Genomic DNA, 110023 nt, shown 5'->3' with positions numbered 1-110023 from the left:
AGTAATGTTGCACAGGATTATTACTGTATAGTGCCTTTGGGGGAGAAAGTTGCTATGTAAATATTTTAAAATATGTGTAATTTGAAACCTCATGCTTTAGGGATTAAGCCGATCTCTGTTAGATCAGGATGAGACCTAACATGAGGGACAGATTATCCCACTTTTGCCTAGAGCGGGAATGTTTCATCTTCCTCTGAAGCATCTGGTACTGGCCACTGTCAGACAACATGCTGGACTAGAGGATCATAGATTCATAGACTATCAGGGTTGGAAGGGACCTCGGGTCACCTAGTTCAACCCCCTGCTCAAAGTAGCAGTTTGGGTATGATCCTGTCTAGTGATACCTGTGTTCCTAACTCTAATTTAAGATGTCACCTGGGATGAAAATCTGATTTATTTGTACTCTATTTACGGTATTTCTATGGTACATATCAGGCTGGTATTGAAGCACCATGTACTGCTATCACTTTTCTACTCTCTAGTCAGAGACTGGCTGCTGTGTGTTGTTAATTTATTCCTAGCTGTACAAAAAAGGGCCCGACGTTGTGCTGTTACACTGGTGGAAATGCTGAATAACTCGATCCACTTCCATGGAGTAGCCCCGGCTTTACACTGGCATGTCTGAGATCAGCGTTTACCCCCAAGGGCTTTGTGGGTGCGAGCAAATTCAAGAGGCAAGGTGGGTGAGGAAATACTTTTTATTGGTCCGGCTTCTGCGAAGGAGGAGGCGGTCTGTAGCGACACAGGGCTCTTCTCCAGGAACTCCAGACTCTGTGCTGCGCGCCGGGGCAGTGGAGACCCAGCCGGAGTGGGGTGGGGTGGGATGGGATGGGATGCTGCAGGAGGGAAGGCACCAAGGCATGAAGGGTTAAGCAGACTCCCTGCCCCCTAAATGCAGCCAACTATATGGTGCAAAGAGGGTCAGTGGCCCCAGTTCCGCTCCCAAGGTCCATGCCCCCCTGTCCCTATTGAACTCAATGGCACAACGTGCTCCCTATTGACTCCAGTGGGAGCGGGAAGGGAAGGGACCGGACGCCTCACTCCCATCTCCCCCACCTTTTCTTGGCGCAGGCGCAGTGGCGTGAGGAAAACGAGTCATTCTAGCTGGGCGCGTGCGCAGTGAGGCCGGGAGGCTGCCGGCCCAGGGCGTTGGGAGCAAGCGCTCCCCTCTCCCTTCCCTTCCCTCCCCCCCCTCAGGCCGGGAGTGCGCCTGCGCCGGGCTTGGCGGCGGTGTGAGAGGGAGCGGGGAGAGCGGAGCCGCCACAGAGCGCGAGAGAGCGCGAGGGGGAGGGGGCGCCGCGCTGCCGCCGCCGCTGAGGGGAGCCAGGAGGGGAGCCGCAGCCCGCCGGCCCGCAGCAGGGGCCCCGAGGGATGGTGTCCGCCGCCGCGAGGGGAGGCAGCTCCTGGCACTAGGGCACAGGCCGGGGCGCGGGGGGGCCGGCGCGGCGCAGCATGGTCCGGGAAACCAGGCACCTCTGGGTGGGCAACTTACCGGAGAACGTGCGCGAGGAGAAGATCATCGAGCACTTCAAGCGGTGAGTGAACGGGGGGGGCAGGTGGGGCCCCTCATCTGGGGGGGGAGCGCAAAGGGGTTTCTCCGCCAGGGTCTGTGCGCGCTGCGCCCCCAGTGTATGAGCTGGGGGGGGATCTGCGTGTGGCTCCCCCCCTTCCTGGGCACGGAGCTGTTACGGGAGGGGGCACGGTCTGTGCATGCCCCCCGCTGCCCCAGAATAGCCCAGGAGCTTGGAGAAAACAGGATCTTCTATGGCTTCCCCTCACCCAGCATGGAGCCAGCGGCGAAGGGATGGGAAAATCTGTCTCAGGGTATCATAGCAACTCCTGCGGATACTCACCCCCATGGACTGTGTGTGGAAATCGCTCTGATCCCAGGCGAGAAGGTTTGTGTGTGTGTGTGTGGGGGGTTGTGGGTGTCAGAGGAGAACCAAAATATCTGTACGCGTCCCTGCACCGCGGTGAAGATCTTTGTGGTCTCCTGTACGATAAAATCCTGGAGGTTTATAATGCGGAAGGAGCTTCATGGAGAAATATTGGAGCCTCGCTGAGCCAAGGACTAGCAGGAGCAGAAACATCCAAGGATGGAAAAGCCAGATGAAAAGAGGGACTTCGGTATTTTCTACGTGGATGGGATATTTTGTGAGGTACAATTATGTTGGAAACAATTTTTACCCTCAGAGGCTGCTCATCTTCCTTCTTGGTGCCATGGTTTTAAAAATCCTTTCTCAGTGTTTAAATGAAGAGGGTTTTTGTTTTACATTTTTTTTTTCTTCTTCATATCAACCCATTCCATTACTGAAGGTAGCTGGATACCTTGCACTCAGGTGTGAGCAAGTGACTGTAACCCCCTTGCATCTTTGGTTAGATGCTTTATAATGAAATTTAACTAAGAGGTTTGTAAAGTGAATGATGGGAACTTAAGTGCTTGGAAATACAAAGGTGAAACTGAAGATCACAGAAATGCTTGAAGAAGCCAACTCCCAGTGGATCCTTTCACTAAGAAACAGTGTTCTGGAATTTATAATACTGGAATGTGGACTGGTATTGTTTTAGAGAGACAAGGTGGGTGAGGTAATACCTTTTATTGGACCAACTTCTGTTGGCGAAAGGGTCAAGCTTACACAGAGCTCTTCAGAGCTGGTATTGTTTTTTACGTTTATAAATTCCATATTCTCTCGCTATATATATTCTATAACCCCAATCACATAGGCCATAATGGAACAGTAGTTTGCATGCTTTTGTATTTTTCCTCACCTCTTCATATTTTTCTCTTAAAATATGAAAGCTTAGAAAAAGGTTTGTGTTCATCTGTCTGGTCTTAGTGGTATTTAACCAAATAGTTTGTTTTATCTGTTTTGAGGGATTACATTTAGTGGGTGGAAGATTAAAGAGTGCTTTTTGGAAGTGTCATTATAAGGTTAACAAACTGCACTAGAACCTTGTTAAAAGAGTAATAAGGAAAAAAGAAATAAGTTCTAGATGTGCATTATAAATAGCCTGGATTGGGTCTATTCTCACACTCCTAAAGGGTTCTTAAACTTCTGTTTAATCTGCCTTACTACTGCTTAGTGTAGGAATATTACAGAGCGTCCTTAATAGTGAGTCACCATGGGAAAAATAGACTTGGTTACTAACACATGGGGAGCTTCGACAGGGAAATGGAAAAAGGAGCAGGAGAGCTGCCCTATGGCTTTTTTTAATGGAAGATTATTTTCGTGGTTGCTTGATCTTCGATATTAAATCTTCATCTTGGAAGCGTGCATGTCTGCATGTAAAGCAGGGTTTGTGAATAGTAAGCTCATTCATAACCACTTAAACTAGGCATAGTGTGTGTGCGCGTGCGCCCATTTGTGATCAGTCCCCCATTATTTTAAACTAGGACGTGAATAAAGCAAGAGATTGTGATTTGAATCAGGAATTAGGCAGAGTTATTTAGTAAGAATTGTTAGCTGGGCTTTCCCCACTTGCTACCCTTGAAATCCTTGTATATGAAATATTGAATTTATACGAGAATGAGCAGATTTAATGCATGTTGCTGGAGAGGATATATGTAAAATGATTTGTGTTAGTATTTTGCTCTCAGTCATCTTCCCTGTAAGAGATGTCTGTCTTGTCATTGCACTGTTTTCAGTGGATGGGAAATTCACATGCACAAATGTGCAAACACGTGCATTGCAGCATTTGCTGATCAGTGACATGCTGCTAGCCTTGGCAACTCTGTCTGTCCAAGAGAGCATTTTCTTGCTTTTTGGTGTGTCCCTTTTATAGTGCAGAGGCAGGGAAAGGGAAGGAGGAAACATTCAAAGAGAGATTTCTTTTCAAGTGGTGGATGGTGCAGCGGTCTGGCTTGTGTGAATGACTTTCTAAAATGGCGGCTAGGACTCAGTTTATGTGGGAAAGAGCAGAGCAGATCTCCTGCTGCACAGAAGGAGGTGGTGAAACTGCAAAAGGAGGCAGCAGCAGGAGCTGCGTAGCAAGAGGCTTCGCTAGGCTCCCTGATCATAACTGCATTTAGTTGCAAGACTTACTTTTATTTTCCTTTGCACACCTTAGACTGTCAAGAAATGAGTAGAGTTCATGGTGTGTGTGTGTATACAAAGATGTGATCTATAAAGGAGTCCCTTCGCGTCTTTTTAGGCACCAACTAGATGGTTTGGTAGAGGCTCATTCCTGATATATTCATACTTACATAGTGTTCGCATTTGGATTGTATGAAGAGTATAAATTGTGTGATAGGACGGGTCACAAAATGAATTGGAAATGGTTTAAAACTAGATAGGAGCATGATAGTTACTCAGAGCAGGGAGGAAATTCAGCCATACAGATCTGTTAACATTGCATGAAACTAAAGAAAACAACACCTCTGTGCCTTTGGAACCCTGATCATTAATTACGTTGATAATATTAATCAGAAGTTCATATTCCTATCATTAAGGCTTATACACAGAACATTTACTTTGATCTTCATGGTAGAGTGAGTCTGTATTAACCATAATTTTAGTTATGTAGGTGATCAGGGAATAAACAAACACATGGGTTACTCTAGAATGTATATTCTAAAACTTAGTTCCAAGCATGATTGAATTTAAATAGCAAAGATGAGGAGTACTCAAATAAAATTGAAAATTTGGCATTCTGATATTTTTCCTTTTTTTCATGACATTTTTAAAGCAGGAAAAAGTTGCCATGGTACTATTGCTTAGAGATCGATCAGGAAAATGGCAGGATCTGAATTAATTACTTTTTTTGTTTTTATCTTTCTGAATTTTGATCATTCGTTTTGGAAGGAAATGCACATAGCTTAGGCAAAGCCTTTCATTTCTGCACAACTTGAGTCGTCTTTACAATTTAGATTTTTAGCTGGTTCTTAAAAACAAAAATCCCACTTCCAAACCATGCATTTATATATGTGTGTACACACACCCTCCAAATCAGTAATAGGGGTATGAAAATCTAAACATTTGGCCACTGATATAGGTATTAGTTTAATATTTTTATTTAATACCGTACATTGGTTTGAGCTGTTTTTAGCTCTCTAAATTACTAAATATTTTGTTGCTTAAAATATCTGTTGAATGAAGTTTCAGTTAGCAGCGGGATCATCAAGGGTACTGTATGTGCACAATAGAGCAAGCCTTTCTTTGTATGTTGGTTAGCTGAGTGGGGGAAGGGACAAGTTACCCAATAATTGTATTGCAGTCTTGTTTTATTGTGGCAGGAGCTTAGCTTTGCTGGACATATACATATGAAAGGCAGCTGCCTGAGCTTGGATATGTAATGTATAAGGTTGGCTTCTTGGAAAGATAGGCTCTTTAGTTTGGAGCTCTTTTCAGATTTAGCTGATCTTGGCTAAATCAAGTTCCCACCCATCCCCCAGTCCGAGAACAGGAAAGAATATGCAAAGAAGCTGACAGAGCAGTATTACAAAGTTGTAGTTACAGAAGCAGAAAAGAGAATTTGTCAAAAATATATCACTATAATAAATATTAGATACAGCCAAGGAATAGCCAGTGTCAGTTATATATGTAATTTCAGTGTACCAGTATTTATACTAGTTTTTTCCAGTTGAAATATATTGTCATTTTCATATATAAGCATATGTGTAAATTAAATCTTTTTTGCAATTACAATCTCACGCTAAATATTTTCAGTACTGTACTGTAACTGAAATGGCTAGTTTTAAGAAGACACAGTAAGTGTTCTGAGTGGGAGAGACTTTCATTTTTATTAATTGTAACTTAGGGAAATTTTGCTCACTTTGGTTTGCAGTCTCTTTCTTCATATTTTGGGAGAGGTTTAACTAGACATAAATATAAATGCTTTGCAGCAGCAGTTTCTTCCAATATTTTATCAGTACTACTCTTTTAAAATTCAGTTTTCTTTTGCATAAATTGAAGCAATATTCTTTGGTAAATACTTGTCTTAAATTGGAGGAGAATAGTGGAGTTGTAAAGAATTGTAAAAGCAGCAAAGAATCCTGTGGCACCTTATAGACTAACAGACGTTTTGGAGCATGAGCTTTCGTGGGTGAATACCCACTTCTTCAGATGCATGTGGTGGAAATTTCCAGGGGCAGGTATATATATTGCTGCTTTTACAGATCCAGACTAACACGGCTACCCCTCTGATACTTGTCAAGAATTGTGACTGATGGTGACTTCTGTGCACAGAATGTCTGTAAAATCTTTTTTTCAAAGCATATTTCTATCTTGCTGTTTTGAACAGGTTGCTGATAAATTACCATTTGCGAATTTAAAAATATTTGGGCCAGCTTATGTGTGCACACACTGTATTTGTGTATTTTTCATATAGGCTTCAAAATATACAATTACTGACTGATTACATTTCATTTTCCATTGTATCTCGGATCTTTTCTTTAAACTCTTTCAAGGCTTTCAACTAGCACAGGAAATCAGGGAAGCTTGTTCTTAAAATAGTATATTTCATGTTATGATCTCTGATGCTGGAATTCAGTCTTCATTAAAACAGAATATTTAGCTGTGAGTGAAGGTGTTTCTTCATTGCAATAATTAAAATGAACCCAGATTATTGCACTCTTGAATGGTAGAAAAAAATCATTCACCATTACTGAAACAGATGCCCAGCAGCTTGCAGAACAAGGAGACTAAATATAGTAACATTTGTCCATAGCACAAATGCCACTCTTCCATGCTTTCTCCCTGTTTTTTCCCTTTGGTTATGCAAAGACCTGTTGCTTTGCCTCAACTGTTTGCATTTTAAATGGAAAAGACCAATGAAACTCTTTAAATCATTAGGGGTCATGTTATTTTGATATGCACACTTCTTTATTGTGTGGGAAATATTAGCCTGTGCAATAGGAAGATGTTCTCCGAGCCAATATTGTGAGTTTAAAGAAACACAAATACTATTTATATTGTAGTTCTTAAAGTTACAGCTCAAAAAAGGCCTAATGCAAATATTTTACATAACTGTTAATGTTGTTCCAAGCACGTTTTAGAAACCTTGTGTTCTTTGGCTTCAGGTTGTCTTCACTTCATGTGGAGGGCAAGATGGAAACAGAATCTATTATTTAACAATTCATGTCCTTTGAAATATGGTTACACTTTGAAGAGTCATTCTGTAAAAGGGGCATTGTGGAGATTCCATGTTTGTTTTCATTTACTTCCATATCTCATTTTGTTCAGTTTACCAAAAAAAAAATAAAATAAAATTTTCTAATGGCAAATAGTTCAAACTCATTCTAGCGTTGTAACATAGAGTCAAGTTGTGTGCTTTATGGCTTATGAGTTGCCACTGATAAATAAAGATTATATAGTTGAAGTTGGTCAACAATTCTGTGAATGGTGTAAGGGGCAGAATAGAATCCAGTGTGGTCTCCAATGGCTGTATTGGCTCTGTACTGCTAACCAGAGCAAACTTTACTTTGTCAGAATGCCAAGCAGATATGATCTGGAATGTGTACAGGGATCAGAACTGTTGAGTAAGAAACTACCATTATTTTTAATGCAGATGCTTTTCTGAACATAATATTGGCAGTCTTTGCTATTGATTTAAATGAGAACAGGATTGGGCCAATAATAATAGCAGTAGTAATAGTTTTCCTAGTAAAATTCTCCAACCATGAAACCAAAGTACTATGTTCTCAGGTCTGCAAAACAAGTTTTGTTACTTATAATTAGCAGTGGTACTCTGGTACATCAGTTCAAATGTAAACATAAAGATGACCTCACTAAATCAACTATATCTTCAAAATAAAACTAAACATTCCTTTCCAGGCTTAATATTTCGGGATTTTATTTTATTTTTTTTAATAAAAGAGGGTCATAGTGAATTCTGATTATGTTCTCTTATTTTGAATGAAATAACATAGAATTTTGTGGCTTGTTTTTAACTTCAAACAAGTAAAAGTGCTTTCATATTTCATTAACAATCCCCACATCAGCAGTGAAACTTGTGAGTGTTTTATGGCTATATTTCTTTGTTGAAAGCAGCCATTAAGCACATTTTAAAGTAAGTGCTGAAGCATATTTTAAAGGTGGTCTTTCTTGGGGTGCAGGGAGGGAGCAATAAAGCTAAAGATAGGATGTATTTTATTACAGTAGTGCCTGGAGTCTCTGGTCAATATCAGGGCCCACTTTTGTTGAGCACTGTACATATGCATAGTAAGACAGTCCCAAATACAAAGAATTTAAAATATAGATAGAGAAGATGGAGAAAAAGGTGTGAGAGAGGAAATAGTATTCCCATTTTTCAGGTGAGGAGCTGAGAGATTAAATGACTTCTCAAGATCACTCAGGAAATCTCTGAGTTGAGTTGAACCCAGCTCTCGTGAGTCTCTGTCCAATGCCTTAAACCACAAGACCTACTTTTTCTCAAATAGCCTTAGCAATGGGAAAAGCCTATGTCATCAGAATTTGTGGCTTAGAGGTGTGAATAAACAACCCCCCAAGCGACATAAGTCACACTGATGTAAGTGGTGGTATGGATAGCGCTTTGTCAGTGGGAGAGCTTCTCCCGCCGATATAGCTGCTTCTACCAGTCACATAGGTGATTTTATTATGCCGAGGAAAGAGTTGTCTCCCATTGGCATGAAGCATCTTTGCCAGATGTTCTGCTGCAGTGTGTATGCCTTAAGTGTTGAATGAAGCCTCATTTGACTATATCTATGAGGCAGTCAGTGTTACTGGTGCCAGTGGAGTTTCTCCTGTTTCTTTATCATTTTGACTTAATCTCCTAAACTACTTCTGCTGTGCATTTGTTCCTAACTAAGCTTGATCCCCTGAAGGCCATGAGCACTGATTTCTAAATATCCTTTTAGGATTCTGTGATGGAGTTGCTAGGCATATTGTCAAGTGGTTCTGTCTGCAACCACCGACCTCTTCCCGAAGACTTAGTCATTTCAGGGATGTTCTTCAATAGCTTATAATCTGTGAATTTTCCAGCTGCTTCAAAGTTGCCCCCGCTTCAAAAATAGTGAAAAGCACTGGTTTAGATCATATTTAACTGCTAAATTTTGGTTCCGTTGGGATAATTGTTGGACTCTGATTCCGTTTGGATCCTTTCTTAAATATTCATTATCATGCTGATTTGTGTTTTATGGAAATGATTTCATCATAATTTTGAGTGTCTTGGGAGATGCACCGATATTAAATCCATTCTTCAACTTAAGATAGTGGAATATTATTTACTTGAAAGTTTTAATGTTGCAGTGCAAACAGAATCCTGATGCCATGTAATTTTACATGCAATGTAAACTCATGTAAAGCTCTTTGGGCATGTGACCCTGTCATCCTAAGGTGAATTCATATGTGGGCCTTGGCTCCACTAAGGGGGAAAAAAGTGTGTTCTTACCTTGTCCACTAACAAGTAATAAACACAAGGGAAAATCCTAGTGAAAGCAAAGTAGTTTGCAGTGTTTACTTCAAGCTGCTAACACATGTGGCAGCTACAAACATTTGTGTGTATGATTTTTACCGTGGATTAGTTAACACATGTTGGCTAACACAAGGTGAGAATGCACCTTGCTTTTTATTGAAGATGCACTGTAGAAATAGTGTTTTCTTACCATGTGTTAGTGAACGCATTCAGTTTGAAGTGAACACTAAAGGAGCAGTAACCAACAGTTACATGGATGATCTTAACATGCAGGAAGGGGGAAAATCTAAGTCAAACATAAGATTTTAGTAACCTAGAACTACATTAAATATCTTAGAGAAACAGGCATGTATTTCTCTCAGTGATAACGGATTACTCCAGATTCTTTACTATATAATCTTACATTTTTGGATTGCGTTGAGGTGGTCAGTGACTTCCTGCACCACCACTGATTCTACCAGCAAAAGAAAGAATATAACCAAGAAGAGTGCTAGGTTGTCAGTAATATAGTATAAGGTAACCCGTCTACTTAAACCACGTCAGAGAGCATGTAAAGAGAGTTGGTCCATGAGTGCACATGGAAATTTCTTTTAATATTGAAAACTCAACTAACATCTGATAGAGTACTGTGGTGAGCATAATTTATGCTTGAGGAGTAGGGTATATGCCAGGAGACCTAGGGACTTTCAGCATTACAGGAGGCCATATTCCATTTCCAAGAAACCTGTCTGTATCCTAGCCATCTAGATATCAGTGTGCTCCCTATGAACGTGCAACTGTTGTCTCTAAGAAATAGAGAAGATATGTGAGATAATTTATTTTGTTGGGCCAACATTTGTTGGTGAGAGAGACAAGCTTTTGCACTTACACCGACCTTTTTTTCAGGTTTGGAAAACTTACTCAATGACCCAGATACAAGTGTCACAGTGTCATACAAGCTGGAACAGATTATTTAGCATAAATGGCATCCATCAAGGGTTGAGATGATTATATATCCATGTAGCTGTAGCACCTTCATGTTTTCCCAGCAACCCAGAACTGGCTTAATTAAATCCACTTCCAAAGTAGAAATAAACAATTTAAAAAGATTATTTCCTGGTGAATCCTTGAGGAAGTGGGGAAATGTCAGAACAAAGTTGTACAGATATTTCTGTCTCTTCTCTACTATCTTTCAACACTGTAGTGAAGAGCAGATTGCTTCATTCAAGGAGGAGGAGTTTGGAACTGAGACTTTCAGAAGCTGCCTTGTGACGCTGGTGTTTTGTTGGTTGAGTTTTGTTTTTGCTACCCAGTGCCAACTAGCAAAATCTGTCTTATTGGTTATTTAGTGCATTCTTCATTGGAGGGAGATTAATTGTGAGCTTTCATGGTGTTCTCAGATGACAATTGAAGAAAAAGGAAAATATTTAAACAGTGAAATAAGGAATAAATTAGAAAATATAATTATTTAATCACTATAATCTGATTTGTTTAGCCACCTCTTCAGCATGCCAGTTTAAAACTCTTGGGAAATGTGATGCTGAAGCTGAGAAATCAAATATTGTACAACTGGTTAATGGCTTACATTCACAAGATCTTTGTGTTGTACTGTTGGTCGTTGTAAATGGTTAGCTTTAGACAAAGGTCACTATTTTGTAAACTGGACTAACAAATAGCTTGCTTGTCATCTTTAAAACCTAATGATCATACTGCGATAATAGTGGGACTACAAAAGTGTTTCACCTCCCTGTTTGTTTGAAGTATACTCAATCTTCTGTGGGTGGTTATCAATAACATTGGGCTCCCCTAGTCTGACCAAAACTTCATTAATGCTGTTTTACAGTGATATCTTAGCGGTAGTGCTACTTTACTTGATGTGCTAATAGTGTCACAGCTTCAATATTTTGATGGTTTTTATTCAATCTACTGTACTCTATAATTGCAGCACATGTTATATAAAATCTTGGAATGAAGGAATAAAAATGTAAACTTTTAAAGAGAGACTTCTCCATGTAACAAATCAAAACATAGTTGTCCTTAAAAACACAACACAACATTAAAGTCTTACTCATAGACTTCAAGGTCAGAAAGGACCATCATGATCATCTAGTCTGACCTGCACATTGCAGGCCATAGAACCTCACCCACCCATTCCTGTAATAGACGAATAACGTCTGGCTGAGTTACTTAAGTCCTCAAATCATGGTTTAAAGACCTTAAATTACAGAGAATCCACCATTTACTAGTTTAAATCTGCAAGTGACCTCCAGGATTTCTGCCAATCTGACCTGGAGGAAAATTCCTTCCCAACCCCAAATATGGCGAACAGTTAGACCCTGAGCATGTGGGCAAGACCCAACAGCCAGACATCTGGGAAAGAATTCTGTAGTGTCCCATCACCGACCATTGTAGATATTTGCTTCTTTTTAAAGAATAAACTCTCATGTACCAAAGTAAAAGGACAACTAGAAACTAACCTGGTAACTGAATACAATCGTTATTATGAAGACAGTGTGTATGAACTAATCTGAAACATATTTCATAAAACAGAACTCTTGGAAATGTGCATTGTTGTGTAAAATCATATTGTTGGCTTCTGCTATACTTTTCTCAGACTCCTACATTACCAAGGACCCAACTCTTCAGTGTCAACCGGAAGGTAGGTTGTGACCTGGCTCAAGCCGGGGAAGCTAACGATCCAACCAGTGGACCAGATTTGGTGTTGAATCCTGGTCATGTGCCAACTGAGGCATCTTGTGCATACATTGAGTGGGGAATCATGTGCTTGAATTGGAAAAGTGTTTCTTTATTCTCTTAAAAACTAGCTACAAAAACTCACAATGTAGGCAACATGGCATTTGACTTTCACATAATCCAAGAGCCTTCATCAACTATATTAGCCATATAAACCAGGAGTCGGCAACCTTTCAGAAGTGGTGTGCCGAGTCTTCATTTATTCACTCTAATTTAAGGTTTCGCGTGCCAGTAATGCATTTTAACATTTTTAGAAGGTCTCTTTCTATAAATCTATAATATATATAACTAAACTATTGTTGTATGTAAAGTAAATAAGGTTTTTAAAATGTTTAAGAAGCTTCATTTAAAATTAAATTAAAATGCAGAGCTCCCTGGACTGGTGGCCAGGACCTGGGCAGTGTGAGTGCCACTGCAGATCAGCTTGCGTGCTGCCTTCGGCACACGTGCCATAGGTTGCCTACCCCAATATAAACTTTTGTGTTAAAGGCAAAGGAAACTATGCTTTTGTTTGCATTTTTTTTTTTTAAAAAAGGAACAGTATAACAGTGTATATATAACAGTATAACAACTTTGAAAAATATTTTAATTTTGTAAACTAATGCTAAAACTTTCTTGGTCTCATTTTTGATGTGATGTACTAAATGTGAGCCTAGTCACAAAGCATGAACTTCTAAATCTTATTGGCGCAATATTGGAACTGCTCAGCATAAACCATTTCAAAGCCAGAAGAGTGGCAGAACTGTTTTGGCAGAATAATAATTGATCTCCAACATCATCTACTACACCAAATGGGTTTACTTACCTATATCCATAGCTGGAGACTGTACCAAATTGGTTGTAGGGACCTCATGTCCGTGAGTTTGGGAGGATGATGGTAGACATATTAAAAAAATAAATATATGGAGATATACCTGTGTCCTAGAACTGGAAGGGACCCCAAAGGGTCAGCGAGTCCAGCCCCCTGCCTTCACTAGCAGGACCAGGTACTGATTTTGCCCTACATCCCGAAGTGGCCCCCTCAAGGATTGAACTCACAACCCTGGGTTTAGCAGGCCCGTACTCAAACCACTGAGCTATCCCCTCCCCCATACATAATTTGGAGTCAGATCTGGATGCCAGGTGGGTTTTCATCATTTAGTATTATGCGTATCAAATAAATTCTCCTTTCTGAAATGGATCCTCCTTTAGCTTCTTCAAAAAGCACCAGTGATTTCAAATTTATAATTTAATTTAGCATATGTTGGTTTTGGAGTGGTTTGAATTTGAGTGAGAGATCCATTCCCTCTAGATAGGTAAAAATATGTAGCTTCCAATCAAACATGATTGAGCTAATATTAATGTCTCCACCGCAGGGTGGATAAAAAGAATTTAGGAAAAATAACTATATTTGAATCAACATAGTATTTTAATTGTTATTCTTTCTGACTGTTCTATAGTTGTAAATGACAAACCATGGATGTTTTCTACTTGATTATAGTTTGTAGAATTTCAGATTTTACATAATTTTTTCTAAGAAGTTTCAGATTTAAACTGCTCATCCATGCTACAAAAGACATGTAAAAGTCTTCATTTATCTTCTTACTGTGAGACCAGCACCAACTCAAACAAAATTGATAGGCAACTAGCCTGTATTGTATTGGCAAACTACCTTCTGATTGAATATTCATAAGTCAGTATAGCCTGGTTAAAGTATTTCAGCTTTCCTCCTCTTCCACTTAGGTTTGCAGTTTGCAGTCCATGGGACTTGTGCTTTTAAGTTCCTTGGGTTGTTTTGAAAATCCTACTTAAATAGGCTCATAATCACATATTTAGGTGGAATTTCCAAAACTACCTAGCACACAGTGGCTGTGAACTGAGAAATAACTCTTTAAGTTTCAGGGTGATAGGGGAAGTTTTCCTCTTTGCATTGAAAATTTTGAAATTTCAGGAGAAGATGAACTTCCAGAATTCGTGACTACGCCTGCAAGTCCTGTGAATCATTGCACCTCTTCCTACTTAAGAAATGGCACAGAGGCTCCCAAACTATCTTGGTTACAAGGCAGTTGGTTGATATCTTTGTAAAGTGGTCTTTATAGGAAAAGTTAACAGGAATGGATAGCCTCTCAACACCAATGAGCAATTTCTGGGAAGAAACTATTTTAGTAGGTCCATGTGAAATATTCCCTGTAGCTAGGACCCTACCAAGTCCAGTGTCCATTTTGGTCAGTTTCATGGCCGTAGGATTTTAAAAATAGTAAATTTCATGATTTCAGCTATTTAAATCTGAAATTTCACTGTGTTGTAATTGTAGAGGTCCTGACCCAAAAAGGAGTTGTGAGGTGGTCTCAAGGTTATTGTAGGAGGCGTTGCAGTACTGCTACCCTTACTACTTCACTGCTGCTGGTGGCAGCACTGCCTTTAGAGCTGAGCAGCTGGAGAGTGGCTGCTGCTGGCTGGGAGCCCAGTTTTGAAAGCAGAGCTGCCACCATCAGCAGCGCAGAAGTAAGGATGGCATGGTATGTGGCACCTTACGGACTAACAGACGTATTGGAGGATGAGCTTTCGTGGGTGAATACCCACTTCGTCGAATGCATTATTTAAGATTATTACTTAACTATATTGAGCCAAGTTCCGCTCTTGGAGGCGTGTACAACTTTGATTAGTGTTTCATATGTGTATAATGGAGGTCAGTGAGTACAGAGGCCCATCCCTGTTTGCCCAGTTGCATATTCTTGCTGCCTTGGTTTCTTCCATCAGAGCAAATTGCTTTTATGTATGGCATAGGAAGATGGGGGGGAGGGATAGCTCAGTGGTTTGAGCATTGGCCTGCTAAACCCAGGGTTGAGAGTTCAATCCTTAACAGGCCATTTAGGGATCTGGGGCAAAAAAAAAAAAGTTGGGGATTGGTCCTGCTTTGAGCAGGAGGTTGGATTAGATGATCTCCTAAATTCCCTTCCAACCTTAATATTCTATGTCCTGGCTCTTAAAGAACTATGTTCCTTTTCCCCACACCACCATGTAAAAACATTACATCAAACAGTGTAAAAACATTTGCTGTTCTACCCATACACTTGATCATTTTACTTCCCTTATGTATAATCATATTTCTAAAAGCTTTCCACCCCATCAAAAAGATGACTTTGTAACAGAAGTAAAACTAAAATCTTTCATGTGCTGACTTTGCAGTGTTCCTAATACATCTCCTGAAATATGTTAAATGAGAATTGTAGAGCAAAAATGAAAACAAAGTTCAGCAAAGATTTACTGTGTAGGGTGTCAAAAGTATTTAGCACGTCATTCTTGGATAACCCAGATACAAAAAGTGCCATTGACTGTCTATGTTGTGTTTTTATCATCTTCCATCAGTGCACCTCTGCTGATGGTGTGCTAGTGTGGACAGCGGACAGGTGTTTCCACTGACATGATGGTAAAAACACATGTGCCCTGACTCCTTAGTATGCCTACTGTTGATAGCCAAAGTTGAGAGATTTCCCACAGAAAACAACCCCCAAACAACCAATCATTGATAGCCGTGGTGTCAATAAGCTTACAGAATGATACATTCTGAAACAGTTCATGCTGAAAATGAAAACCGAAGAAATGGATGACTTGCCCATCTGGCCTGATACAAGACTTTGCTAAATTCCTCCTCTGGCTCTATGCAACCTTTATATGCCCCATGAGCACTTTGGGAAGAGTGCATATGGCTAATTAGCTGGGCTAAGATAAAAGTGGGGAAGCTATATTAAAAATTCAGTTTTGTCACATAAATCACCTTAATGGTTTTCATAAACTGATTCTTTAATGGTTGCTACTGTTGAAGTTGAGGGCTCCCTGAAGCATCATGCTTGCTGGGAGAAGTACTACTAGTGAGAACACCCTCAAGAACTGCTGTTTTTTGCTAAGGGCTGGCAGGGTGGATTCATTTAAATCAGGGAGATTTAAATCACCAAATTGAAAGCCTTGATTTAAATAATTTTTTAAATTAACTTTTCCATTTGTACTTAATTCCTAAAGAAAAATACATTCTCATTGGTTGAGGTGAGCATTAAAACATGTTGATTTACAACTAAGAGCCTTCACTTTATATTTGGTACATCTTTTTACTACCTAGGAAGGTACACTATAAGTATATATTCAAGCAATTATATAGTTTAATATTTTCAGATTCTATAAATTTTTCATTTTTAGTATGTTAGAAAATGGTGGTGAATATATTGCTTATTTACTGGATTAACTTTTTGCTCATGATTTGTGTCAAGCTGCATTAGGATGGTAACTGGAATTTATATGTTTTGTATGTTTAATATTTTTATTGAACCAGAGTAAGCCCTTAATACAGTACATGAGCTATTGTGCGAATTGGTAAAGCTTGACCTCAAAAGTTGGATGTTTTTTCCCTGATTCTTTCTTTATATAGAAAAGTAGCCTTTAACTCAAGTTTTTTTGATAGAGGCTCATGGACTTATGGATTTATTTTTTTTGTTTAAATGTTTTAAGAGTTTATAATTTTAGACCTTATTTTTTGTATTAAATTCAGATTTCATTTTAAGCAAGTTTATTTGTAAAACAAGTTTATTATAACTTAACAAAATAAACATCAATTTAAATAAGTTTTTCTTTATTTAAATAATCATTAATATTTATCCACCCTGGGGGCTGGAAGCTCAATAAAAGTCTCTGTAAACAAATTTTGGAGAAGCAGAGCTGGAAGAATATTGCTATCCAGAAGCACTGCTACTGGAAAACAATAGGAGTGGGATAATTAAAGGACTTCTCTGAATCATTGCCTTCATACTGTCTGTTCCCATAGTAAACACAGGATGCTAGTGTTCCCATGATGTCAGTGGCTTTAATTCTTGCATGGTGTGCTGATGAAGCTAATATAGAATTTCTCAAACTTTTGCATAGTGTGAACTGGATCTAAAGAGAACTCTCCCATTCATAATCATGCAGACCACCTCCCTTCTCACTCACAATTGCTTTAACATCCCTATGGCAACTATAGCTGCTTACAGGGAAAAGTAATAGTAGAAAAGCATTTGATATATATTTTGGCTGTCTTTAATGTGATGTACCATCTTGGAAACATGGAAAGCCAGCACCATGAGACCAGTCTGCTCTACAGAACCAGACAGCAAGTACTCCACAAATTATTGGTGGACTCTTACCTTTACTTTACTCCCAAGTTTCTCTTTACAAAGTGTTGGTCCAGAAATCAGCTCCACTTTGGACTTGGTGTTGAGAAAGATACAGTATTTGGATCAGTGGTATAAACTGGCCTTGCGAGTTGCTTGCCTCTTAACATCTATGTTTATTTTACAAGAATGTCTTAATATCATTTCAATCCTGCAGTGTTTTGTTAAATTTCAAAAGAAAATAAAAACTTGTACAGTAGATCAAATCAAGGATATCAAAGGGTATCATTTGATAATTGTAGTAAGCAGAAATGGTTACATTAAAGATATTTTCAACATTTCCAAAGTAGTCAGATTAATCTTGAAGGGACAGCAGCATGAATGAGGTTAGCAGTCTGCTACAAGTAGTCATTAAATCAGGCTATTTTTGGTATTTCTGCGATGCCAAGAACCAATATAGAACCTGATCCAAAGGTCATTGAATTCAATGGAAAGTCACCTATTGACTTCAGTGGACTTTGGATCAGACCTGTAGTAATTAAAATTCGGATAGAGATGTTTATAGTAGATACTGCTCTTGGCTTCTTTTAAGTTCAGCTACTTGGTGGGTTCAGCAGCCCTATGTAAGTTTCTATATTTGTAAATCAGCGTTTGAGATCTAATTTGTTAAATTATAACAGTCTCTGAGGTTGTTTTGAGTGGCAGTGCAGTAATGATTAGCAGCTGAGTTCATCAGGTTACCTTTCTTTGAACGTTTGTTTAAACTTGGCTTGAAATGTACTTTTTAGTGGATGTAGTGAATTCAGTTTTGTATCTCTGATAATGTAGACAGAATTGAATTATTAAAATTTATATATTTACAAGCTTGGGAACGTAGTTCTGATTAACTTGTTGGTTTTTTCCCCTTATGAATGAAAATACCATGGAAATATTTTTCACTGCATGTCTCAATTTGAAGTAAAGCAGAAAATGAATTTTAGGCCTCATGTTTAAAATGGAAAATTTTGGATTTCCATTTGTTTGAAACCAGATAAGCATATTTCATTCAATTTCCAAAATATCTGATGGAGTGTACTGTAGCTATTCACCAGTTATTAACACTGAAGGAGTTGCACAGCTAAAACCAGCCACCTTAATTTGGGGTTCTCTGAAAATTAAAAAGTTGGCAATTGTGTGGTGCAAAGAAATGTTAAAATATCCTGTTGGTCTAATGAAAGTGCCAATTAAAGTTTTATGCAGGCTTTAACTGTAAAACTCAGCAGTCAGTCCTTTTGTATTTAATAACCTGCACTTTGTATTCCTAACATCAATTTTCAGGTTGGTTAGGGTAAGATTAACAATTATGAATATGCACTGCAACATTAATTTGGAGACCAAGGAAAAGCTGATTCTAGCAGGAAAAGAATTCTTAACCTCTTCCTTCTCCTTTTACGTAATTTGAGATGTCCCAGTGTAAAAATGCAGAGGTATTTTGTTGGGCTGTTTTTTCTACCAGGCTAATGGAAACTGCATAACGGCACTTATCTTTATATAGTGTTGTCTGTAGAGCTCTGCACAATACTTTGCGTATAGAGGCTTAATAGGGAAGGAGCTCTAGAAAGAGGTTCAACTCTTAAACCTAGAAGAACCAGTGGGACAGACTTACGGCTTATGTGGGCCAAGGCTTTGGGCAACCTCCAGTGGTCAGAGAACCTTCAAGAGAAGTGACAGAGAAAACTACTTACATTTTCCCATTTTTCTTTTGGTTTAACCTGGTTGTTTAGTGTTGTAGTCCAATGAATTCCCTCTGATCATTTAGACTCTTTGTACAATGAATTCCCACGTACACAGTAGTATATCTCTGATAAAGACTTCCTTTGTGAATGGACAAGGACACAATTAAAAAAATAATCTACAGTATGTATCTTGTTCGTTTGACATGTATAGTACTTGATGTACTTCAATGCAAAACTCAACCTTAATTATTAGATTGCAACTAGAAACTTCATAGCATAGTATGGTGAGTAATTTGATAGAGTAATGAGGGCTTAATAATAGGAGATCTTACTACAGCATGAGTTATTAAATCCTTACTAAGAAGGAGAGCGCGTGTGCCATTTTTCTCGTGAATTATGGAGTTTGTAAATTAGGGCATTTATAGTTGAAGCTTTTTATTTTTTCTGCCTGTTTTGAATTTTACACCAATAACCTGATTAGCCTGCAAAGTACGGGGGACCAAGGTTATATTTTTGTTGACTATTTGCCACCCAGGCTACTCTGTCTTAAAGGCAAACTTTTTTGTTTGGGCCCTGGGAAACACAAACTAAACTTGATGCATTTATTTTCATGCCATCTTTCATCTCAAAGTATCCTTAAGTGTTACGCAGTCTATGTGTATCTATTATTACTTCAGACGCTCCCCGAATTACACAAGCATTCTGTTCTGGGACGCCTTGCGTAACTTGAATTTTGCATAAGTTGGAAATGTATACCCGACCATTATGTGGAGGAAAAAAACCCAACTATTTCCATAAGTGCGGGTTTGCGTAACCCGGGGCGTGTCTATATATAAATTGCTTCCACGCCACTGAAATGCAGCCACTTCTGGGGTGGAAAGGAAGTACACTCAATTTTTTAAATATTTTTATATGATCTTGCTTCTCCCTACCCTGAAAATCTTGTAAAACCATTTAAAAAACTTTTCCACCTTATTTTTTTAAAGTCACCTTGATTATTTTAGAGTTCGTTTTCTTCTGTTTGCTGCTTTTTGTATCTGTATTTGTAAAGGGTTTTTTTTCAGGTTCAGTGTTTTCTGGTATTTCTACTAGTGCCTCTTTCAAGCTTCTGTTTGTTTCAGATTTGCTTCAGTTCTTTTTCTGTATCTATTTATAAGCTCTCTTGTCTCTTTTCTTTTCTATCAGTGCATTACCAAACATTTTGTCAGATTTCAAGGGGAGCACTGGACTTAGCAGAGTGGAATTCACAAGATTTGTATTTCTGATGCTGCTCTGGTCTCAGGGTGATAATAAATGTGTGCAGCGTTTTGTAAGTTTCGTACCACTTTTGGCATAATGTAACTGTTGATGCAGAAAATAATTACAAATGGAAAAATATGTTGAGATATGTAGGACAAGTAAATGCATGCAGTGATTAATACAGATGAAGATAAAAATATACACAGGCATCAGGTCAGACATGTTATTACTTTTTATTCTGTCGTGTATTTTTATTTCATATTTATATTATAATGCCCAAAGGCCCAAATCAAGGTCAGGGCCATATAGTGCTAGACCCTAGACAGACACAAGTCACATCTACACTGACATTCTCTTTTCTCCCCCCCGATCTCAGTGCCCATATTGACTTGGGCTAGCACTATGGGGTAAAAATAGCAGTGTAGACATTCCTGTTGGAGTTGGAGCCCAGGCTTGGAAATTTGGTGAGTGGGGAGGTTCTCCAAATCTGGGCTTCAGACCCACCTGGAATGTCTACACTGCTATTTTTAGACCCTTAATGAGTCCAAGTCAATTGACCCATGCTCTGAGACTTGCTGCAGTATTATTATTTTTTACATTGTTACACATACCCTAAGTCCCTTCATCTTGTAGTCACATGGCCTCTGTCTTCAGCAGTGGGTGTTGAAAACCTTTACTGATTGTGTTGACAAGACAGTTTTTTGTACCATTCATGTAATGGTGCAGAAGATGGTTTTGTCCCATCTATATTGTTAGACTTTTAAACCATAGTTAAATCTTTTAAACACTATTTCCTTTGGATTTGTTAGTGACAGCTGTTGTCGAAGTGATTCCTGAATATGTACTATGTTATAGACTAGGCTAGGGTGTGCAGTGATTCAACTGGAAATTCTGTTATTCCTCTGGCATATAAGAAGCATTACATTGACCAGCACTAGTTCCTTATTGTCCTGCTAGGCAGAAAATGTCACAAAGGATTTAGGAGTATAAAACTGATGTGTCCTGAATAGCGGAATACTCTAGAACTCAAGTGAATAGAAGCTCTGCTAGGCTAGCTAAAAAACCCTGTAGGAATGATTATAGAAGCCTGTGTTACAGTTTAGTATGTGTATATTTTCCATTGCTGTGCCTTTAGCCAGTAAAGTTTTGTTTAATATGACAGAGAGAGCACAGATTTAGAATAGTCTCTGGCATCTAATTTTTGGACTAGTTTAAAGTTATAAAATGAGTCAGGCAGATCTAGTCATCTGGATAATGATTATATCAGTTCATGTTATTTTATTATAAAAAATATCAGCAGGAAAAGAAGAATATGATTGGCCAACAAAGCTTCAGACTCTGTGAGCACTCTAACAAGTCAGGATCTGTGTCCTTCAGTTACATAATCATAATTAAAAGAGGGAGAGTTTGGCCATTGCACAGGTAGAACAGCTGCACTTCTCAGGAGGCTGAAGGTATTTGGCTTTTTGCTTTGTACCTGACAAATGAATTTCAGGTGTGCAGGTGTCCTGCTGTAATATCGCATCTTATGATGTGTCACTATCAGTATCTACTGTTGCAGAAACAAACGGAAATGATAAATTAGCTTTTTGTTTGCTGTTGTCTTGTTACTGTAAATAGGATTTTATTATGCTAACTGATAATGAGATTGAAGCAAAAATGTAAAGAGGCTTTTCTGCACTTGGGATTGAAATAACACAATTTTGCAGTGTTGAAAATATCGGCATGGGGGCTGGAGGACTTGCTGGGAGCTCCTCTTGAGATTACACCAATTAAAGGGACAAGGGGAGACAAGACATTTTATTTTATTTCTATATGTATAATTCAAGAAAAAATTTGGATTGTCAGTAAAAACCGATTCTTTGCCTCCTGTTTCTTAAAGCAGAATTTGCCTGAAATAAAGGTAATAAGATTTGAGATCCTAACTAATTTATATGAGTAAAACCAAATTTAAAATATTTGTTTAAAAAGTCTTTTACCATCCAACTCCTTTACAATAGCCCTGTGTTTAAAAAAAAATATTTACTTAAGGAATAGCTGAAACTGTTCAAAAGAGTGAATAGTTGTAATAAATATCTAATTTGTGGTGAATCCAAGTGGCAAATTGTTGCAGTCAAAAACATCAGCCATGCAAAGGTACCCTTATGACCCAGCAATAGCTATAGCCTTTAGCTTTTTAATTCCTTGGTACTGATTTACTTAAAGTTGTTCAGGGAGAGATGACTTTGACAAACTGCTGCCTTGTCTGTTCTATCTCCTCCCCCAGTCAGCAGGGCTTTGTCTCAGTGACACGTTGGTCCTAGGGAGGAGGAGAGAAGCTGGCTTTGGATTGGTGGAGGGAAGTGTTTCCCAGACTGTCCATTGTTTGCCTGTATGTGAGGGAGAGATGCGGGGGGGAGGGGAGAATGGGGTTGAGGGTCGGACGTGCACCGCACAGCAGCCATACCGAGAGCCCAGAAAGGTTTCAGTTGCTTGATTATAGAGATGCCTGCTCTACAATGAAAAAACAGAGTTTAAATAATTAATTCCTTTTCCATGTTTGAAAAGATGGATCAGTGTAAGTGTAGCTTAGTCGGATTGAACAATAGTGATCTAGCAATTTAAAAAGGAAAAAAAGGCATCACACTTGTTTACAGCCCTTTGTTGCAATCCTGCACTGACAGTGAGGGGCACTCAGTGACCTAATAGGTCTCTTCCATCTCTATATTTTATAACTCTGGTTTGCTTCTCCAGACAGAGAAAGATATGACCTCTGCATTCTTCTTTCCAGAATAATCAGTAAACAATAATAGTTCCTGCTGCGAGTCACTGAAATGCTGCATTGTATAGCGAGATTAATAACTGCTTGTCTGCACATTGGAAGGTAATGATTAATCAGCATGAGGTAGACATAGGAAGAGGCAGTAAAAAGCCTTGTTTTCTTTAGGGTTGGTAGAGTTAGAGCACAGCAAACGATCTTCTTTGTTTTCTGTTCTGACTGCCAGTGATTGTGAAACACGCTTCTTGGAAAGGGCTGACGCATAGATATAAATACATGACCTAAAGGTTTCAGAGGAGCCCCTCTGCCAACGTTACCGAAGGTCGTGATGGCTTTTGTTGTCCTCTTGTCCCCTCTTCCCAGCCTTCCGATTGTGGACAAAGGTTGCAGCACTCAAAGTCCTTGTTTCCTCTGCAGCTGCTCCTTGCAGTGTATCTCCCGCCATCTTGCATTAACTTGCGATCACAGTATTGAAATGTATCCTTAGTACTGCTTCTCTTCCCCCGGCGCTCTAGAAAGTCTCATTTTCTTGTAATGTATTGTTTTGCTGCAGTAACCTGTCTTGTGAAGCAGCATTGCAGATCTCCCCTCCTCTCCCTTTAGGATCAAATAGCATGGAGCAATGCGGTTCCCCTTCTATCAGCAACTGCAAAGACAGGAGCAGCTCGGAGAGCAGCCAATGGGTGGGGCTGGGTCGGATCACTAGACAAATTAATCCTCACGATGGGGTGCTATAGGATGTGTGTGTAATCAAAGGGCACAGACCGCATTGGGGCAAGGAAAATGTAAATCTTCCTGTGTGAGCAGCTGGCTCTGGACACTTACCCTCCAAGAAAGGCGATTATTACAGATCATCCCCATTGCACGTCAAGGCTGTAGTGCAGCAAACTAAAGCCGCATATACATTTTAGCATCTAGATAGAGAAGAGATTAAAATGAATCATCTCAATTAAAGTTGGATTATTTAGGACTATTTCTACCGTAGAAGTAGGATACCAGAGTAATTTAAATTGCTCATGCATTTGCCTGCCTAAACAGCCCATGGGGAAAATCCCTGGGTTTTTGTACAGTGAGGATATCTGTTCCTCTAACATGCAAGGAAAATGATTTCAGGCATTCAGAGAAGATTGGTTGTATTATCAACCAGACTATTTAAAAGTATTGCACTAAATCTCCTGTTGTATTTTATATTACAAATTTAAAGATTGAACAGAGTATTTTTTTGTTTGAAATAAATAAAATTATGATTCTGCATTTCACAGTACTCAAGGTAGTTTTTTACACAAGAATTAAAACAATTTGTCAAGCAAATTGTCGTGTGAGCATGTAATTTTTAACATAAAACTTGCTAATAGATAAATTGGGATTTAGGTATAAAAGACATAGTATTGCTTTGCTTGTTTTGGTGCATGAGGATCAAATTCTGTTGATGTACGGCATGTACTGCACTTCTTGTTCTCCCATAGCTTAAACAGAGGCATAGGTGAACATTTGGTAGATTACTGGATCTCAATTTATACTATGGTGATTACAAACAGCTCCTGGATATTTTTTTATCCAGTTTTTTATAAACTTGGAAGTGCCATAACTAGCAAAATGGGAAAAGAAAAAGTTTGTCAGGATAGTAAGTGGAAACCAGTATTTTAAGAGCACTTTTGTGAAATGTAACTGACAGATGGCACTACCACATTGTTAGCTAGGCTATATATAATTGGACTCTCAAAGGTCTTTAGGATTTTTTTGTGAGGAGTTCATGATTCGGTTGCTAAAAACAAAGTATGGAAAAACGCTGTCAAATTTGGATTTGTAAATGTTGAGAAAATAAAAATGCAAATTGATACACTTGGTACTACACACTGAATTCATAGAGACTCAAAGGAAAACAAAATTGAAACGCTCGGTTCTTTCTCTTCTTTTCCTTTTTTAGGCTTGTAGGGGACCAGTTGTTTTATTTTTTAAAATATTCTGGTGGGAATCAGATGTATTTCAGTCACACTAGTAAATACTTAGATTACCATAAATGACCATGACAGTTAATCTCACTTTACCCAAAGGGCCTCTGCTTACTTTTTTCCTTCCATCCTCTCCTCTTTACTCTTACACATCTTGTTTCTTGTACCTTCTTATTATCCCCCTCGCTATTTCTCTACAATATTCCTATTTCTTCTGGTCTCTGCAAATATTGTTTTAAATGCAAGTCCTAATATAACTATCCAGCCTATCACAACCTCATCTGAGCTGATGGGGAAACTTTTAGAAGCCTCTCCTTCTGTCAGTAGCCTTTGAATATTCTGTAAATGCAGAAAAACTCAGTGTGAAAATTGTGGATTTTGAGAATTTATTCCAGTGCAATTTTTCTAGTGATCTTGGTATAACCTTCTGAGGGTTTTTGTAGAGTGCTTTTAAATTGTAATATTCATATCTGGAATACCCCCAGGGTGCAGTCTGGACTGTTGAACAGCTGTGTTCCCTCAGTTCTCCAACCGATGGTGCTTTTTACGCTGTGAGAGCAACCATTCCTGATCTGCTCAGACAATACCTAGCATGTAAATTACTCCCAGCTATGTTGTATGATTGCTGTGGCCAGCCACTCTTGGATTACTCTGCAGAGCAGCACCAGCAAATTCCCAGTCCCAGACTTTTCCTCAGAAATGCGCCTTTTGTCCAGGAGAGGGCTGGCCGCTACAACACAAGCGTGTATAAAGTCTGTCATTTTAATAATAGAAAATTATATGCACAAATCCTGTTATCTCAAATGGCGTTTCCCAAGCACTTCAATCCAAGCACACTGGTTTAAATAACACAAGTTTGTTAACTACAAATAGATTTTAAGTGATTACAAGTAATGAGGCATAAAAGTCAGAATTTGTATAAGACAATGAAAAGCAAAACACAACTAATATCTAAATTAACAAGCTAAGTGAATTAAAAGCAAAGGTCTCTCACCACATGTTCTAGCGGTCTTACTGACTGAAATCCTTTCAGTCAGACTCTTCCCCCTCCAGTTCAGTGCTGCCTCCTTTGCAGTGGCATATTATCGCCTAGGCCGACAAATTTGCAGGGGCAGCAAATTTATGGGCAGTTCTTCACTACCCGCTGGATTGGTCGGTAGTGACCAATCTATCGAGGATCGATTTATCGTGTCTTGTCTAGATGGGATAAATCGATCCCTGAACGTGCTCCCTGTCAACTCCGGAACTCCAGCTGACAAGAGGCGGAAACGGAGTGGACGGGGGAGTGGCAGCAGTCGACTCGCTATCGTCCTCACGGCCAGGTAAGTCAACCTAAGATACGCTGACTTCAGCTACCCTATTTGCGTAGCTGAAGTTGAGTATCTTAGGTTGACCCCGCCCCACTAGTGTAGTAACAGCTCACCTCTACCTCCTCCACGAGCGTGCCACTGCATCCTGCTCCCCTCCCTTCCAGCGCTTGCGCTGTAAAACAGATGTTTTGCGGGGGGTGGGGGGAGGAGGGAGGATGCGGCGCACTGGGGGGAAGAGGCGGGACCAGAGTGGGGATTTGGGGAAGGTATCCAATAGGGACAGGGAGGGCGTGGAGTTGGGGCAGGGACTTTGAGGAAGGGGTTGGAATGGGGGTGGGGAAAGAGTGGAGTCATTGCAGGGCTGGGCCGGGGGGCAGCAATTATTTCAGGGCCTAGAGGCAGCAAATTCATTAATTCGCCACCACTCCTTTGTTCTTGAGATCTTGTTGATGTCATGTGGGTAAATAGAGAAGCAGAGACATAACTTGAGGTCTGACCCTCATTCTTATAGTTTGAGAATTTATTCTTATTCTTTGAGAATCCTCTTCACTTGGGGTTCAGGAGACAGATTGTGGGAATAGGAACCTCTAGCTGTTTGTTTGCCAAGGTGTAAATTTCTCACTCTATAACCCTTTTTCCTGCCGAAGAATGGCCATTAAACCAGGTGGTGGTCCCTTTGATTTTGCCGACACCTAGCTGAGGCATCAGTTTGCCTTTTGTCTCTGAGGAACTGGTTTGTGGATGCTTTTCTAAACTTGGACTATGTCTCAATAATGTCATAAAGTAGAATTTTATAACTTTACATACACACATACACACATTTTACCAGAACAATAATGATCAGCATATAGAGTTTTCAAATGGTACCTCACAAGGCATACTTTGTACAAAACTTATCATAGTCTTATAAAAGGGGTGAACATCAAGGTACAGACTGTTCTACTTTCTCTTTAATTTAAGGCAAATGGCAGTACCTGTATTTGTTTTTTAAAGTGCCAGACACTGTAACCTCTACTTTCATACTCAGTCTGTGTCTACACTGCCACTTCCAGCACTAAAACTTTAGTCATTCAGGGGTGTGAAAAACATCTGCTGAGAGACAAAAGTTTTAGCGCTGAAAAGCGCCAGTGTAGACAGTGCTTTATCGTAAAGCTGCCACTGCTCGCTAGAGGCTTTTTTTTTTTTAATCGCTGGGAGAGCTCTACCCCGGTGATAAAGCATGACTACACTGCCCATTTTACAGCGTTGGCACTGCCGCGGACGCGCTGTAATGTGGGCAGTGTAGACATACCCTAAATTCTGTCTCTATGCTGCTTTTCATTTACAGTTCTGCCTAAGGCTTTTATATTCAACAAGCAACCTGTTCACTTAATTTTAAAGATGCTTTTGTTAGCTGCATGTATTATTTACTGAAGAGTGAACAGTATGTTTGGTACTGTGTGAAACCGAGGAAGATGGAATCTACATCTAGATGTAGATAGTATTTGATTGGAAAGTCCACTCATGGAGTAGCTTTTGCAATGTTTTTTAAACTATTAATGAAAGTCGTGCATGTAACGCAGTCAAACATAGCTCCTGAAGTAATCTTCACCCATGATATGCTTGCTATTGATTGTGACCTCTTTTTCCTCCTGGAGCAAGTAGCTGAGAACAGCTTTGATAATTGCTTAACATTTAACTGTGTCTAATTTTACTTTTTTATCACAAATTTTGTAGCAACTTACTGTATCCTCATGAATCAGTAATACTAATTTTTGTAATATTCTTATTTTTACAATTTATAAATGTCTTACACTTTCTCTTGCATGTTCCAACCCAGTTTGTCAAGAGCTTCCAAATTCTGCATTTTATATTTTGGAAGTGTTTTATTTTTTGTAACTAATGAACGTATGCAATAAAATGCCATTATCTGCTTTTTAGAAACTTCTTGACTGAGTGAATTGGCTGTTCAAAATTTTAATGTGGAGCTTGGCATACATAGTGCCTCTAAACTGTTTCAAAAACATTCAACACAAGATACTCTTCATCTTCCAGTTTTTTTTTTTATTAATTATTTTTTGTATCAGTTTATACAAGTCCTTGTAGTATGTTGCTTGTAGTTTTTTGCAAGGAGTTGAATGCATATCCATAATTCATTAAATCCTTGCTCTTATTAATAAGACATGGTTACAACTTATACAGTGTTGCAGTTACTTAACATCAGAACATATGTGATACCACCCTGCTTAGTAGTTCTTAAAGCTTTCATGAATGTAACTAGTGTGTTACTATTTCATAATGGAGAGTTTAAAGTTGAATTCTAGTAGCATAGTCCAGAGGTGCATTTGTGGGTCACACTTTACAAGTGAACTAAGAAGCTATTGTAAATAAATAAATTTGAAATCAGAAGTCAATATCGGAATTAACAACATTGTTTTAACACTGAATTAATTAAATTTAGGTCAGAGTAGTAAAATAGCTGTGTCAAGTTTTTTCTTAGTGTTGCAACTTTTTAATTTTTAATTATTTTGACAGTTTTATAAGGCCAATTATGTCGAGATTGTCAAATCAGAGTAAAAACTAGGAGTACCATTGTAACTATAAATGTCTTTTTATTTCTTAAGATGTTGTTGTTTGGGAATATAGTCTGTAAGGCTACCAAGAGATCCACCTTAACCAGAAATGCTTCTCAGGATGTTGTTTGGGAATATAGTCTATTGAGATGGATCTCTTGGTAGCGTAACCAGAAATGCTTCTCAGATCAAAATGGAAAGAAGCCTGAAAATAGTTGTTGAAAGTACAAATGGTAATTTTCCTCTTAAACAGCTGCCTAGAATAAAACCCAAATCCTTATTTTGAAATTAGTTTACTTACTATTTAGAAGACTCAATTGTTTGAATATGTATTTTTTTACACTTCACTATTAGCATTAATATATTTGCTTTGCTTTGGTTTTTTTGCAGATATGGACGTGTCGAAAGTGTCAAAATTCTCCCCAAAAGGGGGTCAGAAGGTGGAGTGGCGGCCTTTGTGGATTTTGTGGACATCAAAAGTGCACAGAAGGCACACAACTCTGTCAACAAAATGGGAGATAGAGACCTACGGACGGATTATAATGAACCAGGAACCATTCCGAGTGCTGCTCGGGGATTGGATGATACAGTTTCCATAGCATCCCGTAGTAGAGAGGTTTCTGGGTTCAGAGGAGGTGGGGGGGGCCCCACTTATGGCCCCCCACCATCACTTCATGCACGGGAAGGACGTTATGAGCGGAGACTTGATGGGTAAGTTCCAAGGTTTCTCTAGGCAGGTATTTTGTATTTGATATGGTGAGAAACGCAAACTCATATATAGGGCCCCCAGATGGATTTAAAATTTTGGGAATTATCTATGTTTCCTATCTTGGGTTGGAAACGGAAGTGATTCCTATCCCAGTGGCTGGTATCTTGTGGATCCATAGAGGATGTTTTCTGCAGCTGGTTGGATATCTACTCTTGAAATAAGGTGATCTTAAGATGGAAGATTTCCTGTGGCCAGCATCGATATTGGAGTTATTCTTCTAGAAGTAATGATTCCATTTTTTGGATAAAATTAAGGCCTTACTCGGATGTATCACTGCTACCAGATGGAGCTATATTGCTGCAGCACAAGTTCTATATGGAGTATCTTCGGAATACTAGAAAATAAGATTTGAAAGCTTGATGCATAGTCCTCAGTTTTTACTGTATACAGTTTGTATATTAATTGGATTGTCACCAAAAATTTCTAGTAGACTTCAGTGATGCAGCAACTTGGATTCTACAAACAACATTTAGGCATGGAAATACATATTGGATGAAGAAGATTGAAAGCAGCTTTTGATGTTTCCATTTTGGATCTACATCAGTTCCAGGTTATTGGGATTGTTCTTCCTGATGGTATTGTCAAAAAAAAAAAATGGACATTTCTAAAATTTGGAAATTATAGTTCTTCTAAAAGTACTGGAATAAAAACCACTGCCTTGAATTTATGGGATGGTATACAGCCAAGATGTATATGATGATGTACAGCCAAGGGGAGTGGATTATTATCTAGTATCTTAAAAAGCCATTTGCTACCGCACAGTTAAAGGTACTTTAGTTTTAAGGACATGGTGCTAATAATCAGTTTGTGGATACATCAGTCAAAATTGACTGGGCTGGATGGTTACAAAGGTGGATAGAGGATACCGTGTGGCCAGCCATGATGCATTCCCTCATACATTGGGTGTACTTCTACCAGCTGCTTGATTCAGACTTAGGGCCGGAAATTAAAATAATGGATGCATTTCTAAGTGTCAACTGTCTCAAGAAAGAAGTCTGGGGGTTTCAGAGTTATGGTTTCAGTTTGGGACTACTTCCTGTGGATTTTTTTTATCTTGTCACTCAGATTTTTTTTTTCTTGTTGGTTCATCTAAAATATCATTTGACACCCTTATCCATTAAGAAGGTGGATTACCCCTATAAGAGGGGCCAAAATTGGGGAAGTTATGTTCACAGTTCTCTCCCTAGATTTAATTGGGAATATAGGTCGTGTTTCCACACTTGGAAAAGGTTGGTATGCCCTGCCCTGTGTATATTAGCCCCTCTCCTAACCCAAGTCAAACCCTCTCTTTCCACTAACTCCAGTAGTTCTTTGTACTAATAGATAAATCAGAAAAGCACTGTAGCCATTAGATGTTCAGCTCTGCTAGCTCTTATGTCTGTCTTCTGTGTCCTTTTAATGGATAAGGACTTTGTTCTTTTATGTCAGCTATAACAGTAACCTTCTAGCAGTATTGCTTTTTCTGTTACATCATTAAGTTGTCTTTCACTGGCTAACATTTGATAGGATGCTAAATGCAATCATTGATAAAATTGTTGATCTTGTTCCTTCAAAAGGGGGAAAGAAAGAGAAACTCTTATTTGTTAAGCCTTGAAATTGTTTTTAATGCCATAGTTACAAGCAAAAGATAAGGAAGTAGAAGAATATGTAATGAATTTTAAATAGGACAGAAATTATTAGAATTTTATTTTACATTTTGTTAGTGTGGTTAGCTTTTTTTTAAAGAGAGTTGAGAGGAAAAAATGCAGTCTAGGTAGGCACTTACTGGTATGCAACCTTAAGGTGAGGCAGAGTGTAAGAAACATAGGATGGGTATACTGTAGGGATTATGGATCCAGGGCTTCTGTAGGGCATATTTGTAAATTACTGAGGTAACTTTTGAAGATATTCATCAAAGAAGATTCTAATCCAGCTACCAGTTTTGAAAAAACTGAAATATTTCCCGATTTTTGATAGAAGACAAATCCTATGATGCGGCAGAAGAAGAGGAACTATGGAGTGAGTTGGGTTATTAAGATCCAGGGAATTGATAATTAATTGGTTCTCCAGGAGGAATCTGAGAAGGTTAGAGGAGAGAGGTTAAAATGTCCCTCATAACTTCAAAATCTAAGTATCCATTTTAACCTAGACACTGGCATATTTATAATTGTGAAAATGTTTTTCAAACATTTGATGTGTTCTCTATCATTCTTAATCTGTCATATTGTAGACATGTCTTGAAGACATACCATCCTGGTACCTGACTAAACTATACCCTTATTTGAGATAGCACGCTAACATTCTTAGAACATAGAACTGTCCTCCAGTGATGTACAAAATGTTTTTAATATTGAAACACAGAATGGGCCTTAGCTACTTTAAGCCAATGTGTTTCAGTGACATAGGGAGGATATATAAATCCTTTGACTGCAATAACAAATTGAAAATCTTAACAAACATACCCAGCAAATCTAATTTCTCTCTTCATGTGGGGTTTTAATCCTTTTTGGGACCTCCATCCTCTTTGACAGTTATCCTTGAGATTTAGCAATTTATTTTTCTGATATTAACAATCAAAATATTTGTTTAGGAGGAGCAACATACCCAGGACTTTAGGTGTAGAAGTCTGATAATTTCAAAACTCCTTGTAATGAGGATGGAAACGTTTTGAAGAAGATAACCTAATTTTCTGGGTTACTCTGGGGGAGATAACTAACATCCAATCTGAATCCCGGAATGATCTTCAAATAATTGTGGCTGATTTGTGGACAGAACATGGACAATTGTGGAAAAGTAATAATGGGCCTTTATTAACAGCAGCAATTTGGAAAAGCCACATTAGACCTATTTGTTTGAGAAGAAATTGTTGGACCGATATAAACTCTCAACTATTATGTTATACCTATCAATTTTTTGATAACCAGACAATTTGCTACAACTACAGGGCTGTAACGAGGACGGGCAATCCGCTGGGGGTGGGGAGGGAAGGGGCAGAGAGCGGAAAAATGAGGAAAGAAACTGGTAAGGGCAGAGCCCTGCAGGGGGCATGGTAATGCCCCCCTTATGTCTGTGCTGCTCTAGCCCTACTGTTTTTTTTCTCCCCATCATTTTTCTGCCCCGTCTCCCTCCCCTCCCCCCCCTTTGCACCATGGGTGGCTGCCTTGCTCACCCCACCCTGGTTAAAAGCCCTACCCAAAACACTCCAAGATCATTTAATGTACTAATTGGGGAACAAGTGTGTAGTTTAAACCTTAACATGTATGCAAAATTAGGGACTGCAGAGTAAGTGAATTTAAAAGAAAATTGCAGTGGAAGCCTAATTTTGCTGAATCTGCCATGCCCACAATATCATGAATGAATTAGGACCTTAGATATAACCCCTTTTGAAAGCAGCTTCTTTCTTCTGGGTCATGCTTTGCATTGAGGCTTTCATGGCTATAGCCTAATTTGTAACAATATTTCTGCAGAAACATAATAATAAGGTGGAAAATAAATGTTAAAATTCATTAACACAGTTTAAAAAACTAGATGATGGATGCAGGGAAAAAAATGGTTTAACTTAAAAGTATAAAGACTTACTTAAAAATAAAATAATTCAAATTCCAGATTAAAATGTGAAAAAATTTGATACATTCTGCTTTGAAGGAAACTGGTCATGAAAGCCCAATTTATGATTAAAGCAAAATGATTGCTCATCTCTACTGTGTATAAATATAACTTTGGAGTCAAGTAAAATGTTTAAGTGTGTCAGTGTTTGCTTAATAGGTTATTGCTGTTTAGTGGAGAACCAGCTGCAAAAATAAAGTCAGTGCTGAAGTAAATGTTTGCATGACTTGCTTTTTGTTTTGCTTACCCTTGTCTGATTTATTAAATATTTTTCCCCCTTATAAATGCAGGGCTTCAGATAACAGGGAGCGTGCTTATGAACATAGTGCCTATGGACACCATGAACGGGGGACGGGAGGATTTGATCGGACAAGACATTACGATCAGGATTACTATAGAGACCCTCGAGAGCGGACATTACAACATGGGCTCTATTATACTTCCCGGAGTCGAAGTCCAAACCGTTTTGATGCTCATGACCCCCGTTATGAACCTAGGGCCCGGGAGCAGTTTACATTGCCCAGTGTGGTACACAGGGATATCTACAGGGATGATATTACGCGGGAGGTACGAGGCAGAAGGCCAGAACGGAATTACCAGCACAGCAGGAGTCGGTCACCACATTCGTCCCAGTCTAGGACTCAGTCTCCCCAGAGGCTGGCTAGCCAAGCATCTAGACCCACAAGGTCCCCTAGTGGCAGCGGCTCTAGGAGTAGATCGTCAAGTAGTGATTCAATCAGCAGCAGCAGTAGTACCAGCAGCGACAGGTAGGTTAACAGCTTTTGGTTATCATGGATGCATTGTTAAATGAAACCAAACAGTGATCAGCTCAGTGTGAAGAAAATTGCTGCAGTATAGTAATCCTTTTCTCCAGACAGCATCTGTAGTAAGCAAACATGAGGAACAAAAACCTCAGCTATCAAAATGTGGTACTAATCCCCAGTAATATCTGGGGAGACCCACTCCGAATTATTCTGAATTTTGTGCATGAATGTAGGAGTGAACAGGCATGAAACATAAGGACAATGCATCGTAAAACAGACTTCTGTTATTAGGCAAGAGTGTAGTAGTTACTGATTCTTCCAAATACTCGTGAATTTTCTGTAGTATACTATGTAAAAATAAAGTCCTACTAATGAGATGTCACTACAACCCTTTGCTATTACTTTGAGAAGTTTTATCAATTTCTTGACAAGAAAACCTTACACTTCTAGAAGAGTTTGTGTGTCAAAAATTTTTTAATATTCAATTCCTAGGGGCCTCATATAGTCAACTGCATGATGATTGCTTCAATATTTCTGCTGTTTCAGTATTGCACTATAAAGTGTATGTGGTCAAAATTAGAGTAAACAAACCTATCAAGGAGCTGAATTTATTTCAACCAACTGAAATATCCTGTTGACCTCATTCTCATTCACCTTCTTGAATTGTGATAAACACTGTAAATGGATTTAGAGACTTAACAGCCTAATAGAAAAATAGGGCTGGAAAGGACCCTGAGAGGTCATCTAATACGTCTGTCCTTGTGTGCTGAAGCATGATCAAATGTACCTAGACAGTCCCTGACTGATGTTTGTCTAGCCCATTCTTAAAATCCTTCAGTGACGGATTCCACAACAATGGTAATGCAAAATGTAACTGAACTGTTCGGTAAAGAGTTCCATTGATGAGTAAGTAAGGCAGGTTTTCAGAGCTGAAAATATTTCTCTTGCTGACCAATTACTTTCCAAAAGAAAAATACTGAAAACTCTTGTTTTTAAGAAATTCACTATGACTGTAATATTAATTTAGATAATCTGATCGTCTCTTAGTGAACAGAATCTTACAACTAGTAACTCACTTATCAAAATAATTACTCTCATCAAACACCTGTTTGAACTCATTCCAGAAGATGGAATGATTTTGAAGGGAACCTGCAAAGGGAAAGAAAACAACTGAGTTTCTGCTCCTTTTGACTTCTTTATGGTGTATGAAAAGGCCCCAAGAGGGTTTCTTTCCTTTTATTCTTCTAATTACTTATTTTTAAGGAGTTTTTTAATTTAGAAATTCAGGTCTTATCTAGGCTGGAAGACTATGATGAGTGGAGAATTTAGTGAAATGGTGACATCACAAGAGCAATTAAGAAGAGAAAGAGACAAGCCAACCATAAAAACAGCCTCACTTAATATCCTATCTCCTATTTTTCAGTGACAAATTAACATTTTAAATAAAGGAAACATTTTGTTAAAGATTTAACACCTTCAGACATGTTAGAACTTGAAATAATCATCACTGAGACCTCTCAGAGAAGATCAAATGTGACATGCCTGATATCTCTTAGGCTTAAAATGTAAGGAAGAAAAATATCTGTACTTTTGCGTAGGCTTTATCCATTATAAAGAAAAGAAAAAGCAGAAGCCCAGCTCACCTGCATATTCAGGATAAGAGTGCTGTGAGACATTAAAATCTCCAACGTGGAGTGAAGAACTCAGAAATTCACAACACTAAATATTGCCCCAGTGGAACAAAGTGACATTTAAAAAGAAACTATCAATATCAGTTATGTTTTGGTAGTTCATTTTCCCTGTAACTTTTATCTTAATGTTGCAAGATTAGATGAGTCTTTGGAAGAGAGAAATTTGGATGTTTTGATCTTATTAACCAAAGCAGTGATTTCAGACTCAATGAAGTAAGTACTAGTAAGTTTTACAGATAGTGCTTTTCATCCTGAAGAAATGCACAATGCTTTTAAACACTTTACAAACTATGGCATATAAAATAATAAACATATCGTTTGCATCATAAAACACGTACATTACATCATAACATTAATTTCAAGAATAACTACTTTTTTTAAAAAGAAAAAGCACCTTCTTACTCAATAGACCTCATGTTACTTTTTTATTCCTGTTAACAATGCAGAGCTATGGAGAATGAAAAGCATCCTGTTATGGTTTGTATAATCTATAGAATTTTTACCAAGTTCCAAATGCATTTCACATTGTTTTCAGTGGGATTTAGGGATGTAAATAAAGGCAGAATTTCTCCTGCAATAAACATAGATGCCATTGGTTGACTCAGAAATTAAATGAGCTCTGAAACTGTAGTAGAGTGTCTCAGTGCTTTTGGAATACTTGAGATCCTTTTATGGCTTGGTCATTAGTGAAAGATTTTAAAAATGTTTTGGAATTTACAGAAATACTATGAATTCTGTGGTTGATTGGCCGTAAGTAGTGAAAATCACCAGTGGTGCCCAAGATAATTCTCTCCCTCAAGCCTCTTTTTGATGTCTGTCTCACTTTTTTCCATTGTCAGTTGTGAAGTAAACTGTATTTTTGTACAGCAGCATGTCACTCCTAGACCCAAATGTAAGTATTTAGGGTCAAATTTTGGGAACTACTGAATGCTGAGCACTTAAAAAAATCTGGGTTTTAGGCAGTTTTCTGTAAGCTACCATGGAAAAATGAGCAGAAAAATAACTGAATCAAAATAATTATGGTGTATTTTAGTTTCGTTCTTTAAAAGACATAAACCATAGCAAGGGGTCATATATAAGATTAGAAGATTTTCCCTAATTGGACAGTGTTGTGAGGAAAGATGCTCTGCATAGTCTGGAAATGTAAGCAAACCTTTGTCTTACATAGGTTTGGAGTGTGTTGAATTCCACTTCAGTTGAGCTTCGTTTTATGTATATATTTTAAGAGGTCTTTTGTTATTGTTGGATGCTTTCTTTGGGGTTTTGTGATGAGAACCTGCAAATGAGAAAATTAGAATATAAAAGGACATTATTCTCTCTCAGAATATCAGAGAGGAAAGCTGATTTATGTGAAAATCTCTGAATGATTCACAGGTTTTTGTTTTATTTAAAAAAAGATAGTAATTTTATGAAGTCAAATGAGTTAGCACATTTCTTGTAGCTGCATGTGTGTTGTCATTAACTTAAAAATCTTCATTCAGCAACATCTTGAAGCACATGGCATTGAGGACAGAAGTGTTTTAGATCTCCTATGATACTTCAGTTCAGTAAGGGGGCTTTCATGGCAGAGACTAAAAAAGTAAGATAAATCATTCTGAATTTGTGTGCGCGCACAAAGTAACTAGAGTTTCTTGTAAAAAAAAAAAAAAAGAATGGGAAGGATGTTTGTTTGGTTTTTAAGTTCAAGGTAGGGTTGTGTTTTTTTGGTTTACGAGCTAGTTGCATAATTAGCTGTGATTTGCACCATAAAGTGCAAGCTCCTGTCCAAATATTATAGCATCAGACTCAGCGTATATGCAAAGTAGTTATGTTCATTCTCAAAAAGCATTTGTAGAGCTTTTTTGCAGCACTGAATGAAATGTACAGCAAGAAATTCTACTTAGTGTCTGAAAGTGAATTTGAGTATTATGCTATTTACAAGGTGTTCCCAAAGTTGTAATAGGTAATTTATAGATTAATTAGAGATCACTAAAAAAATTACTTGAATTAATCAGTAGTGAAGTTCCTTTTCCTACAGCAACAGAAACGGTAGAAGATAAAAGCATTAGTATTACTTATGATTCTTTCACACAAAATATACAGAAAAAATCACAAGAACTAGTGCATTTTAATCGCTGGAAAAATAAGCGCAACAAAGTTAAACCTTTCCTGGGAGCATGGAGTCTAGAATACATTCTGTTTTGTTCCTTTGATAAAAGTAGAAATTAGCAAATTTAGTTTCATTCCATAATACCAACTTTTCCCTATCATTGTCCCCTCCTCCTTCTCTTCTGCTTAGTTTGTCTGCTAGCTAGCAGACAATCATTGATTTTAAAATGGGACTTAGGATTTTTGAGTGGGTTAGGAGATGTCTTTGCATGGGACAGTTGAAAAATTATTTGGGATTTAGACTAACTGTGAATGTAGATACTTGGATACTTTTGGGCTGGTCATGGTGATCAATGAGTAAAAGAATTCCATAAAGATAAGTCATATGCAATGAAGAACTTTACTGGAACGAAGAGTTCACCTGAATGGTACTTTGTATCTCTTTTTATAAATACATGAAAAGTAGGTTATGGCTCTTTACATTAATTTAGTGAATATTCCTATAGTGGTGGAGAGAGACTGGGACAGAGAATTTTTTTTAAATAATTACATTCATTTTGAGTATTTATAGCAAAGGCAGTAATTATCCACGGGATGAAAACTTCTGATCTTCACCTTTTTGTTCAGATAAAGCCATATGCCACTTTAATGCTCTCTTAGACTTAGGAAATGTGAATTATGGAAAAAAATATTAACTATAAGAAATCCAACTTCAGTGTCCTCAGTTTTGTAGCAGTTAACAGTCTCATTTTGTTCTTTCTTGTGCTTTTGTTCATGTTTCTATGTCTGTGCTAAATCTAATCTAAATATAACCAGATCATCCTCCTCAAAAAATGTCACCCTCGGGAGTATATCATGTTTCTCCAAATTGACTACAGGCAGAAATTTTTCAGATGGCTTTAAAGAAGGAAGAGGTGTCTCTCTCTTGAGAGACAGAAATACAGAGAGCAAGACATCTCTTCCTTCTTTTAAAGACATATGAAAATTTCCTGCTTGTAGTCTGTGTAAGTCTAATATGTGTATATATGTATTTTGTGTGTGTGTGTGTGTACACATAATAGTTTGATATATATGATTTACACAAAAACAATGAAGAGTACTTGTGGCACCTTGAAGAGTAACAAATTAATTTTTTCACACAGATGGTCAGTAATGCTGATGTTGAAATATGCAAAATACATTACGTGACCATTATATGATCTCCTAGCTGGTAAACTAATTCTAAGGCCATGGCTACACTATCACTTAGGTCAGCAAAATTTATGTTGCTCAAGGGTGTGAGAAAACCATTCCCCTGAGTGACATAAATTTCATCCACATAAGTGGTGGTGTGCAAAGCTTTTTCTCTGGCATAGCTGCCGCCACTTATCGGGGATGGTTTAATTATGCTGATGGGGGAGAGTTCTCCTGTCGACATAGAGTGGCTATACGAAACATCTTACAGTGGCACAACTGCATTGGTACAGCTGTGCCTCTGTAAGCTCTCTAATGTAGACATAGGCTAAATGTTGAGGTTTAGGCTTATTCTCTGGGATAGAAACCAGGATAAACCTATTAGCCATTTCATCGTATGAGAGTGATAACTATTTCTCTCTCCTTCAGAAATACATAAATGTGAACACTAAAACTATTGGCTGTTTTATAGAGAAGAGGGGAGAAAACATATTGTATTAGTTCATCTGATTCCCTTTAGAGTTATCAATTAAAAATAATATTGCATAATAAGTTTTACCTTTTTCTGAAAGTCTGCTTCTTTAGTTGTCTAACACTTTCCAGAGGCAGCATAATTTATTGTGTTTATACCCTACTGTGAACTAGTCAGCAAAATGGTGTAGCTACTTTGGGGTGTTTTTGGTCAGAAATACAGCAGTATTAATCACTTGCATTGCAAAGAGTATATTATTGATGTTCAAGTGTTGAGTAAATAGCATTTTGGATTTGTTATCCTGTGGATTGCTGGCATTTATTCTTATATAGTGCAGCCTTTATTTAGCTGTTAGGTGATAATGTTCTACATCATTACCCATATTTGTGACACATCTTCATGTGTGATTTAAAAAAAAACAACCCATTTTAATTGTTTCTCTAGGTTTAAACCTCCCAAAGGTATATTTGCAATCAAAACTCTTTGAAGGAGTTCATATGAAGCTTTGCTAGAATTGCTTGAACTGGTTACTTCAGTGCATGTGGGAGGAGGAGGGGTTTAAAAAAAGGTATGTGTGTGTTGGGAATGATCCACTCTCTTAATATGCACTTTAGGGGAGCTGTTCAGATTTAATGTGATTTTTCTGGGAATAAAATGAGAACAAGTCAGATAGCAGTTTTCGGAGTATATAAGCAAGGAGGATTGTACATTGAGAAAATTTGCTGCATCTGAATAGTGGGGATTGGGGAAGCAAGGAACTGCTTGTTTGTGTCTCCAGAACCAGTCTGAACTGGAATCATCCAGTTTGATTTGGCTGAATGCCACCTCCCAGAGCTGTATGTGAGCTGTGCTTCCTCCTCCTGCCTAGCTTCTGCAGAGCAGGAGGGGGAAGGACAGGGAAAGAGCCAGCAGGGTTCCAGCCATGTGACAGGCAGGAGTCTTGTGATTTGCATTGTGGGGGAAGGGATGTGCTTCCAAATGCTAAGTGAAATGGTAGCCAGTTAACCCGGATATGTTACTGGGAAGGTGGCATTTTAGATACAGCAGTGATGAACGTGGGATACAAAAATAAGCAGCGGGTTACTTCAGAAACCTCCCACTCTACCTTCTTTTTGAATGAAAAAGTTAAACTTCTAAACCCCCTTCTCACAGAAATTTTCCTTCTGTCATATGTTGTATGCGCATTGCAGTGTGTTGAATGTGTAATTAGAACATCAGAAATTAATTATAAAAGCAGCAAAGAATCCTGTGGCACCTTATAGACTAACAGACGTTTTGGAGCATGAGCTTTCGTGAGTGAATACCCACTTCCTCAGATGCATGTAATTATAGTTACCCCAGTAAGGCCTTTGTAGTTGTCTGAGTAAAATTTTTCTTAATCAGTTCCCTTATTTTTGTTAGGGTTTAAATGTTGCTGTTAAATTTGTGCTTTGGACTAAAAATTTCCTATACACATTTTTGGCTTGGAAGCAATTAATTTTAAAAATTAGTTTTTAAAAAATAAACTGAATACCTTTCGTTTTTTTTTACAAAACCCTATTTAAAAAACTTGAGGGTCTGATTTAACTCAAAAGCAAGGAACTTCAGAACTAAAGATGAAATTTTGCATTAAACATATCCTTGTTATGCCTAGGTATTTTAGCATCCTATGAGAATTGTAATGACTATACAATTCAAATAAAGCATCATTGTACTGTGAAATGTTAATATTTGCAGGTAAAGCTGTGTAGTAAATTTTAAGTATGGCAACAATACTGAAATCTTTACATTTTGTATCAGACTTCTAATTATAATGGATTATTTTATTTTTGTTTGAAATGTTTCTTGGTTATCTAGCATTCTCTGTGTTAAATAAACAAAGTATCTCTTTCACAACTGACCAAAAGCAGACTCTTGACAAGAGAAGAATTTCCCGAATTTATAGACGTGTAAGTTATAAACATAGCACAATATGAAACCACAAAAAAGGGACAACTTCAAAGCACTTTGCCCTATTGCTTTATGGTAACCCCCAGTAGTAGTGGAAAGCTGCCAACACACAGTTGCAAAGGAATACAAGTGATCTTATATAATCTAGCACTGGCTTCTCTCTTTTGAAAAACATTTTAGGACTTTTCTGAATTGATAAAAGCATAGATCACCTTTAAAGTTATTCATATTGTTTGTTTAAGTCATCCTTACTGTGGTCTTTTTTTGTATTTAAATTTGTTAGTGTGCATATTCTCAATATCCTCTGCTTGGATTAGTTATGATTTCAGTAGGGAGTGGACACTTTCTGTAGTTTAAAAAATGGGTTGTTACAAACTCGGTTTGGGTGTGTTACGCTAAGTGTTAGCTCTGTTTTTATTATCTGTGTCTGTCACTTTCTCAATCTGTAACTGTGGAAGTTTATCTTATTCATGCCATCAGTCTTTACACTGGGTTTCCCTTCTGCTCCTGTACTTGGTAACAGAGACCAGAACTTTATAGCTCCTGTTGGGACTTAAGGCTCCTTTTCAAAAAACATTCCCAGAATTTTTTGCCCCCAAAGGGTTGCATACAGGCAGAACCAGACTTGTCTTTGTGCTGAGCCTTTTCTTACTAAATTTCAAGTTTGGAGTTTAACAGATGCATTGTTTAGGGGGTCCCAAGTTTTTATGTATACCTTTATTAAAATTATATATATTTGACTGGGCTTTGGGCTGATCTGTACACAGTGAGGGCATCCTTGTGTTGAAGATGGACCTATTTATTCGGCTCTGAGGACTGTCAGGAATTTAGACTTCTTTGGGACACGTTTCTTACTCAGCAAATTTGAGGCTTGGACAGTGTTCCTGATAGTTAAGCCCCCAGCCATATCATCTAGGCCCTTCACATGAAATTCCTTTATCTTCATTGGTCTTCCCCCTTTCTCTAAGAGGAAGCACCACAAAGGTTAGTGCCTCAGTAAGACACCACTTCTTGCTCACCCGCAGGCAGCAGCTGTTCTAAAGAAGTGGGAAATGGTATCTGACATGGAGTTCAGCAGTCTGCAAATTCTGGCTGTCTTATAGGGGGTAAGCAATTCCTCTTTCTATAGTTCTATCCTTTATAGCTGCCACCTTTACAGTAATTCTGCTACAATGGCCAAAGCAATTGAGCTCTGTCTGTGCTACAGCTTCCACCACTGCCTTCATTGGAGCTGTACATGTAGTGAGTTACAGGTCCCATGTTTATCTGTCTGTTCAAGTCATGGAATGGAAATGTCCTGCTATGAATCATAAAGCTCCTGGAATAGTATTTCTACACATGGGATGTTGAGCACATGGGTTGGTTTTATTACTATTTTTACTACAGTCCTCTGGCTTCAAGTTTCTGTCCAAGAGCTCTTGCACAAAGGATCTGGACAAGGCCAAGAAAAAGGAGATAATAATTAACAGAGGTCTCACTTGCATGATGAAGAGCTTCTGCTGTGCTCTGTAAGTGAGGATCATCGCTCTCCGGGACCAGTACTCAAAGAGGAGGAGATCTGGTTCTTCTGATTCTTTTTCTAAAGAACAAGACAAGAAATCCAAATCTAGATGCGGAGGGAGGGGGGAAAACAACCTAAGTAAAAGAACATCTTCTGTTTCCTTCTCTTTCAGGAGGGATAATCCCCTCTGGAGAAGGAAGAAGTGCAGGGTAGGCTGTGAAGTTTTTGAAAGAGTTGGCAGCATAGTAGTTCACACTTGATAGTCATATGGAAGAATTTAAAAAAAAAAAGAGGAAAGGCCTACTTAAAAACTTCCTGGAAAATACTAGCCATTACAATTAAAGGGAAAATTCTAATTCCGTGTTCGTCTTGCCTTAAATGGTGCAACTAAAACAGAGATGGAACATCCCTGTAAATCTTGGATTAAAATAGCAAATTTAGAGTCCGTGTTGGCCACAAGAAGAAAACAATTTTTTGATTTCCCTAAAGATGTAGGTGCACTAGTGGACATTTCTAGTCAGGCACTGTAATACCTTCCATAGGAGAACTTCCTCCTTAAAGAACTAGGGAACAGGAAGGTCAAATTCTCTGTGAACCATGGCTGTGAGGCTGCAGCACTCATCTTAAAAACAACATGCTATCCTCAAGCTATTCTGGCCTGAACATGAACTGATGGCAATCAACCTGCAATGGAAAAAGGAGCTGAAAACCATCTCCTAAAAGATCTTACAGGCTTTATTCTTCGTATTGGATGTTTCATTGAATCAGATTTGCAGCTTATTTCAAGTCACCATGCTCTAGAAGACATATCTGAGTTAGCTCCTCGAACGGAAATTCTCAAGTGATGAAAGTACTAATGATTGCATCAACATATTTAGTGGGACAGCTTTTTAGTGAGCCACTAGATAACTCCCTACAGAACATCAGACAAAATATGTCAGACCAACCTATTTGAATAGGCAGCCATTTCAGAACTAACAGCACTCTCAATTTCTGCAGAGAGAAACCAGCCAAGGTAGAGGAAAAGAAAACCTTTGGGACCTGCACAAATAAATCTGCCTCCACTCAGAAAAATTCTGTGTAACTGTGTACTGATGCAACCATTATGAGTGGAGGTTGCAACATAAACATCAGTAGAAAATCACAGCCTTGTCCCCTAGGGCAGATTCTTAACATCTCAGATATCAAGAAAATAACCAAAGCAACAATGTTCAAAAGAAGCAACATCTCACTTTTTCCAATAAGATACCACTGCCAGATATTGATTGTGCTGTATTTTTGTAGTGCACCCCCAAAAAGGGATCAGAATGATACGGGAGCTCAGATCTTTTAAACAATCAGCAAGGTCAAGTTACACATGGAAACTCTGTTTTAGCCATTTTCCCCACAGATTTCTTAATCTCAGTAGATGTGAAAGAAATTTAATGTGGATATCCACAAAAAAATCTTCAAATTTTTCCACACTTCAAATACAAAGTTCTTATCTTTGGCAACTATTAAAGAGAAGAGGATTCACATCCCTTCTACATGCTTGTCTGATCCCACTTGGAGAAGATAGCTAAACCAAATACCAACCAGCCCCTTGCAGATTCTTGAACATCACCTCAAAGAATCCCCTTATTACTATATTGTCTTATTATTAGAACACCTTTTGAGTCTTCTAACATAGTAATGAAAAAAATCTTTACCTCCAAGGAGAGACCAATTCATAATTATAATTATATCAACTGTTTGGATGATTTTAGTAGTCACCAATAGATATCTAATGTGACTCTTCAGGAAGTTTTGTTTTTTGTATTGATGGGGCTCCAGTTCCACATGAAACTGCTTCAAATGTCTCTTGCCTCTTCATCCTTAGATAATCTCCAACATCAGCAACAAAGGTGATGATTATACAGGTCATAATCTCATCCTGCAAATTGTGGCTACTCCCCCACAAATTTATCTGCAGGCTCTCTCCTGGAAGTAGAGAGAATTATAGCAACTATGGACATAGAATCATAGCGTTTGATGGGACTGCAAGGGTAATCTAGTTTAACTCCCTATCAACATGCAGGATTTGTTGTCTAAACCAACAAACATGGATCTATTCAGATGGGAAACCACCTACATAAGAAGGCCAAAACCAGTTCCTTGTGGACATAAAAAAGCACAAACTGGTTAGAGCTCTGATCAGATCTGGCATTTACGATGGTCAGGAAGAGACAAATCAGGCACATACTGGTATGACAGAAATACAATGGCAACATGTGAGTGTGGTGGGGGGGAACAAAAATCATTTCTGTTTCACAAGGAAGTAGAGTAGTCCATAAGTTTTTCCTCATAAAAACGAGAGAGATACAAGTGCAGAGTTGGCTGGTTACTCTGCCGCAGAAATGAGCAAGTGAAATTGAGCTTCTGTTCTACACTACGGCTGTATGGCGACTGAGTACTAAACTCTTTTGTGCACAGAGCAAACCCAATGGTGATGTGTATTCATTCCTCTGCAGGAGAAGGAATCAGTCAGCTCTGATAACATGAGCATCAGTCCAGACATGACCCAAAGAGCATCTTTCTGCTTTTCCACCTATTCCATTCCTCCTGAAGATGATAATAGTAAACAAAAATCAGAGAGAGGATGCCATGGTAAATCTAGTATTTGTATTACCATAGCATCCTATTGATCTTGGGGAATGTTGTTTTTAAATGAATCCAGATGAAAGAAAGTTAACCTCTTGTCAGTTCACAAGAACCTTCTCAGACAAGGACTCTTGCGTATCCACATTCAGCTGAACTGAAATTGACTGCATAGAAATTGATGGAAGCGACTGTTGAAGAAGGGCTCTTCGACCATTGGAAACTCTTCTAGCAACCCAGAAGGGAAGCGTACCACTCTGCTGTATATTGGATTCTGGATGAAGTTTCAACATTCATACTGGGAACCTGCAGAGGAGAACAAGGGGAGTTTTACCCTCCTTTTGCATCTTTATGATTTAAAAAGAGGGTGTGAAAGTATTTTTAAATGTTTTTTTTAATATTGGAAATACCAGGTCTTGCTTTAACTTTTTTTTTTCTGTCTGACTCTATAGATGTCAAAACCACATTAATTTTCCAGTCATTACAAGAGTCTGAGATCTGAGTAATTGAGAAGGGATTTTTAGCTATGCTTTTTAAAGCTCTGGGTTTCTTGTTAATTGGCACTATTCATGCTCCTGTTATTTAATAAAGCTCTCTTTGTGACAGATTCTCTAGTCCTGCAAGGAATCCTAGAGCAAAAATAGGGGAGACCGGATTTATTATTCCTGATACAGCTAAGGTAAACAAACAGTGGTTGTTTGCAGTGGTGTTGTAGCTGTGTAGGTCCGAGGGTACATGAGAGACAAAGTGGGTGAAGTGTAATAACTTTTACTGGATAAACTTCTGCTGGTGAAAGAGTCAAGTTTTCAAGCTCTACCGAGCTCTTCTTGAGGTCATCTTCACTTTCAAAGTCAGGGAATTTATCACCCATTTCCTCAGGCACTTCTTTAAAATGTATAAATTAACAGCATGTTGGATATTTTTTTTTTTTTTTGAGGGGGAAATCACCTGGAATATACTCTGAAGGTGGTAACTAATTAGAAGTATTTGAAGATAGCTTCAGAAGGCTCTAGAGTTGTTTTTTTTAATATGTTCTGGTTTCCCTTAATTTGTACAAATCAAAAAGATTACATGAAAAAGAAGGCTAAAATCAATTTATTATTATTTTTTATTCTTTGTCTTACTTGTAAAATATTTCCTACTGCAATATATAGTAGATGTTTTAAAGGCTATTCTACATAAGCTGTAAATGCTGTACCAGTTCACAGCCTGAGCAGGTGGGCTCTGGATTTGGGAATTCCTTGGAAGTTGGGGAAGAAATCTCCTTCCATCCCATAGCCCACAGTGTGTCAGCTTAGCTTCTTCATGGCTCCTACTTCATATTCAGGGCTTGAGTACCTTTTGCTAACTCCATGCCACCACTGCCATATGGTTTGACGAGTGAGAAGGAAAAGCCACTGAATCAGTGTAGCTGTGGATACACAAGCCCCACCTCTCTCTCAATTCTCGTGTGTATGCTCTGAATCATGACCCCCACCTCCCACTCCCAGTTGGTAAAAATGGAACTGTTCTAGTTTTGCTGTGGCAAGAGATCCTTGGGTCTGTGGGTCAGAATTTACCACTTAGTTTACAGACAAAAGTCTTTAAGTTCCCTCCCCCCTAAAAATACTATTGGTGTACTATTGGTAACATAGGGTTACATCAATAAATCACAACAGCAATATTGCTGAGTTAAGTTAAATAACAGCGTTTTGGAAAGGGATCCCTCTATTTGAGAAAAGACTTAGGGTTTTTGAACATTTGCTGTTGCCAATACTGTGTTTTATTACTTAAATGAGGCAAAACTTAAATTTTTTCCACTTTATATGGGTTTTGAAATTTGACAGAGTGAAGCTCTTTACCTGGTTTACCTGAAGCCTTAAGCACTTAAAGAATGTTTTGTTTGTGTCACTTACATAAATATAAATGCTTCTATCCACTTTAAATTTTACCTGAAGATATACTTTATTATTTGTGCTTGTTCCTTTCAAAAATATATCTCTGAGCATGCTGCGGATTTAAAAAATAAATAAAAATCAAATGACTTCTAGGAAAGGTGTTCCTTTGTTGTTCCATCAGTTCTGCAGGCTTAAATTGAAAATTAATCTCTAACATACTGCCAGTCAATCCTTGTCTTTTATACTATATGTAGATTAGGGCCATAGAACTGAACATTATAGACTTGATTCTCTGTTGTTCAGCGTCTTGGACAGACCTCCTCATAAGTGCAAAGCGGATATAAAAGGCAATCCAATCAGAATGGCAGTGATTTACACTTGCTTTGCATTAGTTTAAATGACTGCACAAGGTGCAAGGCAATGGAGAATCAGAACCCATGTTTCTGGGGTCAGAAATATCCCTTACGTATGTATTAATTCTTATTGTGATTATGAAAGTTACTTTGTCCATTTTTCTTTTCCATTTCAATGTTTTGACAAAGACTACCATTTTTAGACATGCTAAACTTACAAAAAGTGATATCTACCATAAATGGAATTTCTATATTAAGCCCTTTGCATGTTCCAAATTTTACTTAGGAGGCATTTGTTTATCAGCTGTTTATCTTGGCACTGGTTTTAAATGCAACTCCCATCTGAAGAACAATTGTTTGTTTATGCCAGAGAGGATACATGATTTCAAAATCACATTAAACCCTAGCAAACTAGAAATTCAACAAGTGATATTTTGTTTAGTTGTTAGCACAGCATTGTGAAGATGGAGATAAATATTTATTCTGCAGTGTTTAGTCCTGATTCACCCCTGCATTATTGCAGTTTTACATTGAAATGAAGCTACACCATCATAAGACTGAAATATCTTAGTGGTGAATCACATCCTGCATTTTTAAGAGACCTAAAGGATGTTTTAAAATGATACAGTAATAAAGTTCACTTTTTGAGCTCTTCAGGGAGCAAGTATTTTTATATGTACAGTAAACATCTGAAGTATAATCAGGAGTGCTTCTAGACAAAAATATAATATTTGACATAGTCAATATAGTTTAACCAAAATGTTTTTAGAACTGTTTTTTAAAAAATATTGGCTCTCCAGGGAACTGACTTGAACAGAAGGGGAAAAAATTCCCTCAAATTCCACTTACTCCTTGACTCAGCAGACAATAAAATACTTAAAAGCAGAAATTTTTTATATAGTCTTTCTTTGAAAAAATGCAACAGTCCCCTAATTTGTACATAATTCTTCTTGTAACACATCTTTTTACAATAAATTAATTAATCTTTTAGTGAAAGCACTGCAGAGTTGTATTTTTAATTATCTCAGAACTTTGCTTTCTTTTCTTTTTAAAGGGATTGTGGTCTAAAGATTAGAACACATGAGTGAGAGACAGTAGATCATTTCTCTTCCTGCTTTCACTGACTCACTGAGTGACCTTAGGCAAGGCATTTAGCCTCTTTCTGCCTCAGTTTTTCCATTTGAAAAAATAAGGATCATAACACATACATGCCTCTCATGGCTGTTGAACTTGAATCATTTTGAAGATTTAATCCATTTTTAGGTGGAAATTGTGAAGTATTAATTTAGGTTGTGCACAGATAGTTGGTAAAAGTTGTTTTTTTGCTGTTTTATGGCCATTTCAACCCGAGGGGCTAGACGCAATTTATTCTATGAAATAGAGCCGCCCTCCTGTGAATTATGTTGTTTCTTTGCAAGCATTTTTCTTAATACTTCCCATCATTGTATTATCACCAATGTGAGCAACTGAGAATGAGAGCACTAGTGGAGATCAGTCCATCAGCATTGTAAACACAGAATGAAATCCTAGTCCTATAGATGTCAATGAGAGTTTTGCTATAGACTTCAGTAAGGCCAAGCTACCACCATCTGTCATGTAAACCCTGCTCAGAGCAGGTTTAAACACGGTGGTTAAGATGCCAGCAGCCTGTCTGCTCTAGTGCTCCACTGTGTGGTAAGCACCAATAGAGATGCACCTATATGGAAATATTTGTAGGGTAATGGTGAGATTTTAATTTTTTTTTTTTTAAAGCTAGTATAGGCAATGCCATAGTGTGTATTGGTCACTGGTGGTTATTCAGAAATAGGAGCTGTTACTCTAACTTACTCATATTAGAAACAACAGTTACATAATACTTTTTATGTGAGTGAAAATCAAAGTTATGAATATTAGAAATTACATAGACCATATCTATTTATCTTGTGTTCCCCATTATTGGGATATCCAAGTACCTCAGACTTTTGAAAATTTTACTTACAGGATGGTTTTCACAAGTGCTCACCCCTCGTCTAATTCTGCTTCCACTGAAGTTAGTGGTGAAAGAGGAGGATTGTTGCTTGCCCTCACCCCTCCACCCCTTTCTTTGCTCCATGTGTTGGTGGGAGTTAACTTTAATTGTGGGAAAGTAGTCAAGAAGTGGAGTTTATACTTTGTTTGGATGGTGGTGAACTTCAGCGTTACTTTGTTTCCCTAGCATTGAGTTCTGTGGTTGTGGTGAGCTGTGGAGAGAGCTCTTTTTCCTGATTTAAGGAGGAGTTTATTTTTGAGCTTTGTTAGTTCCCTTGTTCCCAAGTAACATACATGTTTTAAAAGGCCGTGATTGCAGCAGTGGTTTCTCAGGTAACTTGAGTCACTTATAAAGAGCTTTGAAGATTAATACAAACCCCACTACCACCACCAAAAAAACCCCATCTACTCCATATCAACATAGCTATGCAGACAAAACCCACAGTTTAGATACAGGTATGCTGACAGAAGAGCATAGCTAATGTTGCTCAGAGAGGTGTTCCTACACTGGTAGCAAAACTGCTTATGTTGCTGTAGGCTGCATCTACTATAGGAGAGTGTGCTGACATATGCTTTGTAGTGCAGATATAGCCTGCTGCATTTTCAACCAACTGGAAATTTTAGGCAGATGCCTTTATGGATAGATTTTTTGGAAGTGGTAAATTCTTTGAAGTGATTTCCTTTCTCCCATCAGCATCACTTAAACAGTTGGCTGAAGCCAATCATGGGACAGATTAAATTAATTTTTGGTATTTCCTAACCATACCAATATAATTAATAATAGGAATTCATATTGTCCTGGAATGAAACTAAAAGATAACATTGTAAAATCCTAGTAATCGGGGGTTAAAAATACTGTAGTTATTGGCCTGGCAAGCGCAACCTGGGCCTTCTGACCAGGGACTATGAGGGAAGGGACAACTAATTTAAAAAAATGAAATGAATACATTAGGTGATTCAGTAATACCAAGAAATTCCAAAAATCAACACAGTTTCTTCTGGTGTTTGTGTTTGTTTAGTTAGATTTCAAATTATGAAGCACTCTAACATGAGATTATTATAGGATTCCTTTACAGTTGTGAAGAGAGGAAAAGATGAGGGATAGAGGGTATCCCAGTTTTCTTCTTCGAGTACTTGCACATGCCCATTCCACATCAGATGCATACATGCCCCATGCACAGTCACCGGAAATTTGTCCCTCGGTGTTACCCTGTTCAGTCGGCTTTAGTGCCGCGTGCTCATGGTACATCATAAGAGGACTGGCCAACTCCGCACCCTCTCACTTCCTTCTTACCACCTGTGATGATCATCCCTGGCATATTAGAACGTCAGTGCCTATGCCTCTGAGTGTCTGGCCCTGTGGGCATTGGCCCATAGAAATACAGTCACCTTTTTGGAACCCCTGGGGTTTTCCTCCAGTGCCCAACCCTCCTCCTGGCCATTCCTACTCTGTGGTGTCAGAGAGAAGGGCTCATCTGTTGCACGAAGCAGGGGCACAATCTGGACTCTGGTACTGAACCCAGTACCGATCCTCAGAACCTGGAACTATGGGTTCTAGTTGGTGCAGAAGGAGAGGAGGGCCATGTGCCAGTTCAGGCTGGTGCCACCGCCTCCTCCCTAGAAGAGGCAGTGTTGAGGATGGGCAGTTCAATGCCCCAGGATGACTTCAAGGCTCACCAGGAGCTATTGAAGAGAGTGGCCTCAAACCTATGGCTGGAAGTGGAGGTAGTTAAAGTCCTACCACGGTCTGGTTGACATCTCAGCTGTAGTAGCCCCGTCGAAGTTGCGTCTACCCCTCAATGAGGCCATCATGGATCCAATCAAAATGCTGTGGCAAACACCATCCTTTCTGCCCCCACTTTGAAGAGGGCAGAGAAGTAGTACTTTGTTCCCGTGAAGGGGTATGAATACCTATATTTTGACCCCCCTCCCGTGTCCCTTGTGGTCTCGTAGGCCAATGAAAGGGACAGGCAGGGGCTGCAAGGTGCAATCCCCAAGGCAAAAGACTCAAAGACACTGCACTTTGTGGTAGAAAGGTGTATTCTACTGGCGCCTTACAGTTCTGCATCTCCAACCAGCAGGCATTGCTAGTGAGGTACATTTTCAGTGTCTGGGACTCTGTGTCAGAGGTCACTGACTTGCTCTCCCAAGAACTCAAGCAGAAGTTCTCTGCTCTGGTGGAAGAAAGGAAGGCTATAGCCAGGGCTTCCCTTCAAGCTGCTCTGGGTGCAGCGGATATGTCAGCCAGAGCTATGACATCGGCAGTAGCCATGTGAAGGTGCTCTTGACTCCAGTCCTCGGGCCTACCGGCTGGAGGTTCATCAGTCCCTTTAAGACTTTCCATTTGTGAGAGCTTTGCTCTCCTCAGAGCAAACAGACCCAAGGCTCCATGATCTGAAGGACTCCAGAGCTACCCTCAGGTCCCTGGGTGTCTCTGCCCTGAGTTCCTTCAAGGAAGCACGTCAGGCCTGAACAACCGGCCTGCTACTCAGCTCTGCCACCCTGTCAGGATCTGGTCAGATAGCTACCATTGCTACCTGGCCCTCCCAATACTCAAGAGGCTCCAAGCAGAACTTTGGATGGGGGTGCCCAAAGGCATTATACCAGATCCTGTTCACCTGTTTTCAGATCACCTCTCCCACTTAAGCTTGGCGTGATCCCTTATCACCAAAGACAGTTGGGTGCAGAGTTCAGTGGAGGAAGGTTATATGCTTTAGTTTATTTCCACCCCTCCTTCCAACCCCCCATCCCTGTCCCTCTTCAGGGACCCTTCTCATGAGCAATGTTTATCCCAGGAGGTGTAAGCCCTCCTCGGGATAGGAGCCATGGAGGAGGTACCTCAGAATCTGAGGGGGAAATGGCTTTACTCCTGTTATTTCCTAATCCCGAAGGTTGTAGACCCCCTTTGACCTATCCTAGACCTGCATTGCCTCAACAGTTATCTCAAAAAGCCGAAGTTCTGCATGGTCTCCCTGGCCTCCATCATTCCCTTCCTGGATCCAGGGGACTCGATTTGAAATATGTCAATTTCCACATCTCCACTTTTCGAGGTCACAGAAGATTTCTCTTGTTTGTTAACCAGACACACTACCAGTTTACTATCCTCCCATTTGGCTTGTCAGCAGTCCCATGGGTCTTCGTGAAATGCATGGTGGTAGCGGGGCCTTCCTGAGATGCTGAGGGGTGCAAGTATACCCTTACCTCGATGACTGACTGGTCCCAGGCCCAGGAGAAAGCCAGCATCCATCTCGTTCAAGCAACCTTTTGAGCACTTGTCCTGCTGATAAACGAGCAGAAGTCAACACTCATCCTAGTACAGAGGATAGAGTTTATTGGAGTGGTGCTTGATTTTACCCAGATCAGGGTCTTCCTCCCAGTGAGCTTGTTTGGAAGCCCACTTCTGAAGAATGGTGTCACTGATTTCGCAGGTCAAGGCCCACCTGGTCATGACAGCCCATTTCTGCCTAAGACTATTGGATCATATGGTTGCGTACACATATGTGGTGCAGCATTTGGGACTTTGCCTTAGACCCCTAAAGTCTTGGCTGGCCTTAGTGTATTTAACGAACTGTCATCATTTAGACTCGGTGCTCACGGTTCCCGCTCTGGTCCTTGCCTCCCTTGAATGGTGGAGGGATCCCCAGTCGGTAGGCTTTGGCATTCCCTTCGTCAGACATCCACTGTTGGTATCCCTAATCTCAGATGCATCCAAGCTAGGTTGGGGGCTCACCTGGGGCACCTCAGGACACAAGGTCTTTGGTTCCAGGAGGAGCTCTCCTTGCATATCAGTGTCAGAGAGCTCAGAGCGGTCTGCCTAGCATGCCAGACATTTTTACCCCATATTGCCAGCAAGCTTGTATGAGTCCTTACGGACAACACGGCAGCCATGTTTTATGTGAACAGGCAGGGAGGGGCCAGATCTTCCCTTGTATCAAGAGGCCATTTACTTGTGCGAGTTCTGCATGAAGCACTCAATCCACCTTGAAGCTTCTCCCCTTCTGGGAGCCCAGACAAGCTGTCAGATCACCTCCGCAGGTCTTTCTCCTCTCACAATAAGTGTCCCTTTGCTCCAATATAGTAAGGACCATTTTCCTGCAGTGGGAGATTCCCCTCATAGACCTGTTTGTGACCAAGCAGAACATGAAATGTCATCAGTTTTGCTCCCTGTACGGCCACAGCCCAGGCTTGCTCACAGATGCCTTCCTATTCCCTTGGAAAAAGCACCTGTTCTATGCATTTCCTCCACCCACTGCCCCACTCCTCTCATGTACAAAATCTTACTAAAGGTCAAGTGGGACAGGGTAGGGGTTATTCTTGTAGCCCCCAACACTGGTTCTACACATTACTAGACCTGTCAGGAGCAACCCCAAGGTTGCCCACCCCACCCCCAACATGATCTTGCAAGATCATGGCTGAATGCTCCACCCAAACCTCAGTGCTCGCCACCTGGCCGTGTGGAAGCTCCATGGTTAAATCCTGTGGAACTGGCCTGTTCGAAGCAAGTCCACCAGGTTGTGCTAGGCAGCAGGAAACAATCTACTGAAGCTACTTTGCCAAGTGGAAACGTTTCGCCATTGGATCATGCCATCGAACCCTCTCACCCACTAAGCCACCTCTCCAGACTGTGCTGGAATATCTGCTTCATCTGAAACAGTAAGGCCTAGCTATTTCATCTGTTAAAGTACACCTAGGAGCCATCTCAGCTTTCCATCCTCCAGTAGATGGTCGGTCAGTTTTTTCACATGAAATGTCTATTTACCTCCTTATGGGCTTAGAAGGGCTATAATGGAAGATCTGGGAACCCATTCCGGGAACCCTGTGGGAATTAAACCTCGTCCTGACAAGACTCATGGGCATTCCCTTTGAGCCATTAGCATCAGTCATATATGTCATACTTTTCCTGGAAGCTTGTCTTTCTGATAGCAATTACCTTGGCTAGGAGGGTCTCGGAGATCAGGGCCCTTACTTCAGAACCCCCATACACAGTGTTTTTAAGGACAAGGTACAACATCCTGTGTTCTTCCTGAACATGGTTTCATAGTAATCAGGCTATTTTCCTGCTAGTTTTCTTCCCAAAACTGCACAAGAATACGGAGGGAGCAGTGTCTCCACACACTGGATGCCTTAGCTTTCTATATAGAAAGACCAAGCTGTTCCATAAATCCGTGCAGCTCTTGGTGGCAGTAACAGATAGGATGAAAGGCCTACGCATTTTGGCTCAGAGAATTTCATCGTTGATCACTTCCTGCATTCACACATGCTATGAGCAGGCAGGTGTTCCACCACCTGCCATCCTGACTGCCTATTCTACGAGAGCACAAGCTTCCTCAGCGGTGACCTGGTTGTCGGTACATACTTTTTCTTCCTACCATGTCATCACCCAGCAAGGCAGGGACGATGCTGGCTTTGGTAGGACAGTGTTGCAATCCGCATCTTCATGAACCTACTTTTAGGATAGTGCTTGGGATTCACCTAATGTGGAATGGACTTCTGCAAGCATTCAAAGAAGGAAAGATGGTTGCTAACCTTTCTGTAACTGTTGTTCTTCAAGATGTGTTGCACATATCCATTCCATGACCTACCCTTCTTCCCCTCTGTTGGAGTTAGTCAGCAAGAAGGTACTGAGAGGGTGCAAGGTCAGCTGGTCCCCTTATCCTGCGCTATAAGCAAGCGGCACCAGAAGGTACTAGAGCCAGCCCGATGGGTACCACTGAGGGAAAAATGTATTGTGACTGTGTGCAAACCAGGTGTGCATTTAACGTGGAATGGATGTGTGCAACACATCTCAAAGAACAACAGTTACAAAAAGGTTAATAACTATCTCTTACGTGATCGTTGCATTTTTATAGATTTGTTTTAATGATTTTTTCCCCCTTGAGCAGCATATGATTTTTTTTTTAATGCACCGGTGTTGCATGATTATTCCCTGCTCATGCACAGTCTGATTTTTTTCAGTTCTTTCAGATTTTGTACATCTGTGCTTTATTATTTTATAAAGTGTGACATTTACAGACCAAAATTCCTTGGGTGGCAAGTTTTCAGAGACCTGAGAATGCTGAGACTGTCATAATTGCATCCCAATATGCTTTTGAATACAAACGTTAAAGTACCGTAAGGCCGAGATTGTGGACATAGTGAAATACGTGGAAAGAAGATTTGATGTAGCACCTCATCTATTTCAAATCCTGGGTCCTCCAGACATTTGTACATGCCAAATCAATTTTATGTACTCACATTAAAACGTTGTTTGAACCCGTTGTTTGAACCCTGATCTTCTATTTAATAAACAATGTATATTGTACATTAATGTGCTGAACCTACCTCAACTATTACCCTCTAATCTGAAAATAGAGTAAGAGAGTCTAACATTTTGGTCTCAGTTAGGAGAATCAGTAGTAGGTTGACTCAATTTCTGCTGTCATTCAGTTTAGATTAAATGACTTCTTATCTTAACCAGTAAAGCCATTCTTCCTCACAGACTTGAGGGGCAGGTTATTCCTAGACATGTGCCAGTGTTGCCTTACAGGGCATTTAGTAATATACAGAGCCACCACCAGCTGATCCTCTTTCTTATTCAGGTCAGTGTTGTTACATCAAAGTGAATCATCTCTGAAGAAGAGACGTGTTAAACCTCCACACCACACCTCTTGAGATTACAGGAGCTACTTTTTTCAACAGTTGAAATCTAGTTGTAATAATTTCTGTCTGGTTATGGTGAAACAGAAGCATGGGTTACTAGAGACCAATGGTGACTGCGTTTTGCCTTGTTGCAAGTCCTATACTTAATCATTTTACAGTTTATTGGAGAGAGACTTAAATAGAACAATAGATCTGAGTTCAGTTAGGTTTCAAGGAGTGGCTCCTACTAGACTTATACAGGAGATAAACAAATATCTGTATTAGTATATGTATGGCAGTTATAATCAACAGAGGCATTTGAACTAGAGAGGCCCTCAGCTTTGGAACGTATTCCCTATTTTGGTCCAAAATAACCCGAGCTTGTTGACCTTGCAGGCATGTGCAGAAAGGCGTATCTCTTTATTCTGGCACTGAGAAAGGAGGAGCTTGATGAGCTATTGTTTGTGAGGATGATTAAATGTCATTTTAATTTGTGTATTGTAGTGTAAATTGTGCATTTCTAGAGTACTAGACCTCTTGTATGCAGTAAAAGAAATCTGAATAACTTATCTGTCTGCCTATTTCAATACATACTTTTTCATCCAGAAAAGTTCCCAGAGTGCTTTACAAAATGTGTAAGGGATGACTTACTCTACTTCTGGCATGGAATATGACAAATCTCTGAGCCAGCAGTACTAAACAATGGGGAACAATTTTTCCTTTGCAGTTACCAGTATCCTTTCTCCCTCACCCCTTTAGCAGTAACCATTTATTTTTATAAGCAATAAATTAAACTTTTCAGAACTGTATGTCAAGTTCTCTGGCAGTATTTTCTTGCAGTCTACCATGTTAGATCCATAGAGCCAACTGAGAATTCTTCAAAAGCATGTTGTATATCAGGGGTAGGCAACTTGTGGCATGTGTGCCGAAGGCGGCATGCGAGCTAATTTTCAGTGGCCCTCACACTGCCTGGGCCCTGGCCACCGGTCTGAGGGGCTCTGCGTTTTAATTTAATTTTAAATGAAGCTTCTTAAACATATTTTTTAAAACATTATTTACTTTATAACTAAACTGTTGTATGTATACTATATAGACTTATAGAAAGAGATCTTCTAAAAATGTTAAAATGTATTACTGGCACGCAAAACCTTAAATTAGAGTGAATAAATGAAGACTCCGCTCACCACTTCTGAAAGGTTGCCGACCCCTGTTGTATATCATCAGGGGAATTAAAAGGGGTAAACTTCCTCATGGTGGAAATCAGTGGCATATGAGTAAATCGTAAGCAGATATTTTTTGCATGCAAATAATCACCACAACTTAACACTGGTCATGTGGTAAGAAGGAAAACATTGTTTCCATGTTTGAGCTACTTGTGATTTCCTGACTAGAACTGGAAATCTTCTGCTGACACCAAGCACAGTGAATAACCTATTTAGTAAGCTGGGCTTCATGCTGATAAGGGTTGTCCTTTCTTAACTGTCCTTAATAGATCTTTGAAGGAGATAGTCTTTATCCTGACTGCTGATTGACTTCTAACTGATCTAAGCAGAGCTGCTGATTTCAGGTAGTTTTGGAGAAAAATTTAATGTCCGAGTACTGCTAAAGGAGTTAAGGATCAGTTACTAATTATGCTTATAAGCTCTTTCTAAAGGGAGTTATAAGTAAGTCATTTTAATATTATTGTGTTGCAATTTGGCATAAATTTCCCCCTGAAAAAAAATTACAAAGGATTTCAGATGGGTTTCTTACCCATTCTGACTACGAGGGGCTCGATTTTAAAACCTGAAGTTTGTCGGTATGTTGCCTTCAGCGTGCATTAATGCTTCTTTGTAATTTATTTTACATGAGTGGCTGCAGTGTTTCCTCATTGCTGTAGCTGTAATAACAGCAGCTACCACAGTTACAGCTGACTCAGAGTTCTGAAATCAAGTCACAGAAATGACAATTGTCCCACATTTTAAAATTACAAAAGGGTATGGCAGGTTGTGAGATTCCTTGGTTCAGCACAGCCTGCCATTGACAGAAAACAGCAGGTATCCGTGTTACATTGACTGATTTGGAGTCTCTTTTTTATCTCCTTTTTGCTGGGGTACAAAGAGAAGAACTTTCTGTGTGTTCATTTTTTCAAGCGCATTCATTTTTCATATATAAATGTAAATTATAGTATAATTTTATAATTTGTTGCCAGAACTGAAAAAATACTATTACTTGAGAAGATGGTATTTTCCTGGAAAGGATGGTGTAAACCTTTTCTCTCAAGTCATTGAAAGAACAGAGTGAGACCTGAATATGTTATGATACTGTAATATGACTTGGGATTTCCCCCTCACAATTTTAAACAAGAAAAAAAGGCTTAAACCAGTGATGCAAGTAAGTTTTGGCCCCCAATTCTGTAATGCGATCCCCACAGCTAGTCCATTACACAGTGACAGTATCCCATAAAGCCTGTGGGGTCCTGTATGGGCGCAGGAGTCTGCCCACCATTAATACGATTGCAGCACGGGACCACCCCCACCTCATTTCAAAAGATTGGCTATTCTTTTTTGGTAGCATTATGTCCCAGTAAGTCTACATGGATGCTGACGAGCAGTTTTTCTTATCGTGAGGAAAGGCTGTGCGCAAGAGCACATTTTATTTTAGTTATGAAAAAATTAAACATGTACAGTCTGATTTTTGCATTATAGCCGGAGGGGGAAAACAAAATTATAGGTTTTGAAACCATTTTCTCTCTTTTTGGCTTGACACAAATCACTGATTTAACTGTGAAAAATTTGTCAACGAGCATGATGGGAAGGATTGTTTAAGGTCATCTGTTTTCATCTTGTATTAAACTTCCTAGCTTCTGAAATAGTTGTTTTTCTAATTGCTTTAAATATAAAACTATGAATTACTGGTATTAAACAAGTTTTGTTGGAAGAAATCTTAGTAAAATTCCTGTATTTCTAAGCTGACAATGAGAAGGTATTTTAAATACTGTTAGTTTTTTAGCAAACAGCCAAATTCTAACCTTAGTTGCGTAGGGCACATCTCTATATAGCTAGCACATTTTCAATTTTGAAGGATGGCTTAAAAGGATATGTTTTTCCTTTTTGAGATTATAGGTATTATTTGCTATCAGATGCCTTAATTTAATGTTGTTTTCCATGTCTCTCCTGGAACACAGCTTTAATTAAGCATTCCATCATACCCCAATTCTCAGAGGTTGAAAATTCAGGCATGCAAATGTTTTCCATGCTTATCTCTGTGTTTCTTCAGCTGGAAACATTCATTCATTCTCCCTTTCTCTTTAAAAACCAAAACAAAAATACACATCGTCTGTGTACTGGATCCTTTCTAGTGTTTTTTCTCTTTAAAACCCAAGGAAATGAATATAAAACTTACATTTCTGGCATGTCTCAGGATTATACATGGGTGGGTTTATCTTTTTCAATATATTTTTAAGGACCAATGGTCTGATTTGCAGAGGAAGATGCGTACTCAGCTCCCATCAAAATCAGTAAAAGTTTGTGGGCATGATCATCGTCTCTGAAAAATTCTTCTATTGTCCAGGTGTTTGCATTAGTTCTATTGCTAAGGCTGCCCCAGCATCCTGAGTGCTTGAGGTTCTTTCTCTTAATGGAACACCTTTGTTTAAATACAGACCATTCTGATTTTACTAAGCTATCAAAAAATGCTATATGTGGCTAATACAGTCAAAAAAGGAATAATAAAGTATGAGTTAAGTGCTATCATTGTGGATAATACTTTGTACTCTGATGCCTAAAAAATTACAAGTATCTCTCATATCACTCAGGTAAAATTTTAGTAGAGTTAAGTGTAAAATGCAAAATATTGTGCTGTTTAACCGTGGGGAAGATTTAATGAAGTATAATACAGAGCTTTAACAGCTTAGGAGTTGTGAAGGAAGATTGAAAATCTCTTTCAGCATTTTCACTTCGAGAAAGGAACAATATAAGTGCTGCCTCATCCTTCAAAGAAGTTCTCCACACTTTTTGCCAATCTGTTTCTTAATAATTGATATTACCAGCATTCCTGTTTAGACTAATAGAAATCTCTTGGCATGGTGCAAATTATGTGTCCCCTCTTCCCCAAGGTACTGCACAAAAGGTTTTCATTGTGATGGAAAAGCTTGAGGTAAAATGCTGTCATGAATTAGAAATTTTCTAAAAAACAGAAGGAATAAAAGATCACAGGGCAAAAGATTACCAGTGGGTTGCCTCATGGTTTATTTTTAGGAGGGAAGTTTTTTTTTAATATATTAATTGTCTGGAAAAAAAGGGAGTGAAATCGTGAGGTGGCAAAAACTGCATTTAGTCAAGACTAGTGTAGACGGTGAGAAACCTGTGAGGGACATAACAAAGCTAGGTGAATGGGCAGCTCAGGGATATAAAATTCAGAGGGTTGGTAAGTGCAAAGTAACGTGCACTGGAAGAAATAATTTTAACTAGTCCTGTGCATTGCTTGGGGAAAAGACCTGGGCATCGTTGTGGATACCTCAACGAAATCCTTTGATCAATGGGACACTTGGGGGATCAAGGCTTGGATCATATGGGCCACCTGCCCTGGGGATGAGCATGGGATATAGCTCCCATTACAGGGAATGGAAGTGGCTGCAAGCAGGCATTCACGCACTCTTGGTAGTTCATTATTCCCTCTGTCTTGCTGTGGAGCCAGGGGAGAGTAGGAGGAGGATGCTTGGGAGGAGCAAGGACTGTGAAGAAGTTTGGCTGGCTGCTAGACATGGGAGGCTGGCAGGGGTGGGGAGCTGTTCTGTAAAGGGAAAACTGGGAAGAAAGTAATTGACAAGCTGTGTACTTCTGGTAAGTTTTTTTGTTCTTGTCTTTTAAATTGTAATTAAGCACTTTGGGGCAGAGACTCTCTTCTGTGTTTTGTATGGTGCCTAGCAAGATGGGACCCCAGCCCTAACTGGAGCTTTAATGGTGTAGAGAAGGTAAACAACCTGCTCTTATTTATTATTTTTCACAATATAAAAAAAAAGGAATAGTAAGTGAAATTGAAAAGCAACAAATTTAAAACTGATTAAAGTACTTTTGTACATAATACATTAACCTGAAGATATTATTTTGACTTAGTGCTCAGCAAAATTCAGAAAAAGGAGTTAGGTGTTTGGCAGAAAATGAGAACATAGAATTATTTTTCCCCAGGGATATAAAACCTCATGCTTTATTTTAGAGCAAGGGTGAGCAAACTTCTTGTCACATCTGGTGGGGAAATTGCCTGCAGGGCCATGAATGTAGGGCTGGGGCAGGGGACTGAGGTGTGGGAGGGTTTGCAGTGTGCTTGAAGTTGCTCAGGGCAAGGGGTTGGGGCAGAGGAAGGGTGCAGAGTGTATGAGGGGGTTCGAGGTAGAGAGTTGGGGTGTGGGAGGGGGCTCATGGCAAGGGATTGGGGTGTAGGAGGGGTTTGAGGTGCAGGCTCCTGCCTGGTGCCGCTTACCTGGAGTGATTCTGGGGTGGCAGCAGTGTGCACTGGGGCCAGGGCAGGCAGGCTCCCTGCCTGCCCTGGCCTTGTGCCGCTTTGTCACCAAGTCTCTGTGGCCCCTGGGGGAGAGGGAACAGAAGGCTCCATGTGCTGCCCTTGTCTGTAGGTACCTCCCCGAAGCTCCCATTGGGGGTAGTGCCTGCAGGCGAGGGCAGTGTGCGGAGTCCTCTGCCTCCTCTCTTCCACAGAGTCTGCAGGGACATGATGCTGGACGCTTCCCAGAGCAGCCCAAGGCCTGCCATACCGCAAGGCTGGCAACCCCATGGCCCAGATCCCACGGGCCGTAGTTTGACCATCCCTGGTTTTGAGCATAAACCAGCAACCCAGAGGGAGTAAGAAGACCCCTCCAACGTGAGCAAGTTCTAACACAGTTGTCTACTATGGAGGATTCCCTGCACTCTTCTGTGGAGCATCTAATAGTAGTCACTGTCAGTCATGATACTGGACTAAATAGATTACTGGCTTGATCTGGTGTGCAATTCCTGTTCCACTGCTTATACAAATGTTCTTGGGACCAAAGTCCTTTACCCTAAAGTTTACTTTTGAGATGGAGGCTTCTGTGTAGAGGCTGTGAACAGTGTTTGATGGGTAACGTACACTTAGGTAATTGTCGAACAGTTCGCAAAAACATGCATTAGTTTTCTCCAAGGGATGTTAGTTTCCAGTATCATCTGTTCAGAGATGGGAATCTTTTTAAAGATGTGGCTGCCACATTGGGGAGAAACTATTAAGCCAATTTTCAGATTGATGGAAGCACCTGGCAATGCCACAGCATTTCCTTTTATGCATGAGAATGCTGAAAGGGATTTTAAGGCTTCAGCAGACCTGTATGTTTTTTTCAGTCTTCCCACACAACTCCTAAGCTGATGAAACTTTGTATTGCACTTACATTCCATCATAATGGAGAAGATTTAATTAACAGGATCTATTTGACATTTTACCCATATTCTGTTTCCTTGACTATCTCCTCCCTGTCTCCTCCGAGGATTTTGTAAGAGACTATTTGAAGATGATTGAGTTCCTTTGTACAAGCAGGGGTGTGCTTGGGAAACTGGGTTTTCCGCATCAGAGCGGAAAAGGGAAACACTTTTAAAGAATCCACTCCAAGTAGTTTTCTTCGTTAGCACAGTTTGGTATTAATTGCTATTTTAAAATAGAACATAATTTATATATGGGAAATGAATAGTTACTGTCTTCATGCTTTTGAGTGCTTCTGTGAGATGGTGTGTGATGTGAATAGTCCCTTAGTACTCAGTAGCGTGCACTTATGGCCTTTGGTGAGCATGTATAACTGTTCAGTAGTAAAAAGAAAAGAATAAACTGATAGCTGTTTTTAAAATTAAAAACATAAATCAGCCTCCGCTCATTCTGTTTCTCTTTTCACACTGAGTTGCTATTTCTTTTACCCCTTTCACAGCAGTGACTCCAGCAGCAGCTCCAGTGACGAGTCTCCAGCACGATCAGTTCAGTCTACAGCAGTTCCAGCACCCACATCCCAGCTGCTTCCATCTCTGGAGAAAGATGAGCCCCGTAAAAGTTTTGGGATCAAGGTTCAAAATCTTCCAGTGCGCTCAACAGGTAAAATCCATATGTGAAAGAGTGTCTCTTCAGAGTTGTCAGTAAGGGAGAAGAAAAGAGGGATGGGAGCAGGCTGATTAGAAAAATTCTTTGTCATACATACCTGATATTAAGTAAATGCAATATTTCATTAACCTCTGTAATAATATTTGCCAGTATCATTTAATATTGCATGGGAAAATATAAGTGCCGTTTAATGAGCCATGGTTTAGGAAACTTAGTTTCAAGGTTATTGCTATAATAATGTTATAATAAAATTGTCAGATAATATATGAAAGGCCTTTAGTCTTAAACAAAGATACATTCAGGAGACTTCAGTATTATTCTGTTGAAGGTAGAGATTCAGAGGGGTAAGATGTTAAACAGAATGAAAAATTATATATTTGAGTGCCTCTGGCCAGTCAATGGAGTGACCTTTATATGGCCTTTGAATATCGGGATTCCATCTGCTCCTTGCATCATTGAAAATGAAAACACCTACAGTGCTGCGGCGGCACAGCTATACTAATACCGCTGTAGTGCATCTGATGAAGATGCTCTATGGTGATGGGAGAGAGCTGTACCAGCAGCCTAAATAAACCACCCCCATGAGCAGCATAAGCTATGCCAACATAGTGCTGTGCTTGGGGGGCGGAATATTCATACTTCTGAGGCAACAGAAGTTTTGCTAACAAGGTTCTGTCTAATATTTTATGTCCATGTGTGGAATGAATTTTGTTATGTGCACCAATATGGAGGTGCAATGACACATCACCTTCGTATTAGTGCACATAACAAAATTAATGCGGTGAGAGTGGGGGGGGCTGAGGAGGTTGGAGTATGGGAAGGAGGCAGAGGGTTGGAGTGCGGAGGGGATGACGGCTCTGGCTGGGGGCGTGGGTTCTAAGGTGGGATTGGGGATGAGAGATTCAGGGTGCGGGATAGGGCAGAGCACAGGGGTGTGGCCAGGGAGGACTCGCCGCAGCAGCTACGGCCCGCCCATGGAAGAGGTGCCGCTCCTCGACAGCTCCCGCAGGCCTGGGCTGGGCCAGGCTGTGGGAGGGGCTCATCTCCCCCCCGATCTTGGCAAGTCCTGGGCAAGTCCATGCTGGGGCTGTGGGGAGAGGCGCCACTCTCCGTTGCAGCTCTTAGCCCTTGCGCGGGGCTTAATAGATGGCTGTGCAACTTAGCGGAAACTTGGGCCATGTCTACACTACTGCCCTAACATAAAAATGAGGAATCCAGTGGCACCTTAAAAGCTAACAGATTTATCTGGGCATGATGCATCTGAAGAAGTGGGCTTTTTACCTGTGGCAGCTTATGCCCAAATAAATCTGTCAGTCCTAAAGGTGCCACCGGACTCCTTGTTGTTTTTTTGGGTAGAGAGTAATACAGCTACCCCTCTGATACATAGCCTAACTTACTACAGGCAGAGCTGGTAGCATAGAGAGAAGTTTGCCCAGCACTTCGCATTATAGGACCTTGTGTCAGGGATGTGTCCTTTCCTATCTCTGTGGAAAAACTGCCTAAATTTGACAAAGTTATAAGCCTTTGGAAAAAAAAATTTTGCAGCATGTGTATGCTGAATAAACTTTAGAGTTTGTCAGCTAAATTCTCTGAAGTTTCTGTTTGTATTGAACATGCACCAGCCCAAGGCCTCACTCGCTGAGCAGGACTTTCCCTGCAATTGCTGTTATCTGCTGCTCTGAGCCACTGTGATGCCGTGTACTGGAACTGAGAGCAGATAGGCTCTCTGTTCTCAGTGCTCCTGCTGTTGGCCCCCAGGCAATATGGAGAAGGAGGAAGAAAACTGACTAAAATGCAAAGGAGTGGGATAGAGGGATAGACAGGGCAAGGAACCTGGAGAAGAAAGGCTTGGACCATCTTAATTTGGCTTCCTATGTATGCATTCATTCAGCATTTAATAACAAGAAATCACACTTTTTTCACCATAGGGCCTTTGCATTATTCAGCGCACACAATGACTGGTGCTCTGGGAATGAATATAGGGTTGCCTAGTTAATGAAGCTGTTAATCTTGAGGATCCCGCCTCATGTTGCAGCATTTGGAAGGTGTATAGTGAATGAGAAAGAGAGGAGATGGTGTCATGGTTAGAGCAGTTGAATGTTACCCTGGAGAACTAGTTTCTATCCGTGCTTCTGTCAGAATTCCTCTGTGTTGCTGGGCCAGTCACTTAAAGCATATTTTTCATGGGTGGCCACTAATTGTGTGTTCCTCATTTTATGGTTGGCCAGCTGGAAACTCTGTGGCTGCGACCACTCATCGCTGCAACTGAAGTCACTGGGAGCTGTACTTTTAAGATATAAAGTTCTAAATTCTCTGAAAAATCAGGCTATATAAGCATCTCAGATTGGTCACTGGAAATTAGCGGTGAGCTCTGACAATTGTATATAGTTCCTCATATGTAAAAGTATAATAATACCATCTTACCTCACAGAGTTGTTGTGAAAATACATTCATTATTGTTTGTCAAGCACTCAGCTGCTTTTGTGGAATCATAGAATATCAGGGTTGGAAGGGACCTCAGTAAGTATCTAGTCCAACCCCCTGCTCAAAGCAGGACCAATTCCCAACTAAATCATCCCACCCAGGGCTTTGTCAAGCCTGACCTTGAAAACCTCTAAGGAAGGAGATTCCACCACCTCCCTAGGTAAGCCATTCCAGTGTCACCACTCTGAGTGAAAAAGTTTTTCCTAATATCCAACATAAAGCTCCCCCACTGCAACTCGAGACCATTACTCCTTTTTCTTTAATGATCAGCACCATAGAAAAGCCCACAAGGAAATAATTCTGTATTCAGAGAGGGGTTTGAATAGTGTACATTAAATAAGGCATGTGATCACACACTGAGCAAGAGGATGGAGTGAAATATTGAATAGCTGCTCATTAAGTGATCATCCATCCATCCTGTGCCTGAATGAGGGAGGGATTCTGTGGAAAAAATAGTATTTGATTACAGACTATATCTTAATGCATACGCACAAGGAAGCTGAATTAAAGTGGCACAGACAGCCTTATCTCTGGCATTTTCTGATATTTGAGTGGTTGACTTTGCAATTTTAATGTTCTTTGAAGGTATTTGTTTGAGTAATATATATCCTAAGGAAGAGAGTTGCAAATCAAGGTATTCTGAATAGTCTGCTAAAATGCCCTTTGTTTAGCATCCTCTCACTCTCCCTCTCAAATGCATAGGCAGCTTGTGAAATCCCAGATCAGTTGTTTTTGCCAACACTGGATGAGCCCACATGCCTCAATTGTCTTTCCAAGAAGATTAGCACAAGTGATGTAACAGTGGTATTCATAGATATATATTCAACCCAGTTTTGCAGGATTGCTTTTAGTAATATCTGCTCACTCGTATTGAGAACAGCAAGGATGTTAATGAAATAAACAATGATATTTTACATGTCTCCATACCCATTGTCTTAGGTGGATGCCATTAGCGGTAGTTGTACCCTCTTCAGGTAGCCATTGGCTGCCTCACTGGCTGCAGTGATGTGGAAATCTACATGGGTGGGGCCTCAATTCTAAAGAGAAACATGAGGGCCAGTTGGAGGCTCCTAAATATGCAAAATTAACTTACAATCATTTTAGATAGATAGATATATTTTAATTTCAGTGAAAACTGAAGGTCAGATAAAAACAAAAGTCACAATTTGGATAGAATATCAAAACTTGTTTGTGGCTTTGATAATATTGGCAAATAATATTTGTATTTTACTTGTTTGTGTGTGGGTTTAGATACAAGCCTTAAGGATGGACTTTTCCATGAGTTCAAGAAATATGGAAAGGTGACATCAGTGCAGATTCATGGGGCCTCCGAGGAGCGGTATGGACTGGTGTTCTTCCGACAACAGGAGGATCAGGAAAAAGCACTGAATGCATCAAAAGGAAAATTATTCTTTGGAATGCAGATTGAAGTGACAGCCTGGATAGGACCAGGTAAGGGAAAATATGTTGATAACTTAATTTTCCTCCGGGATATAGTCATTATAAGAGTAGTGCGTATACAGTAACTGTTGTAAGGTGGTAGCAAATTGAGTAAAAGAAACATTGTAATTACTCTGCTTTGCTGCAAAGCTATAATTTAAATTAACTGGTAAAAATGACAGAATAAATCACACAGCAGGAAAAGTGAATGCCATTGATCTACTCTAGGTACATCAGACAGGAAGAAAATTGTACAGCTGCAAACCCTCAGTGAAGGAAGCCTTCCTTGTTAGATAGTTATTTGTAGTGGCCAGTAGATTGCGTTCTGCTACTCCTCATCTCCACAGTAAAATGTAGGGCATAGTTTAGTTAGCATAGTCCATGCTTCTTAAGGCATATGTTACATCAGTGGTCCCCAATCTTTTTCGTTTGGCAGACACCAGACGATGAGCCATGGAGGACCGTGGCGGCGGACAAGCATCCGCCAAAATTCTCGCCAAGAAGTGACAACGTCAATAGGCATCGCCGCCGAAATGCCGCCAACAAGCTGCGTCAGTGGCGACGCCTCTGGATGATGCAGCTTGTCGGCGGCATTTCAGCAGATGCTCCTCCGCCAGCCAGTATGCGAGGTCACTTAGATGCCCCGGCAGGTGCCAAGGCGCCAGCAGGCACCACGTTGGGGACCCCTGTCTTACATGTTTAACTTCCTATGAAGTATAAACACTTCTTGGTTACACAGAATAACTTGTCTGGTTTCAAACTTGGCAAAAGAGCGTTACATTTTTAGAGTAGTTTCTCGATACATTATTTTCTTTCTATGTTCTAATAAATTAATTGGTGTGTGGCATTTAGGTATCCTTTCCATAAAAATATCATTAGCCTCCCTTTCCCCAACTGTGTAACTCTTCATTTTACTAAGTAAGCCTACAGTATGATTACTTCATGGTTAGAAGGTGATGGGTACAGTACAAAATGGAATTTGGATAGTAGTACTTGAAGTTGGCTGTCTCCCAGCCAGAACAATTCATATGGGTGTTTGAATCCTCACAGATTTCTTTTCTGCCTTAAATTGCAAGTGTTGCTGTGAAAGGAGGACAGACACCTTAAGGCCTTGAGAAATACGAAGTAAATGATACAACTTATGAAAGCCATAACTTTGGGTACACACGTTTATGCTTTCATTTATTTGCCTTTAGCAAGTGCAGTGGAATCTACTGTACTTAATTAATTGTCAAAGAAATAGATCCATCAAAACATTTTTCCATGTACCTGATGAACACATACATGACTACAGTGAAGCCTGTTGAATTAAATCCTGGTAGTAGAAGACATTTTGTTAAAAGAATAAACTTCTGGAGCAGCAAAGATAGAATGCCGTAACTTATGGGCATCAAAACTTATGGCCCGTTTCCTCGGCATTAATACAGTGGCATGACTTACAGATTTCAAACTCCTGGCATCAGTGGAGTGCACAGATATCTAAGAGGGCACAACTGTATTTTTGTGAGAGGCAGTGATATCACTTCAAACAATTTCTAGTATTCCAAAAATAGATTTTCCAAGAAACTGAGAACACCTCAGTATATTACAATATGCTTTTCATCTCTATGATGTCTAGAAACGGAAAGTGAGAATGAGTTTCGCCCTTTGGATGAAAGGATAGATGAATTTCACCCGAAAGCAACAAGAACTCTTTTCATTGGTAACCTTGAAAAAACAACCACTTATCATGATCTTCGCAACATCTTTCAGCGCTTTGGAGGGATAGTGGTATGTGAATTCTCTTTGGTATAAGTTACTTCTGACCATTGTCTCAGTACAAAATGCACATCAGATTATTGAATGATTTAAAAATGTAATGTTAATCACTTTTTGAACATGTGAAATATAGTTCATTCAATCATTTGATTGACATAAGTTATTTTTCTTGCCAGAATGTACTCCAGAGGCATTGTTTCGAGTTTGATGTGGTTTTAGCACACTTATATTGCAGAGGAAGTAACCTTGGGATGAAAACGGCCCTTGTGTGCAGTTACAAGAAGTATGTTAGGTGCAGTTACAACAAACGGTTAAGGATATTCTGCAGGATAGGAGTGCGGCAGAAAAGTTATTAATGGTCATCATGGATGTAAATATGCTCAATTCTATTTTCATGTCAGTATTACTGTTACAAAGTTAGTTTTTGTTGATTTTCTTTTTTAAACAAAGGGTTTAACTGCAGCTTGTGAAATCAGTCATCAGCCTGTTCTGTAACAATGGGGCAGAGTGAGACAATGAGTAGAATGGTTAGTGATGACATGAGGGAGTTTGGCTTTTCACTGACAAGCTTATCTGAGTGAGACAGTCACAGGAACATTAATTCCCTTCTTTCTCCCACATTGTGCACTCTCTGTAGAGTAATGGCAATGTTAAGATTTAAGAGAAATTTTCCTGATGAATCAAATATCCGTCTACAGTATAGACAATATATGGTCTGCAGTATCAGACTTTCTGTATTGATAGCATACTTTGTTTACAGCATTATTTTAGTTACTCTGTTGCTGTACATTCAGTACTGTTTTCAATCTGTCTAGAAATATTTCAGTTACTGGCGTTTGAGATATTAGTCTTTCAGATTTAGAGGAGTGTATTTCATACTTATGCAAAATGCCATACTTTTTCTATCTGATATGCACAAATATGACTTTACATTTTATTGCGAGATTGCATGGCAGCTCTGTGGCTTGCAACACCTTTATAAACTCTGAAGACTGATTTATCAATCTGCACACTGTATAGCTCAGACCCTTTTCTGATGCAGAATTTCATGTTACGCCATTTGAGCTGCCCTGAGGAAACAAAGATTAGTGTTGGTAATCAATAATAGTAGTATGAAACATAAAATCATCACTGATAAAGTTTGCAGATGAAACAAAAATTGGGGGAGTGGTAAATAATGACGAGGACAGGTTACTCATAATATGCAATCTAGATTGCATGTAAAATGACAGTGCTTTTTAATATGACTAAATGTATGCATATAGGAAAAAAGAATGTAGGCCATAGTTACAGGATGGAGATGCTATCCTGGGAAGTAGTGATTGAAAAAGATGTGAAGGTCATAGTAGATAATCATCTGAACATGAGTTCTTAGTGCAATGTTGTAGCCAAAAGGGCTAATGCAATCCTTGGTTTTAGAAGCAGGCTTATCAGGTGAGAGTAGAGAGGTTATTTTACCTCTGTATATGGCACTGGTGTGACCACTGCTGGAATACTATGTCCAGTTTTCTTGTCCACAGTTCATGAAGGATGTTAATAAATTTGGGAAGGTTCAGAGAAGAGCCACAAAAATGATTAAAGGGTTAGAAAACATTCTTTATAGTGATAGGTTCAATGAGCTCAGTCTATTTAACTTAACTAAGAGAAGGCTAAGGAGTGACTTGATTAGTCTATAAGTACGTGCAGTGGAACAAATATTCAATAATGAGCTCTTCAGTCTAGCAGAGAAAGGTCTAACATGATCCAACGCTGGAAGTTGAAGCTAGACAAACAGTAACCTTTTTTTTACAGTGAGAGTAGTTAACCATTGACGCAACATACAAAGGCTCGTGGTGGTGTCTATCACTGACACTTTTTAAATCAAGAGTGGATATTTTCCTAAAAGATCTGCTCTAGGTTTTTTTTTGGGGGGGAAGTCCCATAGCCTGTGTTATACAGGAGGTGAGACTAGATGATTGCTTCTGACCTTGGAGTCTGTGAATCTATGATGTCTTGTAAAGTAGTTTTCTGTGAAATAGTGCCATATTATCAACGTTACTAGCAGGCCAGAATTCTAGTAACAATGCAACCTTGCAAAAGTGTCCTGAAAACTTAGCAGCCTAGGCTCAAAGTAGACTCGCTTTTTACCCTTTTCAGTGCATAAGGAAAAAACATGAAGTTTTATTCTCCTGTCAAAATAAATTGCTTGCCAAAGGAGACTGGACAAATACAATTTGCCAGGGCTGCAGTAGCGCTACTCTAGACATGTGGAAATGTAGTCCTTTTTTAGTATTCCACTGTAATCATTAGGCTGCATCTGTAGAACTCCCATTCTTGAGTAAATCTCTTCCAGTTTTACTTAGTTTCTAAGGGCTTCAGGATGAGTCTCATGTTAAACTATGGCCTGGTCCCTAAATTTATCAACTATGAAATTAGTTTATCTTGAGCATTTGACATTATATTCAAATTAGCGTGCTAGCATTGGTACATGGCTCACAAAGGAAGCTTGTGCTGTTTAAAAAATCAGATCAAATCTCTACCTTCTATTTTCAGCGTGGAATGAATCATAATATGATGGGTTTGTTCTGAGACTGAGTATGTATGCCAGTATAGTAAGCCTGAATGTTGACCAAATGTCAGTTCTGAACCTGCTATTATTTATGTTGATTAAAACCAGGTTTTGTTACACATAAATTGTTTTCCTTTGATTGCATCAGTTTTTTAACATGCCTGAGGTCTCTTGGGTAATGTGTCAGCAGTGGGATGTAGTTCTTCTTTTTCTGCCTTCATCTAATCGGTGCCAACTTGTTTTAAGAGAATAATTCAGCATTGTCGTCTATTTATAGGAACAGGGTTGATGGACTGAGTTTATTTGGAAAAGTAAGCCTGTTTGGCTCTTCCCTCACAAACCAGCTATTGGTTTGAGGCAGGTTGTTTCCCTTGAGGCCTTTCCAGGAGAAAACTAAGTTGTATTTCTGTGTTTGTTATGATTCTGAGTACCTCTGTTTCACACAGTATTAACAAACAAAAGCTGCTATTCTGTGAGTAGATCACATTAACCGTCTTGGGTGTTCAGCAACATCCCTTTCTAGCTTTAAATTTTCATTGTGAAGAGCTTTTGTTGCATCAAGAAGGATTTGGTTATACCACTGGAACGAGAAGCAGTTAAAGCAATGCACCTTGCTATCTGCTAATATTTAAATCATCTTTCTGACTAAAATGTTAATTAGGCAATGCTAGCTGTGGTACATGGCTTGTTTTAGGGGAAAAAAATCCATTTAGATCTAGTTTATACAGCTGAATCTGTTTACTTGCTGGCATATTGCTGAGCATTAACTGCTTTTTTTTCAGGATATTGACATTAAGAAAGTGAATGGAGTTCCTCAGTATGCATTCCTGCAGTACTGTGATATTGCAAGTGTATGTAAAGCAATTAAGAAGATGGATGGGGAATACCTTGGAAATAACCGTCTCAAGGTAAAGAAATCCTCCTATAAACGCATTATCCTTCTGGTTAATTTTGTTTTCAGTGTTCTGTAATTCTTTGTCAGCTCAGACTCTGGAAGTGAAGGGTGGTTTTGTTTTGTTTTTTTGTACTACTTTTGTCTTTCTTGCTGCTACTTTGTAGGTCAGATTAGATAGTGATTAGATATTTTCAACCACCACCACGACAGACATTATTTGGTAACTTTATTGGCAATTGCAGCAGAGAGGCCAAGGATTGAATGGACATGGAGGCTGATTTATCTTCTCATTTTTAAAGGTAGTCCATCCAGGTCAGTGTTTGGTGGGGCAGTGTAGGAAGATTGTACTGCTCCTGCCAGTGCTGCACCTGTTCTGGGGAGAAGATTATTTCAGTCCCCAGAGCTGTCAATCTGACACCTTTCAGAAACACTAAATTTGCACAAAATCCAAATATATATTAAATGAACGTTGTATTTATTTAAGCATGCAGAATTATTTTTATGATTTTGAGTTGCTTGCACCTGCGTGAGATGCCAATTTAAAAAAAAACTATACAAATTAATAGTTTTCTTCATATAATTCTAAATTAGGCATGCTCTGTTAAATTAGTTTAATAATTGTGAATTGTACTGATGGAAGTTTTGCCCTTTTGTGTTCAGCTGGGTTTTGGAAAGAGCATGCCTACAAACTGCGTGTGGTTAGATGGTCTTTCTACAAACGTAACGGATCAGTATTTAACTCGACATTTCTGCCGATACGGGCCTGTGGTAAAGGTAGGTGGGAGGCTTTGGTGTGTGGTTTGACGTTTACTGTCTTCCTCTCTTTACATCCTGTCCTTTCAACCCTGACTTCCAGGGTTTTATAGCTCAGACATAGAATTTCTCTCTGGGTTGAAATTTGGCCTACAAGGTGCTGTAGCTTTTCAGCCTGTTGGTCCAAAACATAGACTAGTTGCTTTTGGTATTTTGTTGATGATATTTTGAATGAGCCGAGATAACAAACTTTAAAACTAGTCTGCTGCTCTTGTGCAGTGCAGTCTTTCCCACTACAAAGTTTCTTTAGAATTCTGATGTTGTTTCATGTTGGAACAATGCAGTCTAATTATGTGATTATATTTATGCGTGCTAATTACATAATTAGACATAATTATGTTTTTTCCCAAATAGACCAGAAATGACTCAGAAAAAAACCTACCGGAAATTCATACAAGAAAAGGTACATAAAAATGTCATAGTTGTGCAACATAGTGGGACACTTGAACTGTGAACTATCAGGTTCCATTGCATGTAGGTATTTGAGCACATGCTTAACTTTAAGCTTGTGAGTTGTTGTCCAGTTGACTTCAGTGGGACTATTTCTGTGCTTAAAGTTAAGCTTGTGTAAATGTTTGCAGGACTGGGGCCATAACTCCTCAAGATTTCTGTGGGTACCTGTTGCAGCTTTGACATTCTTTTAATGTAGCTTTTGTTGTTTGAATGTGTAGGTCGCGAAGACAAACAAGTGTTTCTAAATTGTGCGCACAAAGCAACTGAAGAATAGTGCTACAGTTTGTAACAATACAGTTTGTTTTCATTTTGTGATTTAATGTTCCTCTTACCTTTTTTCCCCCCTATAATTTATTGGAATTTTTTCAGAAATATTCAGGTAAACAATGACACAGCAATACTCAGTCACCAAAGAAAATAATACAAGTAAAATACAGAAAAACAAAATAAAGGCATAATATACCTCAAGCCACAATATCCACAATTCAAAGCAGTCCCTTGTTCTTTTACTGTCTCTTCATTACAACATGTCTCATTAAAAAAAAAGCCTGAAAATTTTCCTTGATTAAAAATTATTTTCTTACCGGTGTCCTCATGATTTAGGATTTTGTTGGGACTGACATTAAGTCCTGTGGATGAGGCTCTTATTTGGTTTTTGTTTTGTTTTTTTGTTTTTTACAGGTGGTGTTTGACCGCTTAAAAGGCATGGCCCTGGTTCTCTACAATGAAATTGAATATGCACAAGCAGCTGTAAAAGAGACCAAGGGGAGGAAAATCGGTGGGAATAAAATTAAGGTGTGCAGAATGACCTCTAAAAAAGGAAAAAAAAAATTGTATTCAGGTCTTACCCCTTAAAATGCTGGCATTTTGCAAATTGCTAGCCAAAAGAATATGTAGTGGGACATATAGGTCCTAAATCTCAGAGTTAAACTAACGTTTTAGACTCGGCTTAAGCTGTTAGGGCATTTTGAACTGTTACTCAGAAGGCTTTCTCCAATATTCTGTCATTTTTTTCTCACTGAACTTGCATCTCTAAGCTTTTGGGTGTTGGTGTCAATATTATTATTATTATCTGTTGCTAATGACTGAGAAGCAATACTACAAAGGCACCAAGCTAATCCAGGAGTTTGGGGTGTTTAGCCCAAACTCTGAATTACCTTTCTCCTCCTCTTCCTCCTCTCCTAAAGAGTGGGTAATCACTTAATTTTTCACCTGGTGTATTCATATAGAAATTTGATGTTTGTGGTGGTTAGAAGTTTTGAATACATTATATAGTTTTCTAAGTGTGGTGGTTGAATATAATAAGTAGCCTTTATATGGAATAAAAGATATGGTCATTAAAGATTTTGTATCTTGTGTTTGTAGGTCTTATTCCTTAGTGATTTTGAAACAAAAAACACCCTTATTGTGTGTTTGTGCTCTGTTACTGTGGTTATACCAGTTTCTTCTAAACTGATTATTTAAAATTCCTTTTTAATGTAAAAACTGTTGCATTGTGTCAAATGCATTTTGACAAACTCATTCTAAATCTTAATTTTTATTTCCTCCCCCCCCCCCAATAAATTGTGCCATTATTTTCTCAGTGTTGTAGCAAGCAGTTGGGAAACAGCAAGTCATGATTAGAGCTGGGAGTCAGGATTCCTGGATTCTGTTCCCATCTTTGCCATTGCCTTTCTATATAACCTTGGGCAAGTCATTTATACTCCCATCTGTAAAGGGGATTAATAAGGTTGATCCAACCTTTGTGAAGTGCTTTGATATCCTGGGACGAAAGGCACTATATAACTGCAAAGTGTTGGCGATGGTATTACTATTTAATAATTTTGCTTTTGTTCCTTGAAACAAAATTATTTCAGTTGAATTTTCTTCACTAGCTGAAAGAAAATATTCTGGCCAGAATTTATTTGTGTATCTCCATAAAAATACGTTGTGCTTTGCAGCACACTTATAATAAGGGAAAGGTCTTTTATCTCAGCAGGAGTAATTCCAGTCCTGAGGACTGGTTTTTTTTAACTGTGTCACACCCACTCTTTCCCTTCTGCTTCCATCTTCAAGAACTGCAGGAGACATTGAAAACCTGTCAGAATGGAATAGTTCTTTTACTGAACATGTATTACCCTTTATTTTTCAGGTGGATTTTGCAAACCGAGAGAGTCAATTGGCATTTTATCATTCCATGGAGAAAACGGGTCAAGATATCAGAGACTTCTATGAAATGCTAGCAGAAAGAAGGCATGTATCTAATACATTGATTCCATTCTCTTGCTTTTCAAATAGGATTTTAAATGTAGTTAAAATTCCAGGACATAATGCCCAAATTATAATTAAAGTTATCTTTAAAATAAAAGATTCTCTCTCAAGCCTACTTCCTCCCCCTAGAGCATGCACACTCTTTATCCTGTTGACTCTCCCTCCTTTTTAAGATGTAAGTTTCATTGAAAAGTGACTGTTACAGTTTGAATTTGGTGCAGAAAGCTTTCTGTGGTCATAATTGACACAGATGATACTTTTAAAGCAGACAGGTGCTCTCGTGGAATGTGCTGCAGTTTTTTGTATGTATTTTAGTATCTTAGTTTTAATTTTTAGCTTTTTAAACTCTTTTTCGCAGATGTGAACGATCAACCTTAAGCTACACAAATTGGCAGATAAAAGCCAAGCAATGGATTATGGCTCTGAACTGCATCACATACTAAAATTAAGGTGTATGTGAAAAATTTGACTGAAACTTTTGGTCAGCTAGTTTGTATATATGCTCAGCTACCCTGCTGATTTGCTGCTTCATCTATTAATAGCTAGGGAATGGAAAGAGTGCTTTGTGTAACTCCTCTCCCCACTCTCAAAATAGTATATAAATTAACAAGCAACACGTGCTATTAACATCACTTTCAGCTCAATAGATTAGAAAAATATCTGACTGAAGTTTACACTCAGACCCACCACTTCCCTAGTAGTATGATTTCTAGTATTGCTAAAATAGTAAAAGCTCTGAGCAGGACTTCAATTTCTCTTGCTATTTGTCATGAAAAGTATCTTCTATCTAGATATTTTTCTATAGCATCTGTCATCGTGTGTAGGATTGTACATGGGGTTGCAGAAGGGTCACTCGTTTCTCTAGACTCTGGTTTAATGCAGCCTAACACAGTTCCACTCATAATGTTTTTGGATCGTTGAAAAACCTACCAATTTTTTCATTACCAGTGATTGTGGTAAAAGATGGGCAAGTAAATGAGTTGGTAAATTTTTATGACTGTTTTAAAAACTGGCTTATTTGTTAAGATTCTGAATTCTTGTAAATGAGTCCAGCATGGTATCGTTTACACTGAGCTACACATTATTTCAAAACGTGCTGCTCTTGTTTTAGATCAAATTAGATCAAAATAACATATGTAATGTTGCCAGCTTTTAAAAAGTGAAGATTAGTTTGGAAATTGGAAATGATAATTTGCATAATGGAAATGAATTGGTGTGTTCCCAAATCATTGCCAAGAATTGTGATCTGCCAGCAGGCAGGCAGTGACAATTTCCTCTGGCTGAACCACACTGAATTAGAAAAAGAGAATTGCATTCATCAGATGTCTTTTAGTACACACATGCCATTTGAGCTGATCTTTGCTGTGAAATATTTCTGACTAGAACACGGTTTTCTAGAACAAGATGAAACTTAAACATCTGTTTTTCTTTCTTTCTTTAAAAAATCAGCTGTCATTATCAAAACCAATGTCTGATTTGAATGTTCACATAATCTTTACTTGGGCGCAGTGAACCAGGGACCATATAGGTCTGTTGGGGTGAGCGTGTTACTCATGAATAATAAAGCCACAGCTTAAATTATGCAGGACACCATTTTGTGTAACAACTATATACCACATTATTATATAATCTGTATGTTACACACCATTTTACAGAAAATCTTTTTTAAAATGCTATAGATAATTTCTAAACATTTGATTGGGACTGTATCCTTCTAGCTGTAAAGCCAGGTTTTCTTTCTTTTATGAGTGTACAAGGCTCTGGGAGAGAGAAATTATAATGAATACATTTTATCAAATTCTGCAAATACCTTAGATAACTTTTCTACATAAAAATGTTACAGTTTTAAGGCCCCACATATCAGAACTTTCTAGGACTAGAAGCAAGTGATATGTGCCCCTTTTGAAAAACTGGGAATTTTCTTTTGAATAGAACAAAGCACCTGTTTTAAGGTCTTCAAGGTATTGAAATATTTGACCCTAAACCTGTTGTTGATTCAGAATTTTTGTGTATTGGACATTCTGGGTCTTGTGCAAGTGTAAGTTCTTTGGGAACATCTTTATGTCAGTTTGACTTTTTTAAAATGACAGGTGCTCAAAGCTGCCTGAGCTACTGTAGTAGTTAGACATTGTCCCAAAGGAGACGGGTTGGGGCAAAGTACAAGTGAGGCAATCTGAGGCATATGATAAATGCAGTTTATCATATGGCTCGGCAATTTATCATTTATAATGCATTTTGCCAGTTGGACAAACCCACTTGGGTGACCGTCTGCAGTGCAAAGGGTAGCCATTTTTTTTCAGATTAACTCTTTTATTTTAAAGAGACAGGTTTTGGTACTATATGAATTTGGCCTGAACTTCCAGTGGTCAACTCGAGCTCATTAGCATGACTCCACCTGTCCCCAGTAGCTGTCTCCTGACAGTTGCAATTCATAATATTCTGTAATCTTGTGCAGGTTGAAAGTGTGTGTTCCTTTTAGGGGGTAAAGAGTAGTTTTTCTTTTTGTATACTTCTTACAAGATAGAAACATTCCACTTTTAGCACTAGGGAGGGTGTAAAACATACTTTTAAATGGTTGGGGAATAAGAGTACTCTATGTACTTCTAATGTAACAAAGATTCAAAAAAAAAAAACCCCGGTCTGCCGTGAAACTTGTCTTACTGATTTTTGGATTTTTGCAATGTTGACACAGTTCCCTCTTACTGGTTACAAGTTACTAGTTGAGAGATGGAAACCTTGACATTTGATCTGATGTATGTTTTCAGAGCTAATTACTGCTCTCTCATAGCAGCTTTTGAAAGTGCGGGGTCTTTATATATACAGTGAAGCTTTTGCTCTGTAGGGTACACTTTTTCATCAAATTGGTTTATATTTGTTCCCTGAATAAGGACGTAAATACTAATTTGGCTCTAAAAAACAAAAACAAAAACACCCTCCCCCCCACGATAATAGGATTGATTCAAAGATGTTCACCCAAGCTACCTGATGAACAAAATAACTAACACATTGATTCATCGACTATGCACTTATTCATTGTTGTTAAATTGATCGGTACAGCTATGATTATCTGCCATGATATAGAACGAAATAAAGAAACTATCATAAAATAATTCTTCATGTAGAAAAGTTTCATAATTCAACACTTTGATTAACAGGGAAAACTAACCACTGTATTATTCTTGTTTTTGGCAGAGATGAAAGAAGAGGATCTTATGAATATGCGCCTGACCGTACTTACTATGAGACTGTTAGAACTCCAGGGACGTATCCTGAAGATCCTAGGAGAGAATATCCTGCACGAAGCAGAGAATTTTATGCAGAATGGGATCCTTATCAAGGAGACTACTATGACCCACGATATTATGACGATCCACGTGAATACAGGGATTACAGAGGAGATCCTTATGAACAAGATATAAGGGAATACAGTTATAGACAACGAGAGAGAGAGAGGGAAAGAGAACGATTTGAATCAGATCGGGACAGAGATCATGAAAGGAGGCCAATTGAACGCAGTCAAAGTCCAGCTCACTCCAGACGGCCACAGAGCCCTGGAGCGTCTCCCTCGCAATCAGAAAGGCTTCAGAGTGATTCTGAAAGGAGGATCTACAGCAGGTCTTCAGATCGGAGTGGGAGCTGCAGCTCACTTTCTCCTCCAAGGTATGACAAACTTGACAAGACGCGTGTAGAGCGTTACGCAAAAAATGAGAAAAATGATAAAGAACGTGCTTTTGACCAAGAGAGAATAGACAAAGACAAACGTTTGATGAGGAAAGAGAAGCCAGAAAAACTAGAAAAGGATAAAACTGATAAGCAGAAACGAAAAGCAAAAATTCATTCACCAAGCTCTCAGTCTTCTGAAACAGACCAAGAAAATGAGAGAGAACCCAGCCCTGAAAAATTAAAGGGCAATAGTAAACAGAGTAAAGAGAGAGCTGACAAAGAAGGGACAGCCAAAAACCGCCTGGAACTAATGCCATGTGTGGTGCTGACTCGAGTAAAAGAAAAGGAAGGGAAAGTTATTGATCAGCCTACCTTGGAGAAACTGAGAGCAAAGCTTGATAATGACACTATTAAATCGCCACTTCTTGAACAAAAAGTCCAGACATCTCAAATTGAGCAAACAAAATCTGACCAGTCTAAACTGGAACCTGTTAGAACTAAGGTGCCAAAAGAGAAGGTACTTGCCAGTCATGTAGAAGTAGTTGATAAAGAGGGAAAATTGAAGTCCAAGAAACACTTGAAGACAGAGCAGACTACAGAAGGGGCAAACGCAGTAGATCTTGACAAGTTAGAGGCTCGTAAAAGACGTTTTGCTGATGCAAACTTGAAACCTGACAGGCAAAAACTGGAAGTTAAAAGAAGCAGCCAAGATGAGGAAGATGCTGCACGCATGGTCTTGAAAAAGCAACTTGATGTGACAACTTCATCTAGAGAAGTTACAGTGTTACGGGAAGGAGAATTGGAAAGAAAGCCCTTGAGGAAAGAGATGCTTAAAAGGGAATCTAAAAAAATTAAACTGGAAAGACTTATTACTGTTACCAGCCCCAAAGATACACAGGAGCCTGCTAATGTTTCCGTTGGGATTGGCTTGCGTCCCAGTTTAGAACTGCAGCCTCGGCTAGGAGAGCCTGTTGATGAACCAGTGGAAACTCAAGAAATCCTTTCTAAAAAACTTAATCCAGTAAAACCACAGCACAAACAAATGCAGCTGTTGGATGATCAAGGAACAGAGAGAGAGGACATGAAGAAACATTTCTGTGGTCTTCCTGACGAGATTCCTGACCATAAACTTGGCCATGAGAAACCTCAGTCAGCTGATACAGAAGAGAAAATTGGTATTGACATTGATTACACACAAAGTTATAGAAAACAAATGGAGCAAAGTCGCAGATTAAAACAGCAGATGGAAATGGAGATAGCAAAGTCTGAGAAGTTTGGCAGTCCAAAAAAAGAAGTAGATGAATATGAAAGGCGTAGCCTGGTTCATGAGGTGGGCAAACCCCCACAAGATGTCACAGATGACTCTCCACCAAGTAAAAAGAAAAAGACTGACCATTTTGATTTTGAAATTAGCACTAAAAGAGAGAGGAACTACAGAAGCTCTCGCCAGGTGAGTGAAGATTCTGAAAGGACTGCCTGTTCACCTAGTATCAGACACTTTCCTTTTCAGGAGGATGATGACACACTAGATTCCCCAAGGCTCATTCCATTAAAAGAAACCAAAGAATCACCTAAAATAGAAGAAAAGGGTCTTTCATATTCCAATATGACTGTGAGGGAGGAATCCCTAAAATTTAATCCCTACGATTCCAGCAGAAGGGAGCAGATGGCAGAAATGGCCAAAATAAAGCTATCGGTACTTAGTTCTGAAGATGAATCAAATCGATGGGAATCTCAAGTGAAACAAGAGCCTGGCAGAGTTGATATTAGCTTCCCAAGTAGTATAGTTAAAAGAGACAGCATACGAAAGCGGTCTGTACGGGACCTGGAACCAGGGGAGGTACCTTCAGATTCTGATGATGACAATGAAAATAAACCCCACTCTCCTAAAGCCTCATCGTTATTAGAGAGTTCCAGGTTATCTTTTTTATTAAGGGACCGAGAAAGAGAGGAAAGGCTGTCAACGTCTTTAGAAAGAAACAAATTTTACTCCTTTGCATTGGATAAGACAATCACACCAGACACAAAAGCCTTGCTTGAAAGAGCTAAATCTCTCTCTTCATCTAGAGAAGAAAACTGGTCTTTTCTGGATTGGGACTCAAGATTTGCTAGTTTTAGAAACAATAAAGACAAAGAGAAAGTTGACTCTGCTCCAAGACCTATTCCATCTTGGTATATGAAAAAGAAAAAAATTAGGACCGATTCAGAAGGAAAACTAGATGATAAGAAAGAGGATCATAAAGAGGAGGAGCAAGAGAGACAGGAATTGTTTGCTTCTCGATTTTTACATAGCTCAATCTTTGAACAAGATTCTAAACGTCTACAGCATTTAGAAAGAAAAGATGATGACCTGGACTTCATTTCTGGTCGAATATATGGGAGACAGACTTCTTCTGATGGGAGTAACAGTGCATCTGAGTTGGTGCAAGAACCGGTTGTTCTTTTTCACAGTAGATTTATTGAGCTAACCCGAATGCAGCAAAAAGAAAAAGAGAGAGATCAAAAACCAAAAGAAGCGGAAAAGCAGGAAGACAAAGAAAATCGGCCTAAGACACCAGAAACTGTTCCTGATAATAAAGAACCAGAACATAAATCATCATTTATTGGGCCTTCTTCAGTCACAGTTGTACCTCAAGAATCAGCACAAGTCATATCTGAGAAGGTAGCAAATGAAAAAATAGTAGTGGATATAACTTCTGCAAGAGAAGAAAGGCCATCTGAACTTGCTTCTACAACAGAAGAACCAAAACCTCTTCCTGAACTTGTTGCTCCTGTCAAAGTAGAACCACCTGAGCAACTTGAACTGCCTCCAGTAATAGAAGTCAATAAAGATGTCATTCCTGCAACTCTGGCTTCTGAGGAAGACTCAATATCAACAGAGCATCCTTCATACTTGGATACAAAGCCGCCTACACCGGGAGCTTCATTTTCACAAACAGACATCAATGTAGATCCAGAACCTGACAACACACACTTGATTCCACCACTTCCCAAATTGGTTCAGAAGTCTGATGAATCTAGCAAACCTAAAGAGGAAAATGCCCTACCTGCTGCTAACACCGATCCTAATGCAAGTCAGAAAGCAGAGGTAGTTTCTGAGATTCCGCCGCCTGTTTCTGACAATGACATGGAAGTCGAACCCCCGGTTGTTGTAAAAGATAAAAAATCATACAAAAATAAACGTTCCAAGACTCCTGTTCAGTCGGCCACAACAAATATCACAGAGAAACCTGTCACAAGGAAGAGTGAAAGGATTGACCGTGAAAAACTTAAAAGATCAAGCTCTCCTCGTGGAGAAGCACAGAAACTTTTAGAATTGAAAGTAGAAGCAGAAAAAGTGTCAAGAAATGCTGCTAAATCTCCTAGTGCTGCAACAGAGCCAGAAAACATAGAGCTAAGTTTGCCAGTAGGTCGAACTAGACGCAGAAATGTAAGATCCGTTTATGCTACCACAGGAGACAATGAAGGCCCATCTCCAGTGAAGGATCCGGCAGAGGTAACTCGGTCTACCAGAAAAAGAGGAGAAAAGGAACCGCAGGAGACTGTAACAACTGTTCCTACCACACCAAGAAGAGGAAGGCCTCCAAAATCACGCCGTAAGCCTGAGGAAGAAATCTCTCCTATTAAGACAGAACCGGTACAGCAAGAGGCAGAAGAGACTGAGACTAAAGAAACAGTGGAAACCCCTAAACCTGCAGAGGGATGGAGATCTCCTAGATCCCAAAAACTAACACATGGTCATTCATTAGCTGCAAGCAGTCAGCAGGGGAAAAAAGGGAAAAATGAACCGAAGGCAAATATCGCTGTAGAATCTGAAGAGGCCACTGAAACAGCTGGTCAAGAACAAAATATTAGTGAGAACAGCAATAAATTAAAAACTACAGACAAAGAAGCAGCAGCAAGCGAACAGAAACGTGACAGAAAAGAACTTGATGTGGACAAAAATCTTCCAGAAACCCCCACAGTTGAGATTGTAGAGAAAAAAAATGCCCCAGAAAAAGCTACTAAATCCAAACGAGGAAGATCTAGAAATGCCAAGACTGTTGTAGATAAAGCATCCTTGTGTCTGAAAAATGTGGAAATACGTCTCAATGTTGATGAAGTCAAAGGTGCCCTGCGACCAAGTGAAGAGGAAGCAGAGCCTGTGGCAATATCACCAGCAAAAATCAAAAGCCCACAAAAAGAGGACAATTTGTCACCCCATTTTGTAAAGAATGAGCCAGAAGATCCATTCCAGGAAACAGAAAAAGAAATTATGCATGAATCAAACCGATCACCGGAAGCTGCCCAGTTAGCAAAGCAGATTGAACTTGAACAGGCTGTGGAGAACATTGCAAAGCTCACTGAAACACCGTCAGTTGCTGCTTACAAAGAACAAGCAGCTGACGTGTCCGAAGTTCGTCAGGAGGAGGAGGGAGACAAACCTGCACATCAGGCTAGTGAAACAGAACTGGCAGCAGCTATTGGATCCATCATAAATGATATTTCTGGAGAAACAGAAAGCTTTCCTGCTCCTCCAACTTATCCTGCTGCTGAATCGGAATCTGAGATACCTGCAGAACCAGTGGTGTTACCATCCCCTAGGGAAGAAATGGAGCCTGAAACTGATCAAGCAGTTAACAATATCTTGGAAACAGATGCTGCTGTTGGACCCTCTGTGCAACAAGTAACTGGCACTACCCCATCAACAGTAGAGGCAGAAAATAAGGAGGCTGAAGTGAGCTTCAGTGAATCTTCAAATTCTGCACAGGAAGCTGAAACTTTACAGGAAACGGAAGTTTCTCGGAAGGAAAAAGGCCGCCAAAAGACCACCCGGCAAAGACGTAAACGGAGCATGAGCAAGAAAGGGGATACCGCCGAAGTTAGTGCTTTTGAGCCTGAAAGGGTACAAAGTAAGTCTCCTAATGCCAATGAAGTTAAAGCAAAACCGGAAGAAACCTTGAAAGATGAAAAGCAAAATAAAAACTCTGTTCAGGTTTCTACTGAATTGAATATTACTGATGCAAGCAAGGCTGCAACCACTGAGAGAATTTCTCATGAAGCTGTTTCTGAGAGCAACGTCCCTCCTAAAGCTCCTGCTCCTCTGGACCTACCTTCCCAGCCTGTTCCTGTGGATGATGTGAGCCAAACTGGTTTCAAGCTACGGTCAGCTATTGAAAATGCCCCCGTTACTCCACCAAGTGCTCCAAATATTACCGTTCCTTCAGTTCCTTCTGCAACTGCAGCAAAATTACCCACCCCTGCACCAGCTGGGATAGTCCCCCTCCATTCGTGCACCACCAACGTGACAGAATGGATTGTAAGACACGATGACACCCGTGCTCGTTCCACCCCACCACCAGCTCTTCCCCCTGATACTAAAGCATCTGATATTGATACAAACTCCAGTACTCTGAGGAAGATACTTATGGAGCCCAAATATGTTTCAGCAAGTAGCCTTGCTACTACGCATGTCACAACTTCTGTTGCTGAGCCAGTTAGTGCACCTCGTTTGGAGGAGGCACCTCCTCATCCTCCAGTAGAGGCCATAAAACCAGTGTCAGAGGAAAAACCAGCCGTTCCTATCACTAATTCTTTGGATCCCCCAGTAGCAGAGGCGCCAGTTTTCAGTGAGAAAGAAAAAATAAGTACAGTTATTGCCCCCAAAGCTACTTCTGTTATAAGCAGAATGCCCCATAGCGTTGATCTAGAGGAAACTCCAAGGATAACATTGATGAAGCAAGTCCCCCAAACCCAGACATGTTTAGTTAATGCTCCTTCACCAAAATACAAGCAGAAACCTAGCACAAATGATAACAGCAGGTTTCATCCAGGATCTATGTCTGTTATTGAAGATAGGCCAGTGGAAACTGGATCCAGCCCAGGTCTGCGAGTAAACACTTCAGAGGGTGTTGTACTTTTGAGTTACTCAGGACAGAAAACAGAGGGCCCTCAACGAATTAGTGCAAAGATCAGTCAGATTCCCCCAGCAAGTGCTGTTGATATAGAGTTTCAGCAGTCTGTGTCCAAGTCACAAATTAAACAAGAACCTATTACTCCATCGCAACCAGCACCGAAAGGTTCTCAAACTCCCACAGGATATGGGACTGTGTCCACCCATTCTTTGGTACTAGGAACCCAACCTTACAATACATCACCTGTGATCTCCTCCGTTAAACAAGAACGCACTACCTTAGAGAAATCTGAATCAAGCCACCTTTCTGTCCAAACTCCTGCTTCTCAGTCAGGGTCTGTTAAAGTCCTCTCCCAGACTGTAAACACTCCACCTGTACTAGTTCACAACCAGATGGTACTCTCTCAAAGTGTTGCTTCCGCCAACAAAAAACTTCCTGATCTGACTGCTCTGAAAGTGGAGACTAAGGCTCTTCAGCCATCAAACTTGAGCCCTGGGGTCAGTCCTCATCACCCTTCCCTGTCTGGTAAAATGCATTCAGAAGCAAATCATGTCAGCTCAGGACCCAACACCCCAACAGATCGTGCTATTTCTCATTTGGGGGTTACAAAACAGGAGCCACATTCCCCACGTACAAGTGGGCATTCTCCCTCTCCATTTCCAAGGGCTTGTCATCCTGGCAGTACCTCATCTCCAGCTTTATCTAGTAACACCTCTGTCATGCTGGCTCCAGGAATTCCTGTGCCTCAATACATCTCCAGTATGCATCCTGAGCAGTCTGTTATAATGCCCCCTCATAGTGTAACACAGACTGTATCCCTTGGCCATCTTTCTCAAGGTGAAGTGAGAATGAATACCCCTCCTTTGCCTGGTATCCCCTATGGCATTCGCCCAGAAGCGCTCCACTCTCCCAGAGCAGCTCTACAACCTCAGATAGAAATTAGACCTCAGAGATCCAGCACACCTCAGCCAGCTCCAATAAGAGACATAGTCATGCCTCCGTTATCGTCTCAGCATCCCCCAGAAGATGAGATGCATTACCATCATACTGTGTGTAGAGGGTCAGCCCCTGTACAGTCCGACGTGTTAGTAATGCAGACAGATTATCGCATGCATGCTACGGGTATAAGACTCGACCAGTACAATGTGCCTCGAGATGTGAGGATGATGATGCACCCACACTTGGCAGCAGTGGGCGACCACCACCCCGAAACTAGACAATCCAGAACACCAGAAGGGTCTGTGAAAACTCCCCCAGTCAGCAAGACTCCACAACCGGGAAAAGAGGCGCCCAAGTCTTCTGAAGTCAAAATGGCGCACTCTCCCCACAGTGAGCCCCGGCTCCTCAGCGTCCCTCCCAGCAGCCAGCTTCCTGGACTGCCTTTGACACAGCCTGTGGTTGTACCTCATGGAGTACAGATCATGCATCCTGCAGGGAGTTCCTTTCATGATTATAGATCTGTGTATGGTGACATGAGAAATTACCATACAGCAGCCCAGCTTGGTCATCCTCAGTTCCCTGGAGCATCGCCAATTGGTCTACCTTCCAGGAGTATGACCCCATCTCAGGTGAGAAAATGATGATTTCCTCTGTTTGTTTTCCTTTACCTGAGTTTAAAACATGCTATGATAAATATAGTCCTAATGCAGTTGCATCTAACTGTAGTGAGAGTTATAACTGGGATGAGTTTGGCTTGTTCCTCATGCACTCTGCCCTCTCCCTTTAAGGTTGTGTTTTATAGTACTACCATGCTAAAAATCAGTTATTTTTGTTTGAGAAATATGGGATAAACACCTTTTTGAAGCTCCTGGGAAGGAATTAAGGGGGAGAATCCCCTAATTTATTTTCTTTTTATCACAACAGGGCTCCATTCTGGGAGTGCATGAAATGTATTTATAAATTCCTAGGTGTAGTGATATAAGAGAGGAACAATTCCCGACACAGGCAAGCTGGCACATTGTTTGAGTTCATTCACTTGTAGCTATTTTCCTCTCCAGTAATTACTGTATTATACAGACAAACAGCATGTGAGTGAGTGAGTGAGATATCGATACCTAGTTGGGTTGACGGTGTAGTTAAGGGTGGTCCTGCAGTTTGAGGCGCTGAATTGGGGGTCTGGATTGAGATTCCATCTGTGTTTGAAAGTCTCTGTGCTTTTGATCCTTCATCTGTAAAATACTGGTGAGAACTCCCATTACTGTGGTGAGAATAAATTTATTAACAGGTGTGAGGAAGTCATACTACAGTGATAGGGACCATACTGAGAACCCAATAGATGTCTAGAAAGGTTTAAGTAGGAGAAATCATTTGACTGTTTCCCAACAGTCTAATTGTTAAATGAGAAAGATTTGTGCATTCTCCAAAGTTTTCCCTTTCTCTCCTATCATTGCTTTGTAGGGTCTGCCAGAAGGTGAACACTCACATCCCAGTCAGCCGGTGCGCAGCAAAACTCCTCAGATTTCCCAGGACTCCAAGGGGTCACAGGCAGCAGGACCTGAACAAACCCACCACGCCACTGTAAATAGGCATGCAGCACAGATAGACCCTCATGTACATCTTCAGAGGGCACAGGCAGATACGGGCCAAACTTCCTATCCTTCCCCTGTTGCCATTTCAATGAAACAGGAGCTTCCATCACCACACCAGCCTCAGGCAGTTCAGAAGCAATCTTTATTTATCTCTACAACTTCAGGCCCTGGGGCCCCACCGGGGCTGGCATTGTCCCGCTCGGAACCTCAGTCTGCTCTAATACAAGATCCATCTCCTCACTCTGTTTCTCAGAGACCTGTGGATATGGTTCAGCTCCTAACAGTAAGTATCTCTCTTTCTCCTTCTTGAGCTGCTGTCTGCTGCTTGTTTCGTTATGTCTGAACCAGGACTAGGGCAAAGGGAAAAATAAGCGGTTGTATTCTGCCAAGCTCCTCCCACTTGTAACACCAAAATGTTGTGTGCCATTCACATTAGATAATGCAACTCTTCATAATGTGACCATCCCTCTACTTTCTTGGGTGCTTTTATCACTAGTGAAATAGTTAACAATGTTGGCATTTACGTGAATATTCTTAGACTCCAGTGATAAGAGTTACCACCTTATTGAGATGAATGAGAAGAGTCCGTGTGTCTGAGTTCATGTTTGATTGTCCACAGTCTAATTGTTCACATTTGGAATATTATCTTTGCAAACCATGAAGGCTGGAGATTATTTATTTAAAAAAATATTAGATTCTGGAGCCTGGGGAGAGGAGAGAGAGAGAGGTGGGTAGAGGAAGGATGGTGATGTGGAATCAAGAGATCTGGGTTCAAGTCCCTGCTCAGCCACAGACTTCCTGTCTGACCAAGAGCAAGTCACCTAGTCTCTGTATGCCTCAGTTCCCTAAGTATAACATGAGGATAAATGTATGAAAGTATTTGGGTCTCAGATACTAAGGTAATGGGGACCTTGGATAGACAGACAGGAGGATGGTATGATGGGATAGCTTAATTTTGGCAATTAATTTGGCAATTGATCTTTGATTATCAGGAGGTAAGTATGCCCAGTGGTCTGTGATGGGATGGGATCTGAGTTACTACAGAGAATTCTTTGCTGGATGCTGGCTGGTGAGTCTTGCCCACATGCTCAGGGTTTAACTGATTTGCCATATTTGGGGTCGGGAAGGAATTTCCCTCCAGCTCAGATTGGCAGAGGCCCTGGAGGTTTTTCACCTTCCTCTGCAGCATGGGGCACAGGTCACTTGCTGGAGGATTCTCTGCAGCTTGAGATCTTCAAACCACAGTTTGAGGACTTCAGTAACTCAGATATAGGTTAGGGGTTTGTTATAGAAGTGGATGGGTGAGATTGTGTGGCCTGCATTGTGCAGGAGGTCAGACTAGATGATCATAATGGTCCCTTTTGTCCTTAAAGTCTGAGTCTATAAGGCCACTGTCCTAGAATCAAAGAATATCAGGGTTGGAAGGGACCTCAGGAGATCATCTAGTTCAACCCTCTGCTCAAAGCAGGACCAATTTCCAACTAAATCATACCAGCCAGGGCTTTGTCAAGCCTGACCTTAAAAACCTCTAAGGAAAGAGATTCCACCACCTCCCTCGGGAACCCATTCCAGTGCTTCACCACCCTCCTAGTGAAAAAGTTTTTCCTAATATCCAACCTAAACCTCCCTCACTGCAACTTGAGACCATTACTCCTTGTTCTGTCATCTGGTACCACTGAGAACAGTCTAGATCCATCCTCTTTGGAACCCTCTTTCAGGTAGTTGAAAGCAGCTATCAAATCCCCTCATTCTTCTCTTCTGCAGACTAAACAATCACAGTTCCTTCCGCCTCTCCTCATAAGTCATGTGTTCCAGCCCCCAGTCATTTTTGTTGCTCTCCGCTGGACTCTTTCCAATTTTTCCACATCTTTCTTGTAGTGTGGGGCCCAAAACTGGACAGAGTACTCCAGATGAGGCCTCACCAATGCCGAATAGAGGGGAATGATCACGTCTCTCGATCTGCTGGCAATGCCCCTACTTATACAGCCCAAAATGCTATTAGCCGCCTTGGCAACAAGGGCACACTGTCGACTCATGCCCAACTTCTCATCCACTGTAACCCCTAGGTCCTTTTCTGCAGAACTGCTGCTTAGGTGGTCGGTTTCTTCCATCCTAAAGTGCAGGACTCTGCACTTGTTCTTGTTGAACCGCATCAAGTTTCTTTTGGCCCAATCCTCTAATTTGTCTAGGTCCCTCTGTATCCTATCCCTACCCTCCAGTGTATCTACCACTCTTCCCAGTTTAGTGTCCTCTGCAAACTTGCTGAGGGTGCAGTCCACACCATCCTCCACATCATTAATGAAGTTATTGAACAAAACCGGCCACAGGACCAACCCTTGGGACACTCCGCTTGATACCGGCTGCCAACTAGACATGGAGCCATTGATCACTATGAAGAAATAAGTGTTGTATTAATAATTTGGCAGGATGTGGCCCAAATCAGTCCTTGCTGGGAATCAACTATGAGAAGGCGTTAAATGTACTGCATTCTTAAAACATTATACTTGGTGCCATAATTGCTGCTGAAAGTGCCAGAAGCATATGAGCAGCACAGATGTGATTTCCCTCACAGTTAAGATAACTTTTGCATACTAGAAACACGTTTCTGTCAGTGTTTCATTATATCTTTATTTTATTTCTTCATTTGTTTGTATTAAAATTTCTTCATCCTTTATTTTCAGAAATACCCAATCGTCTGGCAGGGCCTTTTGGCTCTAAAGAATGACACAGCCGCAGTTCAGCTCCACTTTGTCTCTGGTAACAACGTCTTGGCGCACCGGTCCCTACCAGCACCTGAAGGAGGACCTCCCCTACGAATTGCTCAGCGCATGCGACTGGAGGCTTCGCAGTTGGAGGGTGTGGCACGCAGAATGATGGTACGTGGTAATATATTGTTTTGGAGTCTGCAGTAAGTGATGGGACTTCTGAAATATTGCTGGGGCAAGTATGTCTCCTTTGACATAAAGGATTAAATGCAAACATGAATGAGTGTCTAGTCTTCACTTAGTTCAGGTGAGGGAGTGGTGTCGATCTGGGATCATACAGCTCTTGTGTTACTCTGCTCTCTACGGAAAGGTATAATGTCAGTAGCAGACTTGTCAGACATGACCCTTAAAAGAAAATTGAACTAATCTGTCTCTTGCCAATGTAGCAGATTTTACTAGCTCAGAAGTGTCTAAGCAACATGGGAAGTGGAAGTTATGTTTGTACATTGGAAGCTGAGAAGTTTCCATAGTCTCTTCGCCTATTTTTTTAATTGGCTGAGAAGCCTACAGTGACCTTTCGCAACACCCACAGCCAATTAATTCCTGAGAAGTTAAAAGAGAGGATTTTCCAGTAAAGGTTTAAAGATAATGAATGTGTGTCAGGAACAGGCACGTCCCTAGCAAACGCTTGACTGTTAATTGTCCTCTTTTCTTCCCAGGTGGAGAGTGATTACTGCCTTTTACTGGCCTTGCCTTGTGGACGAGACCAGGAAGATGTAGTGAATCAGACTGAGTCACTTAAGGCTGCATTCATCAGCTACCTGCAGGCTAAACAAGCTGCAGGAATCATCAATGTTCCCAACCCAGGCTCTAATCAGGTATTTGCATGGAAACAGTGAAATTTTGCAGTTAAAAATGAAATTAAAATGATACCATTATATAATTATGGGATATAAACCAAAAAAATCCTTTTGTGTTTAGTGTCAAGGTGCATGCTTGTGTCTTCAAAAGAATTAGCGTGTGGAATGCTAGCCTTTTATTTCTTTGGTGAAAATATAATAAAGTAAATCATTTAATTTTTAATGGTGAACTGCTAAGACAAAAGAAAAAAGTTTTTGTGCTTTGCTGCTGCTTTGATTTATAAATTTCTGTCTTTTTAAAAACAAAAGTGATCTTTGCTCTTTTTGAACATTAGAAATCTGAAGTCCTCACTTCCCTGTTTTTCATGGATGTCCCAGGAACTTTTTTTCAGGACACCTGAAATATGTTTTTCATTACGTAAATCAAAAAGTTTGTCTTGTATAACTACAAAATGCTTGTTCCAGACATCGCTGCACTGAGTTAGATTTGCTTGTGTTTAACAAGAACAAACAGTCTATTGGAATGAGTATTCAGTTTGATGAACGATGTGGAAGAGGGAAGTCAGATAAATGGAGACACTATCAAAGCTGCTCCTTTGTTCAAAATGAATATTAACGACACTTGCTTAGTGTTTCATGATAAACCAAGTCAGACATTAAGTTACTGGGAAAAAATCCTCCCCTCTGAAACGCGTGTTGCTACTGTGTCAGAAGCTGGCCGTAGCAGTGTGAGCATGCGCTTTCCAAAAATGCCCTTTTGTGTGACTATTCTGCAACCCTAGAAAACGTTGCCACCGGTGTCCCAGTTTTTGATCACTTTATATAAAGCTCTGTAACCTTAAGCTGCAGCTTCTTTCATCTTTTCCCCTATCCCCCACCAACTGAGGTCAGGTTTACACTGAAAAGTTAGGTCGACCTAGCTATGTCACTCAGGGATGTGAAACATCCAAACCTCGGAGTGATGTAATTAAGCTGACTTTACCCTTGGTGTAGCCAGCACTAGGTTGATGGAAGAATGCGTCCATTGATCTAACTACTTCTTGGTGAGGTGGATTAACTACAGTGATGGGATAACCTCTCTCATCACAGTAGTGAGTGTCTACACTGAAGTGTTCCAGCAATGCAGCTAGTAAAGACAGCCTAAGACTGATGGGTGATATGGATTCCTAGAATGTCTGAAGCTCAGTTTTAGGAATGAAAAGCTGCAGCTCAGGTAACATCACTGCGTGATATCGCTACCTAGGTCCTTTAAAGTTCCAGCAAAGAGAGGGGAGTAAGGACTGTATTTAACGTGGCTTTTAAAAAAATTAATATAAGCTTTTAAGAGGCATTTGTGGTGGTCTTTCTATGTCACACTATTTGTGATTCACAGTTCACCTTCCAAATTTGGCATTGTTCGGTAGGATTTCCACATTGTGGCACCAAATAAGTTGTCTGGGTGATTGTCCAATCAGTTCATAGAAAAACAAATAAATACAGGGGTTCCTAGCTGTTTTTTCATTCTTTCTTTCCCAGCCTGCCTATGTTCTGCAGATATTCCCACCCTGCGAATTCTCTGAAAGCCACCTGTCCCGTCTAGCTCCAGACCTCCTAGCCAGCATCTCCAACATCTCTCCTCACCTCATGATTGTCATCGCATCGGTATGAGCTGTTTGTTGGTTACTGACTTTTCCAAGGCCCTGCAGCAAAAAAAAGAGAAAAATTAATGACACAAGAAAATGCTGCCAGACTACCAGCCTCCTGCCCTAACCGGCCTCGATCAAACTGTTGCTGGGTAGTGGTTCTGCTACCTTGTATGTTTACATATTGCTTTAGGTTATGGACAACTGATGCACTCAACAGGCGGACTGGTATTGGGTTTCTGTGCCTCCTTTTGGGGAAAATAAAGGATGGCTATATTTTTTATCAAAAAAGAAAAGAAAAAAAAAAAAAAAAGAACCTGAACTGCCTTTGCACTAAATTAGTGACTTGGACCTTTGCACAGTTGAAGACATGCTGTGACGTTATGGATGTCTTGGCACACATTAACATGCGTTGTGGACTAAACGCAGGACCTGGGAACTTCTGCTGAAATCTGTGGGTCAAGGATCATTTCACACTTTTTTTTTATTTTTTTTTTTTCCTGGATGTGACCCTTCCTCTCCTCCACTTTCCTCTGCTGCAGTCATCTTCTCTTCATCTGGGATGTACAGTTTACACTGAAAAAAAATAAAACAAAGGGAGAGCTATTTTCCTTCCTGGTGGGATATGCAGAACTGAGTGGGCGTGTGTGTATATATAAATATATATATATAATATATATAAATATATATAATACTGACTTTAAAAAAATCAAATCCCCACAACATACATTTTTTTTTAATCTGTGCCAAAAATGTGTTTTCAGAGAAAATCTTATTTTCATACTCAGACTTTGTATTGTCACTCATTTGTAAGTGCGCTTCATTTAAACATTACCTTCCCTTGTCCCTTGTCTCACAATATGTGGAAGTGTTATACACTTGTACAAAGACTTGTTACCCTCCTTCCTTCTTCTCGCCTACCCTAACACTTATTAATTTATGGAACTGTTTTCTCAGCGCAGTTTTGTTTTGTGTGTCCATTGGATTACAAACTTTATTAAAAAATACAAAACACGTCGAGCCTGGATGTGATCCATCAGTTGCTCCGGAGGGGGAGAGAGAACACAAGGAGATTGAGTTTGGCCAACATTACTAATAAGCCACATCCCCTACAGTGGATATTGGCTGTTTCCCGTGTGTTTGTACATAGGAGCTTTGTTTTATTTTTATTTTTTGTTGGTGAGTTTCTCTTGTTTAAAAAAATAATTTTATCAAAGATAAAATCGAACTTTAGCCTTTGTTTTTTGTGGTGGAAAGATTTGTAAAACTCCAAAGTATTGGTTCTTTTCTGGGTAATGTCGAAGGCACTTTTAATTTTGATACACAGAATAAATTACAAAACCTTCAACAGCACAAATGAGCACATTCTAAGAAAAGCCTTGGTTTATTGTTTTAAGCAACTGTACCTTGTATGTCTTCAGAACACAAATCACTGAAATACGTTTGAAGACTTGTGTCGGGAGTTATAGCTGGAAAGTCCTTAGTGGTTTAAACAGCTGATGCTGAAGGTTCTGATCCTGCCATTGGATCCAACTGCACTGGGTTGGTGGGGGCTGCGTCTGATTTGCAGGATCAGCGCCTAAGTGGAAAGTGGCTGCTGGGGCAACTGATTTCAGTGATGAGAATTATATGTGACTTCCTATTTGTGAAACCGTTTGCAACCCAGCTGTAAGAAACTGCCCATGTGGATTCTCTCCAATGTGACGAACCTCCCCTGAACTGTCTTGTTAAAGGAAAACTCCAGCGTGATATAAAAGACATTTTAATCACGACAATTTATTAAAAAGAAAGCACTAAGAGAAAGTGTTTAATTGTATTTAACCATCAAGCAGGGAAGGTGCCACCTTAACAATCTAAAGCAACTGTTTTAAAAATATATTTTAGTTAACTTTTGCAAACTGCATTCAAGTCTTTAAAGCCAGCTGTTAAATTAACCTAGACCGTGTTTTAAATCAATGGTTCTCAAACTGGGGCTGCTGCTTGTGTAGGGAAAGCCCCTGGCGGGCTGGGCCGGTTTGTTTACCTCCTGGGTCTGCAGGTTCGGCCGATCGCAGCTCCCACATGCTACGGTTCACTGCTCCCAGCCAATGGGGGCGGCGGGAAGCAGCGCGGGCTGGGGGATGTCCTGGCCGCGGCTTCACGCAGCCCCCATTGGCCTGGAGCAGTGGACCATCGCCAGTGGGAGCTGTGATTGGCCGAACCTGCGGCCCCGACAGGTAAACAAACCGGCCTGGCCTGCCAGGGGCTTTCCCTACACAAGCGGAGGCTCCAGTTTGAGAACCACTGTTTTAAATGGTTAAACAGCTGTTAACTCAAATTAAAAAAAACAACAAAAACTTCCATTTTCAATACTTTTCTAATAAGGACATAGCTTCTCTGATTCCTACTTAGCATCAGTAGGCCCTTCCTGGGAAGTCTCTTCCCGACAGCAGTCTCAGTGTGAGAGAGACAGCAACTCCACATAATGGAAGTACAGACCTTGTGCAAGCAGTTTTGCAAATGTGTCTTTCGATAACTCTGTAATTCTCTAAGAGATCATCATTCAATGCTAGGGTCTTCCTTTAAACTTTGTGCTGGTGGAGAATAATTCATGATGGAAATAACATTGCAGTTTTACTGTCAGTTTAAAAAGGAAAATCTGTGGAGAGCATTGCAGGCAGTGCCGTGAAAAGGATCACTCTACGTGGTTAGCAGCCCACAGATGTGAACGGGACTGCCATTGCCTGCTACAGCTTTGTCCGTCTTAAAAACGATAAAGGGAGCTTACTTTTCCTTTGAGTTAAGCATGGATTTACTTGCTAAATTGCCCAATAACCAGGTGGCGATGAGTATTCAGCACAGGAATACATTTTAACTGAGCTTTTTAAAATTTGTCTTTTCCTGTGTCTGAAATCCTGCTTGGTGCTTCCTGGCTCACGGAGGGGAGAGGAAGGATAGCCCAGTGGTTATGATAGTCTGGGACTCTGAAGACCCTGTTTCAATTCTCTGCTCTGCTGCAGGTTTCTTAGGTGACCTTGGGCAAGACAACTAATCTCTCTGTGCCTCAGTTTCACACCTATAAAATGAGGTGTTTTTTAAATCTGCATGGGCCTCAGATTTGTTAACTGATGGACTATTGTGCATGCAGCTAGCAAGGCAGAACCAGGCCTGTAAGTCACTGATAGAAGAGGGATGGCCAGATACACTAAGGAGCCTGCTGGGTTTTTGTGCCTCAACAGCTGCAGAAAGTTTTATTGGACCTTACTAGCAAAAGCAGTATAAAGAGAAGAAAGAGGTTTGGGCTGTATTTTGCCTTCTCTAGCCTTCCCCATGCTGAGGATTTGAGGATCCAGTTCCTCTCTGCTGCTGAGACCTCATTGGTGGCCCTGCTGTCCCTTACAGAGTGCAGCATGGAGGAGAAGGCAAAGGCACAGACGTGTGCTGTCTGCTCTACCCCACTTGTGGGAGTGCCTGGATGGGATCTCTGCCTGTTCTGTGATCAGGAGCCCTGCACATCTCAGCTGGGCCAGGGACCTTGGATTCCCTTTGCCAAACTAGGAGCTGCAAATCTGGACCCAGACCTGCAGGAACACAGAGTCCTGAAGCAGGCTTCAGTTCCTTCTCCCAAAACAAAGGGAGGGAGACAGGCTCCCCTTCTGAGGGATGGGACAACATGCACACACACACTGTGCACGTGTGTGGCTGCAACTGTAGCCCACACAGCCCCTCCCGTCCTTCGCTCTCCTCCTCAGAAGCAGAAAAGGCTGAAGAGGACTCAGAGCCCAATGCCATGGGGCTTCTCCAGTGTTCAGTTCCAGCATAGAGACTCATAAACTAAGGTCAGAAGGGACCATCATGATCATCTAGTCTGACCTCCTGCACATTGCTGGCCACAGAACCTCACCCACCCACTCCTGTAACAGACCCCCAAGCTCTGGCTGAGTCACTGAAGTCCTTAAATCATGACTAGTTTTAAAGCTGCAAGTGACCCGTGCTGTATGCTGCAGAGGAAGGCAAGAAAAAAAAACAGATCTCTGTCGATCTGGCTCAAGGAAAAATTCCTTCCTGACCCCAAATATGGCAACCAGTTAGACCCGGAGCACCTGGGACAAACCCACCTGTAGTAACTCAGAGCTGTCCCCATCTAGCCTCCCATCACTGGCCGTTGGGGATATTTGCTACTAGCAGTTGCAGATCGGCTACATGCCATTGTAGGCAAACTCCTCTCCATAAACTTACCAAGCTCCGTCTTGAAGCCAGTTAGGTTTTGTGCCCCCACTGCTCTGCTTGGAAGGCTGTTCCCGAACTTCACGCCTCTGGAGCTTGATCTCCCTGGGAAGTTTTCACCTGAGCAGAGGAGTCGGAGTGTTGAATCGTAGGATTTACCATCAGGACCCAGACCTGACAGCAGTTTTTCTCCAGGGATAGTCCCTTTGTGCACACTTGTTCAAAGCCTTCCTCTCAGGAAGTGCAGGCAAGGGATTCAGTGCTGGACAGCATAAGAGTCAGGACCAGGATATCTGGTTGTACCCCCACAGTTAAGAGATCCCCTGAGCTCTCCCAGCAAGAGATCTTTTGAGAATCTTACAGCAAGCATCCAGGGGGCAAAGTAAAGAGAAGAAGTAGGGGAAGGAGGGACAGGTACCAGTTCCTATGATCATTGGGCTCCTGTTTTTTCCCCATGTCCTTATGGGAAAAGCAAAGACCCCGAGAAGATAAAAAGACTTCCTTTAAAAAGTGGAAGTCAAATCCTAGTGAGACAAATAGAAAGGAGCACAAACACTGCCAGTTTAAGTGCAAGAGTGTAATAAGAAAAGCCAAAGAGGAGTTTGAAGAACGGCTAGCCAAAATCTCCAATGGTGGTAATACAATGTTTAAGTACATCAGAAGCAGGAAGCCTGCTAAACAACCAGTAGGGCCCCTTGATGATCAAGATACAAAAGGAGCGCTTAAAGACGATAGTCATTGCGGAGAAACTAAATGGATTCTTTGCTTCGGTCTTCACGGCTGAGGATGTTAGGGATTCCCAAACCTGAGCCGGCTTTTGTAGGTGACAAATCTGAGGAACTGTGTCCGATTGAAGTGTCACTAGAGGAGGTTTTGGAATTAATTGATAAACTCAACATTAACAAGTCACTGGGACCAGATGGCATTCACCCAAGAGTTCTGAAAGAGCTCAAATGTGAAGTTGCGGAACTATTAACTAAGGTTTGTAACCTGTCCTTTAAATCGGCTTCGGTACCCAATGACTGGAAGTTAGCTAATGTAACGCCAATATTTAAAAAGGGCTCTAGAGATGATCCTGGCAATTACAGACCGGTAAGTCTAACGTCGGTACCAGGCAAATTAGTTGAAACAATAGTCAAAAATAAAATTGTCAGGCACATAGAAAAGCATAAACTGTTGAGCAATAGTCAACATGGTTTCTGTAAAGGGATATAGTGTCTTACTAATCTATTAGAGTTCTTTGAAGGGGTCAACAAACATGTGGACAAGGGGGATTCAGTGGACATAGTGTACTTAGATTTCCAGAAAGCCTTTGACAAGGTCCCTCACCAAAGGCTCTTACGTAAATTAAGCTGTCATGGGATAAGAGGGAAGGTCCTTTCATGGATTGAGAACTGATTAAAAGACAGGGAACAAAGGGTAGGAATTAATGGTAAATTCTCAGAATGGAGAGGGGTAACTAGTGGTGTTCCCCAAGGGTCAGTCCTAGGACCAATTCTATTCAATTTATTCATAAATGATCTGGAGAAAGGGGTAAACAGTGAGGTGGCAAAGTTTGCAGATGATACTAAACTACTCAAGATAGTTAAGACCAAAGTAGATTGTGAAGAACTTCAAAAAGATCTCACAAAATTAAGTGATTGGGCAACAAAATGGCAAATGAAATTTAATGTGGATAAATGTAAAGTAATGCACATTGGAAAAAATAACCCCAACTATACATACAATATGATGGGGGGCTAATTTAGCTACAACGAGTCAGGAAAAAGATCTCGGCGTCATCGTGGATAGTTCTCTGAAGATGTCCGCGCAGAGGCGGTCAAAAAAGCAAACAGGATGTTAGGAATCATTTAAAGGGGGATAGAGAATAAGACTGAGAATATATTATTGCCCTTATATAAATCCATGGTACGCCCACATCTCAAATACTGCGTACAGATGTGGTCTCCTCACCTCAAAAAAGATATTCTAGCGCTAGAAAATGTTCAGAAAAGGGCAACTAAAATGATTAGGGGTTTGGAGAGGGTCCCATATGAGGAAAGATTAAAGAGGCTAGGCCTCTTCATCTTGGAAAAGAAGAGACTAAGGGGGGGATATGATAGAGGTATATAAAATCATGAGTGATGTGGAGAAAGTGGATAAGGAAAAGTTATTTACTTATTCCCATAATACAAGAACTAGGGGTCACCAAATGAAATTAATAGGCAACAGGTTTAAAACAAATAAAAGGAGGTTCTTCACACAGCGCACAGTCAATTTGTGGAACTCCTTGCCTGAGGAAGTTGTGAAGGCTAGGACTAGAACAATGTTTGTTTAAAAGGGAACTGGATAAATTCATGGTGGCTAAGTCCATAAATGGCTATTAGCCAGGAAGGGTAAAGAATGGTGCCCCTAGCCTCTGTTCATCAGAGGATGGAGATGGATGGCAGGAGAGAGATCACTTGATCATGGCCTGTTACCTTCACTCCCTCTGGGGTACCTGGCATTGGCCACTGTCGGTAGACAGATACTGGGCTAGATGGACCTTTGGTCTGACCCGGTACAGCCGTTCTTATGTTCTTATGAGAGAGGCTGCAGTACTCAGGAAGGCTAAACCTAGGTACAGAAGTCGTTCGTCTCCATCTGTTTGTGTCTTCTGATGCTTCAGGGAGGGGCATGCAGCACAAATCCAGAACCTGCAGGCCCAGGATTGTCTCTGTCTCTCGCTGGGAGGAGGGGCAACTTTCAAAAGAGGAATCGGAGGAAAAACTCCAGTTGGCATTCTTTGAATTCATGCTTCAGAGGGGAGTATCCAGTTCACAGTCCCCTCCTGAGGACCCTCTTGGTCCAAGAAGAACTGCCAGCTGAGAAGAGCAGTGACACCACTCAGTATTATCCCTCCGGATAAAACGTGGAACTTGCAATTCCTCTGGACTCAGGCATGGTGGCTATGATCAAGGAGAGACTGGGAGTCCCCAGGAAAGCCGACGAGCCAGGTAGCTAAGAAGTGTCACCCGGTACACTAGTCCTGATCAGATTTTGTTTCCCTTCCTAAAGCCAGTGCAACATCGATGTCCCTAGTTAAGGACACGGCGATACCAAAGGGCCACATAGACAGGAGATGGGACACAACACTCAGGAGAAACGTTAAGGCTTTCTTCATATCCCTGACCGCTCTTGCGGTATACACGTGCGTGGCTTAAGCAGTATTGGCCTGTACAGATGGTCTGTCTGAATCTGTCCTTCAAATACAGAAATGCCTCTGTTTGGGGGCCTTACTCAGAAACATCTCTTTTACTTCTGACTCTTCTTGGGATGCTTTTCCAGAATCAGCAAGAGTCAGGAGCTCCAATGTGCTGTTACCTGTCGGCGTGGATGGCTTTGCAACTGGAGGCAGATGCCCAGGCTAAAGGGAGTGTAGCGTCATCAAAGTATGTGGGGATCCAATGAATAAAGCGATGGCTGATTCCTCAGACGAAGCAATGATGACCCTGCCAAGCCCTGCGGGAGGCTAGCAGATGAGACAATCCCAGCTACTCCTGCTGAAAGTGCTCTAGAATCAGAGGTGTCCGAGGCAGGGGTGACACATCCACAAGATGATCTGGCCCACCAAAGCAGACAGACAGGCCAGTGTGTAGGTGGTCCTCTCCAACCATTTGCAGATTGTCGGCTCAGATTGTCCAGCAAGGGTGTGAACTGGATCTGTTCAGTTCTGCTTCCAGATTTATCCTTTCTCTCTCCCCTTGTCGCTGTCTGACAGACCCACACAAGCAGGGGCAGATGCCTATACAGGAGAAGCAGTCATAGTGACCATACACACAGTGCTGTCACGTGCACAAAGCAAACAGGAGGAAAGCAGACAGATATGGGGTTTTTTCCCCTCCAGTTTATTGGGTGCTGTTTGTAAGAGTCGTCGTCTTGTGTGTAACAATAGCAGGTAAACACGTTCAGACAAGTATTCACTTTCTAGTGCCCTTTTCACTCTCGCAGCACCACTGTGGCATCGCTAATGCACTCACTGAGTACTATTATCAGTAGCTCGCTCATTCCCCCAAGACTGTGCAGGGCTGCAGCTCACAAATGGCACGCACTGTTCAAAACCTGGATAATCCATTGCAAATTGTGTAACGCCTGTGAAGCACTGAGAGTGTTAACACTGTACAAGGCACAAAATACAGACCCCTCCTGCCTGAAGAGCTTACCATGCAATGTACTGCGTGTGTATGTACAGGAGAAACGTCCCTTGTTCAGTCACTTCGATAACACTAAGCTCTGATCCTTTCGGAATAGCCCCGTTGGGTTCAGTCATAGGTGTGGGGCCTTAGTTTGGTTGAAATTATTAGACTTGATCATGTACTAATGAATGTGCTGTAACGATAATGGAATCAGGAGACCTCACTAAAGAAGCTGCTATCAAACCTTTGCTGAGAATTGGGGCAGATTCTGCCCTTTTATTTATGGTTTCATAGCATTCAAGCCAGGAAGGACCATTGGGTCAGCCAGTCTCACCTGTACATTATAGGCTATTAAATTTTATCCGATACCTCAATAAAGCCCAAGGTCTTCAGTGAGACTGAAGATTTTCAGTCTGTAGGAGAGCTAACTATGTTTAACCATAATTGGGTTTAACGAGAAGGAAGCAGAGTATCTGTTGTGCAGAGGGGAGAGGGGCTGTGGGGAATTTGCCACACACCCTGGATGGTCTGTGACCTCTCCTCTCTAGCCAAACTCAACGTTATGGGCTGTGGGACATACAGCTGATGGCAGGCAGTGAAGTTCAGCAGCCAAAGGTGAAGACTGGGTGTCCTGAGATCGTTCCAGTCCTGATTCTGCTGCTGGCTTTGTGTGGGCTCGGATAACTCACGCAAGGCCTGTTGTGGGAGAAAACTCGCCCTCTTAATCTTTTTCTGCCTCAGTTTCCCTCTCCTGTAAGATGGAGGAGAAAAATATTTGCCAACCTTTGAAGAGCTGAGCATCCCTAAGAGATTGGTGTGTCCTGTCACCTTCCCTGAGTTGCCTTTCAGAGTATTTATTAAGACAGGTTATTCCAGAACCGTGGCTGTCTGCATCCAAGCCGCTGGACGTGGCTGCCTTTAGGAGTGGTTTGGCTTGGGTGTAGAGTCCCACAGTGACAGGAGGCGTTCACCCTGTTGGTTATGTTACTACCACCCCTAGAAGAATGTGTTTGGGGGTGAGTAAGAGCCGGCAAACAGGAGGTCTTAAAGGCGCGTGTTCTAGTTGGAGAGGGGAAGGTTGGGCTTTCTTGCACTCCTGTGTATCAGGGATCTAGTGTGGGCCTTCTCGATCAATGTGCGCATGATCAGGTGTCTCAGATGGTGCTGGAGAGCTCGGAAAAGTTACGCCACTGAATGTTTCCTGCGATGGAGGGGCTCTGCTGGAGTGCCGCTGACTGAGGCCTGGCTGGAGTTTTGCTGGTAGTCATGTGGCTTTAGAAATGTTAATGTAATCTTTGTGCCCCATGGGCTTGGAAATTAATTTTATAAATAGCCAGGTTTTAGAAACATTGCTCCCTCTCCCTAGGCTCTCTAGTGGGTGTAAGATCAGCAGGCTGCAGGGCAGTGCTGAACCAGGCTGTGGGCTGGGGGAATCTTCTGTTCTACACACAAACTTGAACTGCTGAGCTGCTTCCATTCATGAATTCAGTGATGTGACTGACAGCTGGTTCCTGGCTACACTGCCCAGGTGGCAGTCAAGAGCGTGAGTGACTTAGAAGGCCCCAGGTTTCCAAGCTCGAGTTCTGGGCAGGGGTGCAAAGGACATAGAAACAGCTGAAGGCCACTAGATCTGCAGGAACCCAGCATGGAGGGGTAAAGGGAAGAGAGGCCTGGTCCCCGCTATGACATTTGCTTTATAGCTATATTGGCCAGTTTTTAGCGTACACGTGATTTTGCTGCTCTAGCATATACCAGTTCCCTGAATGAAATAAACTGCACTGGTAAAAGGATTTTTAAACCAGTATAATTGCATCTGCCCTAGGGCTTTTGCTGGTATACAAACAAACAAACAAACAAAAAATCCCCTGCCCCCTTAACTGCCATTACGATGCTGGAAAGAGAAGATGGGTGAGGTGATACTTCATTGATCCCATGTCTGTTGGTGACAGACAAGGCTCCAGCAGGGAAAGCTCATCTCTCACCACCTGAAATGGGTCCAATAAAAGGTTTTACTCCACCCCCCTCGTCTCTCTAATCTCCTGGGAGGGAGGCTCCACAGCGCTGCCCATGACAAGGGTTTGTTTAAAGTCTGCTCAGCTGTGTTTTTAACTCTGAGGTGAAGGTTCCAAAGACTTGATTTGCTCAAAGCCGGTGTGGGACTTCCCCCTGGGTCTGCGCCTGAGCAAAGAGGAAGTTAAAGGTGTTTTGTTTGTTGAAACCCAGCAGCCACACGGGCTTGGGATTCAGTTTTCTCCTTTGAAAAAGAAGGAACCTGAGCCTTTGACCCTGACTGCACAGGTGGCCAGAGACTTGGCTCCCTGCACACAGAGGCTCAGTGATTTGTGATTTAACTCACACCCAAGGGAAAAAAAAAACCTGATTCAAGATAATCCCTATAAAGGAATTTGGAGAAATTGCAGTTTGGTGCTGTGGTTCAGCTGGGAGGCAACGCGGTGGGGGGTGGAGGGGGTTGATAATGGAGGAAGCTGGAGCTAAGGCAAAGTTTACATCAGGGTTAAAATTCCTTTGTCTCCCATCTCAAGATTGAATTTATCCTCTAAATTAGATACATAGAAAATTCCCCCTTGAAGTGTTTTTGTATTTTTTTTTATGTAAAATCTTCTTTGCTTTTTTTAAAACGGCTCCTCTTTGCCATGTTGGCTGGTGTCCAAGCTCCTTGGGTTTGAGAATGGCCAGCCAGAGCCAGCCACGCACACGTTTGGCCTAGGCCAGAGCTAGGCCCAGGCCTCACTTAAACCCACTGGCATAGGCCTCATGCTAGCCCCCTTCAGCCACGCTGTGGATTGATCATGATCCAGCAATGCAAGGCTCTGCTCCTACTGTGTTCTTATCCTCTGCTGAACAAGCTTTGACTCCTGGCCTGGTTTCACACCATGAGCTGCTCCCAGAATGTCCCTTCTTACAGTTACTGTCCTGTGCTGTGCACCATTCCACGTGCTTTCTTACAGGGTGGGGGTGTGGTAATGGGAGGGCGCAAACCCTGCTCAATGGAGAGTAGTGGATATAAAGTGCTTTGAGATCCCTGTTTAAAATGTACCAGGTTGAACCCAGGCACAGTCACATCTAGCCCCAGCGTGCTGTTTCTCTTGTGCAGCAGTGTGAGATTTCCCCTGATACCGCTCTGGTGAAGTGTCACAGCTCCTAGATGGGCCTTGGAGACCCTGTCTCTCAAACAAGACCCTTGGCTTTTCCCTGCTTTCAGGGACAGCACGGCCATGATCAGGCCCCCACAATCCCTTAACAGACCCTGTCAGAGCCGATTGCGCTGAGCTGCATCGAAGCAGCAGTGGGTCCCTGAGCATTGGCTCACCCTGGGATTTGCTGCTAATCAGTCTCTTCCTGGTTCCAGCTGCTTGATCTTTTCAGTGAAAGCCTTGGGAAGAATCTCGTCTGGCTGTGATGCTGGCAGGAGTTCGTTAGGGCGCCCTGTGAAAAGGGGAAGGAGGCGCTTGTGAAAATCCAGGACCCTGTGTGACTGCAGCGATTCTTACGGCTATTGGAGTAGCAGGGACCAGGACTCCCTTGTGCTAGGCTCTGCGCTGCCACAGGAGAGAGAGGGGCCCTGCTCAGGGAATTGCAGACGTTGGCTGAAGCAGGGCACATTTCACCTGGAGAGACAGAAAAGGCCCCTTCCATTACATTACATAACCTCCCCTCCCACCTTGCAGAGGGGCTCACCCTACCTGCCACCAGTCAGCATGTAACTCCCAGCCACTGGCGTTTGCTCTCCCTGTCCCACGCGGCAGTAGCGCCTGGGCAGTGATCCCTGGGCTGGTTTGGGTCAGTTTTACACAGGAATTAAATGGAAATTTGTATTTCAAGTTACGTGGGGGTCATCAACCTTCTGTCTAGCTTGAAATGGTCCAATTGGCTAAAAAGCGCCCAAAAAATCCACTGAGCAGTGATCTATCTGTCTCGGTTTCTCTCTAACCTCCTCACCCTATTTAAATGTCTAGAAATAGCAGCGCATCCCTAAGGGACGAGGAGGGGCCAATCCAGTAGCTCTGCGGATCTGCCTTGTGGCAAGTGTTTTAGTGAGATCAGTCTGAACCCAGCGCTCTGGGCAGCTGCGCTTTGGGGTGATTTGGGCCGGTGTTTCCCCTGGCCTTGCGTGCAGGGTGAGAGTGAGAGCCCCCAGCCAATACTCTGAACAGCAGCCTCCCTTGCTGCCTTGGAACTAGTCTGTAAAACGGGCTAAGCTACTTAGGCTGCAAAATGTATAACCCACAACTAGCAGCCGGTGCTGCTGGGGGATGAGCTTGGGGCCTTTGAGCTGCACAGTTCTAAAGTGATTTGTTTGTCGTGCTGACATGATCGGTCTACAAAGCTGCCTTCCCTGTCTCTCCCCAACCCATACAGACAGACTATCAAAGCCTTAATTCCCACACTTGCTTGATACTTTTTCGTAGCTGCTCTTGAATGACCCGCCCTACCTGGGGTGCCTGGGTCAGCTTTTTAGAATAGCTGGAATGAGGCGGGATGTTACTCCCCCCTCTTAATGCGTCAGGGCTGAATTAAAGCTGCGTCTTTGATAGCTCCCAGTCCTGGCAATGCAGCCCCCCCTCCTACTCTTGACAGCGATGTGCTGGCTGCGTGCTCGGGGCCCTGTGACCTGACTAGGAGGAGGTGGGACGGGGCTGGGAGCTAGTTGTGACAAGAGGGGTGTGTGTGTGTGCGGGGGGGGGGGGGTAGTGGTGCATGTTTGCCATGTTAAAAAAAAATCCTATTTCTGCTGGAAGGAAAAGGGTTGAGTGAAGGCTGTCAGTGTTAGCTGCTCTAGGGCGTTATGGACTGGGGGCTCTGTAGAGTTGCCACCTGTCCAGTTTTTCACCCAGACAGGCCAGGGTTCGGCTTGCATGTCCAGGGGCCATTTGCCAAGCTCTAATGGCTGCGTTTTTCGATCTGTGGCAAAGGTGGGAACCCTCAGGGCCAGGCTACTCATGTGGCTTGTGGCAGCAGGTGCCAGGCTCAGGCCTGGGCATCATCCTGTTGCACGAATGACAGTCATTACTGGACTAAGTGATGGACAGGGGCCTCGGCTGTGCTGGTGAAGACCCAGTGAGCCGGGGTGGGGCGGAGCCTTGGGGGAAGAGATGAGGCCTCGGGGGTCTGGTTACCAGCCACTGCTCTGGCTCAAAGGAGTCAGTTCACGCTGGAGCTGGGTTTGAGCAGTAGGAGCCAACAGGAGCAGCTTAACCAAGCCCTGTATTGCTAGGAAATCGCCAGGTTTCCGACATGGCACAAGAGAGCGGAGGGTGGGTGGGCTGATCCTCTGGGCTTCCAGCCTTTCACCCCTATTGGCCCCACCCTACTTCTATCAGCACCCTAGGCTCTGAGCATGGGCTGCAGCCAGTTCCCGTGGCCCCGGGGACAGGGCAGGGTGGGGTGCACATCCCTTTGGCCTGCGGTGGGCCCAAGCACAAATACCAGGGGCTTAAGCAGAGGCTGCCCCTTGCTGAGCCTGAGCCTGGGCCTGGCTCCTGCTGGTGCCATCTTCTGATAATGCTGCATCCCTGCCCATAACCATAGTGCCCGTGTGGGTCCAGGGCCCTTCACCCAGGGCACGTGCTGGGCCAGCCCTGCGAGAAGGGCTCTGAGAGGCAGGCCCTGCGGGGTCGTAGGCCCATCTCTGCCCCTGACTCGTGGGGTGACCTGAGGGGAGTTGCTGCATCTGTTATGTGCGGGCGGGAAGGACCCTGAGTCTCTCAGAACTGGCCCTGCTATTCCCCTGTGCCCGAGCAGCACTTAGCCACCTTTTGCCTGCAAGGGACCATGCCCAGCTGCCAGGCAGTGAAATGCTGCCCCCAGAAAGGTCCAGGGTTGCAGCTCGGCTCAGGGGCCCTGGTGTAAATAACCCACAAGACAGCTCCCTCTGTCTCCACTGACACAGGGGGCTGGACACGTCAGCCCTGCACGGTAATGCTCCCTAACGCATCAACGACTCTTCCACAGCTGGTCCTCCCCAGGGTCCCTCTTAATAAGCTTCCTGTGTCTTGCTGTAGCCCTGCAGCAGAGGAAGGCCGACTGGTGCAGTCAGGGGTTAGGGGGCCTTGTCAGCAACCCCCATGCCCACTGTTGTGCTCTGCTCTGGCCTGCTTGTGTGTTCCTGGGTAAGTCACATCCCTTCTCCAGGCTGCATCTGCCCCTGGCTGGGAGGTTCAACGTATTAACCAAGGAGAGGCACTCGGGCCAGAGCCCATTGCACAGACTTAGCCTGCTGTCACCCATGTGGCAGACCAGCTGAGCCAGGTCCCACAGGCCCAGTTTGCCTTGACACTTCCCCTCCTACACCTCTGCAGCCAGGCTCCAGAACCTTAATGGCAAGTGCCCCCTAGCACCTACCTCCCCCAACTTCTGATTGACCTCTGCAACAGCTGTTACCTTTGCTGCCAACAGGTGGAACCATGCTCCCGCCCCAGGTCATGGCAGACAAGTCCCCTGCCTGCTTCAGCCAGTCCTACAGGCTGCTAGCCAGCTCGGGGGCTAGAGCCCCCTGTACAGCTTGGTGCAAGTAACCCCAGGCGTGTCCCGAGGGCGGCTCTCTTCACTGCAGCCTGTCCCCATGGGTGCCTGGACCACCGCCAGCCCCCTGCTGCTGCAGCCTTTGCTTCCCCCCCGCCCCCCTGCAGAGTTGGGGTTGTAGTATCAGGTTCCTGTGATTTAGCCCCTCTCCAAAGTTGGAGCCAGCAGTGGGATTGCAGGTGCTGCACTGCAGCCTACAGGCCGGATGGGGAACTGCAAGCACTGACTGCCTGGATTTGTTGGCAGAGACGCATTGGTAGGTTGGTGACTGGCATGTTGCCCACAGGCAGGTCAGTTGTTTGGGGTAAACTGCTCCCTGCCAGCACCAGTCTCAGGGGGAGGTTACAGGCCCGCCTGGCCAGGCTGAAATGCTGACAGCCGCCAACCCAGCTTTGCCCACCCGTGATCCTGAGCCTCCTACAGTAGCTGCCCGGCTCAGCTGGGTCAAGCCAGGTGGGGGATGGGAAGCTACAAAGGTGCCAGGGTCACACTTCGCCCTTGGTGTCTGTGCTCCTGTAGGTGCCAGACGATGGCCCCGTGCTGCTGTGCCCGAGAGCAGGGTGCTAACGTGTCCCGGCAGCGGCGCCCAGGAGCCCATTCTGCACTGCACAAACACCAGAGCCAGTCCCTGTATCCGAGTCCGGGCCCGAGGGCAAAGTGCTGCACTGGGAATGTACGTCTCCCTCTCGCTGCCAGGGCCAGCGGTGGAGTTTGTGCAGAAACCTTCCCTTAGAGCAGCTCAATGCTCCCAGCCAGCCACAGACACTTGCTGTGCAGTGTTAAAGCTGGGGCTGGCCGAGCCCCATCACTGAGGGGGTTTGCAGGGGGCTCCACTCTGTTTGGGTAGAGCCCCTTGGGGAGCAGGTAGGTATCAAGGACTAGTGTGGCCAGTGGGCAAAAAGTAGGGGGTGCTGGTATCCTACTGGGGGAAGGTGCTGGGTCTATAGGCCTGCACCATGAACTCCCAGAGCCCAAGCGGAGGCAGCGAACGCTGCCACTGCCCATGTTGGGGACACAAAGGGCAACTGGAGAGGAGGCCCAGCTGCAGGGCCCAATCTTGCCTGGGCCCCCTGTGCTGAGCCAGCTCGCACAGGAGCAGGTTTCAGAACCGGCAATATCCAGGGTGGACACAGCCTGGAACCAGGCCAGGGAGACAGCACAGTCCTCCCTCCAGCGGGGGAGTGAGATCCCGCTGCAGTCGCCCAAACGGAGTTATCCTATAACAACGTCCCGCCCCTTCCTGGGCTCTCAAACAGGTTGCTTGTCCCACTGTACCTCACCTTAGCCCCTGAATCCTTGACCAAGTGCCACTGGCCAGAGTGAACGCAACTGCACAGTGAGGGGACCAGCCGAACTGCTGATTCCCCCTCTCCATTGGTTCTCTCTCTTAGCTAAGCCCCCCCCTTTAACTGCCTTGTGATCAGCCCTCCCTGCCCTGCCCATGGCCCTGTTCGCAGGGCTAGACGCACGTGTACGAATCAGCACACAGCTGGGCCCATATGACACTCAGGTGGTATATTTAGTGTGGCTTCAGCCCACATAACAGATGGTTGTGTACCTGGCCCACAACAGTAAAGAGGTCGAGAATCACTGCTCTAGATGATACTTGTCCCATGTCAGCGCAGGGGCTCAACTGGGTGGCCTATCGAGATTCCCCCCGCAGCCCCACATTTCTATGATTCCAAGGCGCAGCAGCAGGGGCTCTCCTAGATGGCCCGTCGATTTGGATGGGCCTGAAACGGGCTCCACGGGAGTGTCACGGCACCGAATGAGCTTGTGGGCAGCAGATGGGGATGAAGTTCGGTCTGGCCAGGGTCTTCTCAGGCTGTGTAAGCTTCCCCCAGCCCAGCTACGCTGCAGCGAAGGTCGGCCAACTCTAACCACCCAAGCAGAGAGATTTTGCTATAGTTCTCACCCTACAATC

The 110023-nt window shown here is 41.3% G+C and overlaps 1 protein-coding gene across 1 annotated transcript; it reads left to right on the top strand.

The window, feature by feature from the left end:
• The first annotated feature begins 1281 nt into the window (after nucleotides 1-1281).
• Nucleotides 1282-94437, top strand: SPEN (spen family transcriptional repressor). The gene is made up of 15 exons (XM_050931298.1): nucleotides 1282-1535; nucleotides 29142-29462; nucleotides 33396-33872; nucleotides 63117-63277; nucleotides 67019-67219; nucleotides 68826-68977; nucleotides 72296-72421; nucleotides 73069-73182; nucleotides 74356-74469; nucleotides 75806-75906; nucleotides 79117-87049; nucleotides 87879-88292; nucleotides 90691-90885; nucleotides 91434-91592; nucleotides 93090-94437. Exons 1-15 carry the CDS (start codon nucleotides 1453-1455, stop codon nucleotides 93219-93221), a joined length of 10683 nt encoding a protein of 3560 aa, XP_050787255.1. The 5' UTR covers nucleotides 1282-1452; the 3' UTR covers nucleotides 93222-94437.
• The last annotated feature ends 15586 nt before the right edge of the window (nucleotides 94438-110023 follow it).

This window comes from Gopherus flavomarginatus, chromosome 21 (genome assembly GCF_025201925.1).
Source record: "Gopherus flavomarginatus isolate rGopFla2 chromosome 21, rGopFla2.mat.asm, whole genome shotgun sequence".
Classification (NCBI taxonomy): domain Eukaryota; kingdom Metazoa; phylum Chordata; order Testudines; family Testudinidae; genus Gopherus; species Gopherus flavomarginatus.
Note: the sequence above shows the minus strand (reverse complement) of the source record. Positions and strands in the feature narration are given on the sequence as shown.

Bases quoted from the DNA above. Each gene is read 5' to 3' on its own strand.
- SPEN (XM_050931298.1), top strand. From the start codon at position 1,453: ATGGTCCGGGAAACCAGGCACCTCTGGGTGGGCAACTTACCGGAGAAC. The intron at 63,278-67,018 runs GTAAAATCCATA...GTGTGGGTTTAG, and splicing joins TCTTCCAGTGCGCTCAACAG to ATACAAGCCTTAAGGATGGA. The intron at 91,593-93,089 runs GTATTTGCATGG...TTTCTTTCCCAG, and splicing joins CCAACCCAGGCTCTAATCAG to CCTGCCTATGTTCTGCAGAT.